The sequence below is a fragment of the Eptesicus fuscus genome, chromosome 13 (assembly GCF_027574615.1).
Source record: "Eptesicus fuscus isolate TK198812 chromosome 13, DD_ASM_mEF_20220401, whole genome shotgun sequence".
NCBI lineage: Eukaryota > Metazoa > Chordata > Mammalia > Chiroptera > Vespertilionidae > Eptesicus > Eptesicus fuscus.
Genome location: NC_072485.1, coordinates 70,291,090 through 70,412,397, shown reverse-complemented (window position 1 = coordinate 70,412,397; position 121,308 = coordinate 70,291,090). Strand labels below are relative to the sequence as shown.

At 41.7% G+C, this 121,308-nt stretch overlaps 1 protein-coding gene and 1 long non-coding RNA gene across 2 annotated transcripts; one reads left to right on the top strand and one right to left on the bottom strand.

Annotated features, from left to right (window-relative positions):
* Positions 1-6,203: 6,203 nt before the first annotated feature.
* Positions 6,204-89,394, top strand: TTC17 (tetratricopeptide repeat domain 17). The gene is made up of 25 exons (XM_008146786.3): positions 6,204-6,396; positions 26,624-26,713; positions 29,804-29,973; positions 30,579-30,690; positions 30,878-31,009; positions 33,786-33,895; positions 34,518-34,662; positions 35,314-35,453; positions 37,004-37,164; positions 38,680-38,792; positions 39,574-39,720; positions 41,059-41,174; positions 41,330-41,495; positions 42,662-42,739; positions 43,311-43,535; positions 50,277-50,463; positions 64,282-64,452; positions 72,735-72,994; positions 73,448-73,601; positions 75,850-75,970; positions 77,864-78,023; positions 79,152-79,235; positions 85,578-85,697; positions 87,573-87,716; positions 89,204-89,394. The coding sequence occupies exons 1-25, from the start codon at positions 6,238-6,240 to the stop codon at positions 89,333-89,335; spliced, it is 3,597 nt and encodes a 1,198-aa protein (XP_008145008.2). The 5' UTR covers positions 6,204-6,237; the 3' UTR covers positions 89,336-89,394.
* LOC129151077 (uncharacterized) lies at positions 89,281-98,918 on the bottom strand. The gene is made up of 4 exons (XR_008557879.1): positions 98,863-98,918; positions 94,755-94,822; positions 90,355-90,775; positions 89,281-89,366 (listed from the first exon to the last, which is right to left on the bottom strand). It is a non-coding gene; the product is annotated as an uncharacterized LOC129151077 (long non-coding RNA).
* Positions 98,919-121,308: the final 22,390 nt, after the last annotated feature.

Here is a 121,308-nt window from a genome sequence, read left to right as displayed (position 1 = left end):
TCTGAGAAATTCGTTTGAACAGAGACCTGGATGGTTATTGGAACCAACCTAATAAAGATTTCAAGGAAAAGCATTTGAGTTGGAGGTAGCAAAACCTACCGAACACCTGGCTTGAAGAATGCCAGACTGTGCTAAAGAGGGCTGCCTCAAAGCTTGTAGGCTCCTAGTCTCGACCCCAGAACTCCTAAATTCCTCATCTACTATGTCTTCATCCGGCTATTTGGTTGATCCTTCAGGTTAGACGACTTAACCATTGGCCTGTGTGCTCCCTCACTATCCTTCCCCATTTTAGAAACTATAGGGGGAACTCAAATTAGTTCTGGATGGGTAGAAAACAGCAAGTGAGATTTAATTTTAGCAAGTGTAATGGAAACAAATCTAATTTCTTAAAAAAAAAAACACAAAGAAATTGGAGATTTATTCCTAGAAGTTGTATGTTCATTCCCTAAAACTAATGTTACCACAAATAAAATCCAGTAAAAATCTGGTCACCATAGGGTTGATATTAGAAATAAGATCTGAGACAAAGCCTAGGTAAAATACTACATACTGTTCTAGTTTGCATTCAAGAATACACTAAGTAGAAAAGGAACAGAGAGGAATAAATAAGGGAATGGTATTCCTATGAGGACAAACTAAAAATTATCATGCTATAAATAATGGATAAGATTTTTTTTTAAAGCAGAAACTCATGAAAGGTTTGAATAGAATGAACGTGATTTTAATCATAAAACCGGGATATTTGGGTATAGATAAGGGAGTAAAAGCTTGCTGTGGGGGATGATCCTTAGCTAATTACAGAATGAATAATTACAATACACTTACTCCATAAAAACTGTCTGCCCCAACAGCTGAAAAGACTTGGATAAATTAATGGCTGGTAAGTCTGTACCAGGAAAATGCTTTTGTGGCTGACCACCATGCTATCCTGGAGCAGCCCTGGTGTCACTATGGGTTCTAACCTGGGCTGAATGAACCCTGGCTCTCATCCACAGTAGTCCTCATGCTTCAGACTACCTGATATATTTGGCAAGCTATTTCTAAATTAAATTATTGTGTATTATGTATTCTCTGCCTTCCCTTTGAAGTCCCTCTTCACTTTGCATGTAGCTGTTGGGGAGATACACCTGTAGAGCACTTCTTGCCACAACCAGCCTCCCTCCCCACACCCTCTCTCAAACCCAATCAATTCAGAATTGTTCTAAAGAAATTCACTACACATAGGCAGCTAATTCCTTCCGTTCCTGCTCAAACATAGTTGCCCCTCAAGTCTGAGCTAGCTTTGTTACTCTGACCAACAGAATGCAGAAATGACACTTTGCCAGTTCTGGCCTGGCCCTCAAGGAGCCTGGCAGTTCTACTCTTACTGTTTCAGAGCCCTGAGCCACCATGTAAGCAGCCTCTGCAAATACCCTGAGAGAGAGAGAGGCCCAGCCTCCCTAGCCATTTCAGCCACTCCAGCCAAGCACTAGACATGTGAGAGGAGCCATTTTGAGACATTCCAGCCTTATGAATGGCCCCAGCCAACAGCAGGAAGAGAAGAAACACCTAGCTGAGACTGGCCACAATCTATGAAAATAATAAACCATGTTTTAAAACTTAAGCCACTAAGATTTAAATTGATTATGAAGCAAAACATAATAAATCAACAGAATTAAAACCAGTGTTAACTCTCTCAGGGATATTTATATCTTAAGTATTTTTGCTAAGGAATATCAGTACTGAGAATTTTTTGCAACTTTCAGATAAAATGGCTCAAGGGAAGAAATTAAAAAGCCAGAAAAATCATTTTATTAGTGTCCAACTCCTAGTTTCAAAAATTATATAATTTATAATGAGAGTAAATAAATCAAAGGATCTATTTGCCAAAATACTTTATATTGAAAGACCAAATTAAGTGCAGTTAGGGGTTTTTCTATCATTTGTTCAACTGGGAATTAAATTACAGTTTACAGATCAGAACTTCTGTCAACTACCATCTTATATTTCTATATGCTTTATCTAAGCATCTAAAAGAGGAAGTATAATTAAAAAGGAAAGAGAAATATCCAAGTCGTAGAATAAAATAAGGGTAACAGGTGACCTATCTGGGTGTAGAAAATAAGTAGCAACAATTTCATTTAGGTTAAGATTTTTAAATGTTTTATTTACATAAAAAGGGAAACCTACCTTTTGGGGGGATTGGGGGTGAAAAAACTAACCACTGAATTATGGAAGCTTTATGAAAGATAAAAATATAGTTATCTTTTTAGCTTCCTGTCCTCAGAAGCTAATAGCCTTACTAATTGAAAATAATTAGTAAAAAATTAAGAGTTTAGCTGTTCAAAAAGTGCAAAATAATATCACAAAGTAAATAGCATTAATTGCAATATTAGTGTTAGAGAAATCAGAAGAGTCAAATACTAGCAGAACATGACAGGCTTCTTTACAATCTGGTATTTGAGTTGTACCTTAAATAATAGATTTTTAAAGGAAGAGCAAGGAAAGGATTTCAGGCAGGGAACAGGATGAGTAAAGTCACTTCTAAGTGATACGTGTGATGCTTAAAACAGTGCAGTAAAAGATGAGAGATCAGAATTTGGCAGTCAGGACCTGTGCCGGCAGAATTCTAGGATGACTCTCAATGATGCTCATCCTCATATTATCTTCTCCCTTGAATGTGGGAGAACATGTGAATATAATTTCCCTGATTTATAATTTACATTATATGACAAAAGGAATTTTTGCAGATGTCCTTAAGTTTACTAATTAGTTGATTTGGGGTTAATCAAAAGAGATTATCCAGGTGGGCTTTATCTAATCACATGAGCCCTTTAAAACAGGGCCTAAGGATCAGAGATTGAAGGAAGTTAAGAGCTTTAAGCAGTGGAGGTTTTCCTGCTTGCCTTGAAGGAATAGATGCCATATTGAGAGGGTCATGTGGCAAGGAATGGTGGGTGGCCTTGAAGTTTAGAGTAACCACAGTCAGTAGCCAGCAAGAAAACTAGGACCTCAGTCCTACTATGGCAAATTACTGAATTCTGCCAAGAACTTGAGAGTGCCTGGAAGAGGCTTCCAAGCCTCAGATGATATTATAGCTTCGATTATCCATCATGTGAGATCCTGGACAGAGAACCTAGCCCCACCATGCCAGATGCTTGACCCATGGAAACTGAGTTAAGTGTGTGTTAAGCTGCTATATTTGTGGTTATCTATACTAATAAAAGGGTAATATGCAAATTGGTCAGGACATCCTCACAGTAACTACCAAACAGCAGGCTGCGTGGGGCCACAAGGCCGGCAGGGGTGTTAGTGAGGGATGACCAAATGACTGAACAACAGGCTGCATGGGGTGACCAGGCCAGCAGTGGGGGAAGTTAGGGGCAATCAGGCAGGCAAGCAGGTGAGCAGTTAGGAGCCAGCAGTCCCGGATTGTGAGAGGGATGTCTGACTGCCGGTTTAGGCCCAATCCCCAGGATTGGGCCTAAACCGGCAGTCGGACATCCTCCAAAGGGTCCCAGATTAAAGAGGGTGCAGGCTGGCTGAGGGGACCCCGGGGACCCCCGCACCCCCCCCCCCCCCCGTGCATGAATTTCATGCACTGGGCCTCTAGTTTGTTACATAACAACAGAAAATTAACACAGAATTCCAAAGGACAAGGGTTATTATTTAGGGAAAATAGAGGTGGCTATGTGGTACATTAAAGCTACAGAAGCTATGATTCTACCCCCTTGCAGGTTAACTTGTGTCAAAGAAATTGCTGATGGGCAAAATATGTGATGTTGGGGCTTCTCTCAAACTCCTCACCACCCTTCATCCAGGCCCAGGTTCTAGAGTCAGGTAGATCCAATTCCAAATCTGAGTTCTGCTGCTTATTATCTGTATACTAGAGACCCAGTGCACAAAATTCATGCACTCAGGGAAGGGGTCCCTCAGCTCGGATTGCGAGAGGGCCCAGGCCAGGCTGAGGGACCCCACTGGGGCACAATTGGGGCTGGGGAGGGACACTGGATGTTGGCCAGCCAGGGAGGGACTGCAGGAGGGCTCCAGGGCATGTCCAGCCTGTCTCGCTCAGTCCCTATCAGCCCGACCCCAGCAGCAAGCTAACCTACCAGTTGGAGCATCTGCCCCTGGTGGCCAGTGCACGTCATAGCAACTGGTTGACTGGTCGACTGTCTGCCCCCTGGTGGTCAGTGCATGTCATAGCGAGCGGTTGAGCAGCCTTAACATATCATTAGCATATTACGCTTTGATTGGTTGAATGGCCAACTGGATGACCAGACACTTAGCATATTAGGCTTTTATTATATAGGATGATCTTAGCTAAATTACTTACCCAGCCTATGCCTGGTAAATTAGCCAAGATTAACAGGAATATGCATGTACAGTGCCCAGTATACATTAAATGCTCAATAAAAGTTAGATGATGATGACTGCCACTACTTAGCTTTATACACAGGTAAGAGAGTTGACCTCTATGCCCTAAAATAAAATGCTGAGAAAAAAGAGACTCCGGCACTTGCCACTTCCCTATTTCAGAAATTTGGAACATTCCTACTGTCTATATTTAAACTCCTTGGTATGGCATATAAGAAATCCTTACAACCTGTTACCAATTTTACCTTTTCACCGTTACTGCTTATTTTGCCCAAATCAGCATCTTTGCTCCAAGCCTTTCACCTGGTTAGTTGCTCTCTTTTCTACACATGTGCCCATTATCCTACATTTCAATTGTTAACCTACCAATATGCCACCAGACTGTACACTGCTCAGTGGTCATATTTCCATATCCAATGTCTAGCAGAGTACTAGACAAAAGCCGGTAAACCATACATTTTTTATTAAATGAATGCTCATTATTTCAGTCCTCAAGAAAAGCTGCTCTCGGGAAGAACAAAAACACTGTTGTGCATTGCTTCCATAGCATAAAGTGATGTTTAAACACCTGGCAATTTTTTTTTCCTGCAATGCACCAGGGTAGAGAAATGGTCAGGCAAAATTCCCCTCCTTTTTTCAAAGAGAAAACCCAGAACATAATGAACCTAAATACAAAATGACACACAACGCTAGAAGGCAGCCCTGAAATACCAGAAACAACGTATCTGAGAATCTCGAGGCCAGGCTTGGACTGCCTGTTGGTTCACGAGTGGGACGTGCTTCTCAACCTTGAATGTACATCCCAGTCACCTGGGACCTGAGTGAGAAGGTAGAATCCCACAGAGCTGGGGAGAAGAACCATGAATGTGCTTTTCTAATGAGCTCCCACCTGATGCCAACACTGCAGGTCTCCAGCCGAGACCTGCCACCTAGGTCCACGCTGCCCAGTAACACAGCCACTAGCCACCGTCCCTGAAATCCGGATAGCTCCAATTTAGATGAGCTGTAAATGTAAAATACATACCGATTTCCAAGGCTTAGTATTTTTTTTAAAAAAATCTAATCTGTACTAATTTTATATTGAATTTACAATATTTTGTACATACTGGGTTAAAAAAAATGTTCGTTGTTTCACTCGTTCTTTTAAATGATAGATGTGGCTCGCAGTTCATATTCTATTTCTACTGTAGAGCAATGCCCGACTAACCACTGTCCAGATCAGGAAGCTTCCACTATGTGAGGCTTTTAGAATAAAAGGTAACACATGGCGCCCCACCCGCGTGGCTCAGTGGTTGAACCTCGACCTATGAACCTGGATTCCCCCTCAGGGCACAAGCCTGGGGTTGTGCGGGAGGCAGCCCATCAATAATTCTCTCATCATTGAGGTTTCTCTCTCTTCTCCCTTCCTCTCGGAAATAAATAAAAATAAATAAACCAATAAAAAATGAGTTAAAATAAAAACATAACACATCTCTTCCCTTAGGTGCTTTGAAGGGCATACCTTTCATTTCTCACCTATTTTACACAACCAGAAATAAAGATAAGATAAAAGCCAAGGTTTTATTTTAAAATGTGTGTGTGTGAGTCTTCTCCTTTGGCGTGGGCTCCACCGTAAACCACTTTTCTCCCCCGCTGGTTCCCACGCTCCCACGCAGGACAACAATAACAAAAACGCGGTCTCCGACCTGAAAGCAGGCTGGGCCGGCCACCGGAGGCCGCCCTTCCCCGCTGCCCACACCGAGCTGGAGCAGGCCCTCCGGCGGGCCGTCAGCATCCCCCTCGGCTCCTCCTCCTCCTCTTCCAGCGCCGACCTCCCCAAGATGGCGGGCGGAGGGGGCCCGCTTCCGCTTCCGGTGCTAGCGGCCCGGCCGGGGGGGCAAGATGGCGGCGGCAGTAAGGGTCCGCGGCCGGTGCGAGCTGCCACCGCGCTCCGGCCCAGGCTGGCTCCTCAGCCTTTCTGCCTTGCTGAGTATGGCGGCTCGAGGGGCCTTCGCCACCACGCACTGGGTCGTCACGGAGGACGGGAAGATCCAGCAGCAGGTAGCGGCTGCGGCGCCCCTGTCCGCCCGCGCCGGCCCTCGCCCTGGGGGGATGCCCCGGCCCGACCCCTGGCTGTCTGGCTCCGCGCGGCCCCGCCCCCGGCCCACCTTCCCACGGTCCCCGCGCCCTGGCCCGGAGGACCCCGGCGCCGCCCCTTCCCCACGGGTGCCCGGCCCTCGCCTTGGGCGCCTGCAAGTTCTCAGGCTCCCACTCCTGGGGCCGCGCGCCGCGTGGGGAGCATCGCCCGGCTGTCGGGGGTTCGGGCCCTGGGGACATTTTCTCCTGCTCGGGCTTTAGAAACCATAGATTCGTGTTTTTTCTCGGTCTGCCTCTGGTTCCCCTCGGGCCCACGCGTCACCGGCGCTCCCGGAGGAAGCAGAAAGCAGGTGGCAGCGCCGGGCTCCGGGGCGGTGACAGCTTGGGCGCCCAGAGGCAGGGGGTCATTGCTGGGTGCTTCCCCTCGTCTCCTTCCCCACCCGCTGGCATTCCTGCCGGGCTGTGGTGGTGGTTTCACCTTGTACCGTTACCCAGGCCGGCAGGGGCTCCCGAGAGACGAGCCTCGCTCTCCTTCCGAAGGAATGTGTGAAGATGCCTCTGGTGGCGTCGCCTGCATCTTCTCAGCAGGCACTGCCCTCCGTCTCCCGGCGCGCTTGGCATTGTGTCTTCACCTAGTTGCTGTAGCCCCGCCAAGAAGGATATGCGATTTCCTGGATTCTTGTGCATGAACTAATTCCTGCTTTTCTTACATAACTTTATGGTTGCCTGCCTTTGGTGGCTGCTGATGCCCAAAGAGTACGTGTGTGTGTGTGTGTGTGTGTGCGCGCGCGCGCTACAGAATCTTGGTGAACTTACTGGATTTCAACACTCTTGAAAGCAATTCTGAAAAGTTCAGCGAACATTGAGAAAGTGAAGTGTGAGCCCCATGCAGTTTAGCCCACTGATCTCAAATGTATTAACCACTGTGTGAAATGACCGGGCCTTAGAGTGGCGTGTGATGAACGGTGATGGGAACGCAATGCAAGGTTTACTTTTGTGTCGAGTGTGGTTCACGTTTAGATTTGCCGTGGGATGCACATTTTATCTCAAGTATAATGAATGAGTTGAAACCTTTAAAAATCAGCGTTGGTATTGGTGAGTGGTTTTCAGCATATCTGAGAAAAGATTGACTTCCTATTGGGTGGCATTTCCTCTTTACCTACCTTACAGTAGAAAAAAAATTTCCTTTCATGGCCGTGCCAGCTGAGGCTTAAGAAATATGTAAACCCTAGCCGTGACCGGTTTGGCTCAGTGGATAGAGCGTCGGCCTGCGGACTGAAGGGTCCCAGGTTCGATGCCGGTCAAGGGCATGTACCTTGGTTGCGGGCACATCCCCAGTAGGGGGTGTGCAGGAGGCAGCTGATCAATGTTTCTCTCTCATGATGTTTCTAACTCTCTATCCTTAACCCTTCCTCTCTGTAAAAAATCAATAAAAATATATATATATTTTAAAAAAGAAACCCTAGAAAACACTGCACATTCATCTCTGAGGAAAGATGGGAAATCTTACGTGAGTCCTGGTTACTTGCCCCCCTTCTTACGTTTCCTGATGATGGTTTCCCTGAGGCCCTCATGAAGGGAGACAGGGAATTAATTCGCTGGTGCTGCAATTTGGGGATCCCTTCTCCCATTGGCTCTTCTACAGTATTGTTTTTGGCCACAGCTATTTATACTCCATGACATTGATTTCTCCTTCCCATTTTGGTGTCCTGCCACTCAGCTGAGAAAGTAGCCCATCTGAAAAGGCAAAGCTGGTAGAAATGTATTACTTTTATGCTGAACGTGGCAATGGGAAAGTAGAATCTGATTTGTTTTTTTTTATTTTTTAAACAAATTCCTTCGTTTTGCACATTGATGTATATGTTTTAGTGGGGAAAGGTATGGGTTGCATCAGAAAGGGAGAAGTCTAAAGAATTTTCTGGATCTCTGCCAAGTCACCACTGCAGTGAGTTATTAGGCTTAAAGTTAGGAAAGCAAGGTTCTTTACTACATGCCTTTTTAAAGGACCCTTTTCAGTGAATTTTCCAATGCTTTGCTATACAACATATACTTAGATTTGAGCAATCATAAAAATGTATACTAGAAGAAATAAAGTTGGTGACTATATTGAAACAATAGGAGGCTAGGGAAGGAAAGTTGGATTTAATCAGAGGAAAAGGCTACACGTATAAAGAGTTGGATATCATGGTCAGCTTCTAAGTTCCACTCTGATAGCTGTGTGTGCATTACCCATGCTGCCCTTTCAGCAATAATTTGAAAGCAGGCAAAATCCAAACTTCCATTATAATTGTGATTAATTATCACATTTGGATATACTTGTTAAAGAATTGCAATATCCCTTCAGTATGTAGATTTGAGTATACTGCAGATCTATCCATACATTCAGAAACATAATTAAAAGCTTAGTGTATATATTGTGTCCTACATGACATACCACATTTCTTGTTACTTGTTTTTGGTTATACTATCTGAGTATGATTTCAATTTTAATGTTGCCTAATATAAGGGAAAAGGCCAAGGGCAAATTGAAATAACAGATCTTCGAAAACTAGAGTGACAAATACCTTTTGAAACTCTTCACCTGATGTTAAACCTGTTTAAATTAGATATAATAGGTCATTGTTTTCATAGTGAATGTGGACAAGTATTTATGAATTAAAAATCAGAGTTGCCCAAGTATAGTTTTAAAGAGACATTTTCTATCTTTATAGTTAAAGTTTAAAATACAGTAAGCAGTCCTTCCCAGGAGAAGAGACTGAACATTTGTTTGGCTTTTCTATTTCCAGCCTTACCAGATGATAAAGATAGGCACCCACAAGCTCAGACTGCAGACTCGTGAACATGCACATATATTGGAAGCCCTAGATCTGTAAAGGGGTTGAAATGCGGATTCAGTCAGAGCCAGGAAGCAGACATTCCTTCACAGCCTCCTCACAGTCAAAGCTGGGGCTGCTTCTGGCAGTAGCAGGTGTCTACTAGTTGGCATAGCAGCTCAGGAAATTGTTCTTTCCACAGTCCCTGCTCCAGCTAGGAAGCATATCTGTAGTGTTCTTAGGCTCCATGTGTACTGAGCCACCACTGAACTCCCAGGAGCATTGTCCAGGAAATCCTGGAGCTGGGATGTGAAGAGAATGCTCCATTCACTAAGTTCATTTCCCCCTGGGGTCAGGGGATATCTAAAAAAGGCCCCTTCCTTCCTTATCTTCTCCAGTTCTGTGTTTTTCTCCCAACTTTGGGCTTTGGAATACTTCTGAACCATTAGTGTCTCTGTACCTGAAGACCAGGCCCTCTGATGTTATTTGAGCAGGGTCCTTAACTGGGAGTCCATGGATTTGAGCAGTGGACTATTATAATCTAGTCACTAGGAGGATCTACCCTGTGTGTAATCAGGCCAATGGATCTTTTGGTTGACTTCATTGTGAAGAAGAGGCTTCAAGATAAACATTTTTTTGTTTCATTTTTATGTTCTTTTGCTTAATGACTAGTGTAGCAACATCTGTCTTCTATTTTTATCAAAAGTGTCTAGCACCCAGCCAGCATGGCTCAGTGGTTGAGCGTCAACCTATGAACCAGGAGTTCACAGTTCGATTCTCATTCAGGGCATATGCCTGGGTTGTGGGCTCGATCCCCAGTGTGGGGCATGCAGAAGGCAGCTGATCAATGATTCTCATCATTGATGTTTCTATCTCTCCCTTTCTGAAATCAATAAAAAATATATTTTAAAGTGTCTAGCAACTCACTTGCATTGGAGATTATATATATTTGTGGATTAGCTTGAGAGCCTAGCTACTATATATTACATCTTTTGAGGGGGGGAGGGGAATTGTTTCCTGTTCTAACAGATGGATTCTTGAAATGTTACAAGTTTGTTTGTTGCAGCCTATTGAGTCAAGAAGTTGTACTATTAGCTAGTACTGGATTCATTGTTCTAAAATTTTAAATAAATAGAGTATCATCTTTTTCAGCTCTCTTATAATTATCTTCTTGGCTATTGCTTCCCTCTCTAATCTTAGAATGATAGAATTTTATAGATTTGGAAAAATTATTTAAGAATATATCATACAACTCTTAGACGAGAAAGTCACCTCAAGTCACACGACTAATGAATGGTATTTAGTTGTAACAATCAGCAAAAATGTATTTATCTGCAGTAGCATACAAGTGAGCACTTTGTAATCAGTAAATTTGAAGTGCCCATCCCTTTCTGGTAACACCTACAAATGAAGGAATAAAAATAAAAGCAAAAATAGGACTAATGAAGTAAATATCTTCCCTTTTCCAGTTTGCTTTACCTCTGCAGCATGTTTTGTGGTGACTTCAAATTGGGGCTAGGTGGGCAGGGAGGGTCCCAAATAGGTGTGAATTAATTTACCTCCTATCTATCAAGTAGATGTGTTAGGAGTGCAGATCCTTTTAACTGTTCAGAACAAACAAGGTTTCTGACAAAATGATGCCCGGAAGCCTAGCAGCCTTGGCAAAGATTTGTTTGATAAGCAACTATTTCAGTAGCTATGGCTAAAGAAGAGCTATCAGATTTAGTTGGACAGACTGAGTCTTTATCTATGGGTTTCTAATAAGCTTATAAGTAAAGGAGTGGCTTAATTTTGGTCAGGTGTTAAGTAATTTGGTTAATCTGGGAGAGAGCATCAATATAGTACCATTAAGCTGACAGCTTTATTCCACAGCTTTTCAAAACTGAACCCATCTTTTTGCCATGGAGTACTGTTTCCTTGTTTATACACTTCAGGGATTTACTTGGACCTGAGAGGGCATGGTGGTTATTCACTAACTTACTAGGCACCTGGTAAACCTTTGCAGTTTGTCCTAGACTTTGGCATCAAAGTGACTCTTATTCAATCCACTATTTTTAGATATTTCCCACTATTATTTTTCTTCTGATCAATTACCCAAGGATTAATTTTGCTTATACTGCAGAGTAGTAATAGGAACTTGGAAATATACAGAGATAAACTATAATTTTAAATACTTTCCTCAGTTTCTTATTGAACAAGTATTTATTGGCTGCTTCCTTTTTTTGCCAGCTTTTTTCCATTGGCTACTGTGACACAAAATTCTCATTTTTCTTTAGCAGTGAGCAAAGTACAGCTCTTTTTTCACTTTTTTTTTTTTTTCTCTTCTTACTGCACTTATCTTTTAGATCAAGGGTTCTCAAATTTTACTTTGCACAAAAATAATCTGGTTCTTGCCTGAATGCAGATTCAGAGGCCACTCAGAGGGTCTAATTCAGGAGGTTGGTGGTGGAGCCAAGGATTCTACATTTTCATCAAACTCCTCAGGAGATTATAATGCAGATGGGTCACAGCTCATTCTGGGAAATTCAGTTTTTTACATTGCTCTTCCTCCAGCTTCTGTCCTAAAGCCTTCTCTTTTTACATACACCTGGTCAATCTCATCCCTTCTCCGGACTTAAGTTACCATATATATGCTGAGAATATCCACATTTCTTTCTACAATTCAGGTTTTTTCTCCAGGGTTATAGATTCAAGACCTTTATATTAGCTTTTAATTCCATGTGAATGTCGTCTGGGTGCTGCAAACTTCATATGACCAAATCTTAACTTATTTTACCCCTACACCTGTGTCATGCTCTATTTTCCCAAATTTAATGAAAGACACTACCATTCACCATCCACACATTTGTCTATGTCAGAAATCTAATTGTCTCTTTTAATGTCTCCCTCTCCCTTAATCCTTACCAACATTTTTCAGTTTTACTTTCTAATTATATCATCTCCCCATAGCCACTATCATTACTGTAATTCAGTAATGAAAATTTGAATTAGAAAATTAAAGCAGGGCATTGTAAAAATAAATATCTAACATTTTGGGAGTATTTAAAGGAATAAAGTGGCCCTAGCCAGTTTGGCTCAGTGGATAGAGTGTCGGCCCACAGACTGAAGGGTCCAGGTTCGATTCCAGTCAAGGGCACATACCGGTTGTAGGTTCCCTGGCCCTAGTCGGGAGTCGTGCAGGAGGCAGTGTTTCTCTCTGTCTCTCCCTCTCCCTTCCACTCTCTCTAAAAAATCAATGGAAAAATATCCTCGGGTGAAGATTAACTAAAAAATAATAAGTAAATAAAGTGTAAAAAAATAAAGTAATAAAATGAAGTCCTTCCACCTCCATTTTATTAGACCAGTGGTCGGCAAACTGTGGCTCGAGAGCCACATGCGGCTCTTTGGCCCCTTGAGTTTTTAGCAAAGGCCAGCTTAGGAGTACCCTAATTAAGTTAATAACCATGTACCTACCTATATAGCTTAAGTTTAAAAAATTTGGCTCTCAAAAGAAATTTCAGTCGTTGTACTGTTGATATTTGGCTCTGTTGACTAATGAGTTTGCCGACCACTGTATTAGACTATTACCTGCTCTATGAGGGGAGGGGCTATATCACCTTCTCTGCAACTCCATCATCTCTCATGCTGCTTAAACACATACGCTAGTTTCTGTTGAGTGGATGATGTAAGGAAAGGAGAGAAAAGGTTCCTGCCTTTTTGGAATTTACCATTATCTGAATGAAGCCTTACCATACTCATTAATGTGCTGGTCATCTGGAGACCAGCCTAAAGGAAGCCTCAGGTGTCCAAGAACCAGCACTCGGCCTTCCGAAAAGGTGCTGTACACAGGTGAGAAGAGCCACAATTTCAGAGATTACCCTTCCTGCCTACTGTGATCAGGTTGTATGTGCAAGGGAAGTCATCCACTCCATCACTGATATGTCCAAAAAGTCACCTTTATTGCTCAGACATCGAAAAGTATGGAGAAGCAATAAGGGACAATAAAATAGTGACAAGCAAGAAAAGCAGGGAAAAAGAATTGGAAGGGGCCGAGGCAGATAGATGAGAAATGGCAGCTGCACTGTTGAGGAGGGTCAGGATCAGCCGTGGGGCTCAGCAGTTGCAGCTCAGCAGCAGTGGTGGAAGTGAACAGAAGGCAGTTTGACCGGGAAGAATAAGAGGGCTTGCCAGCCCGTCAGGTCAAAGATGAGAATAGCTTTGCACTCCAAAATGTAGGGAGCAGGGTATGAATAGGACCGGTACCTCGGCTGTACTCCATGATGGCAAAGCAAAGGGAATTCCTCAGTAGAGTGGCTCTTTTTTAGCCAGACACCTCAAAAGAGTCACTGCACACAGCTCTTCCCTGTCTTTGCCTAGGTCTCTTCATCCGCGCATTTCCTGTCAAGATACACGGGGCCTTTCCTATCGCCAAATTCAGTGCTCAGTTCTGAGTCATCTTAGCTCAACCTCTTAGCAAGCCAGCATTTGTCCTCAGACCTTATTGCACTGTTTTCTTACATGGCTTCCAGGACCTACACTCCTGGTTTTCCTTCTAAATCCCTGGCCATGACTTCTCAGTCTCTTCTGCGGAATTCCCCTTTTCTCCATGAGCCTTAAATATGGGTGCGCCCCTTCTCTTCCCTTACACCTGTGCTCACCAGATGATCCTATGCAGTCTCATGGCATTAAATACCCTGATTATTCCGCGCACTCCCAAATCATACCTGCAGTCTCTCCCTGAACTCCAGACTCACGTATCCAACTGCCTACCGAACATCTGCACTTGCTCCACTGGCACTATATTGTAATATATATTTCATTGCTTGCTTTCTATAAGAACATAATGCAGGGCCTAAAACAGTGACTGACATGTGGTATAAATTCAGGAAATACTGATTAAGTGAAAGGAAGAGAATGTGCCTGTCTGTGTGCAAGCAGTTACACCTGTAATAGATCTTGCATGTCATCTCCGCCCACTGAAGAGCCACCATCATTTTAGTAATCTGGAGGAGGGAAAGTGTGTTTACTTTAAAGGGGATAAACCAATTCCTTCAGAACCAGTGTTGTAAAACCGTGTCTCAGATAATCTCCTTTCCTGTTGAGTATTTGGATATACTACCTCCCTAACATACCTTTTATGATATGTCAAATAATTCCTATTTTAGGTTGTGGCATTATTAAATTAATTGCATATATAAATTTAGGTAAGTTACTTAATATTAAGGAACTTCTTTCATATAAACATGTACAAAAGAAAGATTTATTAAAAATTTAGTCCTGGCTGGTATGCTCAGTGGATAGAGCAACGGCCCACACACTGAAGGGTTGCAGGTTCAGATCCAGTCAAGAACAGGTACCTGGGTTGTGAGTTCACTCCCCACCCCCAGGGAGGCAACCAGTGGCTGTGTCTCTCACATCAATGTTTTTCTCTCCTGCTCCCTCCCTCCTTTCACTCTCTCTTAAAAGCATAGGAAAAAATATCCTCAGGTGAGGATTAACAACAAACAAACAAAATTTACAAGGTCATGACAATTTTATATAAGCCAAAGTATATATTTGCTTTCAAAACACACTACTGGGCGTTCACACTGGCAGATCATACTGTGCCTCCTACATTTGTTTAGTCAAGTAGTAACTACTTCGTGAATCTAACTTTAGAAAAGAACTCACTCATGCATTTTTTACTAACCTCTTACTTCAGTCCTCACTTTCCCTCTGAGGCACTTAGTTATTTTTTAATTAAAATCAGGTGACTGCCAAGAGGGAGCCTAATGGTCAGTCTTTTCCACTTGAGTGGGGAGTTGAGATGGGTAATTAATCTTCAGTAAAACTCCAGGGAGTAGAGTACCTGCCAAACATGGCCAAATGGAGTCAGGAACGTTTTTATTTGAGCAAGTATTTGCTGAGTGCTTTTTGTGTGCCCATTAACACTTGGCTGGCTTAGCTCACACAGTCTCCACCATGCTTGAGTGATTTCTTTGTTAAGTACTTGGAAGACAGCAGGGAGGGAGATACTGCCCCTGCCTTCATAGAGTTTGTATTTGATACAGTCATACATGGAAGTGACTGTAATGTAGGATTTCAACAGGAAACTTTTGTTGTAATAAAACAATTTAATGCCTGTAGTTCACTGAACACTTTACCAAGTATTTTCCTATTATCTCATTTTTATTCTCATACAGACCCAGAAAACGTGGGTATTGATCTCTTAGGAGTAAAGAAATTTAGGCTGAGTGTGGTTAAATTCCTTGCCATGCAGGTAAGAAGTCGCAGAATGTAAACATAAGCCCAGATTTGATTCTAAACTGTTTTCCTTGCTGCAGTGCTAAACATTGGTACTAACAATAACAAAAATTGTGTAGTTTTATTTGTAAAACAAATACCAAAATTAAAGATTCTTTTCAATTTTATAATTGAACTTAAAATTATAAAATACATGCTCATTATTCAAGTTTTTTTTTTTCAAGCTACTTAGTATGTTATAAAATGAAAAGTGAAAGTTTTGTAACTACTCACAAACCTTCCTGGCAGCAACCACGGAATTAGTTGTGCATTCTTCCAAAAAGTTCCTATTCATTTGCAAACACACACACACACACACACACACACACACACACACACACATATATATATAGGTTTGTTCTAAACACACAGCTGGAAACATTATGTCTCACTGCTATCTTTTATTCACTTAATAAGACTTAAACATCTGTCCATGTCAGAAATAAAAAGCTAACCCCTTCTACCTTAAGACGGCATAATATTCAGTTGCATAAATGTTCTGTGACTTATTTAACCAGTTCCCTAGTGAGGGACATTTAGATTGTTTCCAGGTTTTCCCAGTGTTGCAGTGTGAACATGGTCATACATATATATATCTGTGTGTGCTTCATGAATCTATTGAGTATGTCTGTCTGTAAGATAAATTCTTTGAAATGGAATTTCCTGGTTCTAAGAATGCATTATATTTCATTTTCTTAAGTATTGCCCACCTGTCCTCCTAAGGGACTGCATGAGGAGTGTTTGAAAATACCCAGCAGTGTTTGGAGTATATAAAACCTTTGTTCATAATCCAATTCTAGTGAAAAACCATTATTCCATCCATTGCGCCTCACTAAAGTGTTGCAGCCATAAGTAGAAGTCTGGACAAAAGGAACCTTCAGTTTGGTTTTACCTTCATAGAAAAATTAAACCTTTGTCATTAATGCTTGTTTCACACTTGCTGGGATTGCAGTCAAACTGGAGGTTCCCCCCGCAACCCTCTGCCTAGGTTGATACTACTCATGTTTTGATGAGTAATCAAGTTAAACTTTATTCAGTTGTGTCTTTTTTAGAGCAACATTTTCTAGCTTGAACAGTAAGTAATTTCCTGGCTGTTGAGTTTGCTATCACCTGAGTAATGATAAAGTTACTAAGATTCCATTTCTAGCGCTGATTGTAGTGTCACTTTTCCAATATTTGGTTAACACATCTGCCTCAGCTTGGGCTGCTATAACAAAATACTGTCAACTGGGTGACTTAAGCAACAGAAGTTTATTTTGTCACAGTTTTGAAGGCAGGAAATCCAAGATCACCAGGGTCAGATTCTGGTGAGGCTCGAAGATAGCTGCATTCTTGCTGTCACAGGGCAGAGAGAAAGAGAAAGTAAGCTCTCTGGTGTCTCCTCTTAAAAGTTCACCACTCCCACCCTGCAGGGCCCAACCTCATGACCTCATCTAAACTGAATTACCTCCCAAAGGCCCATTCTCCAGTTATCACCACTTTAGGGGTTAGGGCTTCAATGTATGTATTTTAGGAAGATACAACTCAGCAAACATCAACTAAAAACTTGTAAGCTGTCTTGTTTTTTATTAATCTCCATTATGTCCAGTATTATTTCTGGTACTTAGTGAGTGCTTATATTAGTTTTCTAATGCTGCTGCTAAAAATCAGTAATTGAGTGATTTAAAAACAACATCAATTTATTATTTTACAGTTCTGTGTGTTAGAAGTCCAACTTGTATTTCACTATACCAGTGGTCGGCAAACTGCAGCTCGCGAGCCACATGCGGCTCTTTGGCCCCTTTGAGTGTGGCTCTTCCACAAAATAACCATGGCCTGGGCGAGTCTATTTTGAAGAAGTGGCGTTAGAAGAAGTTTAAGTTTAAAAAATTTGGCTCTCAAAAGAAATTTCAATCGTTGTACTGTTGATATTTGGCTCTGTTGACTAATGAGTTTGCTGACCACTGCACTATACCCAAGGGGACAGAAGCAGTATATATCTTTCTGGAGGTTCTAGGGGAGAAACCATTTCCTTGCCTTTTCTAGTTGCCACCCACATTCCTTGCCTCTTGCCTCTCCCCTTTTTTTTTTCAGATCATGAAATAGAGGAAGTATCTAATGGTGTGCTTTGATATTTTAAACAGAGGAAATGTTTAATGGTGTGTTTTGATATTATTTTAAACATCACCAAACCTAAACAAACAAAAACACCTTTAAAAAAAGGAACAATGGTATCAATATGAAAAACTTGATAGGTCACTGTTGCTTCAAATAACAAATAATAACAGGAACAAAGATGGTGCAATGATTTTGCCAACATCAATCATTACTTTTTTAATAAAAGGGTACAGAAATTAGTTAAATTGTAAAAGCCAGTGGCATTGACACAAAGAAGAATTACATTCACTTGTGGGAGACTTCTGGGAAAATGGGAATTCTATTCAGGAGATTGATTATTTGAGAAATGTTAGCAAGTTCCCAATGAAGGGAGAGGGAGGGGTTTCATAGGAAATTAGGATTTCAAGTGCTCAAGCAATTGATATTGTTTATCTCTATTTCAAAGGCAAAGTCAGCCTGTTTGTTTGTTTGTTTGTTTGTTTGTTAATGCTCACCTGAGAATATTTTTCCATTGATTTTTAGAGAGAGTGGAAGGGAAAGGTAGAGACAGAGAGAGGAACATTGATGTGAGAGAGACACATTGATTGGTTGCCTCCCTCACGTGCCCCGACCAGGGCTGGGGATTGAGCCTGCAACCGAGGTCCAGGTCCTTGACCAGAATTGAACCCAGAACCCTTTAGTCTGCGAGCTTTTGCTCTATCCACTGAGCCAAACCAGCTAGGGCAGCCTCTTTATACTAAATCAAGAATAAGCAGTGTCTAAAATATTTGCCCTGACAGAATTTGCTCCAAGGTGCTTATGTTTTTTCCTTTTTTCTTACTGTTGTGGCTGAAGTTTATTTATAGTTCAATATACTTGATAAATAAAAATGATACTAAGATAATTTTTTCTTTTGTATGTATACTATGTGTGTGAACCTGGATCTTTTCTACCTTTTAGTCTACTTGTGGATGTTCATGAATTTTTTTTTTTTTTAGTTAAAAGTTTTAGTGAAAGTTCGTAACACAGTTTTAAAAATTACTGGGCTCAAGGGGCCAGCTGGTAAACTACATCATCAACACTGTGGGTTTCTTTGCCCAGTTCAGCGAGGAATTAGGTTAAGGAAACATGAAAAGAGATAGCAGGCATATCCTGGACCCAAGGATAGTTTTGATTTCTCAATTCTCCTTATTCTCTTTTTGTCAGAGGTGTTGGGGAAGCATCTGAGATGACCACTGGTAGCAAATCTAGTACAGCATTCTTTCGGAGCATATTGGGCCACTTCCCTGAATATACCACCAGCTATGCCCATTTTATTGAGGGGGAATTGAGTGTGCCAGCATCCCGGGGATACTGAGAGAAAGACAGTGAACTCAAAATGGTGTTTGTGGGAGCTGCGCCTGTGCTTCTCATTGTCCCAAAGTGCCATCAGTTCACTTGCTTCTGAAGCTGTCACCAGATCTGTTAACAAAATTCGACTGAGTAAATTTGAAGATCTAGTTGGTTTTATTATGTGATTCATAAATCAGGCAGCATCCCATTTAGTAACTAGAAGAGCACTCTCTCTTGGCCCCTTTTTATTACATCTTCAAAGCCAGCAACATTGCATCTCTGACCATTTCTCCTTAATCACATCTCTCTCTTTGACTTCCCTATTCCACTTTAGTTGTTGTTATAGAGCTGACTACTTTTATTTATTTTTAAATATTTTTTTCATTTTAAAAATTATAGTTGACAAAGCTATTCTCCTTTTAAGGACCTTGTGATTACATTGGGCTCACTTGGATGATCCAGGTTATACTCTCTGTCTTAATTAAGGTAATCTGAATATCCACCTTAACTCTTATCAGTTACCTTAATTTCCTTTTGCCATGTAACCTAACATATTCAGATCTTCTGGGGATTGGGACAAGGACATTTATTAGACCATTATTCTGTGTTTCATAAATATTTGCTGCTGGAATGAGAATCACTTCTGAGTTACATATAAAACAATTCTTTTTAGCTACATTGTTTCTGTAGGTATTTACAAGAATATCATAACTATTGGAATGATAAATACCCATGACTCTTCTGTCTTGATACAGCATTTCATTCTCTTTTCTTGAAAATTGTAAATTGTCTACTTTATTCATGTTTTTTGTATAGTTCTTGGTTACATAAATCAGAAAATGTAGGCTAAAGGTACATTTATTAGAAGTTGTTCATGTTTAAATTGAAAAATTAACTTGACTATCAGTTAGGAAAATGGTGATTATTTGACATGAATATTCTCACAAAATTGGCTGTAACACTACATATCCAAACCCAGATTATTGCTATACTAGAGGCCCAGTGCACGAATTTGTGCACAGGTGGAGTCCAGCCACTGGGCCCCAATCGGGATGGATCAGGGCCGGGCCTGTCAGGAGGAGGAGACAACGGTGGGAGGTTGGCCCAGCGGGCCCTACCCCCAATTGGGGTGGGGAGGCCAATTGGGGGTGGGACCAGCTGGGGGGAGGGGCCGCAGGAGGTTGGCCAGCTGGTGCCACCCTCAAATCAGGCCGGTTCGCCAGCCGCAGTGGGCATCATAGCAACTGGTTATTCTGATTGTTACGGCGTTTTGGTCTCTGGATTTTTATACATGTAGATAATATACTTTAAATACCTAGATTATTTCATGTGACTTTAAGCATGTCCAACTGTGTCTTCCAGCAACTATGCAAATAAAAAGGTAACATCTAATTGAGGGTAAGACTTTTAAAACTAGGGATATAAGACCATAAAAATTCATGAGATCATCAGGATTTGATATTTTTGTTTATTTAAAGTTTATATTTTGATAACTTGGTAGCTTACAAAATTGAGACTGGCTTTTAATTTCTCATTAGAATACTGGACAAGTACTCTGAAGCAAAAATCTCATCTTTAAAAAAATATTTCTGAAACACACACAGTTCATAATAATAGTGTTTTATTGATCTTATACAAGTAAATGTTTCTAGTGAAAGATCTGTTCATATTAATATTAAAGTTTTGACAATTATAGGCAGAAGCCTATGTACTTCCCTCTCAAGAACTAAGGCTGACTGTTATTTTGTGAACTTGCACTTCTCTAGACCTGGAAGAAGTTGTGTGCAAAGTGGGCAGACTCTTCAGCCTCCCTCATCCCATCCCTCTAAAACTCATCTCATTGCCACTATATTAGGACTAGAGGCCCAATGCATGAAATTCTTGCACGGGTAGGGTCCCTAGCAGCTGCCAGCTGGGGCCTCCCTTCCCTCGGTTGGCTGGCCGGCCCCGCCCCCTGGTCAAACTCCTGGTCTTGGGGACAATTTGCATATTAGGCTTTTATTATATTAGTATGATGGGGGTCACAAAGGTGAGGGCTCCTTGGATGATTAGTTGAAAATGGCAATGAACTAGATTTAAGATCAGGATAAAAATCAGAAGGGAGGGAGGTAAGGAACAAGAAAATACAGTAGATGTTGCCTTTTTTTTTTTCCCAACATATATTACATTGATCTTTTACAGAGAGGAATAGAGAGTTAGAAACATCGATGAGAGAGAAACATCAATCAGCTGCCTCCTGCACACCCCCTATTGGGGATGTGCCCGCAACCAGGTACATGCCCTTGACCGGGATCGAACCCGGGAACTTTCAGTCTGCAGGCCAACGCTCCATCCACCGAGCCAAACTGGCCAGGGCGATGTTGCCTTTTTGAAGTGTTTTGCCTGGCCCTCACATCTCTGAGAGGAACTTTTACTCTATAAATATACAAGGAAAAGCTACAAAATTGTTCCTCAGACCTGAGCTTACACTTGTCATTAACCAATGAACTTATATGCATATGTGCATAGCTCATGGACAGACAGTTGTGTGGGGAAGGCCTGGAGGGAGTCAATGGGGTGGGGAAGGGAATATCTGTATACTTTCAGCAATAAAAATAAATTTTAATAAATACATGTTGCATAGTGCTCTAAAGATTCCTTTTAGCAAGATGACCCATTAGATAGCACTTAAAAAAAAAAAAAAGGAACTACTTTATATATTTAAGTAAAATGTGTTCCCTGTAGAAAAAATAAAAGAATAATTATTTCCCTCCAAAGTTTCTTTGCTGGATGCTTCAGAATGCCAAAACTAAAAACGTCAGAGTTTGGAGTAAGGAAAGGTTTATTGACCAAGAAGGCACAAACCAAGAAGATGGGGCCCTGGTAGTTCCTCAGATCCATCTTAAGACAGTACAAGATTCAGGCTTCTTTTATGTCAAGGGAAGGGAAAATAGGAGGGGCTATTTTTGTAAGAATTGAGGCCCCACGTAGAATTCCTCTAATGATTAGCTTGTCTAAAGCAGGAGCCATAAGGCCATGAGAACAGTACAGGCTTGAACAAGTGGAGTCAGAGAGACAGCATTTCACTGGTTCATAATCATCCAGAGTCCACCAACTGGAAACTACCGTTCACGAAATATGATATATGAAATGTCAGCTGGATTTAAAGGATAGTACCATTACTTTTCACTATTTGTATAAAATAAGAGTACATAGGTTCTGAATATTGACTTATAGTGGGCCTGGTTGAGTGGATGGTGTGGTATTTGTAATCTTCTAAGAAGGAGGAGTGTTTGAAAGGAGAGAAATTTGAGCTGATAGACATTTGCCAAGGATAATTATCATGTCTTACAATTTAAGAACCTGAAGATACCTCAATAAAAATATATGTCAGGCTATAAATCACTTACTGCTAACCCTTATCTGGCGAAGGTCCATGCCATTTGCTGCCTTGTAAAAAGAGAAACACAGCTGTCAGTGGACTCCCTTCCGTCTGCAGATCACTTTATACCTCCTCTAGCTGCTGTATCTTGTTGAACTAAAAGCTTCAAGGAAATGAAAAGTATTTCCTTATATTTGAATGTTGGCCAAACCCATGCTATTCAAATATATAAAGCCCTGGTTATCTAGTATCTTTTTAATCTAAAACTAAGATTATACTTTAAATCGGGGGTGGGGAAACTGTTTTCTGCCAAAGGCCATTTGGGTATTTATAACATCGTTCTCCGGCCATACAAAATTACCAGCTAAAAATTAGCCTGCTGTATTTTGGTCAAACAATTAACTCTCCCCTGACGTGTTGGCGGGGCCAGACACTCACCGCCCCTGCATTTAGTTCTCTAATGCAAACCTTCATTTATCTCATTCTTTTCTTCCTCTTACAATTCTCCAGATACCAGGTAATCAGACTGGTTACGTATTTTGGAATAGGAATGTCATATTCCCACTTTCACTCTCACTCCACTTTTTTTTTCTTCTAAAAAATCCTCATTGAAAAAATACTTTATATAAAGTTACATACTAAATAGCCACCTCTTGAGAAATAGATAAAGTTGCAAAGTAAGCAGACTTTCTTATGTATAGCTCTTTTGTACTCTAGCCACTGGCTGTAGCTTTTACATTTTCTCCTATAAAAGTTTTGGTATGCTATAACATATCACAAATAACATATCATACTGTAAAGAAGATTGATGGGCTTTGAATTTAAGTTGGTCCAAATTCAATTTATTATAGTAGCTTTCGTATATACCTGTTGGGAATTTGTTCAACTACTATTCAAAAGAGAAGCAAAATTTTCCACCTCTTATTGAGATAAACAACATTTCCTTGTAGGCCTTTGGTAGGCGTGATTATTTGATATAGATTTACAGCTCAGGTGGCCATGTATAGGCCTTGCTATTATATTTTTAGTGCCTTTTAAATTCAGAAAAGTTTTAATGTAAATTCCAATATAGTGGGAAGGCCAGGTAGCAGTGAAGGGATTTCATCTTAAAAGCAAGACCAGGAGAGGTGATAATTATGTAACTAGATAATGGTAATTATGTAATGAAAGTATGAATGGAAATTACTTGGGACTAGCATCTCTTTTTCTTCTGGCATCTCCAAGATGGTAAAATGAGCAAAGGCAGGTAAGTTTTATTGTAGTCATTCAACATTGTCCAGTTATTTTCATGTATATAATTAAAGCCAACTTTATTTTATGTTGTTCTTATCCCTTCTTTTAAAAATAATTTTTAATGGGCTATCATATTTACCAAGGTCTAAGCAAGGCTATCTTATGCAGGTAAAAAGTTAGCTCCAAAATCAATTAGTTGAGCAGATGTCAATTTCTTAGAGGTTACAAAAAGATAGTTTCTTCTCAGAATGGAACTTCCTGAAGGGCTGGTATATAATTTGACAACTCAACACTTTGAGATAGCATGAACTTCATTTTATCCCTTAGGTACCAAGGACAGTCAGTGTCTTAGATTTTTCTGAAATTCAAAAGATGTATATAAATGTGTGTGGATTGTTTTTCCTTATTTTAAAAGTGTTATGTGTACATTACCAACAATTTAAAAATAAATACGTATATATAAAATAAAAGTATGAATACACCTCTCCTCTTTATCACACTTCCCAAAAGACACCACTATAAGCCGATTTAGTTTTGTGCATACACAGACATGTATACATCTATATCTATAAAAGTATACACATAATTTCTTTTAAAAATCATAGTATACTTATTATTCTTTATTGTTTTTAGTTAACTATACATTGTGAACATTTTTGCAGGACAGTAGATCTAGCTTTCCATATCCCATTCCATTGGATAATGGATTTCCCTATTTCCTTATTGATGGATTAGGTTATTGTTGTGGGGTTTTTTGTTTTTTTTTCCAGCTAAAGGTTTTATAGTGAGCATCCTTGTATATATCTGCCTACTTGTTTAAGAATGACTATAGGATAGTTCCCTAGAGTTTATATTTCCAGGTCAAAGGGCATGTACTTATAACATTTTGATTATTTTGTCAAATAACCCTTCAAATAAGAATAAATTTATAAGCCTGCTATCAGCATATGAAAGTTCATTTTTCTACATTTCAATGACATAGTTGCTTGTTTATGATCTGGAGAACATAAGTTATAAATAATAAATCTCAAGGTTATTTATATTTTTCATTTCTGGCTTCCATAAATCATTTTCAAAAATTGGTCCTACTCATACAACTTAACAAAAGGAAGATTAACAATCCAATAAAAAAAAAATGGGCAAAGGACCTAAAATAGACACTTTGCGAAAGAGGACATAAAGAAGGCCAAGAGACATATGAAAACATGCTCAAAGTCACTAATCATCCGAGAGATGCAAATCAAAACGACAATGAGATACCATCTCACACCTGTCAGAATGGCTGGTGAGGATGTGGAGAAAAAGAAACCCTCTATATAAGCCTAACCAATGACACAGACACCAGGGGCGTGAGGGCATGAGTGGGGAGGTGGGTGGGGGGAGCCAATGGGGGAATAAGGACACAGATGTAATACCAACCAATAAAGAAAAAAACTTTTTTTTAATTTTAAAAAATAAACACTTGACTATCAGAAAAAAAAAAAAAAAAGAAACCCTCTTACACTGCTGGTAGGAATGCAGACTGGTGCAGCCACTGTGGAAAACAGTATGGAGTTTCCTCAAAAAATTAAAAATGGAACTCCCATTTGACCCAGTAATCCCACTTCTAGGAATATATCCAAAGAAATCAGAAACACCAATCAGAAAGGATATATGCACCCCTGTGTTCATAGCAGCACAATTTACAATAGCTAAGATTTGGAAACAGCCTAAGTGCCCATTGGCAGATGAGTGGATTATAAAGCTGTGGTACATCTACACAGTGGAACACTACGCTGTAGTAAAAAAGAAGGAACTCTTACCATTTGCCACAACATGGATGGACCTGGAGAGCATCATGCTAAGTGAAATAAGCCAGTCAGAGAAAGATAAATATCACATGATCTCATTCATTTGTGGAATATAATGAACAATGTAAACTGATGAACAAAAATAGAACCAGAGACAGAGAAGTGTCAATCAGATGCTCAAAACTCAGAGGGAAGGTAGCAGAGGTTGGGGGTAAGAGGGAGAGATCAACCAAAGGACTTGTATGCATGCACATAAACCTAACCAACAGACAGATACAGACACCAGCGGGGGTGAGGGCATGAGCAGGGAGTGGGAGGGTGGCAATGGGGGGAGAAGGACACATATGTAATCCTATATAATAAAAGGCTAATATGCAAATCATCCGAACAGTGGAACGACTGGTGGCAGACGCTTAACATAGGAGCTGCTCCCTAGTGGTCAGTGCGCTCCCACAGGAGGAGCGCCACTCAGCCAGAAGCCAGGCTCCTAAGCCATCAGTCAGACATCCCCCGAGGGCTCCTGGGCTGCTAAAGGGCTTAGGGTGGGCTGAGGGAACCCCGTTCCCCCTCCAGTGCACGAATATCATGTACTGGCCTCTAGTACCTTAATAAAGAAAGAAAAAAAAGAGCCAGAGGGGGGAAAATAATATTTTAGAATATAATAGAAGTAATCCTGTTATTTGCAGATTTTTAATATTTCCTACAACTTTTGTGATATCATACTATATTAGTACAGTTTTGGTAATATTATACTTAAAATCCCTTTTTTCTTAAAATATTGTTTATTGCATGTAATATATTTAAGATAATTTTTCTTGAATAATTGGTGTTTACTGCATGTAATATTATTGTATTTAAAATAGTTTTTCATGAGAAAAAAAAAGAAAACATTAAAAAAAAAAGAGGAAAAATATTGGTCCTTTTAGTACTTTCCTTTTATTGCTTCTAAATCTGTTCAGATATGGAATGTGATAATCAAGACAAGACAATTCCTTTTTTGTTATTACAGATGTGAAATATCTTTTAAGGAATTTATCATCCATTGCCAAATACTTATCATGTTGAATATTTCTCATCTAACCAGTCAAGTCAGAATATTCACTTCAAAAGCTTGCTCTTTCAAGTAGAAGTTCAAGGACAGCTTTTGAACCTGTCATTCTCCTTGATGAAATTTATATATGATCACTTTTGAAATACCCCTTGAGTTTTATTGAGCACCTAACACTGGTTATAATGGGAATTGAACAATAATTTAGAGCATATTAAAGGAAACTATTATGTTAACAATATCTGAGCTTTATTTATTTATTGCTTGCTTTTTGCAGGTGGATTCACCAATGAACTTGAAGCATCCCCATGACTTAGTCATATTAATGAGACAAGAAACAACAGTTAACTACCTCAAAGAATTGGAGGTGAGGCAAGTGGGCATGCAATATGCAAATGAAACTTGTTGCATTTCACAGGAGTTATTGTATTGTGAACGTACAAACATTCAAACCTGTAAAGAATTTTTGTGAGTTTTTTTGAGCCAAACTGTCAACAATTGCTGGGAAGCAGAATCTCAAAGGATTGAGATAGTGCTCCAGAGAATGGCATTTTTTTTTTTAAATCTATTTTTATACATTTTAATCAAAGGAGGAGGCATAGGTGGGTTACGTGAAATCCATTGATGGTGATTAGAGAGGCTGGAGAAAGCAAGTGGCGGGGGAAACCTTTGGGATTGGATTAAGAGTAAAATGATAGACACATAATTCTTTTTACTTAGGTAGGTACAGGATAGTTAACAGTCAATAATTAACATGATAATAATAACAGTGAAGGAATTTGTGATATCTGTCCTGGCACCCAGAACATTTGGCTGTGCCCTGAGGGGTCCGGAAAAAAGGGAAGTCACAAGTTACCCTGACTTTTCAATAATATGTTATCTTAGATGCAAAAAGACAATAAGCTCAGTTTAGGTAAAGATTGACCTTGTCAGGGAAGATACCAGCCTAGGAGTTGACTACCTACCATAACTGCTTTTAGTTAAAGTTTAATTTCAGACCATCCTTGGGGTTACTTTAGATTTTAGAGTTTGCAAGATTGCCATGTAGGCCTTCCCTGAGCTTGCCAATAGGTATATTTATCAGGCTTCATGCTTGGAAGCTTGATCTGTTTTTAAAAAAACACAGTGTTCAAAAGATGCAGAGTTACAGAAAATACTTTTTATTTTCAGATGCATAGGCACATTGTATATGTTTAATGCTATCCCAATTTTTAGGGGTCATCCTATATAATAAAAGGTAATATGCAAATTGACCCTAACTGTGGAATGACCGGGAACAACTGGTCACTATGACATGCACTGACCACAGGGGGAGCTCCGCTCAGCCACAAGCCAGGATGATGGCTGTGAGCGCAGTGGTGGTGGTAGACTTTCCCACCTCCTCAGCAGCGCTAAGGATGTCCGACTGACGGCTTAGGCCCAGGGGAGCAGGCCTAAGCCAGCAGGTGGACATCCCCCAAGGTGTCCTGGACTGCGAGAGGGCACAGGCCAGGCTGAGGGACTCCCCTGAGTGCATGAATTTTCATGCACCGGGCCTCTAGTTATGACATAATATAAAGAGAAAGAGCCTTAAATTAGAGTATATACAGGGGGGAATGCCATTCACCACATCAGTGAAAATACAAATGAGAAATGTTGAGTCCACTAATTATTGATTAAGGTAGTGTATTGAGTTTATACTTAATACACTTCTTTTGCTTCACATACACAGCAATGGCTGATAAAATATAAAGTGGAAATCAAAATAAAATGGTGCCAGGCCTAAAAGCAACATAAACATTTCCATGGACCAGAAATGAAACAGACACACTAAGTTGGGAAAGTGCCTGAAGCTACAAACCTGCTGGTTTCCAAGGCCAGGAGCACCCTATGGTGTGTGGTAGTTCATCTCTGAGGAGTTAAGAGAACTGGCAATATTCCATGCAAGATGAAGAGAATCAGGCTTACTGCTTGAGGACTGGGATGGAGCATCTGTTCATGAAAAGAGTCTGGGAAAAACAAATAGGAAGACAAGACAAAACCTGATGATAAAAAAAGGAACTGAACCATCCAATGGCTAAATAATTGCATCTTCAATTTCCTGAAACCCATTTTAGGGCAGAATATTACTTTGAGGTAGAAACTCCAAACCAAAATTATAAGATCTGTTTCTGGACTTGGGAACTTGATAGAATCAAACTGTTAGAAGAGATGGTCATGGAGTGGTTGGGGAGAGATAGATGATGACGGGTGAAGAATGACTCCAGGGTTTTTGATCTAGGAGATTGAAAGGATGGATTGATGGTAGGTGAGGTAGAGAAGACTAAAGGATGTGTAGGATTGGGGAGTTTATGGAAATCAATGATAGTTTGGCTTTGGTATGTTAAGTTTGAGGTACCTATTAGACAATCTAAGTGGAGATATCGGGTAGGGAGTTGGTTCTTCAAGTGTGGACTCTGAGGTAAAGGTGTGACAGGAGATGTAAATTTGTTAATCATTGACATGCAGACTTAAAGCCATGAGACTAGATAATACAATTTATATGCAAAGTAGTGACAACTAGATAGACTTCTTCGATATATCAGAAGAAGATGGAGGAATAATCTCAGAATGTTAAGAAAAAAATCAGTCAAACTAGAATTTTATATTTTTTAAACCATTCAAGAGTTAGAACACAGCAAAGATGTTTTCTGACATACAAAGACAGAGTTTACTCACTTAAACAAAATTAAAGGTATACTTTTGCAAGAAGAAAAGTAAAGCCAGTGAAAGGTACATCTTAATGGTCAGTAAAAACATTGATGAAATAGTTGCTAAACTTATTTAACTATTTTTTGGGTTTGTGTTTTAAAAGATAAAACTAAATAAAATTAACAATATGTGGTCGGTTTGGGGCATGATCAGTGATTAGTTAAAGCATGTTAGACTCTTGTCATGTTCAGGAGAAGGTAAAAGAAACTGAATAAATTAAAATCCTGTTGGAAAATTTATGATCAAATATTAAAAAACTTAAGAATATTGACATCTTTCAAGTTGTCTTGCCAAAAGTAGGAGTCTAAGTAAACCACCATGTAATTTTTTTTTTCAATATAATTGGTTTCCTGTCAATTTAGTATTTTATTTTTTGTTTTAAAAGATTATTCTGACCCGGCCAGTGTTGCTCAGTGGTTGAGCATCCACATATTGAAAATATATTTATTCTCATTAATGATTGATTAGTTAAGATAGTCTACATTTTTTGTAGTATATTAGTTAATTTTGTAGTGGCAAAAAATAGCCCCCAAATTTCAGTGCTATTCTCACCTGTCTAGAGAAGCTTATTGATGTCAACTAAATTAATTGAGGGCATATTCAAAATCCTTGTCTTCCTTCGTAAAGGATTCTCAGGCTTCTTCGGTACATTAAATTCTCCTTTCTCCTACGTGGAATCTAGATGGAAATATTAGAAAAATCCATTGTGTTATTTTCTTCTCAACAGAAGCAATTAGTTGCTCAAAAAATTCACATAGAAGAGAATGAGGACAGAGACACAGGACTGGAACAAAGACATAATAAAGAAGATCCAGACTGCATCAAAGCCAAGGTGCCCTTAGGGGACCTGGATCTGTATGATGGCACATACATAACTTTGGAGAGCAAAGACATCAGGTAAAGACATTCTCTTCCCTCCCCCCAAATTATGTTTTCTTGAACTGATCTTTCTCAAATCAATAAATTATTTCTCAATGTGAATAAGCTTCAATCACAGATGAGTTTATTGAAATTTGTAAGTTCAGAGTACATACTATTGAAGATATTTAATACCACAGCAGTAAATTGAACAATGTATAGCAAAAGAAATACAAATGACTAATAAGCATGTAGAAAACATATTTCTCAGTAATGATCAAGTACGTACAAATTAAAACATTTAGATAGTTTTCGTCTATAAAATGTAAAATAGGGAGAGGAGAGACTATCAACAGAAATGTAAATTGATTTGATATTTCTAGAAAGAATTTAGCAGTGTTATATTAGCTTTTAAAAAGTCCCTGATCTTAACATTCTCTCACCAGCCTATTTTCTCTCTCACTCTTGATTTATCTCTCTTAATTTGAACTCCCAAAATGTTTGACTCTAACAACACTGAAAACGTTATGAATGTTGAGTAATACTGGTTGTAAAGTTGAGATGTTTTGAGAATATAGTTCAATTAGGGAAAAATTGGACATTTCTTCACCTTTTATTCATTGCTTCTTGCTTCTTGATTTTAGCCCTGAAGATTATATAGATACAGAATCTCCTGTCCCTCCAGACCCTGAGCAACCTGATTGCACTAAAATTCTAGAACTTCCATATAGTATACATGCTTTCCAGCACTTGCGAGTAAGTAGAGAGCTGTGGGACTTTTTTTTAGTACATTTTTAGAAATTTAGTCTCTTGTTTATAAATACTCTTTTCCTTTCACATAGCTTTATAATTTTACAAACATCTTGTATTCCTTCAAAATAAATGTTATTAGATACCAAATTATAGTCTTTTATAATCTCCTTTTTCAATTTTTGTTCTTCAGGGTGTACAAGAGAGAGTTAATCTTTCTGCACCTCTATTACCTAAAGAAGATCCAATCTTCACATATTTATCTAAACGATTAGGAAGGAATATAGATGACATTGGTCACCTCATTCATGAAGGCCTACAGAAGGTAAGTCATCACTGACTGAAGAGCCAGGAAACTGTGTGTGAACAGAAGATATTTTACTCTCAGGATACACCTACCAAGCTTGTTTCTATCTAGAGAGTGGTTTTAAATTATAGTTATACTAATAGAAACTGTAAAGTTCAAAGCTAAAGAAAAACATTGGTAATCCAATGCCATTACCCAGGAAGGAATGCTAAAAAGATGTATTTAATTCATAAAAGAAAATTATATACTAATATAAGCAACAGAGCTTATAGATTTGAGTATGTATTTTGAATGTGAAAGAAAATTTAACGTTCCAGTCTTTGCTATATCTCCACATAATACGTAGATGATTACTCTTCTCTGAACATGAGAAAGAATCACCACCAACAATAAAATCTTCTTGTAATTTTTTCTTTTAAGGGAACATCTACTTCAAAAAATGAAACAGGGAATTGTGCAACAGGAAGGACCCAGGACTTTAAATGTATCAATCAAGATAACTTGTGGGAATTAGAAAATGGTTTTTGCTCTTCTCTATGCCCAAAGGGTGCATTAAAATGTAGGCTCATTCCTCAGCATTATTATAGTGGTATTAAGTAAAATGTATAATTGCAACATTTATATACATATAATTTATTCACATACATTGTATATTTGTATGATTATTCAAATACATTATATATTATATATATGATTATTTTTGTTGCTCAGTTACCATCTTCATCTTGTTTTCCTGAAAATAATGTAAAATATTGCATTCCCAGAACTTGATGAGTAATAAGGGAAACTGGCCTAGGATTTAAAATATCCTTCAGTAGTTCAAGAGAGAGATGAAGATGGTTTGGACTAGAATGGTTAGTTTTGGAAATGAAGGAACTATTTCAGGAAATGTTTAAAAGTTTAGAATCTGATGAATTAGAACAGGGAATGAGGGAAAAAGAGGAATCAAGGATAATTTCTCAATTTTTGACTTAAGCAACTTGAAGGAGGAGCAGGGTGGGGGTGAGAGAAGAGAAGATAGAGTTCTGTTTGGCCGTGTTGATTTTGAAATACCTGTATAAGTCTGGAATTTCAAAAGAGATCAAAAAGGGTGTCCAGAAGAATGTGATTCTAAGAGCCAAGAGAAAAAAAGTGTTCCAAAGAAGGAAGGAGTAATTAACAGTGATATTTGAACATTTATAAATTTGGGGGAGAGATTTTATAAGAAATCTTTTAGAAAGATTTTTCTTGAAGATTTTATTTTTCTCTCCTAATATGTGTAGAATATTCTGCTTATCCTGATATTTTGAGAAATTCATGTAGAATTTTAATTAATCTTTTTGCTCTAGTTTACAATATAAAGTCTGAAAATAAGAGATAAAAATCAAAGTATTTGATTATTTGAAGGAAATTTTTCTCAAAAGGCTATTGAAAAAGAGGCTTAATCCCAAGTCATAAGTCAATTGTGAAAGAATATAGTAACCTTTAACTGACTGCATATAGTGCTCAAGTCTTTAGTTACATCACTTGAAAATCATACATTTCTTTGAAGATAGAATATATAGGCTGATTAATACAGAATTATACTTAGTTTTAATCTTAAAAATAACTATTTTAAAAATAAAATAATTGGTCCTTGTAAAAAATGAGATTATATTTTAAAAATCTATAAATCTATGAAGTAAAAATTATAATTTAAAAACTTAGATAAAATTACTGTTTTATAATATATTCTTTTGGATTTTTACACATTTGTATAATTAAAATTATTTTCATAGGATAAATTGCTAATAGTGGAGTTGTAGAGTCGAAGGGTTATCACATTCTTAAGGCCTTTTACATACGTATTGTCAGATTGTCCACCAGAAGTACTAGACTGTACTAACTTAACATTTCTACAATTAATATCTGAACTTAATATACAGTGTAGCCAGTATTGGCATTCTTTTTAATCTTTACCAATTTTTTTAATATATATTTTCTATTGATTTCAGAGAGGAAGGGAGAGGGAGAGATAGAAACATTAATGATGAAAGAGAATCATTGATCAGCTGCCTCCTGCACATCCCCTACTGGGGATCAAGCCTGCAACCTGGGCATGTGCCCTGACTGGCAGTCGTGACTTCCTGGTTCATAGATCGATGCTCAACCACTTTTAATTGTTTGTCATTTTGGTCCATGATCTCTTATTTGTTAGTTGGTTTGTTTGTTTTGTCTGTTTAGATCTTTTATGAGCTCCTTATAATAAAAAAAAGAACTCCCTTTTTACGTTGACAAAATAATACACTTATTATAAATGTATTATAGTGTGAAAGCTTAAATTAGATTCTGAACACAAAAGAGAAAATGACAAATATTCAGCATAAACCTGTCATTTGATTACATATGTACTTTCACTCAGATATTAGTAGGAAACTTTAAAATATATTAATTTCAGAAATTTAATGGTAAAGCAACTGGCATCTCTAAGTAGGCTGATTCCTAACTTCTAAATTCCTGAAATAAGGAAGACCCATTAAATTGTGGCCAGTTGGTGGGCTTTTCGGCTTTGTTTCCTCCTTAGAATAATAGCCTGTAGTTGTATGGTCTCTCTCTGGAGATCACACCTAATGCACTTGCACAACTGGTGATCAGAGGCTCTCCTGACAGGTATAGTTTATTTTTACTTTGTCTCATGCTTTACCTCTACTATAAGTCTTGCTCTTCATTTTAAATTTCAGGAGAGACAGTAGTAAAGGTGCTCATTTGGAACATTCTGAGTTCAGAAACTGCCTTGAGTTATGTTTGATTGTCATTTTATTTGTTTAATCTCTAGAACTCTTCCTCATGGGTACTGTATAACATGGCTTCATTTTACTGGAGAATAAAGAATGAGCCATATCAGGTAGTGGAATGTGCCATGCGAGCACTTCACTTTTCTTCCAGGTAAGTTTCTTCCCCTTCTCTACCTTGCATTTTCCACATAACTTGGGCTCTTAAAGAAACAAAACATAAGAAAACAATAAAAAAGAGAAAACAATAAGAAGCATTGTGTTATACTTATACTCTCCTTTATTCCTGTTCAAAGAAATTAGTCCCATCACAAAAAAATGACAAATTTCAAAGACTTCAAAGTGATAATAGCATAATATACTTCTGATTTCCATTAGAGGAAAATATATATAATGTAAATGCCCTCTGATTCACTTGAGACTTGAATGCAAGGACTTTGGAGACATTATCATAGATTAAATGTATTTAGGCCTCATAGATAAGGCCTAAATACATTTTAAAATCACAAAATGTCTTCCAGACCTCCCCGCTCACCCCCCCCCACCTTATTTTTGTGGTAAAAATTATAATTATCAGATTGAGTAAGCACCATCAAGTATGTAAAAATGAAACATTACGATTTTGTTAAATTGTTTTCTCATCTGTAAGTATACTGAAAGTTATGCCCCTAAGCTCAATAACTTTGAATGTAATTTTCCTTTGTCGGGTAGTTGTGCATAATTGTGGAACACATGCTTCTTTCCTAACATCTGGTTACTCTCTCCTCCTCTTTTAGGCACAATAAAGACATTGCCCTGGTCAACTTGGCAAATGTGCTGCACAGAGCACACTTCTCTGCTGATGCTGCTGTTGTGGTCCACGCAGCTCTGGACGACAGTGACTTCTTCACCAGCTATTACACTTTGGGAAATATATATGCAGTAAATACAACTTTTTATTTTCATGAGCCAAATCAGTTGCTGTTTTCTTTTCAATAAAAAATACCTTTTCCGCCCTAACCGGTTTGGCTAAGTGGATAGAGCGTCGGCCTGCGGACTGAAAGGTCCTGGGTTTGATTCCGATCAAGGGCATGTACCTTGGTTGTGGGCACATCCCCAGTAGGGGGTGTGCAGGAGGCAGCTGGTCGATGTTTCTCTTATCGATGTTTCTGGCTCTCTATCCCTTTCCCTTCCTCTCTGTAAAAAATCAATAAAAAAATATTTTTTTAAAAAAAATACCTTTTCCTTCCCTCTTTTGGTCCAAATAAGGGAAAGGGGATGGAAATGAATTAGGGGGGAAATCTCAACACAATAATGTATCATAATTGTCCCAGCCTTTTTACAAAAAGAAAAATAATTGATAGGAATATGAAATTTCTGCAGAGCACACCTCTTAAGATAGAAATACTTCCCAATTAAGCCATGCTATAACATGTTTTTATGTTGTGGATATTTGGCCACTGATCAAAATAATACTCATTGTAGAGTGAGATATAGGGGTGACCTCATAAATTATTAAGGGATTTGGATAGATGCAAACAGGCTCTGGCTAATGTTTTTCCCGTGTGTGTGTTTTTGCTTTCGTCTCTTCAGATGCTTGGGGAGTATAACCACTCAGTGCTCTGTTATGACCACGCTTTGCAGGCCAGACCTGGGTTTGAGCAAGCTCTAAAGAGGAAGCATGCTGTCCTGTGTCAGCAAAAACTCGAGCAGAAATTGGAAGCTCAACATAGGTAATTGGGAGAAAAAATGTCCCTGAAGTACTAACACCATAGAACCTTACTTAACTTAGTCCTGTGGATGGTGATCTCAGTGTTAATTTTTTCATTAGAATTAAAAACACCTTTTCACTACTGCTAGTTGTATCCCTTTTCTCCAAATCCAGCATGTTTAGTACAATTTGGTGGTGGTATAGAGCAGTGGTCGGCAAACTGCAGCTCGTGAGCCACATGCGGCTCGCGAGCCGCAGTTTGCCGCTCTGTTGACTAATGAGTTTGCCAACCACTGGTATAGAGGAATCTCTTTAGTAGCATGGATTTTAGGAACTAGAGAATGTTTGCAGTAAATGCTGTCATTTAGAGCTTTACAGTTGGATCATCATTACTTTTGTGAAGTCGGAGGTGCTGCTGGATAATGAGTAATTCTACTATTTAAGTTTTTATATCCTTATAATACACTATATGTGAAGTCACTTGCACATCCTGTGATCTTTTCTCCCCTTTGACTCCTAAGGGTAACTATTGTTATGTTAGTTAAGTGAGGTTTAGAGACCCACATTTTAATAAGAAGTGTGTAAGGTTGTACAGTAATGGAATTCTGTTGCACTTGGTCTTTGCAGTATATTTAATAAAAGTATTTGATTCAATAGATTATAGGGCCAGCTAAGAAACATCCTATAACTTAGAAGTGAATTGTTTATCACATATAGAATTAGCCTTAATGTTTTAAGTCTACTTTGATTATTAGAGAATTAAATGGCGATTTAGAATTCATTAAACTTTTGTATTTGCTTATTTTGCAAGTCTGTTTAGAGCATATTGTAGTGAGAAGGAAAGAATGACAGCTTGCTTGTTTATACCTGGCTTCTATTACACCTGATTAGATCTTTCCCTGGCTGAGCTTCTTCCAAGATTATACTCTTAAGAATTGAATTGGTTCTTTCTTATACAATCTGTACAGCTCCTAAATCTCCATATGTTACAATGTAATAGGTAATAAGATTTTTGTGACTAAATATAATCAGGCAGCTGATTTTATACCAGGTGGTAGAGAATATTCATTTCTAAAGCAAAGTTTCTGTGGTTTATTCCAAATTCTAGAAACGAAGGAGATAGCATGTGAGAACAAGGTAGAGTGGCCCTTACCCTTAACCTTGTCTTTAGGCAAAATCAAAGGGAGATTCCAGAAAGCCTTTGGCAGTCAGTGGAACTAACACAAACTTCGTGGAGGGAAACAGAATTGTTAAATATGTAAAAGTTAATTGTATATTGTTATGCATCTTTTTTGGCATCTGAAAAGTCCAACACACCATTTATTTAATGTCAAGGTAGTTGTATTTAAGGAGAGAATTTTGCATCCACCTTTTTGCCCCTAAGTTTAATGAAACAGTATCATCTATTTAGCCTTATTATTCTTGAACTTTGTGGTACAGTGATTGTATGTTAAAAGAAAAGAAATACCTTGGCAATTATTACTGAGAACCAGAAAATCTATGCATGTAAGTGGGTTTAAAATTCACAATTTTAAACCTTGGTAACTTTTTCCTGGTTTTAAAAATGTTAAGATCCCTCCAGCGAACACTGAATGAGTTGAAAGAATATCAAAAGCAGCATGACCACTACCTGAGACAGCAGGAGATCCTGGAAAAACATAAGCTGATTCAAGAAGAGCAAATCTTAAGAAATATCATCCATGAGACACAGATGGCAAAAGAGGCACAATTAGGTAAGTACTGATTCTAAATAATTGAAGACAGGTTAGGAAGTTCACTTCCAGCGTGCTTTACTTCCGTAACTTTTATAAAGCAGTATAAAGTTGTGCTTATGACTTTCTTTGATCTTAAAATCCAGCATCATCATAGCAGGTTTACCAGCAGCAGGCCAGGGGAGCTGGTTTGGTCCCTGTACCTTTTTTAAATTCACATTTAAAGTAAAAGTGAAATTTTTGATATCCTAGTCTTAACAATGGTTGTTTACCCTCTGTGGCTTACATTGATACTTCTCCAACTTGAATATGCATGTCAGTCTCCTGGAGATCTTGTTAAAATGCAGGTTCTGATTTAGTAGGTCTGAGAAGGGGGCTGAGTCTGTATTTCTAATGAGCTCCCATTTGATGCCAGTCGCTGCTGGTCTAAAAACACTGCAACTGGAGCCTACTCCAAGTAAAACAAACCGGACACACCTTAGAAACTAAGTATCCACCCTCTTTAGTCGACACTGGCAACAAGGCTAAATAAATACCTTTTTTTTTTTTTTTTTTTGCTCCCTTAAAAACAAATGTTTCATTTTAGAAGTAAGATTTTAGATTAGAATTTGGCTCCAGCAGGAATTCTTAATTTGGGTCAGTTGATTAATTTTAGGGAATTTTGAAATCCTCCCCAGAATTATACTTGGAATTGTGTTTGTGCATAATTTTTTTTTTCTGGGAAGAGGGTATATAACTCTCTTTAAAATCTCTTAGAGTCTGTGGTTCCACTGGTCTAAGAGAACTTGGGTTGGCAGGAGGTCAGTGATTTGGTTGTATCCAAAATGTTTCATGTCTGATTAAACCCTAAGAGAGCAGATCTCACAGTTTGACACCAAAGAATAGTTAATAGAATTTCTTATATTACACCTTTCTCCCTTGATAAATATATTGGTCTACAAAGCCTCTTTTTTTAAATTTTATTTTATTGTTTAAAGTATTACATATAATAGTACATATATCTCCTTTTTTTCCCCATTGACCTTCCCCCACAAAGCCTCTTAACCTTTGAACCTTAGTGATGATCATTTACAGTTCATTTTATATTCCATCTAACAAGTATTCTTTGCTATTTTGAGTGTAAAGAGTATGTTTAGTCCTTGGGATTATTTATTCCTCGGTTTGTACTGAAGTGCAACCAGAGCTCCTATGTATAAATTTGAAGCAGGATTATGAAATATATAAAGCAAATTCTCTCCAGAGAGATGGCCGAAGTCTCTTAAAGCAATGTAGTGAATAGATTTTACCATTATAGGATGTAATTGCCGTGATTATCTAGTGGAGCCCCTTTGATTTGTAGATGGGGCAGGCGAGGCTTCTTTAGAATGATTTAATTTAATGAACCATTAATTAGTGTTCCCCTGTATAAGTACCTCCTGTGTAAGTACTCTGCCAGGCTCTGAAGAATATAGAGTTGGAACTAAATGATTTAGACTAAGAAAATCATGTTGGCATTGCTGATCTTTTTCATCTATTTAATTTTCTTTCTTATTCCAGGAAATCATCAGATATGCCGTCTGGTCAACCAGCAGCATACTTTACATTGCCAGTGGGACCAACCTGTGCGCTACCATCGTGGAGACATCTTTGAAAATGTGGATTATGTTCAGGTCTTTTTCTTGTTCTCTTCTGGAGTAACATTGTTTCACCCCCTCCCCCCTTCCTGATTCTTTGTATATTTGATCCCTAAAATTTATGACTCTCATTTAAGGTTTTGAGTATCTGTTATGTTTATGAAATCAGATTTTATAGAAAGTACTCAGTTCCTCCATGAATGATATTTCTATTTGCCAAAGAATATGCATCATATTAATTCCTTTTCCCCATGTCTTTTGTACACTATCCCATTGTGGTCCCATTCTCTTATCTAACAAGATTTTAGAAATACACAGTCTTGTGAGACTATCAGACATTGTTTTACCTTGCTTTGGAGGAAGGCTATATATATTTGGAATTGATTATACAATAGTCTATAATGCCTAAGTGATATCTATATTAAAATTTTAAGATCCTTAAGTTCCCTTGCCTCTACCCACAGAACACTAATTTTATAGAGTAGTTATATTTTAGTCTAGGTAGGGGGTATGCAATAATGAACCAAACCTCAAAATCAGCTAATCTTTAAACCTGAAAGAGACTAAATCATAGAAAGAAAATGAAGGGACAGGAGCACAAACCAATAGCATAATTGATTAAAAGTTGCTAACTGTGCATTATCTATGAGAGAATATTGTTGGGGCATAGTTCTGAGAATTAAAAGATCTGATTGCTTTATTACCCACCTGCTTTCTGATTTCCTACTAATTTTCAATATTCACTAAATGTTTTGAGTTAAATCTTAGTCTCAACTCCTTTCCCGCTTCCAGTTTGATTGAACTTTTCATTTTCTAGTTTGGTGAAGATTCATCAACCTCCAGTATGATGTCTGTGAACTTTGATGTTCAGACAAATCAGAGTGACGTCAGTAATTTGGTCAAGTCTCCTCCTGTAGCCCATTCTGTTCTCTGGATCTGGGGCAGGGACTCTGATGCATATAGGGTAAGTTAATAGAGGATGATAGAGGCATTTCCTCAAACAGACAAGCTCTTTGAAAGCAGTGGCTCTCAACCTCACTGATTAATATGGCCTCATCACAGTTCAGCTTAGTTTAGCAAGCACTTATTAAACTTCTATTAAATGGCAGGCTTTGGCTAGGTAGTGGATAAGTAAGACACTGGGTCTGCCTTGAGTTCTTCCCAGTCAAGCGGGAAGAATAGACTCCCTGATTTCAATTCAGGCTTTGAGCTCTGGGTATAGTTTCCAACCCTAACAAGTTTCTAAACTTGACTTAAACATATCCTTGTATTTACTTTTTTAATCAGCATGCTTTTATTGAGCTTCCAACTGTGTACCAGGCTTAGTACTATCAATATAGTACACAAATTCCTTGCTCTGCTGGAGCTTACATTCTAGCAGAAGATACAGATAGTAAACAAGTTAATAAAGATGTATTTCTAGGCTAAGAAATTTAGTCAATGGAAATACCAAGATATAAGGACAGAGGCCATGTATTTTTTTATTCACTGTTAAGTTTTCAGAATTTGTTTTTATTCTAACAGAATTAATATAGCCACTTAGATTTAGTTATATGTAATATAAATTCCCCCAAAGTTTGATAGCTTTGGGATATAAGTTTAATAAGCCTTTATATTTAGAAAAATGAACATTTTACAAATCAAAAATAATTGTTAAACATTGGTATTGGCAAAGAAGAGGTCTTAGTTCAAAGAAAAATAGTTTTCTGTTCCAGTTTTATGAGTATATGTGTGCTTTCAGGTACAAATCACAAATTTCACCTCAAATTTGCTTTAACAAAAGAAAATTTGCCTCATGTTACAGGAATTCCAGAGATAGGGCAGAATTTGGATTTGGTTGATGCAATGGTCCAGTGATGTTACCAGTGACCCATTTCATTCTTTTTTCTTAAACTTGCCATCACAGTATTGGTTTCATCCTAAAGCTGTCTTGTTCATGAAGTGACAGCCAGCAGCAACTAGAGCAACGGGTTTTTTGTTCCTATGTGGCATGGGAAGCTAAGACTGGCTTTTCTTTCCCAGCGCCCCAAGCAAGCCTCTCTTTGTGTCTCATTGACTCAGCTGACTTAGGCTTGCCCAACCCTGAACCAGTCTGTGGTAAAGCAGGTAGAATTACTGATTTAGACTAATAACCTGCAGTAGAGGGGATATTATGGAATCAACCAAAATGTCCGCATTTATCTTAAAATATTAAATTGTTGTTTAATTATCCTAGTATATTTGTGTTCTTTTTAAAAGTTCATTTAGCATGTTGAAATATTGAATCCACAGAAATTGATGAGGAACTTTCTTTTTTTATTAGGACAAACAGAATATTCTGTGGCCTAAAAGAGCAGATTGTGCAGAAAGCTATCCTAGAGTCCCTGTTAGCGGAGAATTGCCAACCTATTTTCTTCCTCCGGAAAACAAAGGACTCAGGCAAGTGCTGATGGATTGGCAAAGCACTTGATTCTGCATGATTGTCATCTGGCAGTTCTTTGAGAGCACCAGCCTTGGACTTGAAAGGTTAAGTCTTTATCTTGACATCACCCAAACTTTGAAAATATGAAACTTGTTCCTTTTTCTTGTGCCAGGATCCACGAACTCAACAGTGATGATTATTCTTCAGAAGAAGAGGCCCAAACCCCTGACTGTTCCATAACTGACTTCAGAAAAAGCCAGACACTGTCCTACTTAGTCAAAGAATTAGAGGTCCGCATGGATCTGAAAGCCAAAATGCCAGATGACCATGCACGAAAAGTAAGGCTCATTTAGGCTGGTGTTTATTGCCGTCCATTCTGGGTGACTTCACAAGCCTCTTAGGTGGAACAGAAATTTGATAGAAGGCAGTTGTTGAGCTTTAACTTTATAATACGGAAGGATAGAGTTAAAGAATTGTTAAAATCTTTAAGAAATCAGTCATGCTATTGGAAGGGTGCCAGGAAGGTGTTCCACCCGGCTGCTGCTGACATAGCCACCTAAGCACTGTTCCTCTCGCTGAGAAGTCTGCAAGCATGAGTAACTCAGAGCTCTCTGTTGACCTGATGGAGGCCGTCTGACCACTTCAGTTTAGCTTTGTATCCTCCAGAAGTTTGTATAAATTGGAAGCTTGATTCTCTTTCCTTGGCCTTGTGAACTCTGTTTTGGGCTTATATGAGGTCCTTAGGAATTTGTATGAATTGGATAACCACAAACATTTTTATAAATAAGTTCTGTTATGTTGTTTTCTTTAATTCTCTTAGTTATGTGTAACTAGGAATGTTTTATTACTGACTATAAATTCTGTATTACATACCATTCCATAGATACAAATGAAAAAATAACCTTGTTACAGAGAAAACAGACCATCACAATGACGTTCTTTTTAAAATTAATTTTAAAACTGTGAACAGTTACTGCTTACATTTAACAAACATTTACTGAGGCAAAAAAATATATATATCATGGGCTAGGCACTGTTTGGAGTGCCAGGAATACAAAGATAAATAGACCATGATTCCTGCCTTGGAGTTGCTCACAGTTATATGAATGCTGCAAGAACATAAAGTAGACTAACTTAGGATCTGGTGCTTTTCCGGCTAGGAAAGATAGCAGACTTTTATTGTATCAGGTATTGCATGCTGCTATCTTCTGAACACTTCCTCACTTGGTTCTGGACACCTAGGTTGACTTCAATGGAGTATGATAGATCACCTTAATAAGTATATGTCTTTTAACACTTTTTAGTTATAGGAAACTAGGGCATACATGTGAGCAGGTCGACACCTGTTGGTATTTCTATGACCTCATTGTTAAATGATTATAAATATCTATTCAAATTAGCTGTTCCTGAGGAGCTCAAGTAGAGACTGCTATCTATAGAAATTCTTTTCAAATGTCTTTCCTGTTATATCAAATTGAGTCATTCTTCCTTTTGTTGTTTTCAGATTTTGCTTTCCCGTATTAATAACTATACTATCCCAGAAGAAGAAATTGGGTCTTTCTTATTTCATGCTATTAACAAGGTGAGTCACCTACTTCAGACATCGAAATTTAAGTGCTTAGTAACTGTTAAGTAAAAATTAAAATGCATGACTTGGGTTAGTACACACACAATACAATAAAGATACAGATGATGTATTGTGGAATTAAATACCTGAAACCTATATAATTTTATTAACCAGTGTCACTACAATAAATTCAATTAAAAATAAATAAATAAAATAAAAATTAAGAAGGTAGAAAGTGCCTTTAGACAAGTATTCTCTAAAACAAAAACAAAATTGCCAGGCTGGCGTGCCTCAGTGGTTGAGCATGAACCCATGAACCAGGAGGTCAGGGTTCAATTCCCATTCAGAGCACAAGCCCGGGCTGGGAGCTTGCTCTGAATGGGAATCAAGCCCGTGCAGGAGGCAGCCGATGGATGATTCTCTCTCATCATTGATGCTTCTATCTCTCTCCCTCTCCCTTCCTCTCTGAAATCAATAAAAACATATTTTAAAATTTATTTAAAAGAATGAAATGCGTATGTTGAAAATCCTTTTTAGAACAAGTGCTGTATTCTTGTACTAACTGAAGTATTTGGGATTTTTTTAGCCAAATGCTCCTGTCTGGCTGATACTCAATGAAGCTGGACTCTACTGGAGAGCAGTAGGAAATAGCACTTTCGCTATTGCTTGTCTTCAGAGGGCTTTGAATTTGGCTCCACTTCAATACCAAGACATTCCTCTTGTGAACTTGGCCAACCTTTTGATTCACTATGGCCTTCATCTCGATGCCGCTAAGCTGCTACTTCAGGCTTTGGCCATCAACAGCTCAGAGGTGAGGTTTTAGGTTCCTTTGTAATCACATACGCTATGTGGGAGTAACTCAGATTCAGAGAAGAATTTGCATATTTAGAGAGGGCATGAAACAGATTTTGTTTTATTTTTTATGTGTTTATTTCTTTATTTTAAATGAGTGAAATTTATAATTATGCAGTTCATTTTTTTTTTTTGAAAATTACACTTAAATAAGAATGACATAGCTGCTAAAAATATACTGCCACTTTTTTATGTCAGTCTGAAACATCTGGCTTTTCTTTGTCCTACTTATCGCAATATGTACGCTGCTTAATTTTATACTGTTTTACAACTTTGATTGACAGATCTCTTTATACCAAGCAGGCCAGAGCACTAGTTAAAAGTTATTTTGATAAGAACAGAGGTGGGTTGATATTCATGTTTTGAACCTACTACATGCAGTCCATGGAATCACATCACTGCTTTGCAGTTAATTACTCTATTTCATAGTTTCTAGGACGCCACTTCTTTTTTTTCTCCTTATTTTAACATCTCAGAAATAAGGATATGTTACAATTGATGTCATCTTTAAGTTTGATAAAATACAGTTATAATACATATATAATTAAATTGCTTTTATACCTAGTGTCTAAACATTTGTAGGTTTTCTATCCAAAGAAATGTTTAGAAACAGTGTGCATGAATGGTTAAGGTTTATTTGAGATATCCCAGAACTGATTTTTTAAGTATGAGAAGAAATATTGCCTTGTTAAGAGTGTCCTTTGAAATTCATAGCTGGATTTTAAGCAGAATTTACAATCGGTGTACTACACAACAAGTCAAGTTGCTGAAGAAGTACATCAAAGTATCTATCGAATGTTTATCATGTGCCATGTGTGGTGGGAACAGATGCTCTATATGAGATGTGATGAATTGACCTCCAGATGGAAGGCTGATACAGCTGTGTTCCCCTTGCTACTTTTCACTTTCTGCTGCCACCAGCCAAGGCAATTAGGTAGTATTCTTCTGAAGAAAAGAGAGCTCCTTTAGAGATTACTTGCCTTTCCACTTTTGAATATGATACTAAATAGCAGTTTTTATAAACTGTGTACTGAAACAAGAAAAAAATATAAGTCAATTAATCAGGGTAGATATCCCCAAATAAAACTTAATCAGTACCCCATCCCCAGCTGTCAACATTTGGAAATATTTCCTTGTTAAGCTTTTCTCCTATGTAAATATTTCATTAGTGTTGCAACTCTACTGTATTGGTGATATTTAAAAACTTATTGTATAAAAATAATTTATTACTGCATAGTTTTTGTAGCCATCAATGTAAATGGTTCTATAAAGGTTCAATGAATTGGTATATCACAGCTTACTGTTCCGTTGTTGCATGTTTAGGTTACTGATAGTGCTTAGCTGTTGTCAGTATGGTTTTCTGCATGAGGCCTTTTCTGTATCCCAGATAATTTTCTTATTAAAGATAGCTAGCACTGAAATTAGCAAGTCAAGAAGAGAATAAATATTTTAATGACTATAATACAAAATGCCAAACAGTCCACCAAAAGACTTGGGCCAATATACATTGCCAAAATCAAGGTTTAACAATATTAATTTCATCTGTATCTTCACCAGAATTGGGCAATTAAAATAACTGCTAACTTTTATTGGTTGTATACCAGAGCCAGGTACCATAGTGAGCACTACACATGTAATAACTCATTTGATCCCCACAACAGCCATATGGGATAGGATTTTCCCATGTGTTAGATAAACTCCAAGAGATATATCAAAAATCAGAGCTCAGATTTAAACTCAGGGAGAGAGGCCACAGAGCTCACATCTTCAGCCGTGTCACAGTGCCTCTGAATTTACATTTTTGAAACAAGTTTCCTTTAAATTTTTCACTTCTCTAATATAATTTATCTTTTAATTTTTTTTTTAAATAATATTTTATTGATTTTTCACAGAGAGGAAGGGAGAGGGATAGAGAGTTAGAAACATCGATGAGAGAGAAACATCGACCGGCTGCCTCCTGCACGCCCCCCACCGGGGATGTGCCCGCAACCAATGTACATGCCCTCGACCGGAATCGAACCTGGGACCCTCCAGTCCGCAGACCGACGCTCTATCCACTGAGCCAAACCGGTCTCGGCATCTTTTAATTCTTAAAGTAAAAGTACATGTATGCATTTTGCTCATTTTGTTAGAATTTAGTTATTTTTAATTTTATATGAACTCATATAATAGTCTTTGTTAAAATATTTTCTCTCTTTGCCTTTTTGTCTTAGCTTTTAAAAATTGCCCTTAAATTTGTCCATCTTTTTTCTTTTTATTTCTGTTGTTAGATATAAGGTGTCCCCAATAAGACATTTGAAAAAAAAAATTAGTTCTGTTTAGTTTTTGTTTTCTATGACTTATCTTTATATAAGTTAATTCTCAAGTATACAAAAATCTTTTCCTATGTTATCATCTAGATGTTTTATGATCTATTTCAAGTTAAATTTTCTTTATGATGTGAGGTAGGGATCAGAGTTCACTCATCAAAGTTCATATCCACATAGATATCCAGTTGTTCCGGCACCATATCTTGAGAACACTATCCTTTCCCTATTGAATCACCTATCACCTTTGTTCTGAACTCCAGACTCCTTTACCCAACAGCTTACTTGATATCTCCACTTCAGTGTCTAAAACACACTCAAAAACTAAAGGCCAAAACTAAGCTTCTTAAAATTGTTCCAAGTTGTTGTTCTCTGTCTTCCCCATTTGAGGAAACAGTAAAGCCAGTTTCTCGGGACAAAAACTTGGGGCTATCCTTTCTCCATCTCTTAAGGCAAATCCAATCTATTAGCTAACCTTGCTGATTCTATTTTCAAAATATACCTACAATTTCACTACTTATCATAATCTCCACTGCTGTCTAATTTAAATCACTATTATCTTTTTTCTGGATTATTTCAGCAGCCTTCTAACTGGCTTCTCTGCTTTTGGCTTTTGGCCCCCGATAGTCTATTCACAATGCAGCAACCAGTCAGATCTTTATGAAAACAAAAACAAAAACAGATGTCATTCATCTCTTCAAATCTCTGCAGTGGTTCTCCATATAACTCACAGTAAAAAATAAGAATTAATAATGATGAAGAAGATCCTACATGAATGTGACCTTGTTTCTTTTTTGAATCCTTTACTCATTCTATTCTAGCCTCACTTGCCTCCTTGCATTTCCTTGAACATGCTAGCATGCTCCCACCTCAGGGCCTTTGCACTTTGTATTCTTTCCACTTGGAATACTTCAGTTCCCACCAAGATTTCTTCATTGCTTGCTCCTCCATATCCTTAAATTTTTTTATAAATACTAACTTCTCAGTAAGTCCTTCCCTTACTATTTAAAATGGCACTCCCACCCTGGCAGGATAGGTAAGTTGGTTAGAGCATCGTTCTGATATACCAAGGTTGCGGATTCCATCCCTGGTCAGGGCACATATAAGAAACAACCAATTAATGCATGAATAGGTGGAACAACGAATCAATGTTTCTCTCCCCAAAATCAATAAATAACTAAACATAAAAGAAAATGGCAATCCCTTCCCACTCTATCTATATATAGTATTACTTCTATCTCTTCCCTGCTTACTTTTCTCCATCACATTTTCTTTATAATAGTGTAATATTAGACTGTACGATCCACAAAGGTGGGGATTTATCTTTCTTATTTTCTGCTGTATCCCCAGTGTAAAACAATGTCTGAAACATTAGCACATATTCAGTAATTATTTGCTGGATGAATTCATATGGTCATAGCAATAATCATGACACTGCTTTCTTATGCAAAATATCAAGAAATCAAGGTATGGGATTTAATTTTATAGCTGAGTCTGAACCACTAAGTAATACTTTAAATGTAATTTGAAAATTACTTGTGTTAGGCCTCTTTAATCTGGAATCTTTTTGTACACTTTGGCTTGGTTAAGTGAGACATTTCAGATGACCTAACAGCCTGAATCAGAAGCAAGTAGTTGGACAAATCATAGGTGTTGCTTTTCATAGGGATATATCGTGCAATTTGAGAATAAAACATTCTTAGATCTTTAAAAATATTTTTTATAAAATAAGTGTAGAAAATGGTTTGTATACAAGCAAATTACAAAAATACTAATTATAGATGTGTTTTAGCTAAAACAATCTAAACTGAATACTTTGGGGTACTTTTAAAAACAAAGTCCCAACAAATAATTGGAAAATAGAATACAAACACTATTTATAATAGCATCAAAAAATCTGATACCTAGAAATAAATAAAATATTTTTGTACTGATTACAAAGCATTAAGAGGAAGAAGTTCTAAAGTAAGTGGGGATATACATCGTGGTCATGGATTGGAAGAGTCAATATTAATATGTAAGTTCTCTCCAAATTGATATATAGATTCACTTCATAGGTGTTGCTTTTCTCTCAGCAATTGCATGTATAATGTATGTATAAATTGATAAGCTCATTCTAAAATATACGTAGAAATGGATCTAGAATAGCCAAAAAATTAGGGGGTGAGGAGAAAAAACAGAGTTGGAAGGCTTATAAAAGATTTCAGGACTTGGTATAATTAAGTCAGTATGGTATTGGCACAAATATGCTCAAATATATCAATGGAACAACAATAGAGAAATTAGAAGTAGGCCCTATGGATATGGTCACCTGATTTATGACAAAGGCATACCTGTAGTTCAGTGGGGGGAGGGCAGGATAACCCCTGAGGGAAAAGAAACGAACCTTGACTCCTACCTCACGTTGTACACAAGTAATTTGAGATGGATCATGTACCAAAATGTGAAAGATAAAACAATAAAGATTCTTAATGAAAACGTACAAGAAAATCTTCATGACCTTACAGTAGACAAAAGATTTCAAAAAGCACTAACTGTAATTTAAGAAAATACGTATACACTAAACTTCATCAAAATTAAGAATTTCTGTTTACCAGAAGATACCATTAAGAGAGGAAAAAGGCAAATCACAGACTGAGAAGATATTTGCACTAAGTATTTGCAACTAAGGTCTCATATCTCGTAGATATAGCTATAATAATAAAAGTACAATATGCTAATTAGACCAGACGAAGGCAGGGCTGCGAGGGAAGCCCAGGTCCTGGGTGCCTGCCAGTGGCCAGAGGGAAGCCGGTGCTGGCAGCCAGGGGAAGGAAGGCCTACGCTTGCATGAATTTCGCGCATCAGGCCTCTAGTATCCTATATAATAATCCTACATAATAAAAGGGTAATATGTAAATTACCATCACTCCGCTACGCCCACAATTAGGCCAGCGGGAGGCTCAGGGGGAGGGACTTGGGGTGGCCGATTGGGCCGGCAGGATGCTGAGCTTGCGTCGCCAGTCGCCAGCGGCGGCGCGAGCTCAGCATCTGCGCCATGGCTGTGCTGCGGCACAGAAGGGGCCTCTGGGGCAGCGAGCCCACGTCCTGCTGCGGACCATCAAAAGTGGGCAGCAAAAGCGGGAGAGATGGCTGTCTGTCCACTCCGGCACCAGCGGACAGACAGCCAGCTCCCCCGCAATCAAAAGCGGGGAGCTGTGTGTCCGCTCCAGCACCAGCGGACCCCCTGCCATCAAAAGCGGGGAGCAGGCTGCTAGCAGTGTCCGCGGAGCGTGCTAGGCTTTGCGGGGCAGTGGATATGGCCTGGATGCCAGGTTAGGCCTAGGGGACCCTACACGTGCATGATTTAATCACGCACTGGGCCTCTAACATATATATATAAAGAAATCCTTCAAATCAATAAGGAAAAGACAATTTTGTTTAAATGGGGAAAACAACACGTACTTCAGAAATGAAGATATCCAAATGAAAAAATATTCATCATTACTAATTAAGGAAGTGCACATTAAAACCACAGTGAGATGCCACCATCAGCTCATTAAAACAGCTAAGTTAAAAAGACTGACAATACCAAGTCAGTGAATTGGTATTGACTGTTAGGAGTATAAATTTGTACATCCACTTTGAAAAACTATTTGGTTAAAACTAAATATATGCCCTCCCCCTTTTAAGCCCACTGCTAAGTATATACCCAAGGAAAATGAGTATATATGCCTCTCAAAAGACATTTACAAGAATATTGATAGTAGCTTTATTCATAATAGCCAAAAACTGGATATAGACCAGTAGGAAAATAGGTGAACAAACTGTAATATATTCACATGCTGGAACATCATATATAATTTTAAAAAGAATGAACTGATGCACAAAAAACATTCAATTTCTTGAAACTTAGTTTTTGTATTGAGTGAAGGAAGCTACAAAAAGGGTACATATTGTATATACACATAAGAGAACAGCTATTTATTCCATTTAAATGAAATTTAAGAACAGGCAAAGCTAATCTATGGTGATAGAAGTCACAACATCACAATGGTGGTTACCTCTGGGATTGGGGTTCAGTAGCCCAAGGGAACCTCTTGGGATACTAGAAACTTTCTAAATGTTCTATATCTTGAAATGTTAAGGGATCTATACAAAAAGTCATTGATCTATACACTTAAGACCTAGTATACATTACACACTTTATGTATTTTTTATCTTAGTAAAAAGGTAAAAGATAAATTTATATTTGTGTTATACAGTTTAGAATTGGCTGGTGCGAATAAAGTGGGCAGTAAGACATTAGCTTTTATGGGGTAATCTAAAATAAAAGCCAAAAGACCTATAATGTAAAGGTGTTTTGCAACTCTCAGAAATATTAATTCATTAACATTTTGCTGATTTTTTTTCAGCCCCTGACCTTTTTGAGCCTGGGGAATGCTTACCTTGCTCTGAAGAATATCAGTGGGGCACTTGAGGCCTTTAGACAGGCTTTGAAATTGACTACCAAATGCCCAGAGTGTGAAAGCAGCCTGAAGTTGATTCGCTGTATGCAGTTTTATCCTTTTCTGTACAACATCACCTCTTCCATTTGCAGTGGTAAGCAGCTATTAAGTGCTGGCAAAATAATGAGTTCAACCAGAATTTCTATTCTGATCAACAGAACACAGAAAATGATTTTCTCATTTTCCCCAAGGATCTAACATAACTAGTATAAATCTAGATGCATAGGAAAGAAATTGTTTATTATTTACTGTACAGATACCTCAAGGTGTTAGGCTTAATTCTCTCCCAAAACCCCAGTTGAGAAAGACTGACTGAAATGAAAGATAATTCAACTGGGACTGGTAGGCTCTGAGCTTTTGGTTTTTTTCTTTTCCCTAAATCTCTGATTTTTATAATGACTGAAATTTATGGTCAGGGATATTTTTCCTATCCATGAATTCAAACTGTGCAATAAGATTTGAAGCAGTCTTTCTTTTTCTATCCTCTTTCACTGAAGTACAGCCCCTTGCCTTTCAGTGAAGGTAATCCGGACCTTTACTGCACCTTTAACATAGTCCCCTGACATTAGTGGTATCCCTTTGCATTCTTCCACTTTCTTCCACGGCTACTTTGCATTTATACATATGCATGTGCATATGTGTATCCACTTGGGTCAAAATATTTGAGTTAATATCCAAACTATTACAAATTCATCAGTTCTAAGAGTTCCATGATGTTTGGTAATTTACTTGTTTAACCTTCACTACAAGAAAAAAAAATGAGTTTGACTTGAATTATCAGAGGTACGGTTTACATATGTGTGAATCCTCATTGCCTTGCCATTGTAGAGCACACAGTGGGTGCTCCATTAATGTTCAAACTTAATTATAATATTAAAGCAGTTCAGTCCTTCACTTCAGATATTTTTTTTAAGTGACCTCCACTTGGTTAAGCGACTTGTGTAAAAGAGATTGAGCCCTCGCTGGTTTGGCTCAGTGGATAGAGCGTCAGCCTGTGGACTGAAGGGTCCCCGGATTCGATTCTGGTCAAGGGCACATACACAGGTTATGGGCTCAATCCCCAGTAGGGGTCATGTAGAAGGCAGCCGGTCAGTGATTCTCTCTCATCATTGATGTTTCTATCTCTCTCTCCCTCTCTGAAATCAATAAAAATCTATTTAAATAAATAAATAAATAAATAATAAAAGATATTTAGTAGATTTAGCACCCAAAACTGGTTTTCCTGATTCCCTATACTACACTGCCTTAGGATTTCAATGCAATGACAGGCAGTAAGTAGTGCTTACACTTTTTAAAAATGTATCAGAGCCCGATTTTTTAGTGAAGAAACCAAAACTTTCTCAGCAACAGAATTCCTTAGTTTTGCTGAGAGACTAGGGTTCTTGCATGAATGCTGAAGGTCAAAGACCATGCTTTCACAAGGCAATATAGTGGCTAGTGCTAGAATCATACAGATTCATGTTGAGCCCTCACTCTGCCATTAATGTCTTTCACTCTCAGCACAGTAACTTGTGTCCTCATCTATAAAATGAAAGGCAATAAAAATCTATCTCATATACCTGTTGGGAGGATTAAATGAGATTCTGATAGGTGTTGAATAAAAGTAAGTAGAGGTATTCGGAACTTTAATAGTGCAAATTATGGATCTTTATCACCTTACATAAGCCTAGAAAATGTTTTATAGGGTTACTAAGGACAGCCTTGAACACAGGGTTTCACTTTTTTCAGTAGGCTGCTTATAAATTAACTAAAGGCCTTGTGCACGAAAATTCGTGCACTCGAGGGGTACCTCAGCCCGGCCTGTGCCCTCTTGTAATCTAGGACCCCTCTGGGGATGTCCCCCACCACCGCTGCTGCGCTCACAGCCATCAGCCCGGCTTGTGGCTGAGCGGAGCTCCCCCTGTGGGAGTGCACTGACCACCAGGGGGCAGTTCCTGCATTGAGCATCTGCCCCCTGGTGGTCAGTGCGCATCATAGCGACCAGTCATTCCTGGTTGGTTCACTGTTAAGGTCAATTTGCATATTACCCTTTTAATATATAGGATAGGATCTCTTACTTTCATTACCTACTATCATCTCCCTCCTCTCTTGATTGGTTTCTGTTACTGGGAAGAAGGTTGGTAGGTATATAGTGACCCTTTTCTAAAAGACCTTTTCCTTAGCCTTACTTTTATATGCTTTTGCCTATTAATATTTGTTTATTGAAATTTATTCTTTTTATTTTATTTTGTATTTATTGAGTAATTTGAGAAAGGAATGTCAATTTGTTGGTCCACTTACTCATGCATTCATTGGTTGCTTCTTGTATGTACCCTGACTGGAGATGAAACCTGCAACCTTGGCATATTGGGGCAACACTCTAACTAACTGAACTACCTGGCCAGGGAAATTTATTCTTATTTTATGTTACTTATGTCAAGAGAGAAAATTCAGCTGTCTTAAAATTTTTCCCCAGAGCTTAACTTCAAGCCCAAGAAACTAATAACTTGAAACAGACCTTTTCTAAAGTTGTCATATCTAATAGTTCAGATTATCCCAAGACTATTATTGGATCCCATACAATAACATTAAAAGAAAATAATTAGGAAAAGTGAATACATTTTTAGTTCTTTTAGAAAGAACTCATTAATAAATAATTTTTTTAATGGATGGCTGTTTTTATATTGTATTTAACTAGTTTAGAAAATAATCTAACATCTGCTAGCCCTTAAATAAATACTGGTACCCCCTAGTAGAAATGTATGCTGTAGCATTTTCTAGGTTTAAAAACTCATTGCTGATACTGAATTAATTTCAGTATTGAATTTTTCTTTGACAATGTTTTTTGTATTTATTTCCACAGTAATCCTGTTCATTCACAATTGCTTTGCTGAGTTCCAGCTTTGAAAGCTGAAACTTGAAAGAAACAAACACCTGTAGAAACCATGAACTTATATTTGAAAACCTAAACAATTGCAGCTGCTCCAGTTATCGCAAAGCTTTACTAAATGGTTGATTAAAAATAGGCCAAAACCTCTGAATAATGATTAGCATCTCTATGCCTTCAGATGGTTGTCTGCTTTCGATTTTTCATTTTTTGCAAATATTGAAATGAGCTTCATAAGTTATCTAACTTGTCTGACATATTGTCTGAAGTTTTTATTATGACACTGCAAAGGTTTTAAGAGATTGACAAGGCTCATGATTCCTTTGCCTTATAATAAGCAATTCATATTAGTTTTAATTAGACAAGAATTTAAATTGCCTTTATCCACTCTTTTCCTAACCCAAATCTCTTATGAAAGTCTATTTGAAAAGTTACCAATTTAAAACTTTTTAGTTAAGCTTTTCAAGATAAAAAAAACTTAAGTACTCTTGGAAAACCCTTTTTAAAATATTTTTTCTGACCACTATTGTTAATCTCCTACAAATTATTTTCTTTAAAGACTGATCTTAGTAACTATTTTTACAGCAACTGTAGTATAATATAATGTCTTGGGTAGTATGAACTTAATGGTAAAATCGTAGCCAGTGTGTTAACATCAGCAAGTATTTTATTGCGTTTCATATATAATAATGGGATTTTTGTTTACACAGATTTTCAGTTTATGTTTTTTGGAATATCTGCACAAGTAATGTATTCTGTTACCTTTGAACACTGACTCATTCAGCTTAAAAATAATCACTATGCTTACAAAATTTTCCTACTTATAAAGACTTTATAGCTAAAAATGTGTCAATTAGTACAAAATTATTTTGCTCATAATTGTTCCACACTTTTATTAATCTAGAAATCATTTTATTGACTACCATTTGTTAGATACATATGTTCTTATAGCAACTGCTTATCCTCTCTCTCCCTACAATGCCACTTAATAAAACCTTCTCTTTTATAGGTAGTTTTATATTACCACTATCATTTCAAGGGTGCTGGGAAGGAAAACTTAATAGATTGGTTTTTTTAATTGCCTACTCTCAAGTTGACTGCAAAAGGAAAGCTAGCACTTCTAGTTTTGATTAACTATTTTATTTCAGCAGTTTTGGAATATGTACTGTTTTTTCCACATTTATTGGTTTGTTATTTTGACAACTTGATTTAACTTAAGTATAACTGAATGGGTTGTTTTAACACACTCATTCTTCAGTAACAACACACTTGCTCATTTTTAAACTAAAATGGAATCTGTTAAATCAACTTATTATGCTTTTAAGTCTAAAGTCTCTGAAATGCTCAACACTTAAAAAAGGACTTTTTTCATTAGAAAATATGAAGTCACAGAGAATGATATTTCATGAGGCAATAATTGGTATCTTCTCTAATTACCACATTAGAAAATAAATTTTAATAACAATATAAGCAAAATATAGATATTGAATCTGTAATATTCACGATAGTGGATTTTCCCAAGTACTTACTATTATTCTGAAATATTTTCTAGATACTTTATCCTTCAACTTCACTAATTTGCAAATTAAAAAGTTACATCTCATAAAGATATTTTTGACTACTTAACCAATCTACATTGTTCTGTTATATTTTTGATTTGTATAATTTTACTTTATTTTTAGTATTCTTCACTCAATATTATTTTTCTCATATTAGAAAATCATAAGATTAATGGAAGATTATATTTATTAAACTTCATTTTCATAAGATGCTTACAGGTATGCCACTAACAGTGGTACTGATATTTACCAAATATAATTAAGCATCAAACCCAGGATTTCTGAACCCTGGTCTTTTCTTAATTTACTGAAACACATGTCCATTTAAAACTGTTGGCCCAGAACTTTAGAAATAATGAATAATTGTTATATAGAAGTCATACTTTAATATCTAGGAAGGCATAGAATTGTATGCAGTTTCTCTATAGTATGTATTTGAAAGTTTCCCCACCATAGAAAAAAATGGAGGAATTTCCGAACAATGTACATGAGCTTTAACATCTGTTCCAGTGTTTAGAACAATAATCCTGTGTTGTCCTCACAGTGTTCTATACTTATAGCATCTATTTACATAAATATTATCCCCTTTTATAACTTCTTTAATCTGTGATCTTCAACCTAAATTTCTGTAGATTTATAACTTACAGTTTAAAAGCAATTTTCATGGAGTTCAGATTTTGAAGGAAAAGAAATCCTGCATTTTGCTACCCTCCTGTGGACTATCCAGCATATGCTACCTGCCTGACGGGCTTTTGCTTTATCACATTCTTCATAAGAATTAGTGAGATATCTGCTTAAAAATAAAGTCTTAAAGACCCAGTTTTTATAGCATTTTTAATATGCTAGTAGGTAACTTATCTGCATTTATTTTTGTAAGAAGAATTAAAACTGGTTAACTTATTATGGGCTTCAAAATCCTGAAATGCAGGTGCATCCTGCAACCAAGTATGCAGAATTGAGTAAAGCTGATTCACTGCCAGAGGGTGTGGTGAATTTTAGCCCATTTACCACCTAAGAACTTTAATTCATTCTGCCTTTTGCAAAGTCAATGGAAACTGTACCAACTGTGATATATGATGATGCTGTTGTAAATAGCCTGCTTTCTTTGCCACATACATCCTGCTTTCCTGGTTCCATGGGCTTGCTCATGTTGTTTTCTGCAGCTCTTCCCTATTACCCTGCCCCCTCCCGGCCAAAAAAGCCCTAATCTTACCCATCCTTCAAGGCCCACTTCTGCCTTACCTGATCCCTTAATTATAAGTAATGTGCCTCTCCTTCAGCCCCTGTGACTTGCCTTTATAGTTATTTGTGTACAGGAAGTAACTCTCCTGTAAGACTTTTCTAGCTCGTTGAGAACAGAGAGCGATCCTTTTCTTCATTTTCATACCCTAGCCCAAAAGTCTAGCACATAGAATTAAATAAATAGTGAATTAGTTGATGATATTTCAAGTTTGAACTACTGAAAATACCTAATAATAAACTTGTATCCACCCACTGTTTAACAGAATGCTTTTACGGAGCCACCACTCAACATACATAATAAATATAGAACTATTAAGGTCTGTAGCTCCAACATCATAGAAGGGAGAGGAGAAAATTGATTATGTTGTCTCATTTGTCCACTGGATGCTGACACATCTAATAGATGGCTTGTAATCTTCCACCTCCTGTCCACACAGTTTTTAGTAAGAGTTACAAACAATTGTCCTTGTTGATTCTCATGAAAAAAAAAAACAAACACACACAAACAACCAAACAACATTTATGGGTGAATCAGTGAGTCTGAAAAAACCTATTGGATTTGTTTTCCTAGCATTCTTTTTATATATATATGTATTATTGATTTCAGAGAGGAAGACAGAGGGAGAGAGATAGAAACATCAATGATGAGAGAGAGAATCATTGATCAGCTGTCCCCTGCACACTCCCTACTGGGGATGGAGCCCGCAATCTGGGCATGTGCCCTGACCCGGAATGGAATCCAGGATTCTTCAGTCAGCAGGCCAACGCTCTATCTACTGAGCCAAACCGGCTAGGGCTCCCCAGCATTCTTGCTTGAAATTATGAGATAGCTAGGATGAAATGAGCCAGAAATTTAAATTTAATAATGCTAATAGCAAGTATGGCAGTTTTCTTTTCTTTTTTTTTCAACATAGTGTCTGCAAAGGAACATGTTTCATAGTAAACTTCCCAGGAGCGTTTAGAGATCTGATCTGACCTTTCACATTTCTAGAGGAAGTTATGTAGCTGCCGAGCGTTTTTGTACTGCCTGGAGTTGTTTCTCCCACAGTCTACCTGTCATGGTGTCTGTATCTCAACTGACGCTGACTGCTCCCCTTGCTTTGTCACTTAAGACAAATGACATGACAAAGAGATCAGATTTACAGCCAATTCTCCTTTTTCTGAAAGGAGGCAGGAAATGTAGGTCTTCAGAAACCAGTGCAACCAAAATTCTGAGACAGAGCAGATTCCCCTGTCATGTGTGAACAGAGCATTCCCAGGATAGCTTTCAACTCCAGAATATGTCGTAAGAGGGAAACACACACACTTCCTTGTCTTTGAGGGCACCACTTTTCATTCTTTGTGTTGTTTTTGTAAACTTGCTTCTGACTTATTCTCCTCACTAGGAGGAAATGCCTGTATAATCCTGAGGTTGCTGATTTCAAGTCTTTAATATGGTCTCTTTCCTACCTGGCATTGCACTTTTTTTTTTTTAATTCTTTATTGTTTAAAGTATTACATATGTCTCCTTTTTCCCCCATTGACCTCTCCCTGGTAGTTTCCACCACCACCAACCCCCCCCCCCCTCATCACATGCCCTCATCCCCCCTACTGTCTGTGTCCATGGGTTCTGCTTATATGCATGCATACAAGTCCTTTGGTTGATGTCTTACCCCCCCACCCCCCGCCCGCCTTCACTCTGAGGTTGGATGGTCTGTTCGATGCTTCTATGTCTATGGATCTATTTTAGTTCATCAGTTTATGTTGTTCATTATATTCCACAAATGAGTGGGATTATGTGATATTTATCTTTCTCCAACTAGCTTATTTTGCTTAGCATAATGCTCTCCAGTTCCATCCATGCTGTTGCAAATGGTAAGAGTTCCTTCTTTTATACAGCAGCGTAGTATTCCATTGTTTAGATGTACCACAGTTTTTTAATCCACTCATCTGCTTATGGACACTTAGGCTGTTTCCAAATTTTGGCTATTGTAAATTGTGCTGCTATGAACATAGAGGTGCATATATTGGTTTCTTTGGATATATTCCTAGAAGTGGGATTACTGGGTCAAATGGGAGTTTCTTTTTTAATTTTTTGAGGAAACTCCCTACTGTCTTCCACAGTGGCTGCACCAGTCTGCATTCCCACCAGCAGTGTATGAGGGTTCCTTTCTCCACATCCTCACCAGCACTTGTTGTTTATTGATTTGTTGATGATAGCCATTCTGACAGGTGTGAGATGGTACCTCATTGTTGTTTTGATTTGCATCTCTTGGGTGATTAGTGACTGTGATCATGTTTTCATATGTCTCTTGGCCTTCTGTATGTCCTCTTTCGAAAGGTGTCTGGTTAGGTCCTTTGCCCATTTTTTGATTGGATTGTTTATCTTCCTTTTGTTAAGTTGTATGAGTTCCCTATAAATTTTGGAGATTAAACCTTTATCAGATATAACATTGGCAAATATGTTCTCCCAAGCAATGGGTGGCATTGCATTTTTAGGTCTGTTAGTACATAATCATTACTTTAAGACCTACAAAGAACTTCATTCTGCAGCAATTGCTGAATGAGAACAAGTCTAAGGAGCTGTTATTTCTGTTGAAACTATTTCTCGTCTTTCCTGAGTAGAGGGCAGAGCGAGTGAGACGGCTTTACTTGTCTCAGGTGCACTCATCACAACCTAGGTCTCATCCAGATTCAAGGAGTTCCATATGCTTCTATCCACAGTGGTTTCATTAATGCTGTTTCCCAAGAATCCTCTTATAGTAGGACAGTATTAGCTCTCCATTTCAAAATTTCAAATAAAGAATCTAGACATAGAGAAGTAAGTTGATTTGCCTGAGTTCATATGGTAAGGCTGCAGTTAAGGCAGAATTTAAATTTATTTTGTGGACTGTCCCTTTTGGAAGGAGGTATGTAGGATTCTGTCACAACCTCTGGAGATGGGGATCATAATATGTTTGCACAGCAATGGTGAGCAATTAAAAGATACACTTTTGTTCACTTCATGATTTATTTTACTACCTTTTCTAAAAGACAGATTATCTTACTAGAGAAATAAATGTCAAATAAATGAAATTATGAGGTAGCTAAAATGGTCATAAAATAAGTCACAATGTGTTTCTAAGTTACCTGTTTATTTAAAAAAAAAGGTTTTATAGTTGCATAATTTGAGTGCAGTTGAGTGGAACGGTAAAGAGAAAGACATACTCAAAAAGTCACCAATGTCTGTTTAAGGACAGTGTTATCTGTATTTTCTACCCAGGTGCCTTACATTTAATAGAATGTACCCAATGCCTCCTATACAGTAACTTTTCTTATAGGCAGAAGAAAGAAGACTTTAGAATGAAATAAAACCCTATTAGAGCAGGGATAGTAGGAATATTTTTAGAATATTCCACTATTCACAAAAACCATTTTTCTAGCATCTGTTACTTTGCCTTCAACAACATAAAATTTGAATTCTAGTTCCCATTACAAACCAGTTTAATTATTATTTATGTCTTAGAAATTCATTGTGTAATAAGAAGCACATGGTAATACACTTATTTGTTATATGGGAGGATGGTATGGTAGAGGGAGTAAGATTTGGGAACAGACTGGAGCAACCTGATGGGGATTGTTAAGCAGAGGTAAGTGTTGATTTAACTGAATGTAGTATCTATAATCTGTTTTTATATTGTAAGAGTGAATTCACACAATCTTCTAAAATGTCCTTTAAAGAGCACATAGCAGACTGTGAAGCTGATTTATAAATGTACTAATTAATTTATAATTTAGATATGCTAAACAGTTTAATCTGAAATAAATGCTATTTTCTTCTAAGAGACTTACAGAAACAAACTCTGTATTGTCTCTAGCATCTATGCGCTCACACAAACACACAAACACACACTCTGCAAGTTGAAATTAGGCAAATATCTGGGTAACTTCTGAGAGCCAGTTGCTCATACTAGAGATTCTGAGTTGGCTATAGCTAAAGGGCCTGTGTGGAAAGAGATTATGTTGGGATAAATTCTCATTCCTTTGCATCCTGCCATGTACCAGTCAATGGTCTCATTTAATCTCAACAACCCAATGAAGTGGATACTATTAGTAAACTCAATTTACAGATGAGGAAACTGATCCACAAAGAGGTTAAAAGGGATTTGAACTCACTTATTAGTCTGGCTCCCATCCAAGCTCTCACCCACTGTGTTCTACTACTGAAAGACCTACATGAGCCTGGCATTGGCTTTACTTGGCTCACTAGTTAACATGGCTCATCACATTTTCTCATGCCTCTCACTTTATTTGTGGCATTTCTTTAATATAAGTAATCCTCAAGGATCCTAAGATTCCCAACCAGGAATCTCTTACCACCTTGAGATTCAGAAGGTAAGAATGCTGTTTTAAACAAGTGGTTACCCAACTCTAGTCAGAAAATAAATATTCTTCCTGGACCTTTGTAAACAGAATTCATATGAGAAGATAGGAGATTTCCTTAACCTTAGAAATGATAGGAATTTCTGAGAAGTTAGTTTACTCTGAAAACCTGTATCCATGGGATAAATTGTGCTTTATCCCTTAGGAGACTTATACTTTGATAAGTATATTAAACATTTAGTTATTTCCCAGAACACCCTTTTAGGATACGTTAATGTTAGTAACCCAATTTATGCATATGATATTCTAAGCACAGAAAAAGATGTTGTTATGTCTTAAGATATCATAGCAGTTCCAGAATCAGAAATATCCTCCTTGGAGTTTATGCTTAGTTGGTATTGCCTTGCAGTCTCTTACTTCTGAGAAAAACCAAACTGCCAGGATTTGAATTAGATGCTAAATGCTTTGCAAGCAAGTATAGAGCATTAAGCACAGCAAAGTGTTCCCATTTTCATCTGGGACCTTGTTATCTAAAGCATTTCATTTAAATTCTTTTTAAAAAATCATATCTCTCAAGGTTAGTCTAAGCCATAGACTCTCCTCATTTTTGCATCAGCAAAAAAATAAGTCATATGCAAGGAAGATGACTTGCTACTTCATAGGTGTCTTTCCATTTTTCCTTCTCCAACATTTTCTTGTGTTTCTTTAATGAGAACATAATCTCCACCTCTGTGGGGAGACAAGTGATATTTTTCCATGTAAGCAACTTTTTTTAGTTCCCCTTTGAGCTGGAGTAGAACTATACTATAGTCCAAGGAATGGAAATTCATTCTTCCTTGGGTGCTTCAGTTCTTCCTCAGACAATAGAAGGGGTGGTTTTAAATTAGACAATTTGGCTTTCTATTATTAGCCAAGATAGTTATGTAAATCATAATCAGAATGCTAAAACAGTCTTTTTAACTGTCACCCTAAGAAAATCAATATTAACAGTTATCTTAAAAGAATATAGTTTTTACTTGATCAGTTTGATTCTGCCTACTTCCAAGAAATATTGGAACATAAACTTCTTACTCTTCTTTTTACTCACCCAGTTCTCCTTGGTCCCTTCCTCTGCCCTCTCTCTCAGAGGTTTTGGCCCCAATTTCCCAAGTTGGAGGATGAGACATCCTTAGAATGCACAAGGTTTGCTTTAGGAGGGTGTCTGGGTTTTGAGGTTGTGCAGGAAGATTAATTTTAACTTTGGGATATTGTGCACATCATATCTTATAAGTTGCTTATGAAGCATTTTAAAATATTCCAGACATTTAAAAAGATGAGACCAATTAAATTTTTATAATGAGAAGAGGGTAGGAGAGAAAAATAAGGAGACGCAAAGGTTGGAGGAGGCTGTCAACTGCAGAAAACAGTTGGAATTTCCCTGGGTTCCAGTATTAAATGTTTGTCCTTTGCTTTTGTAGTGTTAAGCTTTACTCTACCTGTGTCAAGGTGAAAAAGCTTTAGAAGCTAATGCACCAAAGCTGAAGGCAGGAATATTTGCTGGAAATAACATACGTTTTAAAATTATCAGCATCATTGTCATCATTATTTCCTCTCTGCTTTTAATAGTCATGCTTATTTACATCCCAATTAAGAATTATCTCTTGCCCTGGCCAAGTAACTCGGTTGGTTAGAGTGTCATCATGATATGCCAAGGTTGTGAGTTCAATCCCCAGTCAGGGCACATATAAGCATCAACCAATGAATGCTTAAATAAGTGGAACAACAAATCAATGTTCCTCTACTCCTTTCTCTAAAATCAATAAGTAAAAATTGATTAAATGTGCTTCTCTAGACATCCTTTAAAAAGAAGAATTGTCTCTGAGAAGTATGATGTTCTTCATAGTAGACTTTATGCAATTGAGTATGTAGAGTTGTTATCATTGCTCTGTTTTATTTTAATACTCTTATCTGTAGTTTCCCCATACTTACTTACCTGCACACACTCGATGGCGAAGTCAGAAGTGGAGGCAATTCAGCAACCTCAGTACTCTCACAGGAGAATCTGGAGAAAGAAACCAACTATTATTGCTCATGGCTTTTCTATTAGCCCTCCATGGACACATATAAGCCCACACCCCGGTACCTTCCCTCTCATCTCTCAAACACAAATCAGAATTCCTGTTCCTGTTGCTTTGCTCAGCGAATCATTTCTCCCTGCCTATAATGCCTTCTCTACGTTTTCTGCTACTGTGGAGGTGTTGACTAGTGGAAACCCATGAGACTTTGTAGTAAGAAGTGATTCAAATCCCAGACCTGCCATTTACTGTTAAGTTACTTAATTTCACTGAGAATCTGTTTTCCTTATCTATAAAATGAAAGTTAATATTTCACAAGGTGTTTTTTGAAGACTTTGAAGAAAAAGGGCAAAGGAAGCATTCACCAAATATTAACTTCCTTTCTTGTAGATTACCCTTTTTAAGTCCTTCCTATTCTTCAAAATTCAAGATCTACCTACTCAAAGCTTATTCTCTGAAGGACTTATTTGGCACAGTATACTACCTCTTTATTGTTTGCTATCTTGTATTTACTGTCTCCCCAAGTTGCTTGCAAGTTTCTTGAGAGCTAAAGCTCTCTTGAAACAGAATCCTGTTTCGATGTAGCCTTGTTGAATATGGTAGCCTCAGATATGTGATAGAACTGATTCAAATCCCAGAGCTACCACTTACTGTGTGATGGTGCAGAAATGGAAAGGGACACATGTAGTCCCCTTACTCTAAACTCAGTGAGTTGGGCAAGGTTTTGAGTCCATCATGTTTCCCTGCCACAATAAGGGAAATGGCGTGGCAAGTGCTTTCCTAAATTGTGGAATCCATAGGGAGTCATCAAAGCCAGAAAGAGACTTGTATTCCTCCTGCTGTAGAAAGCTTGATTGGGAATATATATCTCTTTGAGACAACAGTCTCTGAAAATAAGCTTTTAGAGCATTTTAAATGTCTGGTAAAGGAGAGAAATTACTTATACACTCTTACCCAAAGAGAAATAGGAAAGTTACAGGCTTCCACTGAACATGCATCTACAGCCCATATGCACATGGAATATAAGCAAGGAAGAGAAGACCTGTTCAGCTAACCAGATCGCTGCTACATCAGACACAACTTCCCCTACCAGAGAAGACCATCAGATGGGGCTGGACAGCAGCTCTTTATCCATATTAACATACAATCAATCCCTAAAGGAGTCAAAGCTCTTCAACTCCCTGGCTCACCATACATACCAAAGTATCTAAGAGTGCTGCGATTTCATTCAAGATCTGAAATTTTATGCTTCAGTGAATCTTTGTCCAAGACCAGAACTTGTTTTCCAAAAGAAAAAGTCCCCTTTGTGATATTGCAGCCTTAAAGGTGGACTTTGCTACCACCATCCTCCTTTAAGTCTTTGGTTTTTCATTTATAATCCTTTATCTTTCTATGTGTCTTTCATTTTAAGTTATGAGACAAAAATACTACATTTCTCTGCTATAATTAAACTATCTCCAGATTTATTTAGGTAGAACGCAAACTTTTTTATGATGTTTTTGACTTTCAAGGAAATCTTTCACAGTCATTCATTATGTATGGAATGAGACCTTGGGACATGATCTTTGTTGCTACAGACCGTCCTGTCCCGCCCCTCCCCCCGTTCCCCCCCCCCCCCCAAGTACTTGGTTCTTACTATAGCCTAGCAGGTGAATCTTGAACTTCAGTGCTGAATCTCGAGTCACAGAGGTGATCTGGCTTTGGGCTCTCCAGATCACTGATTTTGTATGTTCTGCTGGAGAAAAACTGACACTGTCACCTTTTTGCTCTTGATGCTTAGGGGCCTTGAGTCATGGGCTGCAGAAGAGCGATGTTTCTAATGTACTGTATCTGTGTCTCTTGTCATTGAGGTAATTGTCATGAGAAAACCCCGGACAACAACCATGACAAACAGAAATACTTTGACAACGCCCAGTCACTGGATGCTGCTGAAGAAGAGCCCTCTGAGACAGGCACAGAGGAGGACCCCGTACTCTCTGTTGAGAATTCAGGGAGGGACTCAGATGTGCTTAGACTTGAAAGTAAGTTGATTTGACCTGAGCTGTGCTTCTGGGGTAAAATCAACTCTCAGGCTCTAAGACTTTTCTCTACTCAAGAGTTTGTTTCCTTCTTTTATTACATTGTATTTTCATGAGGGTGACCCTCCAGTGGGGAGGCAGAAGACAAACTATAATGTGAAAATGCTCTTCACATTTCTTTCTTTTTTCTCTGCCTCACTATCTCTTGCTAGAACAAATTTGATATGTTTATATACCAGTCTTCTTAATGTCATTAGTCTATTGAGTAAGTCATTGGGGAAAAAAAAAGCAAGATAAGTTATATTGACACTAACCCAATACAATGTAAAGATTTGGAATAATGGTATACCTACCAGGCCCCCCTTCTAAAATCCCATTCTGTGACCACATTTTGAGTCAATTCCATAACTGCCGAAATTACTGACTTGTTTTTAATACTCATCCTACTTAACCAACATTTATTGCATTTGGAACCATGCACAAGTCCCCACTTCTTAAATTTCCCTTCTCTCCTCTTGGCTTCTGGGACATCACTTGCTCTTGGTTCTCTTCCTATCTTCAGACATCTTTTTCAATTTCCTTCACTTCTTCACTTTGCCCCTGATTTGTTAAGTTATCCAGGATCTTAAACTTGGTCTTCTTTTCTTATTCCTCTATGTGTTATCTCATGGTGTTTCACATAACTTTGAGTATACCAGTGATTCCATATCTATATTTTCAGCTAAGATATTCTCAGAAACTCTAGATCTCATTTCTTCTTTTGTAGTACTCTCTTTATCTGGATGTGCCACACACTTCAAACTTAACATATCCAAACTTGAACTTGTCCTCATTTTCACCCTATTTCCTGAATGACTTATAATTTCTGTATTCCTACTTTCTTTTAATGGCATCGCATCTCACCCAGTCACCACTATACTCAGTCAGCTCCTAAGACCACTTGAATCTTATCTTCATCTGTTCCTTCTCCCCTGCCTAAATCTTCATTTATTCCTTCTCCCCTGCCTAAAGTCAGACTTCTTCATTTCTGCCTGGGCTGTCAGAGTGACCTCTTAGGTTGGTTCCTTGTTATCTAGTCTCTTACTTCAGTCTATGTAAGGTGCTAGAGAGGGAGAGAGAAAGGGAGGGAGGGAAGGGAGGAATAAGAAAGAAAGAGAGAAAAAGAGAGAGAGAGAGAGAATATGAGAATGAGAATACATGTGATGGTACAAGATTTAGAAAGCAGAAGCAACCCCTGTCACCAATTTCTTGTGTGTCCAGAGTTTTTTCTAAAATCAGATCTGATCAGGTAAGTTGACTACATTTAAATTTTTCAGTAACTCTTTTATTAATAGGGAGAGTCCAAATATCTTAGAATGGGATATGTGATGATTTGCCTCGGTTTCGTCTTTAACTGAGCTACCTACTAGTACTGTACGTGGCAGAAGGGCAAACCTCTCACCATTCCCCTCGCATGCAGTACTGTTTTGAGCCTCCATGTCTTTGCACATGCTGGGAATGGTCCCTGTGTACTTTTTGCTTTACATGGACAACTCCTAAGCAGCTCCAAGATCCAGCTCCAATGTCACCTCCTCTGTGAAGCATTCACAAAGGACTCCAAGCATTTAGTTGCTGCCTTATTTCCACTTTCTGTCAACCCACATGTCATACAATATTAGTCACTTATCTCCCATCAGACTATAAGCTTCTTATCTCCCATGTCTTATATAACTTTATATTCCTGTGTACAATAAATATTCATTAAAGTAATAAAACATGGCACTTGCCTTCCTATATAGGTCAGATTAACATATTTGCCAATTACACAATCTTGTTCCCAAGTGAAATTGTATATAAAAAATGATGTCTAAGAGAAGCAATCTAGACCCCAAAGGAGAAGTTGTGACCTTCACATTTGCAGGTTTAGAAAATTAGTTTCATCAGTTCTACCAGAAACTGTTGGGCTTTAAGAAAACTCCCTCCCATTTACTAACTCAAAAAAGATTGGCTCTTAAAACAGATGGTCATTTATTCATTTACAAGGAAGCGACTCCTCTCTGGTGCCTGACAGACTTCTGTCTCTTTCTGGCATCAGGCACCCACACGACCAAATGGACATCAGGAGGTTGCTTAATAAATTTACAGTTAACACAAATGAAACTGAGTCATGTTCAGGGCGTTTTATTCAGTTTATAGAAACAGTCCCTATTTCAATGCAGTACAACTCCCCACTGACCAGAATACTCATGACTACCAAATTAGAGTCCTTGTTCCTAGGACAACTCAAAATAAAACCAAAATCTTGCTCTTTGTCCCCCTGGTGTCTGAATACATCATTGCTTAAGACAGGTTATAACCTGGTGCTTACGTTCTTTCGTTCTGTTCCATCGCCTACTGAGGATAGAGTACAGTTGCCCTGGCTGAGCCTAGGTGTTTCCCAGCTCCCTTCAGCATCGTGCAAACTGTCTCCTGGTGTGGGTTCCTTTTCATAATCTATAATATGATGATGACTTTTACTAGTTTTACTATTTGTACTTTTTAAAATTTCCTCCAAAGGTATAATACAAAAATTATTTAATGTCTATGCTTGGCTTTAATTATAACACACTATTTGTATTAAAAAATGGAGTGTTTCTGTCTCCGATGACCACATCTTAGGAAGCCCACTGGTCTGAACATGCCAACTGGTACAACTGCAGTCTCCATGGACTTGTCAGTATCTAGGGGAATTTCAGAAGAAGGTACTCCCAGAATTTAGACAAACGGGGGGAAAAAGTTAGTACCTTCTCTAGTAGCCATAAACTATTATGATAATCACTACCTTTTTGTGGTACTTATAATTTACAAAGTATTCTGAATTATGTGTTAACCTTATGGATTTTATTACTAAGCCCATCTGATAGATGAGAAAATTGAGACCCAGTGAGCTTAGATACCTTGCCTAAGATATCTAAGTAGGTAGCATAATTAAAATTATTCTCAGGCCTTCTGATTTCATAAACTGTCCTTCTGATGTGGTTCTCAGAAGTAGGGGTTTGATGGATTAGAACTCTATTTTTCAATTGGTAAGGTCATTTTTAAAGAAAAGTAGAATCTGTCATCAACATTATATAATGCAAAGAACATTTTAATGTCAAAAAGGTACAAAGACAATCTCAGAATAAAGATGAGTCTAAGTATCTAGACGTGTGTGTGTTATAACTATATATGTGTTTCTTTGTTTTGAGTACTTGCACTGAGTTCTTTCACTTTTCTATGAATGTGCTGTGCTCTGAAAATCTCTTAAACAGAGGTACCCAGGCTTAACCATGAATCTCCAGGTAGTCTCAAACATGGCAAGATTGTACTGGACTTCTTTTTCTCTTTCTTTTTTCCTTTCTGTTTACTTCCACCACCCCCCACCCCCCAGTTTTTCTCTTTTTTTAAATCAGGGCAACATATGCTTCTCTCCACCATAGCCCCTAGTCCCTGTGATTCTAACAGGTTACCTAACATGGCGCAAACTCAACTGTAAGTTTTCCTGGCACTCTGAGATAGGATTTATCCAAGTGAAAAACCGTGAACTCATTATAAGCCTCCCTGGGGTGCTCATAGTCCCTTCATTTCACCATTTTTATTCTACCTTCTTCAGTATAGAAATGGTGCAGGTTAATGAAGACAAAGAAAATAACAGAGATAGGGCTCTCAGTCTCCGTGTTTTCAGTTTATACCATACCATCTGTCCCATGAGCAGCACGCCTAACATTACTTTTTCCTCTTGCTTCAAGCACAATTTAAAACCTTCTGAGATCCTGCTACAGTCCAGACCACTCACCAAACCTGGATTCTGTATTTCCAACTGCTTATTGAACAATGTCTGAAGATATGTTCCTCCATGCATTCTATCCCAGACTATAAGCTCTATGAGTTATTATATTCCAGGCCTTCGGCACATTGTTAGAGACACAGCAACAAATGTTTTAAAAAATTAATGAGTAAGCATCTAAAATCTGTCAACTGATGGTGGTGCCGATTCTTGTTGAATCCTCAATTTGGGGTGCAGTGAAGAAGGAAACTATTCAGTGCAAAGAGCTCCTTGGTGATACAGCCCAGGTCTGCTCTTATCTGCTCTGGTGAGACATCTAGCCAGGGAAATGCAATCTTCAGTCTTGGTAGAAAGGGAAAGTGCACTCTTACAGCCAGAGGTAGCTGGCTTATATGGACAGAAGTCCCTGCCCTGGTCTCTGATTGGTCTGTCCTCATGCAAATGGGGACTACAAATCTTAACAGTTTGATTGGTCCAAGAGGCACTGTCCTGGCTGGTCAGAATAGAGTTTCTCTGATTGCCTGGAGCTGCACAGCTCCAATTGCATGGGGAAAGTCCTATTGGTTGAGGTAGGATTCCAGGAACTCCTTTATAGGAGCTGGCTGAGATGGCAGGAACACAGTGCAGGCAGGCAGTTTAGTGCAGACTTCTCCCCGAAGTGCAGTTTGCGTGAGAAGCCCCTGTGTAGAAATGGCTGCTAGACTCTTAAAATTTGAGCCCAGTTAGTTACATTTGGGTTCACAAATCCCAATACTTTATCCTATTGCCCTTTTCTAACTCCATTGTCTTTGTAAACAGCATTCTGTTGTCATATTCACAGATTCCAAAACCACATTCACATAGTAAAAAACCCACTCTTTCACCCTGGCTGGTTTGGCTCAGTGTAGTGTTGGTCCACAGACTGAAGGGTCCTGGGTTTGATTCCAGTCAAGGGCACATACCACGGTTGCAGGCTTGATCCCCGGCACAACCAGGGCCACATGCAGGAGGCAACCAATCGAAGAGTCTGTCTCTCCCCATCCCTTCCACTCTCTAAAAATCAATGGAAAAATATCCTCAGGTGAGGATTAACAACAATAACAAAAAAAGCCCAACCACTGTTTCACATTAAGCTTTAAAATCTTGAAATCATCTTTGAATTTATCCTATTCTTTATTTTTCTCCATTGAAATTTCCTCACATACCTCTTCCCCTCCCTTTTTAAAAAGTCCCTTTATCCTCACCCAAAGTCAGCCACCCTTTATATAACTCTTATATAGATTATTGAAATGCCCTTCTAATTGGTCTCTTTATCCTCTGTCCTGCTCTCCTTCCTCCTTCCCCACTCCCAAATACACCAACTGATTTACTACTGTAACCTTCACAAATACTATGACTCTCATTTTGTTATTCTTCTGCTTAGCCAACAAGAGGCTCTCTTTACAGTGAATCTTCTTCCAGACTTTCCCAGACATTCTCAGGGTCTCCCACCTTCCCTGAGTCTCTTATTTGCTGATAGCATCTATATACACTTTTTGTCCTAGTTAACTTGAAATTAGTAGTGCCTGCACATATACCTTCCTTACGCCTGTATCTGTCCATGTGTATGGGTATGTAAGTTTGTACATGCTTTTTTATTGTTGTCACTCTGGGGAGTCCCCTGGCCCTCCATTCTCTCTAAATCCTGCCACACATAGTCTGCCTTCCATTAGGAAGCATTTTGTGACTACAGTCAAATATATTTTCCCCTTGCAAAAAATATTTGAATGTACTTATTCTCTTGTTGTTTAACGTGTATAGTTTTGTGTCTTCAACTTGATTATAAATTCATTTAATTCCTCAGGGTCAGATTCCTCAGGTTCCTATTCCTTTTGTTCCCACCTACATTGCTCATATGTGTAGATGGGCACATAGTAGGCTCTAGATAAATGAGGACTGGTTTATTTTTCTTCTAACTCAGCACATTTATGATCTCCCTACTCCTCACCTTTACCATGTAGTGTTCTTTAGGAACTGCTGTCACCCCACCCCAGCAGCCTTTGAAAAGACCTACTGGCTGCCAGCAGCAAAAGCCTGCAGCAAGTTCCAAGCAGAGGAATAACAAGATGAGAGCCATTGTATTTACAAAAGTTAGAGTAGTAAATCAGTTGGTGTATTTGGGAGTGGGGAGGGAGGAAGGAGAGCAGGACAGAGGATAAAGAGACCAAGTTCCATAGTCTCTCTTTATTTGAATATTGATTTTCATCAATGAAAGCTTCTTTCTTTAAGAACTTTTAAATGATATATATTACCTAATGGTAAGGGCACAGGGAACCATTAACCTCTGGAACTCTTTGCAACTAAACAACATAAATGCTTTCTAAATAGGAAGCTAAGCTTCCAAACACAGCACCCATATGCCATTCTAACTATACATTGGAGAATTAGTTGCCTGCAGCCTCCCTTTGGCCAAAAGCCACTTTCGTTTAAACCCATATTCTTGGCTATGGCCAAATTTGTCAAAAAACCCTTTTCCTTCTCAGGACCAGGTGCAAGCAATCCCATAGTATCCTTAGGAGAAGGAAGGAGAGGAAGCTAAAATACCATGAGGAATACTTAGAGACAACAGTGTTGCTACAAGTCCAATGACAGGTAAACCTCTAAGTTGCTATTTGGGATCCCCATAGCAACCTTGCCCAGCTGCTTTCCTGTGTTAGCTACTGAGAAATTTGTAAATGACCTAATATGCTGCTCATTACACTAAGACATACCTACTTTGCTCACCATTGAGCTGGGTTGACTATACTTTAACACAGAAGTGAAGATGATTAAAAGGTAAACTTTAAAGTTTAAAAAGTTAGCAGGACAAGGAAAAGGCAGGATCTCACAAACCAAATTATTTCTGAGTACCCATTTATTCATCCTGTGCCTACTATGTGTCAGGTAAAATGTTGGACATTCAGGACATAGTAACAAACAAGATAGAAACTGAAAATTAAAACTGTTTGTCAACCCCGCATTTATACTACTTGTCACAAATTTAGGCAAGTAACCAACCATTTTTATCTGAATATTCTAAAGAAAAGCTTTTGCAAACCCCTATTTTACTTTATACTTGTTTCAGAACGCCACTCATCATTATCATCATCATCATCAATAGAAACCAGCAGATTGGTTCAGAAAATCTAAAAGAAACTTCCTTAAAAGGACAGTTGTACATTTTGTAGTCACTTGTTACAAATAGAAGAACCCTATAGCTTTTTCAAGAAAGAATAACAGAGATTTCTGGTGGTACTGACAACGGACCTTCCCATTCTCTGGAGTACAGTGGGGAATGGGAGACAGATGCCACCAGAGGTAAGGGTGACCCTGCATCTTCTGTGAATAGGGCTCAAAGCTTTGCTATTGTTAGCCATGCCTCCTCAGAGACTAATACTATGCATTTCTAAGAGGGGTTACTCACAATCGCTATATAGGTCGATATGGATATGTGAGATTCCTGACCATCATCGTTTTAATACCATGTTCTAAATCACCGAACAAGCTAGAATTACCAAGTGAAGATCACTGGAATAATGTAAACTAGCATTTTATGAGCAATCAGCCCCAACCTCTCATGTTGTTCAGTGAGTACATATTACAAAAGCAGACATTTCAGTTTGTTGTTCATTTTTATACCCTTTCTACTTCCAAAAACGGATTAGAGATCATTTGCATAGAACACACAACATAAGATCCAGCCATTAATTCAAAATGACATAAGTAGTAATTTATTTTAAGGAAGACATTCTGTTAAGAAACTCGAGTAATTTTCCCCTAACCTTCCTAGTTAGCTAAGCATAGAGGGGAACCTGTAGGGTTGTGTAGCCTTCAGTGTCTAGTAATGGAAATGTAATGACTTCTCCGGAGAAAGAGTCTTTACTCGGCCATTGTGGTAAGTCTTCACATAAGAAACTTGAACAACATAACAAATAATATCTTGATAACCATTTTAGGAAAAAATTGCTATTTTGTTACATTTAGCTATTTTTTATATCAGCCATTAGTGAAAACGGGAACCTTCAATGTGGAATGAGGATAATTTCCCATTAAACAAATCATTGTTCACTTAAGGCAATTAGACTATGTGATCTGGACATCCAGCTATGGTATTTCACATGCTATTTGAATAAAGCCTGAAGAACCCCACATTAAATAACATCATAAACTATCTTTGCCATGTGTGCCTTATATCTAGTGGTGTTTTTGGAAAAAATACATATATAAAATAGCCATCCCCCTGCTCACTAGGGACATAAGTTGTGACTGCCTGCCATCTTGCTGCTGCCATTGTTCTTAGCCAGGCTCTTGACAAATGCTACATGATAAAGATGATATTTTATTATGAATTTTGAAGATGCCAAATAGTATTTTTATGAAAGTGGGCTAGACAAGTGCCTTTAGCCAAAGCCAAAACTTTTCTCAAAAAGCAAGGTTGGAGCCACTCAACCACTTGAGTAAATACTATGTAATTTTTAATAACATGCTGGCACTTGAATTCCAGGTACAGTAGTTGAAGAAAGCAATGGTTCTGATGAGATAGAGAATGCAGATGAAACCAAAATGTCGGAAGAGATCTTGGCTTTGGTGGATGAATTTCAACAAGCCTGGCCTCTGGATGGCTTCGGGGGAGCACTAGAGATGAAAGGGCGGCGTCTGGACTTGCAGGGGATACGGGTACTGAAGAAAGGGCCCCAGGATGGAGTGGCCAAAAGCTCTTGCTATGGAGACTGCAGAAGTGAAGATGATGAAGCAACAGAATGGGTAAGAGTTGCCAACTCAATTCTTACCAAATTGTAGCGCAATCTTTTGGGGAGGGGAGCTCCTAGTTTTCAAAGTGTGATGTTTCTCTTGGATATGTGGTACTACTTTGCTCCACTCACGTTGGAATTGTAGTGTGGGAAGCATGTCATGTGACTTACATATTGCCAGCTCTTCCTGGAAGGAGAGGAAATGGGATGGGAGTGAGGCCACACTCAAAGCCTTTATATATGGAACTACCCAGTTCAGACATCTTAATTTTCAGTTTCTTCTGTATATTCTTCAAGGATAGGTTACTATATTTATTTCACTAAACATTTTTTATTTAGACCTTTAAGAATTAAACTGAAGGAGAAAACTTAACCTTACTTAGCACAGGACTGGTTTTTCTTAAAGCCAGTATCCACAGATTTGATCACTGGTCTCACTTGTCCCTAACATGTTTCCATTTCCCAGATCACATTCCAGGTCAAACGTGTGAAGAAACCCAAAGGAGACCATAAAAAGCCTCCTGGGAAAAAGATAGAATCCAATCAAGCAGAAAATGCACATCGCTCCCAAGCAAACCTGGAGATCACTGGCCCAAAGGTGGCATCTCCTGGGCCACAAGGTAAATTTGAATGTTTTATGTGCCAATTTCTTCCTTCAGATTTTACTGTCTTGGTTCTCACAAGGAATATTTTTGTGACTTAAAATTGACGAGAAGATAATTGGGCTAAGTGAGCAAGAAGCCAGTCATTGATATAAAAAGTTTATTTGGACAGTTTACTTCACTTTTTTACCATTGGCTATTTGGCGTTTGTTGTTATTATCTTGAGCTTAAATGTCCTATTGATTCTTAACTTGAAAGTCTAGGTTAATATATAAAAATGTGGGTTTAAGACTGACTCCCTGGGCTCAAACACCAGTTTTGCCATTTAGTTCCTTATGCCTCATTTTCCTTGTCTATAAAAATGGGAATAATAATTGTGTCTGTCTTATAGGTTGGTTGTGAGGATTATGAGTTCAAACATGTAAAGTGTTTTAAATGAACCAGGCACATAAGGCTCAGTACATATTTACTACTTAGTAACATTTTTGTGTGTCATGTATCTCTAAGTATAAGATAAATGCTTTAGCACTACTCCCCAGGAAAAATGCCAGGGGTGGGGGATGTCTGGCCCACAGACCATATATGGCTTGCAAAATCATTTTGTCTGGCTCTGCCAAGGCATGAGGAGTGAGTTAATTAAATGTTTGGCCAAATATAGCAGGCTAATTTTTAAGTTGCTAATTTTGTATGGCCCACAAATGATATTATAAATATCCAAATGGCCCTTGGCAGAAAAAAGGCTCCCCACCCCTGTCTAAAGCATGGAAGAGACAAGAGAAGACTGTATCCCAATTTTCAAATAAATATGGATTCCGTCCACTCCAAGTGATAAGCTTCGTGATGAATTCTGACAAAGTTCTAAGCAAATTATATTTTTTAATATATTTTTTATTGATTTCAGAGAGGAAGGGAGGAGATATAGAAACATCAATGATGAGAGAGAATCATTGATTAGCTGCCTCCTGCACGGTCCCTACTGGGGATTAAGCCCGCAATCCGGGCATGTGCCCTGAGTGGGAATTGAACTGATGACCTCTTGGTTCCTGGGTCCATCGCTCAACCACTGAGCCACACCCGGCCAGGCCTAAGCAAATTATGAAACAGGTGGTTTGTGAGTCCATGGGGATAAAGTAGAAATCACTAAGAACTAATACAACTGATGCATAACTAATTTAATTCTTTTTTTGGTGAGGGCTCCTAGACTGGAATTCCAGGGAAGTGCAATAGACAGTAGACATAGTGGAACTGGATTTAGTAAAGCATTTAATAGAACCTCTTATAATATCATGTGAACAAGGTGGAGTAACGTGTGTCCAAAGCCTCCTCATTGTCTGCAGGACAAAGTCCAAACTTCCAGTGTAGTGTACAAGACCCTTCATAACCCAGCCTCTCTCTACCCTTCAGCACCATTCTTTGAACTACCCATGCTCTAGTTTTACCTCCTTGCCTTTGCACATACTGTTCCCTCTGCCTGGAATGCCCTCATGCCACCTCAGAGGTGCTAAAATATCACTCATCCTTAAACTTCAAACGCAGATGCCATCTCTTCCTTGGCACCTTCAGGCAGAATTAGTTGCTCTCTCCTCTCTCCAGTTGTTCTGCACCTTCATTCCAGCAAGTATCCTCTCGTGTACTAATGATTTGCTCATGTTTACCTTCCTCATTAGACTGGGAGCACGAGTAGTACCTTTTGGGTGTAGGCCCTTTACTGAAATCAAGTCGCCAAGAACAAAGCAGAACTAAGTCTTGTCTGGGAAGGGTTCTTCTGAAGGAATTATAATCGAATGGTCAGGAAGGAGAACTGTGGTTCTGTACAGCTCTTTTTATACTGTAGGAATTTATCCACAACAGAAAATCATTTGATGTACAGGCAGAGCTTTAGATTTAGATTTTAATAAAATAGAAAAGAAGTTTGGAAGAGTTTCAAATGAACTCTGTTTAAATTAATAACTTAAAGACTTAAACAATACGTTTCACAATTAAGCTTATTTTTCTTTTATATTTAAGAAATTCACTTGAAAAATATTTGTTGAAGGACTCATTTATTCTCTATCTTGGAGAAGAAGGCTTTGCTCAGAGGGATCTTTATTCCCATTGCTGTGAATGACAAGATTTTAATTAGCTCTCTATATGGTAGAAATTCTGAAAACTAGAAGAATGACAAGCACCTTTAAAACGCCAGTCTGGATGAAGTAATCACCAAGGCATGAGACACTGGATTCTGTTCCTTTGCAACTGTGTCATTAATGACATGCTTCTTTCCCAGGAAAAAAGCGTGACTACCAGAGTCTGGGATGGCCCAGCCCAGAGGAGTGCGTCAAACTCCGCTGGGTAGAGCTGACTGCCATCGTGAGTACCTGGCTTGCAGTTTCTTCAAAAAACATTGAGTGAGTATCTTAAACCTCTCCCTTTTCCCTGGCATTCGTGTACCAGTGACCGCCCTGCGTCTCAGCGACATCCTGATGCCCTCTTTTGTCAGAAGCTGTGAGCAGAGGTGGTGCCTTAGCCAGGCAGGAAGAGTTGGTGGTTCAGAGGATGACCATTGCTGACCACAGCCCACAGATGGGCGCAGCCAGTGCACTGAACAGTCATTGTGCCCCATTCTCAGTGCCTTTGCCCACACTTTTGTAACTTACCCAGATTTACTTAGGATTGAAGACTGGGTCCCTCTCTTTTAGAAGCATGAAACCTAAAGTCTCACTGACGTCATGCACTTGAAAAAGGAGTCGGGCAAATCTGGATTTACAAACACCTTCCAAGACATATGGCTGCCTCTCTGAGAACTTCTTTTTCCTCCTCAGACACTTGTTCAAGTGTTGGGAGTTCCCCAGGATTTACCACTAAGCCTTTATCATCACCCTAGTCAGACTGATCAACTCTCAGAACTTCTAGCAGTTTGTTTTCTATTTTTTATTCCTACTAAGTGCCTCTAGCAGTGCTTAGGCCAGAAATTTGGGAGTCATCCTTAACAATCCTCCACCTTACCCCTCGAATCCAGTCAGTTACCACTCTTATCATTTCTACCTGATGAGTGTTTTGCAAAACCATCTGCTTTTCTCCACCTCCATTGCTGCCTCCTTAAATCAGATCACCATCATCTCCGCTTACATTCATTCGGTGTCTCCTGCTGGTCCTCTTGCTTTATTTCCTCTTGGCTCTATTCAATCCACTCTCCCCACAGTGCTCAGAATTCTTCCTCAATTATAAGTCAATTCTTCAAACGCTCTACTTCGTACTGCTCTTTCCAGTGGTCCGCACTGTCAGTCTGCTCCTGTGCGTCTCTCCGTCTCCAACTCTGTCCTCTCTCCCATCAGGGCCCTCACACGGCGTGTCTCCTTTGCTGTGTCCTTACCACCTTCTCCCTGCCTGGTTAATGCATACTTATCCTTCTGGTCTCGCTTAAATCTTACTTCCTCGGGGAACAAACTCTTCACTATCTCCCTCCTCCATCATGTAGAGGAAACAGACACCCTCCTGTGGTGTGGCGCTGACATTGTACCATGTTTTTGTCTTTTATAACTTAGCGCATCTGCAACAGTTAAGTCCCTCACAAGACTATGAGCACCATAACAGGGGGACTGGGTATGTTTTGTTAATTATGATAGCCCTGGCATTAAATAGCTAGAAATAAAATTTGGCAATGCCAGTTTGCCATATCAGTATATATGACCGTGCATGACATTTAACCTGGATATCGCAGGAAAATGACCACTTGGGGATAAGGAAGGGAAATACTTATATTTAAATGTAGATACAAAGGACAGCTGTTTTGGTATAAAATTTACTATCTAAACTTCTGCGGGGCGAGTATGTTTCTGTCATAAAGGGAAAATAAAAGAGGAACAACTTGTGGCTATTTACCATTTTCTATACCCTGGAAAAAGACATCCTAGAAGAAAACCCATCTGGCTTAAAACCTCCCCAGTGAGAGAAAGTGGCCAGCAAGAGTAAGCAAATCCGGCTCCACGGAGCATAGGAAGGAGCTGCTGAGGGGGCCGGGAACTCCCTGAGCACAGGACTCAGATCCCAGCACTGCTCCTCTGATCTGGGATGGATCCTGAGTCATACATTCAACAGGCAGTTACTGCCAGGCACTGGAGTCCTCACCCTGGTGTCATGAGAGGATGGACTAAATAACTTCGGAGGTCTCTTCCAGTCTGAGAGTCTGTGGTTCCAGGCAATCCTGATAACATATTGAAGTCATGATCAGCTGATTATTAACACTCTTTCTCCCACCCAGTCAAATGTTTCATGGCTAATGTGGTCATCTCCATTTTCAGCATCACGGAACACATAGATTTTGCCACTCCAATCCAGCAGCCAGCAATGGAGCCGCTTTGCAACGGCAATCTCCCCACCAGCATGCACACCCTGGACCACTTGCACGGGGTTTCCAACCGAGCCAGCCTGCACTACACAGGCGAGAGCCAGCTCACAGAGGTGAGTGCTCCGTTTCACTCAGCTTGTCTGTAGTTTTTAGCCTCCAGTCTTGGCGCAACTGAGAGCAGAAAGCACTATGGCCAGGCGATGTTATTTTTGTTTGTTTGTTTGTTTTTTATTGTTTTTAAATAATTTTTACTGATTTCAGAGAGAAAGGGAGAAGGAGAGAGAGAAACATCAGTGATGAGAATCATTATGGGCTAAATCCTACACGCCCCCCACTGGGGATCGAGCTGTAACCCGGGCATGTGCCCTTGACTGGAATCGAACCCAGGACCCTTCAGTCCACAGGCCGACGCTCTGTCCACTGAGTCAAACCAGCTAGGGCAGGCCATGTTTTTTTGCCTTTTTTCATTGGCTGTCATTTCGGTGGCTTTAAGCTAAGTCTGATTCTTTCAGGCCCCAGGACTGAGCTTATGCTTTCTTTCTATGACCAGGCAGTTTTCATTCTAATTCACTGCTCGAGGTAGGTAGCATTCTGCTTGCTGTCAGACAGAGGCTCCCACAAGAAATATTGGGGCAGTTCATTCTCCTGTTGGCATTCTAAAAAAGGAAAGAAAGGAGGGCAGACCCAGAATATACCAAGAAGAATTGGGAAAACGTGCCACCAATGTCCAACAATAGAGGATTTGTTACATAAATGTTGGTATAGATGTGTGATAGTAAAAAGTGGAATCATTAAGAAAGATGTATAGGAATATATTTAGTCACATGAAGAAATTTATTATGTGAAAATGGTGACAGTATGCAGTGTGATCCCATATTCTGTGAGAGAAATATGTGTATACACAGAAAAATCGGAAAGATATATGTGAAGATATTAACAGTGGTTATGTTTGGGTGACAGGATTACAAATAGTTTCTATTTTCTTTATTCTGTTTTCTAACACTGCTAGAATGAATGTGCTTTATGTGTCTATAATTTTTGTTAACTCGGAGAGGACTGACGGGATGATATAATGGCCTTAAACGCATCGTCCATAAAATGCCTTACCAACAGGACCACAGATTGTGCCCTAGGGAAGGAGCTTGCGTTTGTGGGATAGTGCCCAACTCAGCGGCAGCAGTGTTGTCTAGACCCTGCCTCGCTTTCTCTCCTCTAATCTACCGTCTTCCTCCCTATGCCAGGTGTTACAAAATCTCGGCAAAGACCAGTATCCACAGCAGTCCCTTGAGCAAATTGGCACCCGAATTGCCAAAGTTTTGGAAAAGGTAAGTCACCCTGTAGAGAAGCTGGGAACTACTGCCACCCTCTAACGTTTCCAGATTATTTGTCACTCAGTGCTGGTAACCTCTTCTGTTAGTTACTTGGCACTTGGTAACTAAAGGGATGACGTGAAATAGCCCCACACAGAATGTTTCAGTCATTTTTCTATTACTTTTCTCATCACTTGGTTAGTATTTTTCTGCTTCTTTAGTATTTTTCTCCAGCATGGGGGTGAGAGGTGGTGGTCCTGGGAACCGCGCAATCTCGGCCTGAAACAAGCCAGGTGTTCTAGGTGAAGAATAGTAGGTTGTGGATGGGAAACACACCTTTAAATACCTTAATAGGTATTTACTCTTGAAATTGTGAAGTAAAATATTTGGAAAACTGCCTTTTCATACAGCCTACAGAAAATAGAATGAGTCTCCCACACTGCTCCTCTGCCGCCTCTGTGTGAGATTCGTGTAGAGCAGCGATTGTCAACTGCTGTGCTGCTATAATTTATGAAACATGCAACAGCTGAGTGTTTAGTCAGGGCACTAACCACTTTTCCCTTAGATTGTAAAAAAAAAAAAAAAAAAAGACAACAGCCAACACAACAATAGCCATCTGCTGTAAATGAATCAAAAGTATACCTATTTTTGGTCAGATCAGCAAAAAATATATTTTTGGTATGCTGCAGAATTTTAGTAATTAGTTTGTGTGTGCTATGAGATGAAAAAGGTTGAAAATCGCTGATGTAGAGAACACAGCATTTTACATTAAAATTAATTACTTTGTGGTTCCATGTCTCTCTACTTCATTACTATTTATATTGAAGAATATAGTGATTAAGAGGATCAACTTCCAGCCTGAATTGGCTGTACAATAGGAATAGTATAATCACACCACTTTAAAAGAGAGGAAGCTGAAAGCATGTAGCAATCACTGTTCCGTGTCATTCTGAAATCCATCTGGACATATGTCATCATTCCCCCTACTTTCAGAGTAGGGACTGTTTCTGGCAGTTGATAAAGTTTCATTTTCTAACCCTGCAAGTCCCAGCTTGAAAGCATTTTCTCAAAATTCTGCTTGAAAACTACACAGCTCAGCTCTGCTCTCCGTTACTTGCACATTACACGTGGTTTTTAAAAATCCGTTTGTCACCTTCACACTCTTCCTGCAAGTCCTCCCCGCCGGGCCCACACTGCGGTAGGTACTTTTTCTGTATTGAGAGATGCAGCCTCGCTGGGTTTTGCCAATAGACAGCAGTGCCTCCTTCCAGCCTCCAGCAGCCACTTCCCCGAGCTCATCCAGCTCCTGCAAGAGTCTCACGGCCGCTCCTTGAGCAGATGCCTACAACCATTCCCCAGACTGACGCCACACGTCTTAACTTTGTCGTGGCCACACTCCGTTCTTGGTCCCAAATACTAGCTCCGTTAGCTGCTTCTGCCTAAAAAACCACCCCAAATTTACTGGCCTAAAGCAGAACTGCTATTTGCTCAATATTCTGCCGTCTGAGTTGAGCTCAGTTGGGCATTTCTTCTGGACTCACTTGGCATCATTCATGCAACTGCAGACATGTGGAGCCTCCTGAGGGGCTGCCACCAAACAGGCTTTACCCACATGCCTGGTGCCTCAGCCAGAGTGGCCGGAATAGCCAGGGCACAGCTGGGAATGTGCTCCCTCCACGTAGTCTCTGCAGCACCCTGGCTGCACCTGCTTACACGGGGCCTCGGGGCTCTACGAGGACGAAAGCAGGAGCATCCAGCCTCCTAGCCTGTGCAGGGCCCTGGAGCAGCACCACTCTGCCCCAGCAAGTGCCAGGGCCTCTCAAATCCAAGGCAGGGAAATGTCCTCCGCCTGCTCGTAGTGACAGAGCGGGTGGGGCCCATCTTTACCGCAGTTCCCCTCAAAGGAGCCACGAGGCTGACAGCTTCGCACCAGAAGTGATGGCAAACCCGAAGCCAGCTGACATCGCTAAAGGTGGGAGGAGAAAACAAGCCTAGAATTCTGTACCAGCACAAACATCCTCCAAGCATGAAGGTGCAATAAAGATGTGTTCAAACAAATAGGAATTCAGAGACTTCAACACCAGTAGGCCTGCACTGAAATAAGAATTAAAGGGAGTTCTTCGAACATGCAAGGGGGAATAAAGAGCATTGGAAAAGAAAATATAAATGACATAACTACACAAAACAAGGCCTGCAGTACCCTGAGGAGCTTCAGTTTTATACATAGTAAAATTCACGGTAACAGTAGCATGATGGGAGGGAAGTGAATGGAGTTTAAAGTCCAAAGGTTTAATTAGTATCAGCAAAGTAGTAAAAGTAATCCTTTGCATTGGACTGTAATAAGTTAGAATGCATGTTTCAAGCTGCAGTCTAACTACTAAAAAATGGTATTAAAATGTAATTTAATTGAAGGATAATGGAATAATGTAAAACATTTAATTAATCCGAAGAAAGGCTTGAAAATAGAACACAAATACAGAGCCAAGTATACCAGTAGTTAAATACAAAAAGATTATATAATTTAAGCATTTAGTATGGAACAGATTTTTTTTTTTTAATCCAACTATATGCTGCTTATAAGAGAACCACTTTAGATGTTAGGGTACAGAGTGTTGAAAGTACAAAGATGGAAAATAATATACCATGCAAACAATAAAAAAAGAAAGCTGGTATAGCTACACTCTTGTTAGAAAAAAATAAACCTTGAAGCAAGAAGCATGACTAGAATTAGAGGGCTATAAGAAAAGAGTGGTAATGGGAAATGTTAGTGATGATACAGAGCAAGCATGGCAAACTCGCGGCCCGTGGGCCACATGCGGCCCACAACGAATATTTTTGCGGCCCAGCCAATATAACGGTGTGTAAGAAACATTTTAATAAAAATTTCATAACTTAATTTTTACAATATCCTGTTATACATAATTATTAAGAACGAACTACAACTAATGACTGATTATTATAATCATGTTGCATTCATTTTCCTTACGCACCTTACGCGCAGGCGCACCATTACTCTCCACTAATATTAGCGAATATTTTAGCAGCTGATTGCCACGTCATTAGTCTTGTACTGACTTGTTTGGTGTGTGCAACAGGAAATATTTTGCTTTCGGAGAACAAGAAAAATAGGTTTATTTGCGTTACGCTTATTAATTTGTGCAGTTATTCAGTGTCTGGTAAGTTAATGGTCAAGAAAAAATATTAATTTTTATTAAAATGTTCTATTTTATGTTAACTATTACTCATTTATTTCAGTCCTTTGTATTCAGCATGTCTATCGAAATAAACCTACGTTTCTATAAAAATTGAAGCTTTTGTCTTTTCGTGGCCCACAAAAACTTAAAGCTTGTTTATTTGGCCCGTGTTAGCCTTTGAGCTTGACATGCTTGTTATAGAGCAACATTTAGGATAGTGTGTGCCTCTGGAGAGGCCAGAGGCTGGAATAGTGTAAGAATATGTCGGTAGGCGCAAGTTTATTCTTTGATAGGGTGGCAGTTTCTGGGATATTCATTATTTTGTGCTCTACAGCATAAGTGCACATTTTATACAGTTACATATTTGTTATATATAATTATGTAAATGTTATTTTGTATGTGTCAAGTATTAGCATTGAAGAAAGATAATTGCATTTTTAATATATTTTTAAAATATATTTTTATTGATTTCAGAGACGAGGGGAGAGGGAGAGAGAAATAGAAACATCAATAATGAGAGAGAATCGTTGATTGACCTACTCCTGCACATCCCCTACAGGGGATTGAGCCTGCAACCTGAACATGTGCCCTGACCAGGAATTGAACCATGACCTCCTGGTTCACAGGTCAATGCTCAACCACTGAGCCATGCCTGCTGAGCTAATTGTATTTCTTTAAAAAGAATCCTTTAGGGAAGCCAGTCAAGGTATGAAGTCACTAAGAAGGAGGAATAAATTAGGCTGGCTTCATATTTCTCTGCAGCAGCCATCCATGCCAAGAGGCAATGGAGCAACGCCAACATAATATTCAAGGAAAGAAAGAATGAGCCACGATTTTATATCCAGCCAGCTGGCCCTCAAGTGTGAAGGCTGCAGACAGAAAGTTTTGAACATATATGATTGTGCTAGTGTTCTAGGGCTGCCATGATAAAATACCACTGACTGGGTGGCTTAAACAACAATTTTTTATCTCACATTTCTGGAGGCTACAAGACCAAGATCCAGGTGCCAGGAGGGTTGGTTTCCTCCGAGTCCTCTCTCCTTGGCTTGCAAATGGCAGTCCTCTTGCTGCCTCTTCACATGCTCATGCCTTTTTACACTGACCCTGGGATGTCTCCTCCTCTTCTGTAACTCCTTCATACAGATCCAGTCAGCCTGGAGGAGGGCCCCATACAAATGGCCTCTTTACTATAATCACATCTTCAAAGTTCTTATCTCCAAATACAAGTTACATTCTGAGGTACTGGCACTAGAGGTTGAGACCTCACATATGAATTTTGGAGGAACACATATCAGTCCATAACAATCTCAAGAGAATATTATTCCTGTGCATTCTTCTGGAGGAAACTACTAGAAGATGAACTCAGCCAACCAGAGATGATTGGGGGAACCATACAAAAGTTTATGTCAGTGATCAATTAATATATTTAATTGCAGAACCAATACAGAAACAAAGGTAGGCAATAGGGTGACAGGACAAAATAGAAAGGCTATGTGTCCTGACAACGAACAACGATAAAATTACCCAAAAATTAGACTGGGAGAACGAAATAAGCTAGGAAGCATGGTAAGCTTTCTGATCGCCTCATCTGTAATTGCTGGGAGTTAGAGACCATCCATCAAAAAGGGCAAATGAAATAGATAGGAAAATCCAAAATTAGACCTAAATTAAGTACTAGAATTTTGTCTTTGGTAAAGGCAGAATCTTAGTGGGGGGAGAGATGAATTATCCATTAAATATTATTAGGACAACTTAGTAGCCATCTGGAAAAAATAAACTGGAGCCAAATTATTTATGCCAAGTTAAATTTCAAATGGATCAAAATTTTATGAAAAATAAAACTATAAAAGTTCTGCAAAAACGTATTGATAACCTTGAAATAAGCAAGACCTTCCTAACTACCACTGAAAATCCAGATGTCATCAGAGATAAATACACTGAACTGTGTAGAAATGAAAACCGACATCACATAAGCACCATAAGTTCAGGTGGGCTGCGAAAACTGAGGGAGTGCATCTGTAACTCATGTCACCAGCATGGACTCATCTTCCGAATATATGAAGAGCTTTTTCAAATAGGAAAGATGAAAACCTCACAGAAAAATTAACAAAATATAAGAATAGATACAGAAAAATACAAAAGAATGTCAAACATGAAATGATCAGCTCCACTCATAAGAAATACAGATTTAAACCACATTTTTCACCCATCAAAGGTACAAGAGTTTAATAACACACTTGGCGGTGAGGCTGTAAGGAAGCAGGACACCCACATATTTCTGGTGGGAGACTAATTTGTACGATCCTATGGAGGACAGACACTGTGGTGATTTCTATCAAAATGACAAGTGTGTATCCCCTTGACAAAGCATGTCACACCTGGAAATGAATCCTACAAGTGCACCTGCACAAATTCAGAATTACACCTAGACAGGTTATCTGTGCAGCATTTGTAACAGTAACAATGGGAAAGAGGAATATTCACTAAATAAGGATCTAGTTTAATAAATAAGGGTGCCTCCATACAATGAAATACTATGCAGTTGCTAACAAAAGAAGGAGGAGGCTTTCTGTACTCTGATGGAATAAGATCTTCAAGTTGTATTGTTTAGTGAAAAAAGCTAAGTGCAGGTATATAAGGAATAACTTATATTAAAAAAGAGTGGGGTATAAGTCTGTATTCATAGCTGCAGGTATAACAGAAAATTCTAGAAGGTTACATAAGAAACTAAAAATGGTGTTTACTGATATACTGTAGAGACAAGGATGCGAGGAAGTCTTTTGACTGTATATAACTTTGTATAATTTCCAGCTTTTGAAACATGTGAATGAGTTACCTGTTCCAAAAGTTAAGTCATTGTAGATGAAGAACATGGACCTGAAATACAGCTCTGCTGTTCAGTAGTTGAGTAGATTTGGAAAAGATACTCGACCTCTCTATGAGTCATAGTTTCTCATCTATAAAAAGGCTGAAATAGTAGAATCAAGCTCATAAGATTGTCCCTAGGAGTAATGAGAGGATGGAGATAAGGTGCGTAGCAGGGTGCCAGCACCTAGTAAACACTCAGTTAAGTGGTTATGAACTCGTGTTACTGTTCTTAATCTTGGTGGTAAACGAACACGTTATTTAAGAGACATTGGCTTTACTGTCCATTCCTTCATAGAACCAGACGTCCTGGGTCCTTTCCAGCATGGCAGCCCTCTACTGGAGAGTGAAAGGCCAAGGGAAGAAGGCGATCGACTGCCTGCGCCAGGCCCTCCACTACGCTCCACACCAGATGAAGGTGCGTGGGCCTCCCAGGTCTGACTCTGTCCCTGGGTCCTTTGCATTGCCCAGTGGAGTATTCTTAGGTTTCAGCTGGCTCAGCCAGTACGATGGCAGAAGGCTGGGATAGAGCAGAAGAGCCTGTGACCGCCCTTATGCCATGCCGCAGGCTTGTGAGTAATGCCCATCCTCATGCCTTCTCTACCTCAGCAAGTTGGGGCATGGGGGACGCACATCAAGATCACTGTCAGAGATGACATCATTGAATACCCCTTCCACCATATATCAGAGTCACCCAGCGTACCGCAGGTCCACTGGCCTGGCGGGCCACCACCTTAGAGGGCGTCCTGGAATTAGCTACCCCCTGGGCCTGGAGGCCTGCTGTACTTGTTTCACTACACTCCTGAAGTAAGCTTGCTTCTGGACGCCGAAACAAGAAAATTTTCATTTCTTCGTGCACATCAGCCAGTTCCTGTTCTTCGTTCAACTTCACCACACACACACACATACAACAGCTAACCCCCTCTAACCTCAGTCTTTTCAAAAAGCCCATTATTGCTATGATGACCGAGAATGTACAGTTTTTTTAACAGCACATTGTACCCACGTGTGCTGAGGTCTGCATTAACCTCCAGATCTCATTCTCCCTAAAGACACGCTGATGTCTTTGTTCACAGGGCAGCACCCGGAAAGGGGAGGGCCCCGGGCTCTCCCCCTAGGCATTGCTGAGTTCTAAATGCAGCTCTGCCTCTTACTAGCTTTGTGATCTAGGCACGTTATTAAACCTCTGTGACCTCATTTATTGTTACACACTCTTATGGGTGTCCAGTTAGGTCTAAAATGGCTCCTTCCCCCACCCCACACCCCATTTCTTCTGAATCTCCTATAGAACCCAGTACAATGTGATATAGATAGTTGCTCAGGTAACACATTTAAAGGGAATAAATATTTGTGATGATAATAATGTTGCCATTGTTCAACCCATCACTCTGTGCTCTTTACTGCCAGGCAATAGGGAAGGGCCAAGACTCTAGATCGGGGGTCAGAGAACTTTTACTGCAAAGGGCCAGATAGTAAGAAATGTTAGTGTGGCGAGCCAGACAGCTTCTGCTGCAACTGCTCAGTTCTGTCAGAGTAACATAAAACACCCACAGAAGTAAGTAAAGGGATGGGATGCTTGTGTTCCAATAAAATGTACTAAAACTGGCAGCCTGCTGGCTATGGCCCCTGGGCCAAAGTTTGCCAGCCCCTGCTTCAGAGGTGTGGTGGTCTCTGCAGGAAATACTTTTGCTCCATGACAACGTGACTCACTGTGTGGCCTGTGACAGGTGTCAGCCCATTGACTATTTAATACTGGTTTGAAGTGAGGTGAGGAGCTTGTACCAGAATGTAAACCAACAGCTCCACTCAGCAGAGTGTTTCCTCAGCTTTGTTTTGCTTGTGTGTGTGTGTGTGTGTGTGTGTGTGTGTGTGTGTTTGATTTTAGAGAGAGGGGAAGGTAGAGAGAGAGAGAAACATCGATTTGTTGTTCCACCCATTTGTGCATTCATTGGTTGCTTCTTGTATGTGCCATGACCAGGAATCAAACCTGCAACCTTGGCGTATCCGGACAAGGCATACTCATGCCGGACAAGGCATGGGCTGACACCTGTAACCAACTGAGCTACTCAGTCAGTGCTGTTTTGTTTGTTTTTGAGGCAAGACTTTCTCAGTGAGAGAAGTAATGCATTGGTTTGTAGTCTGGTGCCAGCTCCTTACCTGTCACAGACCGGTAGCCAACAGCAGACTAGCTCATTGAGTTACCAGGAAAGCCGACTGCATTATTTATGATCACAAAAACCAAGAACGAAAGCTCAATATTCTTCCCTTCTCTCCATTCTCCTTCCTCTCCCAGGACGTACCCCTGATTAGCCTGGCCAACATCCTGCACAACGCCAAGCTCTGGAACGACGCCGTCATCGTGGCCACCATGGCGGTAGAGATCGCGCCACACTTTGCTGTGAACCACTTCACCCTGGGCAACGTCTACGTGGCGATGGTGAGGCTGGCGTGTGGGCAGGCGCACCTACTCTGCCACTGTCTCTCAGGGGCTCTGCTTTGCTTTCAGATCTTATGTGACTATGTCAGTGTCCTCCAGTTTCCTGTAAGGTTTGTGTCCAAAACTGGTAGCTCCACCAAAGGTATATTTTATAGATAAGGGGTTTGTGAGTTTTTAAAAATAGTAAATGGAAGTCATCTAAATAGTCTCAAGTAACACTGACAGCAGAGTCCGATTCACCTAAGTTTTCTGGAGACACCACCTGTTCCGGAAAACCTCACTCACACTCCACATGGTCGTTGGGCCTCATACTTAGCACTGCACCCATGGTGCCCTGTGCACATTTCTCTTGCTGTATTTTCACTGTGCTTTAGAATTTTTGTTTAGTATTTGTCTCCCCCAGACTAGGCGCTCCTTAGGAAAAACACTGCTCTTCATCTCCCTGTTCCCAGCACTTACAGTGTTTGCACACAGTAGGTGCTCACCAAATGTTCAGTAGATGATGAAATGCCTCTAGTTTCATGGGACACCATTGACAGAAAAAAGCAAACCCCCATCCAGAACGCTCATTCTGGTCAGAAACAAGGACTGATTTGAGAACTTAAGTTCTGGCGGGTCCCAGAAGCTACAGAGCCGAATTTAACTGAGAATCATGTCGTCCACTTCCATCTAAAACCCGGTGTCCCAACATGGGGCTGTTCCCAGGCTGCGCCCAGGAAAGGGTCACAGAAGGAGCAGCTGCAGGCTGCTTCGGGCCTCACCCTCGACTTCAAGGGCAGGAAGTGTAGTTGGGCCAGGTGGGTACTGGTCAATGTGCGATTGCCCTCTGCTGCTTAACTGAAGAATCTGCTTTCATCCCCAGCAAGTGTGACATTTTCTACCCTGAAGAGGAATTCTTCCTAGAAGGAGTCATTTAACCAGCTGGTGTGGGCTGGTTTTTGAGAGGATTAGTCTAAGTAAAAGATAAATGCTTTCGGTGGCAGTGATCATTTCCAAACCATGCCCATGTTTTTAGATGTTAGGGAGAATAAAAACTGTTTCAAAGTCTAATTGAGATACGTATCTGACTTTACTTGCATCTCTCCCGCTGCAGTAGAGTATTCAGGCAGATGTGAAATGAGCATTTGTCGGGCATGTTTCTAGAGGTTTCCGTGGGGATTGAATGGAGAACTTGATAAAGCACCTAGCACAGTGCCTGGCACAAACAGGTACTCAGGATGTTAGCTCTTACTCTTACCACCCGTTACTCCCGCCTTATCAGGCCTGTGTAAAGTGACCCCCTTCCCTCTGTCGCGTGGTTCTCTTTGTGATGTTGCAGGTGGGGGTGGAGGCAGTTGTTTCCTCTCAGACCTGGGTTTCTCAGCACTTTAGATCCATTGAGAAAATGCGGCAGATTGTCACTAGCACAGAGGTGCTTTTTGGGGGCTTCCCAGTGTATATTTAGTCTGGCGCTAGTACCTCTCACATTGTCCCTTTGCCCCTCGCAGGAGGAGTTTGAAAAGGCGCTGGTGTGGTACGAATCAACTCTGAAGCTGCAGCCCGAGTTTGTCCCGGCCAAGAACCGAATCCAGACCATCCAGTGCCACTTAATGCTGAAGAAGGGACGGCGTTCCCCGTAGGGCACCCCTCCTGTCTCTCTCTCTCATGCTCCTAAGAAAAGAATAAGAAGAGAAACCAATCATTGTCTACTTTTAATGACGTGTGAAAATAACCGAGTAAGACTTATAACAGGACTTTTATGTATGTGGGAATGGTTTGTTTTTGTTTTTAAGCTCCTTCCCCCAGCCAACCTCAGAAACAGATTTCCGAAAGGAAAATGCAGCTGGAAGATGGTGTGTAAATACTGAGCCAAGGCGTTTCTGGAGCTGTGCTCTGTCTCCCAAGCCTCGAGGCCTTCAGGGCTCTTCGCAGTGGTCCAGCCAGCCTCCCCCTCTGGGCGGGGACGAACCGCACGCTCCCCGCTTCCTGTCCTAGCCTCCTAGCCGAGGCTGCAGAAGCCCACCCAGCACCACTGGGTGAGAAGCCGCGCCCTTCGCTCTCCGCCAGATCGCCCTGCTGCCCAGTCCCGCCCATTCCGTTCCGTGCTGCTATGTGACAAACTCAGAGGCAGTCTGCAGGGGAGGCGGGGGGGAATGATTTTTAAAACAAATTATTCACAACAGCGAAAACCCTTAGAATCACCTGACCATTGTATGTTATTTATGTTGGGGAGGGAGGGGGGCTGAGAAGGGGAAATCAGTGGTGTACAACATCTTTATCATGTGTACGTTGATTACAAATCACAAGGGAACCAATAAGTTGAAATCCTATATCCCAGGTCTATATATATAGAATATGTATATTTGAAGCCCTCTACAGACTGGGTCTCTGTTTTACTAATTCTCTGTTCACTGTGTAACCCATCTTGGAATAAGGTGTGAGTGGCAGCTCCCTCTCCCTGAGGCCTTCAAACTTAGCTCCTCAGGGGAGAGATGAGCCAGGGTCCAGTGTTTCCGTACAGTGCTGTCACCTCTGGTCCCAGGGGAATCAGAAACTCCAGACATTTGGGAATCTTCAAGGGCACATACTGAGAACAAAAATAAAAGTCGTCTATGATCAAAACGGGTCTGTCGTGTGGTTTTTCTTTAGAGCGGGCTACCTGGGACAGCTGGGAAGTCCGCCTGTCACTGCATCTGAGCTGGAGTCCTAGGCCGCCTTTATCTTTCCACAGCAGCCCGGGGAGGGGAAAAACACCCTCACTAGGCTTTATGGTCCATGAACGTATTAGCATGAACCTTTGACCAGGAAGGATGCGTGATCAGCAGGTGTTCGGAGTTGCGGGTATATGTGGACCTTCCCAGAAAGGGAGGAGTAACGTAAGCCAGTCACGTCCCCTCCAGGGAGAGCTGGTCCTCAAGTTGGTCAAGTAAGCTTCACGGAGACTCTTGGTGGGAGTTACACAGAATGAAATTGAGCAGCCCGTTGGGACAGGACTCCACGGAAGACGGGACTTTTGCAGACTTTCCAAGAACACCATCAGACACCAATCTCAGATACAGGAGTGCAGACCATGTGAGTGCCTAGAAGAGATGAGCAGTCAGACATGCCTGTGAGCTTTCTGTCCTTCATGCAACCAGAGTCCAACTAATTCCACACAGTTTTATCAGATGTATTCTGAGAATAAGCTCATTTGTTGCAGAACAAAGTGAGACTTTAATCACTAGCAGGATATTTACAAATTAATGTGTGTGTATTCCTTTCTTCCCCACTTATTCACAATTTGGTGCTCAGTTTCCTGAAATGCTCAACAGTTGTTTTGGGTTTGTTTGTTTTTTTAATTTACATACAATGAAATTCAGTCTTTGGTGTGCAGTCCTGTGAATTTTGACAAATGCGTAGTCACGTAGCCACTACAACATCATCCCCTAAAAGACTCCCTCACGCTGAGTCTTTGTAGTCAAACACACCCTTAACACTTGGCAACCGCCAGTATGTTCTCCCTGTTTCTTCCTTTAACATATTGTCACAGAATGGAATTCTATAGTATGTAGCCTCTTAAGTCTGACTTCGTCCATTTAGCATGAGGCACTTAAGATTCATCTGTGTTGCATGAACCAGTTCATTGCTCTTTATTGCTGAATAGTGTTCCATCGTTTATTCACCTGTTGGAAGACACTGGGATGTGTCCACCTTTGGGAGATTATGAATAAAGCTGCAATCAACATTCATTACAGGTTTTCATTTCTCTTGTGTAAACAATTCAGTGCTTGTTTTCCTGTTGTTGATGTACCTAGTTCCTGCTATTTTCCAAGAGTACTCTAAAACTTTTCATGGGATAAAACTCATGTAAGCCTCACGCCAACCCCAAAGTATAGGTACTGTTGTTACTCCAATTTTAAGAATGAGGAAACTAAGAGTGAGATTACATAACTTGCTCAAGACCATGGCTGGGAAGTGATGGAGTCAGACTAACTGGGGCCAGCATGCCCAAACACCGTGCTCTCTACATCCAGTATCTTATTTAATCCTCACAACTACAAAATGCGGTAGACAATACTATCCCCATTTTATAGATGAGAGGACCAAGCTTACAGGTGAAGTATCTGGTTTATAATTACACAGTATATGCTGTAGATTTGCCTTAATTAGTACACCAAATTAGTTCCCTTCACTGCTCTGCTATACTTTTCTGTATAACTTATTTCTAGTGACTATACTTCATCCTTAAATGTTCCTTATTTGCTTTCCAGGGCGTTGATCTTGTCTCTCTCATATGTGTTTCATATGTCCTATGTCTGTGTCTCCTAGCACTAACGGCACTATATTATATTAAAAATTTATACTTAATAAATGCTGAAAGATTTACAAACAATGCAATTAATATGTTCCTCTTCTTCCTGCTATTGGAGCTCTGAGGGCTTTCCACCCACATCTTACAATTTTTTAGAAAACCAATCTCAGAGAAATGAAATATCTTGCTTCTCTAGGATGGAACTTGCAAACACACACATTTCTGCCTCAGGCTCCCTACTCTCAATCTGGCTAAGAGGAAAGGTAGTCTATCCTTCACTACCCAAGGGCTTTGCACCACTGGTTAAGGAGAAGGTGGGGAGGAGCAGCTTTGTGCAGATAATTTCCCTTTCCTGGGCCTCCAGCAACTCCTATGCCTGCCATTGTCTCCCAACCAGTGGCTGAGCCAACAGCTGGGAAGACTGGCTTCCAACTTCAGCTTTATGTGGTGATTCTAATGGTCAGACTTCTAGTGGTCAGATGTGCCTTCCCTAGATCTAGTCCCATGTTTTCCCTTTCCGTGAAGATGCAACCAGGCAAGTCCAGCTCTACCTACAAACATTCCATTCAGCACCTACTGATGTCCGACACTGTGAATGAGACACTAGACATGGTTTCTGCCCTCAAAGAGTCACATCTAGTTGAAGAGAAGAGACAGAGAATTAAAAGACAGAGTCCACTCCAGCAGAAACCTGAACGTTAAAGACTCAGAAACAGAGTTCTCTGATGGACCTACTATACGAGTCCCCTGGGATTGCGTAGACTTTTCTAGGTGCACACGCCTTGATTTGGACACTCCAAGCAGAGTCCTCCATGGCTCAGCCCTGCCTGCCTTTCCATGCTTTTCTTTCGCCGCTCATTTTTCATTCAGCAAACATAGATTGAACAGAACACGAATTTGAAAAGATATTTGCACCCCTGCAGCACTATTTATAATACCCAAGATATGGAAGCAACCTAAATGTCCATCAGTAGATGACGGGACATAAAATATGTGGTACATCTATACAATGGAATATTACTCAGCCATAAAAAAGAATGAAACCTTACTATTTGGGACAACATGAATGGACCTAGAGCAGTGGTCGGCAAACCGCGGCTCACAAGCCACATGCGGCTCTTTGGCCCCTTGAGTGTGGCTCTTCCACAAAATACCAAGTGTGGGCGCACACGTACAGTGCGATTGAAACTTCGTGGCCCATGCGCAGAAGTTGGTTTTCGGCCTGGGCGAGTCTATTTTGAAGAAGTGGCATTAGAACACTCAAGGGGCCAAAGAGCTACATGTGGCTCGTGAGCCACAGTTTGCCAACCACAGACCTAGAGGATATTATGCTAAGTGAAATAAGTCAAACAAACTAAGACAAATACCATATGATTTCACTTGTTTGTGGAATCTAAAAAAAAAAAAAATGAATAAAACATTCATAGATTCAGAGAACAACTGATGGTTGGGGGGCTGGGTGGAAAAGTGAAACATCACTCATCATTGATGTTTCTCTCTCCCTATCCCTTTTCTGAAATCAATAAAAAATTAAAATTATTATTTATTTATTATTTATTTATTTTTTTTACAGAGAGGAAGGGAGAGGGATAGTCAGAAACATTGATGAGAGAGAAACACCGATCAGCCGCCTCCTGCACACTCCCCACTGGATATGTGCCTGCAACCAAGGTACATGCCCTTGATCAGAATCGAACCTGTGACCCTTGAGTCCGCAGGCCAATGCTCTATCCACTGAGCCAAACTGGTTAGGGCAATAAAAAAATTTTTTTAAAGAGAAAGAAAAGGTGAAGAGATTAGGAAGTACAAATTGGCAGTTACAAAATATCACAGGGATATAAAGTACAGCATAGGGAACATAGTCAATATCGTAATAACTACATATGGTGCCAGGTGGGTACTAGATTTATCAGGGGCATCATGTCATCCTATCTAATAAAAGAGAAACATGCAAATTGACCGTACCTCTGCTATGCCCACAAGCCATGCCCACAAGCCAATCAGGAGTGAGTATGCAAATTAACTCAACCAAGATGGCAGTTAATTTGCATATCCAGGCACAGAGCGAAGACTGAAGACAGCATAGAAGGAAGCCAAGCGCTGCAGAAGGGAGCGAAGCTGCAGAGAAGCAAGCAAGCAAGCAGGGTGGCAGAGAAGGGAGGGAAGCAGGTGGGGTGGCGGAGACCGCTGCAGGAAGCCCTATTCTTGCAGGAATCTTCCTGCAACGGGCCTCTAGTTAGTTATATAAATGTCTAACCACTATGCTGTACACCTGAACTAATATAATATTGAATGTCAACTGTAATTGAAAACAATACAAATTAAAATAATAAAAAACATGGATTGAATGCTTATTCTGTGCCTGGCATTGTGCTGCCACTGCAGGTAAATCTGTACATTGGGGAGCAGCAGGGGAAGGGGGAAGAGGTGAGAGATGAGTCTGGGGCCAGATCATGAGCAACATCATAAGCAGAGCTAAGGAGCTTGGGCTCTGTCCTAAGGGAAATGGAGAGCCACTCTGCAGCTTGTACTTAAAGCTACAAATTAGTGTTCCCCCCCACACATCAAACTTCCCCATTTCTGTGCCTGGGATCATGCTGTGCGCACTGCCTGAACGCCAACTCCTCCCACTCTTCCCCTATATTCACTTCTTTAATTCCACTGGTTTTGTGAGGGATTGTCCAAGTGTCACAGGACACCATGCTCCTATAGCACCTGCTAACCCAGTTCGTGACACTGGTCACACTGAATGGAAATGAGCTACATACCTTGTCTCCGCTCGGATGCTTAGCTCCATGTCTAATGTCTATATCTCCTGCTGTAACAACATATGGGCCTGGAACAAAACAATTGCTTGATAAAAAGAATAGTTACTGAGCTGTTGAATGAACAGTGAATAGCAGCACCAGGGAGAAGAGACTGGAAGCAGGTAACTATTGAAAAGGAGAGAGAAACCCTAGCTGCTTTGGCTCAGTGGATAGAGCGTCAGCCTGAGGGGTCTTGGGTTCAATTCCATTGAAGGGCACATGCCTGGGTTGCGGGCCCAGTTTCCAGTAGGGGGTGTGCAGGAGGCAGCCGATCAATGATTCTCATCAATGATGTTTCTATCTCTCTCTCCCTCTCCCTTCCTCTCTAAAATCAATAAAAAAAAATATTTTTATGGAAGGAAGGAAGGAAGGAAGGAAGGAAAGAAAGAAGGAAGGAAGGAAGGAAGGAAGAAAGGGAGAGAGAAGACTCGGTCAGGGAAAACTCCAGAGGACACGTGGAAAAGCTGTTCTCTCTTCACCTCAACCCAGACTCTGAGCCGCCCACACCGCCTGATCCCTTAAAACGCTTTGACCAGCGGCAGGCATACCCTACACAACCAAGAAATGTTAGCTCTTCTTATTAGCAGAGGTCTGCAATCCTGCCACACATCTCCTAGTTCCATAAATAAATTACCTTTTGCCCTAGCCGATTTGGCTCAGTGGATAGAGCATCAGCCTGTGTACTAAAGGGTCCCAGGTTCGATTCCGGTCAAGGGCACGTGCTCAGGTTGCAGGCTTGATCCCCAGCAGGGGGCATGCAGGAGGCAGCCAACCAGTGATTCTCTCTCATCTTTGATGTTTCTATCTATTTCTCTCCCTCTCCCTTCCTCTCTGAAAGCAATAAAAATATTTTTTTAAAAATAATAAATAAATAAATTACCTTTTCCTTTCGGTTAAGTGTTTTGTTCCATTTCTGGACTCTGATTCAAAAGACTGACTGCTCTCGAGACAGTGATTCCTAGCCTAAGGTAAGGAGCCTGCCCATAAGAGCATTTAATAGAAATCCCTGGGGAAATTTGTATCTTTCTGTTTTTCACCTTGGTGGAGTTCTTCTGTTCTACCAGTATCTTCCAATTCCCTATTAGAAAACAAAGCCTCGACCCTGGTTAAGCGTAAGGCCCAGCCAGACCCTTACACATGCTGGCTTCCTAACAATGGCAGGGAGGAGCCAGGGGCTTCTTCACTGCGGCCTCTCCAGGAATTTGAGAACCTGTTCAGAGTCATTCTCACCAGCCAATCTCTCTACAGCCAGGTGCCTTGGGTGAGGCTCCAGAGGATCAGGGAGCCTGGGGATAGGGAATCAGCCAACTTCTGCCCATTGCTCTCCAAATCCTGCAGGTGGCAGCTGGACACAAGGCTGAACATCTAAGGACCAAGCTGGGCAACTAAGGGGCGGACCCTGCGGCTCTCCTGGCTTAGGAGCTCCCAGTGGCTGGCTGCAGAGGATGGAGAGGCGAAAGGGAGGTGGGTGGAGCCCCCAGACCTGTGCTGTCCAGCACAGTAGCCGCTAAGGGGCTGCGTATTGACATTTACATTTAAATTCATTAAAATGGAATCCAATTAGAAATTCAGCTCTTCGATTATACCAGCCACACTCCAGGGGCTACTGTAGGTATGCAACAGTTCCATCCTCGGGCCAATGACCTTCATCCGCAGCCCCAGTGCGCCACCACCCAGACCCCAGAGGGAGTCTGACATGGAGCTCACCCCTAGAGAAGGCCCTCAGAAGGCCCCAAAGCATGGGTCCCTTTGAAGCAGACCTCTCCTCATCTCCTCCTTCTCAGGAAATAATTATTTCTGCTCCGGGCTTGATGGGACTTGGGGTTTAGGGCTACAGATGAAAGTGGGTGTGAAACGGGACAGCACCTGGTTCTTTGGCTAAAGGAGTACTTGGAGGTGTTTTGAGGGCCGGCTGCAGGTGCTGCCACACCCTGCTCCTTCGGGCCTCCATGCCTTTGAGGGTCAGGGAGCCCAGGGATAGCCAATCGTCAGACTTCTGCCCGTTGCTCCCCTATCACCTCTAGCCTGGGTGCACCTTCCTTCACATCTACTTACCAAACAGCGTGCACGGTACTAGAGTTATGGGTGCCTTTTCCCTCAGCACCACTGCTACACTGGCCTTGCCTGCTGGGACTCTGCCGGGGGGTTGTTGTGGCTGTGGGAGCACATTGGCCCTCCCTGCGCTGCCTGGGTGGATAGATACCCCCTGGAGTAAGATCACGATGAGGTCTCCTCTAGCCTTTCTCCCAGAGTCCCCCAGGGGATTTAATTGTAGTGACCCACCCCCCAGGGGCAACTGGCCTGATAGGACACCCTTCACTGGCTTTCTCCACCCCCCTGTTTCCTCAGCTCACTTCCCAAATAAATGACTTGCACTAGAATCTTAAGAGTCTTCTTCTAGGCAACTCAACTCAAGCCAAGCCAGGGGCCTACCCTGTGCCACAGAGAAAAAGGGGTTTTAAAATTCAAACTCAGGCCCTGTTGGTGTGGCTCAGTGGTTGAGCATCGACCCATGAACCAAGAGGTCATGAGCCAGTCAGGGCACTTGCTCGATCCCCGATAAGGGGGCGTGCAGGAGACAGCTGATGGATGTTTCTCTCTCATCAATGTTTCTATCTCTCTATCCCTTCCTATCGCTCTTTAAAAAATCAATTAAAAACTATTTTAAAAAAGCAAACTCAGTTCCTCCCCATGAGTGTGTTTGAGACAGGCAGGTAAAAAGGTAATCAGGAGACAGGGAGGTAAGCAGCACTGGGATGGACAAGAGAAGGTGTAAGAAGCCCTGAGGAGAGACACCTGCCCAGCCTGGGGAAGGAGGGTTAGGAGTGGTGTCTGTGAGGGAGCGGGGGGGGGGGGAGGGGGGGGTAAGCTGAGTGCAAAAGAGGATGAGGGAGGGCTACGAGGTCCAGACAGAAACACTCCTGAAGACAATGAATGATAAAATACGGGCTTTGTGCTCTCTCTGGAAGGATTTGCCACTTTTGAGTGAACTTGGTGTCAATTTGGGTGAACTTTTGGGGTGTCACTTCCCCTGTTATCTCTCTGTTACACCACTTCCCACATGGTTTACAGCTGATTCTTTGTGTGCCTGACTCTGGGAGCTCTTGTCTTATTCATCTAGGGCCCAGACTGGACGTCAGCCAATATCCTGGATGCTGTATGGATGCAGGCATGTTCCTGGCCACCACTTCCCTGTTCTCTCACTTCCCACACACATTCCTTTGACCCTTTATCCCATCTGGGTATTGTTACTTCATCTATCAGGCTTACAAGTCATCATAAAATCACGAGGCTGACTTTTTACTGATTGATCAGCGCCTGTAGAGCAGTCACCTCAAAAACGTTATCTACTGCTTTCCCACGCTGAATTCTGAAGGAAGTTTCAGGAATCCCTACAGTGATGCCATCCTGTTCCTTTGCATACTCCTGAGGGTGACAAATCTTTGCCTTGTTAAGTTGGATGGAATTTTTGGAAACAGCTAACAGTCAATGGCATTGGCTTCAAAGCTGGTGACTAAAGTGGGTGATGAAGCTGGGTCATTCTGGGGACAAAAATGAGGTGTGATCAGAAACAAATGAGCCTGAGATTATGCCATAGTTTAAAGTTATCCCCGGGGACAGCCCAAAGGAGCCCCTAATGGAAGCAGATAGCATCATCTGAACATGGTTATCCCCCCAAAAGTGACTACCGTTAAAGGCCCATACAGCACCGGGCAGGAAAATTCTGCTCACTCATTCTGGCTATGGTTGTCATTCTTTCAGATCCTTTGGGAATCTGATGAAAGCTCTGGAGCCTCTGTCCAAAAAAAAAAAAAACGCTCATGAGGACACAATTTGCATATATGTTCAGGGGACCCATGGACCAATCCAAGGATCCCAGGTAAGAACTCCTGTGTGGAATGAACACACTAATGAGACTGGAGGCACTGGAGAGCAACAGGAGGGTTTTCTTGGTCTCTTTGTTTCTGCCTCGCACCCCACAATGAGCCCAGCCAGGAGCTAGGATGGAACAGGATTTCCGAGAATAGTCTGTGAAGGACTTGTGCCATCTTCTTCACGCCGAGATTACCTTTGCAGGAGCGATGCCTGCAGCCCTCCCACCTCAGCTGGGCAGCGCAGGCTGTGTGTGTTGCGGTTCTCGGAATGACTGCATTTCAACCTCCACAAGGTTCTTGCAGAGAAAGCAGAGCCAGGTTGCTCTCATTAGACTTGGGGGAGGGGCAGCAGGCCAGGATTGAATTGACTTTGGGTGCACAAGGGCCAGGCAGACCAGATCCCCTCAGTCCTGGACTCGGCTCTCCTTGGTGCCCTGCCCTTCAGACACCTGCAGGAGTGCTCTGAGCAGCTCCCAAGGCGAGGGGGGGGGGGGAGGGGGAGGGGGGGAAAGGGGGGGTTGGTAAGCTAGGACTATGAGGCTTTGCAGCCACAAGAGGGACCCATTTGTTCTGAAAGGACAAGACGTCTGGCTGGAGTCGTGACTCCCGCCTACATCCTACACCCACGTAGTTCTCCCAGTCCTGTTGGGTGCTGACTGCAGAGTGAGGACGGATCATGGGGTGCAGGGCCAGGCCTCTGCTCTGGGACCCTGGCTCAGTGGCCACCAGCCGAGACAGGCTCTCCCTCAGTCACCTGCTTCTACCCTGGCGGGTGCAATGGACAGTAGCCCAGGACATCCTCCTCCAGGCCGGCCCGGCCCCTCCCAGTGCCTCTGAGCTCTCAGGCCTTTTGTAAGGTGTGCTTCATTCCCCTTTTCTTTATTTAAGGCAAAAGCAACCCCCTTTCAAAGGGGAACATGAGAAAATTCAGACAGGCAAAGGACACCTGTAACCAGGCCACCTCAGATACCCCTGGTCACCACCAGAGGGGTCCATCCTGCCCAGCACCTCACAGACTAAGCTCCTCAGGAGGCTTTTGGGGAGAATGGAGTGCATTGGTGTCCGGGGGCATCTCCGCAGTTTGTGTAGCGCTGGGAGATGCCTCCAGAGGTCCGGATCACAGGCGCTCAGAAGGAGAAATACGTGGCTGGGGAGGGAAGGCAAGGGCCGCCAGCCCACAATGAGCGATGCTGTCTGGCAGGTGCTCACAGCGCCATCCTGCCTTCACTCGGGGGAAGGCCAAGGCCGGGCCCTTCCTGCTTTGATGCTGGGGAAACTGATCCAAGAGAGACCAAGTCATCCCGCAGGGTGACGGGGCCAGACCTGAAGCCAGGACTGTCTCTCTCCAGACGCTGGCAGTGTCACAAAACCCCAGGGCCTCTCAGGCTTGGAGAATGCGGCCCCCCCAGCACCCCAGCCCCCACTCCCAGCATCTGCACCGTCCCAGGGGCGGCAGGGCAGCCCAGGTGGAGCCTCTGCTGCCCTCAGCCCCCAGGGCCCGATCACAGCTCCTGCCCTAACCCAGCCTCAGGAGGCCCGGAGCAGGAGGGAGGCTGTGCCTTAGAGAAGGTCCTGGCTCTGTGTGTGGGGGGGAAACTCTGCCCTGGGTCCCCTGAGCGGCTCTGCAGAATGGACCACGGAGACTGACCCTCTGCTCTGGGAAGGGGGCCCTGCCGCCCTTCTTGGGGGGCAGACAGCTCTGAGAACAAGGCCCCTCCCTCCACCCCTTTCTTTCCCGGCCTCCCTTTCTCAGGACACCTCTTCCCAGACTCAGCCTTGAGGCCCAGGGAGAGGCTCCCCTGGTTGCCAGGGCAACGGCTCCATTGTTCCCCAGCGGGTGTTTAGCTGCCAGGCCCCCTCAGTCCCTGAACCCGCTCTCCCCACCGTTCTAGAGGCAGTGGAGCCCACAGGGCCCCATTCTGCTCGGAAGGGCCTCTTTGTCAGGTCAGCGTGCAGAGGAGGGGGGGCCGGGCTGCCTGGTCACCATGCCAACACCCTGTGGGGAGGGAGGGTACCGGGGGGCTGGGGCCATCAGACACTCCGCACAGTGATAGGATGGCCTAGCTCCCGGGTCACCTATCCAGGGGCCCTGCTGGTGGCACAGCCACGAGCCGCAGGGTCCACTGTGGGAGAGGGCGGCCGCGCTCCCTGCTTTCTTACAGTGTGCTCCATTTCCGCTTGGTTAAGCAAAGCTTGGGGCTTAGGCTTTCTCTTCCTCGTCCTGAATTTTCAGCAGCCGCCTGGGTCCCCGCCACCCAGCCTGAGTGAGGCCATAGTCCCGCCTCCATTCACTCATTCGCTCCCTCTGTCTCGTTCATTCAACAACATCCACTGAGGCGGACTCAGGGCCTTCCCTCAAGTTGCCTGTTAGTGAAACCACTTTATAGGAGAAACTGTTCCTCGAAAAGATAGATGGCACAAGGTGCGCAAAATACTGTCCGAGGCAGGATTCGATCTCAGGTCTGCTTGGCGCCCACATCAAGAAGCGGTGGTTCTCCCCACCACTGACAGCATCTTGACTACTGTGTGCACACTACGTAGATTGTTTATGGACTAAAAATAAAGCCATTGACGAGGAATTTAAGGCCAGGATGTCTTGAACATAGTAGTTCTTAATAAGTATGCGATGGATGGATGGATGGATGGATGGACGGACATAATCAGGATAACTTCTTTTTTTTTAAATATATTTTATTGATTTTTACATAGAGGAAGAGAGAGGGATAGAGAGTTAGAAACATCGATGAGAGAGAAACATCGATCAGCTGCCTCCTGCACACCCCCTACTGGGGATGTGCCTGCAACCAAGGTACATGCGCTTGACCGGAATCGAACCTGGGACCTTTCAGTCCGCAGGCCGACGCTCTATCCACTGAGCCAAACCGGTTTTGGCCAGGATAACTTCTTGGTAGTAAGGCCATTAACCTAGAAGACAGCCATTCACTCACTTCATTCATTCATGTGTACGGTCATTCAGTAAATAAGTACTGAGGACTTCTGTGTGCCAGGCACCATGCTGGGCACTGGGGACACGATGAAAACAAGACAGATATCTGGTTCCACATCTGGTGAGAGAGGCCGGCAAGGAAACTGCCCATCACCGTGCAGGGTGGTGAGAGCTATGACGGGCAAGTCCAGGGCTGACCTCAGTGGCATGTCTCATCTTCTCAACCCCTGAGTCACAGGCTCTCTGAGCCGAAACCGATCCTAATTCAGTTTGTACCTGCTTTGGCCATTTCATGTCTCACTGTCACCAGTTTTGCCATATCTGTATACCGCTTGCTGTGATGTCTTTAAGCTGACGCACTTATTAAGCTCTTAAAAGATTTACATAAGATGGAAACTTTACATCACTACCAGACATAGAAGGTCAACATCATGGATAAAATCAATTCATTGTAATCAAACAATGTTATTAAGTCCTGGGGAGATAATGTGGATGGAGTGGGCCCTGATTCTAAGACCCACTCCCTTATTTAAAAAGGATGTTCAGTGAGGTGTTAAAAACATGGGCACCAAGTGGTTCCTTCTTGTGGACTTAAAAGGCTTAAAGGAGAATTAAAAGGGGGAGGAAGTGTTCTTAGTGGGTGGCTTAATGTTATTTGGGGGCTGGCATGCCCCTAAACGTGGTTCAGGTGAACCACTAAACGTCATATACGCTGTTCAAACAGTCTATGCCCCCAGTTTGACAAACACTGATGACCCTGCCCCGTCCTGTGCAGGTTACTCTGTCCCCATGAAGGACTGTGTGGGTGGAAGGAGAGGTGGGGGCTTCTGGGTGACCCTCCCAGTCCTCTGGGGCAGTCTGTGGGTCCACCATGACCTCCCCTCTCTCCACTCCACCTGCCGCCTCCAGACCAGCAATGTTTGTCTATTCCCTCCGGTGCCTCCACACAGTCAGCTGGTCTCCCCCTCGAGAGGGGAGCCCCAAGGCAGAGATCCCTCCCTTCTTTCGTGCAATGCTCAGCAGGGCCTCAGCCACTGCAGTGACTCACTGGCCTTCTCCTGGAGTCTCCTGGATTGGTTTTTGACATTTTCTTTTCCAAGCACTTATAATAGAAAAACACACACAAACAAATGGACTAGCATTATGCACAGAGGAAGTAGGGTCTGAATCTCCAAGTCCTTCTTCCTCCCCAACATACACACACACACACACACACACACACACACACACACACACATCTTCTGCCAGTGCCTGAGCGGCTACAGTTAGTGCTTCATTCCTTTGCATTGAAGAATTATTCCAGTTAAAATAAAAAACAATTTAAGAAGGCAATTTGCTTACCATGCATTCTGATTCCATTTATATGAAATGTCCAGAATGGGCAAATATATAGAGACAGAAAGCAGATTAGTGGTTTCCTAGGGCCAGAGGTGATGGGGATTTGGGGATGATAACTAAAGTAATGGGTTTTTTAAACAAATATTCTATAATTCATCGTAGTGATGGTTGCACAACATGTAAATATACTAAAAATCATTGAAGTGTACAACATAAATGGGTGGGTTGTAGGGTGTGTGAATTATTATCTTGATAAAGGAAAGAGAGAGGGAGGGAGGGGGAAAGAAAGAGAGATCACATGGAATAAAAGTTTTTTTTTAGATATGGCTTTGGCACAACGAATGGCAAATGCCATAACACAGTTTGCTAGTCATCTATATATATAGAAGGCTAATATGCTAAGTGTCTGTCCAACCGGTAGCTATGTTACACACTGACCACCAGGAGGCAGACGCTCAACGCAGGATCTGCCGAGCTGCAGTGACTTGGCAGCGGCGGTTCTCAGGTGATGCACCCTGAAACCAGAGAGGAGGGAGCCCGATTCCTCACAGGGCTGCACGATTCCACCTTCGGCGGTGGGTTATGTTGTTGCTGGGGTACTGTCAGCCCTGAATCTGGTTTAGTGCACACTTGCATTTGCGTTCCACATCCTGTATGACAGCAGCTTTGCAAAGTGCCCTCTCACACTCCAGGACCTCTGGGGGATGTCAGAGAGCCAGTTTCTGGCCTGATCCCTGCAGGCCAGGCTGAGGGAACCCTCCTGCCAGAGGGACCCCGCTCACTCTGAAGACACCCTTTGAGCCACAGCGCCACCCCAGGTGCAGCTGGCTGGGGAGGGACTGCGGGAGGTTGACTCCAGGGTGTGTCCGGCCCATCTTGCCCAGTCCCACCCCGCTGGCCACCTTCTAATTAATTTCCTTTCAGTGTGCACGAATCCGTGCACTGGGTCACTGGTAAAGAATATAAGGACTATGAGGTAGGCTGGCTGCTTTTAGCCATCCAGGAGAATTTAAAGAAATAGCATAGCAAGCTCAGGCTTTAAATTTATGGCTCAAGATACAGTCAGAGAACCAAGGACTTCCATAACTGTCCTAAGAGAGCATTTTATGATTGCCCTAAAATAATAGCGACTCTCTTAGAGCTAGTGAGTTGATGTGGCCAAAATCAGGTATAGATTCTTACCCTCTAGATTGCTGATTGACAAAATAGATTCAATTCACAGCCTCACCAGATTTCTTAAGTTAGGGCAATAATGAGGAAATACCAGAGTCCCCCAAAATAGAATGGTGATATTTAGGAGAACCCAGTTAAATCTGAAGACCCTCATAACTCCACCAGGCTTCTCTCACCAATAGAAACAGCCACTCCTACGCTGCCAAAGGAGGTTGGCCCTGCCTTGCTTGAGGGCTCTGTGGCTATTCCCCACCTCAGAAGCCTCACACGTTCCCCAGATCCATGGCCAAAGACAATCGAGATATCCCCAGCATGCCAATTACAAAGTTGGCCTAAAATGCTTATATGTCAAAATTTCAAAATGTATACAGCAATGAAAACCTGGGGCATATTCACATAAATAGGCTTCAATTGTGCCAGAAGGCAAGAAAAGATTATAGTTTTCAAGCTGGCTGGAATTTTCAGTATGGCTATTCCCACCAGAGATTCTGACGTTGGTGTACCAGCTCAAGAATCTGCTAAAAGTTCTATTGTTACTTCAGTCGGTAACAACTGAGGCCTGGGCTCGGGGAGAGTCAAATGAAACTGAGATGCCCCCCAAAATTTCCAGGAGTAATGTAGGAGAAATCTAAAGAAGACTTAGGGAGCTAGGTACATTGAAGTGGATTTATCACATATGGCTGGCTTACCCACGCTTTAGCTATATCCCCTGAGAGGGACCGAAGGACTCTCCTACCATCCAGATATAGAGAAATACGTTGATGAGGAGAGAGCATCAGCACTCTTCATAAGTGCTATAGTTACAGTCCTCGATGTGCTGGGGATGATGATGGGAGTTACTGCCATGGAAATGTGTTCCTGGGTGTTAATGGGAATATGAGACCCCAGTATTGGCTACGTATTCACTCACTGCCCATAAGCAAAGTGGACATAGATGGCAGCAGGGCCAGAGTGATAGTCAGAATAGACTACCACACAGAGGTCTTTGGTGATGGCTAATTGATCATGAATACCAAGGACTTAAATATATGGAGTACTGCATTAAGGTCCCACCTGATCTGTAGAATTTCTTTAAAAAAAAAAACACACAAGAAAACTAGAGCTTAGAGTTCTGATAAATGAAGTACCAGGACATCAGAGCATCACAGATTTTCACTAAATTCCCAGACCTAAGGCAGGTGCATAGAAAAAAAGGTGTACACTGTACCACAGGACATTCCCCAAGGAAACTGTGGTCATTTAGTAGAGTGAGTGTTCATGGATGGATGGATGGATGGATGGATGGATGGATGGATGGATGATGGGTGGGTGAATGGATGGATGGATGGATGGATGGATGGATGGATGGATGGATGGGAGAAAAGAAAAAACTAAACTTTTCAGGACTTATTACTGGTTCTGAGATCATGCTTATTTCTGGTCACGGGTTGAGTGGTAATGAATGGGAGTTAGGAAATAAACAGAGTGAACCAAACCACTTCCCAGTGAGCCCAGTGGAGTTTTATCCCCCTTGTCATTATTGCTCTAGGTCCTGAATGTATATTTGGAATATATATACTCAGCAACTGCCTGACCTATGGGTTAAGGACTGTCATGATAGGAAGGATCAAGTGAAAACTGGTGGGTTTCTTTCTAACAAAAACAGTAAATCAAAATCGATAACAGGTTTCCAGGAGAATCACAGAGATTAGTGCTGTCACAGAAGCTTGAAAAATGTGAGTTTGGTGGCACAGTGGTGTGCTGGAATCAGCGTGTACAGGCTCATGAGAATTGTTATCATTATTCAAGAAAATTGTTATGAGAGTGTTAACATTACTTCCTCTTTCAGTGACGTCACTTTGGTAGCTTGAAATCGGCCGTGGTGGGAATGATTTAAACCACAGAAATTGGCAAATGCTACAAATTAGGAATTTTTTCCCTTTGAAGAGCCAGTTTACCAGCAAACCACTGTTGATCCTTATCACATCCTCCTTTAACTTACCTATTTGGCTTGGGCAGAGGTATCTTGGACTTGGAGAATGATGGCAGATCATGTGAGAGCAATCAGACTGTGATTTCAATGCAGCTGCTGTTTTAGATCTGGTCTATTTACTGTTCCATAGAAACAGAGGCTCTGATGCCCACTGTGGATGGATGGATGGATGGATGGATGGATGGATGGATGGATGGATGATGAATGCATGTTATTCACACTAGCTAAGATATGAAAATAACCTAAATGTCTGTCTATGGATGAATGAATAAAGAAAATAAGGTGTGCTATTTAGCCACTGGAAAACAGAAGGAAATCTTGCCATTTGTGACAACACGGATAACCCTGGAGAGCATTATGCTAAGTGAAATAATCCAGACACAAAGAGACAAATACTACATGATCTCACTTATAATAAAATCGTCAAACTCATAGAAGCAAAGAGTAGACTGTCTGATAGGGGCTGGGAGGAGGAGGTAAATGAGGAGATATTGGTCAAAGGATCAAAGTTTCATTTTTGCAACATGAATAAGTTCTGGGGGGTCTAATGTACAGCATGGTGACTACAATGAAATTTACTAAGAGTGTGTAGGTATTAAGTGTTCTCACAGAAAGAAAAAAGGAAGGAAGGGAGGGAGGGAATGAGGAAGGAAGGAGGAAAAGAAGGAAGGTAGGAAGGAAGGAGGAAATCATAACTATGTGAGGTGATAGATGCTAACTATCTTGACTGTGGTAATCATTTCACAATGTATACATATATAAAAACATCATGTTGTATATATACCTTAAGTAAATACAGCTCTTATTTGTCACTTATCCCACATAATAAAAGGTTAATATGCAAATCGACTGAATAGTGAACGACCAGTCGCTATAACGTACACTGACCACTAGGGGGCAGATGCTCAACGCAGGAGCTGCCCCCTGGTGGTCAGCATGCTCCCACAGGGGGAGCGCCGCTCAGCCAGAAGCTAGGCTCACGGCTGGCAAGTGAGCACAGTGGTAGTGGCAGGAGCCTCTCCTGCCTTCACAGCAGTTGGACATCCCCCGAAGGGTCCTGGACTGTGAGAGGGCACAGGCCAGGCTGAGGGACCCCACCCCACCCCCAAGTGCATGAATTTCATGCACCGGGCCTCTAGTACCTTAATAAAGTTGAAAAAAGAAAATTTTTTCAAGGCTAAGGTAACTGCTTCCAGTCTCATATTGACAGATTAGCAGACTGTCCAATGGAACTGAATTGAACCATAACCTGTCTACTAATCATGCATTGTTATTGAATGTAATGCACAACCTCATTCTGTTAGATAGACTATAAATACATTTGGATACTAAAGTTCTTTGCGATGAATATAACTATAACTAAGATGTGTATGCTACTGTAGCAATTGGGACTTCTATATCAGCTATAAAATTAAACAGTGACCCCTATATATGTCCAGCTCACAAAATGATGTGATAATCCAATGAAATTATATACATAAGGGAGCACTGTAAACTTTAGTGTCCTGCCTGGCTAAACTTAGTGTCTCTCTAATGTTCCATACCTTATCAGCATCCTATTGATGCCCTCAGAAAAACTCGTAGTTATTTTGCCAAGGATTTATCTTAGCTTCTACTTACATATTTATATTTGTGGCTGTGTGATTAATGTCTCTCCCACTAGATTAAAAACACCACGAGGGTAGTGGTGTTTAGCCCACCACTGACTCCCCAGTCCCTAATGGAGTGTATGGCATACAGCAGAAACTCAATCAACATTTTTTAAATAAAGGAATGAACTGACTTCTACTTCTTGATCCACTGCAACGAGACCAATTTATCCAGATGAAGGGAATTCTTACCATCAGAGAATTCATGTCATAAGCCCCATCTAACCAAGTCTTGGGGATGGTTTTGAGCCTATATTAACCTCAGGTTACAGTTTCAACTTTATATCATGTATTCGATTATTGTATTGGTCAGGATCCCAGCAGGAAGTGGGTGGCACTCTCCGGTGGGATCATTGAGAGTTTAATAAAGGGGCTGGTTGATAGTTTGGGCAGGGTTAAGGGAAGCCAGAGAGCAACTAGCCCAGTGGGCATCTGGTACCATTCCAAGCCCTGCAGGGGCAAAGGGAGGGGTAGACACCAGATTCTAGCAGTGCCTAGCAGATGCCACCTGACAAGAACTGTGGTCTTTAGAAGAGGGGTGCAGCCCCAGCGTGGTGACTCGGCTGGGAGGGAGCCACACAATGAATGTCCCAACTTTATTCGCCTTCCACCTTCCAATCTCCTGCTGGCTGACCCTTGTTGGCTGAACCTAATAGGAGTCAAGGGGGCCCGAGAGCCCAATGATACATAAAAACAGGTCTCCCGTCATAAAGGCAAATGGATGGAGAGAGGACCTGAGGAGAAAAGACACCCAGCCCAAACCCAAGCCCACATAAACTTAACTGAGAACTTCTTTGCTTTTTTTTTTTTTGCAATATCCATTTGTCATTGTAGATGGATATTTTCCCCCTCCCTCTTTCTTTCAAACTTTAGTTCTAAGTTATGTTGATCAGGTCGAGATTTTCCTGCCACACACCATTGTCACGATCCCCTTCAGATGTAATCTGTCCTTGGTAGAAGTCCATTTGCAAGATGGAAGTCTTAGGTCAGAAGACCTAGTTGCGATCTTTAACACGAGGGGACCGTTACCCAGGGCTTGCTTTCACTGGCAGAGTTACTACAGTAAGACTAAGAGAGGTGCAAATGCCTTTTGAGCTCCCCCCTCGCCCTCTGCAACTCCTGCAGCTTCCCAGGGCTTCCAAGTTACCAGGTTCCAATGGGAAGTAGTTATTGTCCACTTCCAGTCATCTCCTTGGGGTCCACATTATGCAGCCAACAGGAGGCCTCCACCTCAGGGACGTGGGCTGACACGATTCTTGCTCTGGGGAGCCGGCCCCCTAGATACCCTCATGCATCCCCTTCCAGCTCTGGAATTCTGGGGTTCAAAGGCTCTGTCTCCTCATCTCTGTCTCAGTTTCTGGCTCCCCAGTGCCACACCCTGGCCACCTGACCTTTCTCTCACCTGACCTTTGTGCTCTGCGACTTTGGCCTCAGAGCAAGGACTCTGACATGAAGCCTGCTTGCTACAGAAGATGCTGGTCCCTATGGCCATAGGCTGAACATGCCCTCCTTTTATACATATCTTATAAATGTCTCCGCTCTCGATTGTCCTTGAGTAACCCAGGCCACCTCTCCCCTCATTTCTGGAGCCTGATCTCCTCCATTTTCCTCAGTGGCAGGTGCATTCTCTCCCCTTGCATTCAGAGAGTGTGTGTCCTTCTCAGAGAGGTTGTGTCCTTCCTCTCCCGGCACTTCCCACTGAGGAAAAGGGATGCAGAGGAAACAGGGACAGAGGAAAAGGATGCGGGACCGTGGATCTCCTTGCCTCCCAGCCCCACAGAGGCTCAGACCACTGTTCAGGAGGATGGTGCGTCTGGGAGGGGCACCCATGGGGGGTGACCCCCATCAACAGCTGTTCTCCTAGCAGACTAGTGGTGGAGGGGGTCTCCAAAGCAGGAAGCCCCTTTGCCCAGGTTGAGGTTTCGGGCTTCAGGGGGATGTAGGGATGAGGGGGTGCTGGTAAGAGTGGCTGCCCTGAACCCAGGACGCCTGATGGCCCCTCCCAACAGCCCACCCTCCTACCAGCTGGGGTTCCCACCCTTTCCCTGGGATGAATTTTTTTTCTCCCCTCTAAATCTTTTAAACATTAAAAAATAAAAAGCCAAATCACGAACTCCGAGCACAATAAAAAAGCAAAGCCAGGAGGGAAAATAACAAGGGATGAAAGCTCTCAATCCCAGCCACAGATAGAAACCCGCTCTGACGTCCTTGGGCGCCCGGAGGGGTTAACCCTCTGCTGCCCGAGGAAGCTGCCTCCCTCCGGGCCGGCTCCGCCCCGCACCCTTTCAGCGGAGAGGGGTACTTGTTGCCTCCAGTCCGGCTCTAGCTAGATGACTTTAGGGCTCTATTTTGGCCAGCCCTGCAGGAGCTCATCTGCAGCCCCCACCCCACCTCCACCACGAAACCTTTTGTCTCAGCGCCTTCGTAGTCAAAGAAATCCCCTGGTGGAGCTGAACCACAAGCCAGATTCTTGCGGGGCAAGCAATGGATGCCTGTGTGTGTTTCTCCCCATCACCTCTCTCCTTTCCTTCAGACTCCCGCCCTTGGCCGAGACAGTCACGGCGCCCCGCGCAGCCCCTCTCTGTGCCATTAATGACAGCTTTTGTTGTCTTGCAGGCAGGAAGCAGTGGACAAAGGACCCCAGATGATTGAAGCCACACCCCTTACCTCCTCTGGGAGCCCTAAGCCCACTCCTCCGAGGAGGAGAGAGCAGGGAATCCTTGTAGAGCCCCCATTTTCTAAAGCAAACACCGAGCCCACAGTGCAGCTTGCCAAGCGCGGCACCTTCACCACTCCATTCAAATCGTGTTTTTCTCCATTTTTAAACAAAAGGGAATTTGGGTTGAGGTTCCCGAACCCCAGGACAGCACTGAGATAACAGGACCTGCAATTGTGCAGCAGGCTAGAGATCCCTAGTAAAATCTGGTTTGAGGGTGTTCAAATCCCACCACCCCCCCAAGCCAGAGGCAGTTCTCCACGCCCCCCACCCCCCAGTGGGTGTCACACACCAGCTAGGAGCCAGTTGCTCCTGGAACTGCAGGGAACCCCTGGGTGAGCTCAAATGGAGCCACACACAGATGGGGAGAAGGGCAAGCTGTGAGTGTGAACAGAAGCCCTTTGGAAAGCAACCTTTTCAGGCCTCATTGCGGCTGAAGTTGTTATCCTTTAAGACGCGGTTCTGAAACAGCTTGTTTGCCCAAGTCCCTCTGGTGGGGAAGTGTCTAGTAGATGGAGAGGGAGATTTGGAAAAGGAGAGAAATACGTGTTAGACGCCAGGAGTTTATTTCAGAGGCTCTGCCAGAGTGTAAAGCACACAAAACCCACATTCATTTATTCTTTCAAAATATATTGACTGCACCATAATCCCTCGTCCTGGAGATACACAGCGATAAGGACAGACCGCAGCCCTTGTCCTCAGGGATGTGCCTCTAGGGCGAAAGACTACACACCAAGGGTGGAGCTTCCCGTCCCAATCTTCAGCCCTGGCCTCCTGCTCAGTTTCCCCATCTGTAAAACGGCGCTCTTTACTGCCTTGTCCAGCACTGAGAAGAGGAAAGAGCTGGAAGTTTAATTTGACTTAAACTATATAAATTAGACTATTGTTTCATTTGAATTTAAAACATACCAGAATCTTATATACCCCAAAGAATTGAAAGCAGGGATGCTAACAGATACTTGTGTGCCAATGTTCATAGCAACATTGTTCACAATCGCCAAAAGGTGGAAGCAAACCAAGTGTCCATGAGCAGATGAATGGGGGGCGGGGGGGTTGGGGGGGGGAGAATGTAGATATGTATAATGGGATATGATTCAGCCATGAAAAGGAATGAAATTCTGGTACATGCTATAACATGGATGAACCTTGAAGACAGTATGCTCAATAAGTCAGACGCAAAAGGACAATTTTGTATCATTTCTCTTATATGAAGTTCCTAGAATAGGCAAATTCATAGAAACAGAAAGTAGAGTGGAGGTTATTAGGGGTGATCGGGAGGGGGAGATGGGGAGTTACTGTTGAATGAGTATGGAGTTGGTTTGAAATGAAAAAGTTCTGGAAGTAGATAGTGGTGATGGTTGTACAACAAAATGATAAATTTTATGTTACGTGTATTTTACTACAAGAAATTCAAATATATATGTGATATTGTGATGTACAATAAGACACATATAGTCCGTCTATGGGATTTCCTAAGGTTTAGGAGTAATAGAGGTAAAAGGAGCATCTTTTGTTATTCTAAACAAGCCCCTAGAAACCACACTTGAGGTTGTTAATGAGGTGACTTTTGAGACGCCCCTCAGGATGGGGGCTGGTTGCCAGGGGAACCAACCTTGTGATTAGAGGGTTGGAACTTCCCGCCCCTGCCCTGATCTCCTAGGAGAGGAGAGGGGCTGCAGGTTGAGTTAATCACCAGTGACCAATGGTTTAATCAATCGTGGCTAAGTAATAAAACCTCTGTTAGAAAACACACACACACACACAACAGTACGTGGTCCTGGGAGCTTCTAGGTTTCTGAACACGTGGAGGTGCCAGGAGGGTTGCGTGCCTGGATTGGGCCTGGCAGTTCCACATCCCTTCCCACGTACCTTGCCCTATGCATCTCTTCCATCTGGCTATTCTGAGTTATATCTCTTTAAGCCAATTATCTGGTAAGTAAACTGTTTTCCTGAGCTCTTCAGCAAATTATCAAACCCGAGGAGGGTTTAATTTATAGGCAGAAGGTGAGAAGCACAGGTGACAACCTGGACTTGCAGTTGACATCTAAGGTGGGGAAGGGTGCCCTTGTGGGACTGAGCCCTTAACCTGGGGGGTCTTTGCTAACTACAGGCAGTTATTGTCAGAATTGAGTTGACTTGAGGGACACCCAGCTGGTGTCAGGACAGTTGAAGAACTGCTTGGTGGAGGAAAACCCCCACATATTTGGTGTAAGAAGTACTCAGTGAATAGTGAGTAAAGGAAACAATATTTAAACTTCTAGGGGAAGTTAGAGAGGAGGAAAGCACTTGACATGTGATATTTCTTGCAGGACTTGTCATGCATGTCCACGTGAACACGAGATAATAGTGAGTAAGGAGCCACACAGAACATTCTAGTCCTATTGCTGATCTCCCTTTTTGTGGCACTGTGGTAAGTTGGATTTTTTTTTTTTTTCAGTATATTTCTCGGCCCCATTGATGTTGAACTTGGCCTTGTGACTTGCTTTAACCAAAGGAAGGAGCTAGTAGACAGTTGGTTCTGAGCCAAGGACCAACCACTACACAACGTTTAACTAATAGTTCAGGAATCACCTATTTGTTCTTGCTTAGCAGCATTGGGGGTTGGGGGTTGCCACCTAGACAGTTTGGCCAAGTGGTGTACCTCTTTTAATACCTAAAACAGGATAGAGCCCTAACCGGTTTGAATCATTGGATAGAGCATCACGGCCTGCGGACTGAAGGGTCCCAGGTTCGATTCCAGTCAAGGGCATGTACCTTGGTTGCGGGCACATCCCCAGTGGAGGGTGTGCAGGAGGCAGCTGATCGATGTTTCTCTCTCATCGATGTTTCTAACTCTCTATCCCTCTCCCTGCCTCTCTGTAAAAAAATAAAAATAAAAATAATCAATAAAATATATATTTTTATAAAATAAAACAGGATAGAAACTGATAGAAGAGGGTGGAAAGGAGGCCTTTATTGACCAGGCTCACCAGGCGAGAGAAGCTGAGCTGCTGAGACCCAGGCGGCCATCAGAACCATTCCCTGAAACAGCTCCATGAACACAGGCTGAAATTTTACAAGACTTGACACCTACAGTGGTCATTCTAGTAGCTTCAGCCCCCATGCATAGCCACCGTCTCCAAGGGCTCAAGAATTGTATGGCAATCTGCTGGTTTTTTGGTCTGTTTTCCAGTAGTTATGAAGGACAAGAATTTTTAGGTAACTTGTGTCCATTTTCTTCGGGAAGACATATAACAACAAATCAATGTTCTTCCCCCAGAAACAATCCTCAAAACAAAAAAGAGATTCCCACCGGGAGGGCAGGGTGGACAAAGAATGCTACCTGCCCTACACTATGCAGCCACAGAGGAAAGGGTGTCGAACGGGAGGTGACCGGCTGGTCTGAATACACCAACCAGCTTTAGGCCTCCATGCCTGTGGCCCTGGAGGCTGCAGGAATACCCTCCCTGCCTTGTCTGCCCCACTGGCCCCCGTTCGAATTCACATTTGCAATCACCCCAAGCCTCACCAACTCTGGGAGGCTTGTGGTAGATTATATTCTTTGTCAAGATATTTACTGTCCTTCCCCACTGGCCTCACCCTTTGGAAAGATTATACTTCCTGCTCCATTTACGGCCACCGTAATCACATGACCTGCTTTGGTTAATGAAGCGGGAGTGGGAGTGGCATAGGGTGCTTTGGAGCAGAAACCATTCCATGACTCTGCCATCTCCATCTTCCCTCTGCCGCTGAGACCAGCCAGTCCCACAGAGGGACTGCACCTTCCCCTTTGGTTCCAGGATGAAGAGAACCACAGACCTGTGGTGGGCATTGTTTTAGACTCTTGAGATGTTCGAGTCACTGGTTACTGCAGCATAGCGTAGCCTAAGCTGGCTGATGAGAGGCCCCAGGGCAGATTCCAGTCGCACCTCGGGAGCAATCCAGTTCTATCAATGACCTCACCGGGATGTAAGCATTCACTGTCTTCTCAGGGGACCCCAAACTCCCTGCCGTCAGAGCCCGTGGCATTTTCACGGAGTTTCCCCAGCGCCTTGCACAAGGCATGAAACAGTGCGCCCTCAAAGCGTGAAGGAATAAGTAAAAGGTCAAAGGGTCCTAATGCTCTGCACTGGCCTTGCCTCCCCAAGGAGTGCAGCCCTCTCCTGAGGTCCTTCGCACACGTGTACAAACACCCCTGTCTTCACGGCAGTAGCAGGTGACAACATGAACTCCAATCCAAGGACAAGCTGCTGCTACATTGTATGAAATGGCTATCCTGAGTCACAGGAATTTTGAGGGGTGTGGCCTGGAAGGTGGAAAGCTTTCTGATGGACGTCCTCATGTTGCTGATGCTAAGGACAACCAGATTCGACACATCCAGTAGGTTGTGAACCAGGGGAGACGGATCCATTTGCTCCAGTTTCTCTTTCAGAGCAAGAACCTGTGCGAGGGGATACTCTCAGATAGTAGCTATGGCTGCAACCTGGAACGCTCAAGGCCCAGCTCAGCAGTGCAGCCTCTTACCTCTCACCTGGTGAGAGGGCCTCAGATCTCTCTCTCTCAGGGCTGCCTCCCAAATGGACCTCCAGCCAGGGGAGGGGCAAAACAGCTCTCACAGTCCCTCCCCCGGAGTGAGCCCACCCCCTCCAGTGCAGGGCGTTACCAACAGAAGGGCACCTAGTGTGATTTCTGAGGACCTGTTCATAATATTTATTTTCTCACCCAACCTCTCTCCGTGTGTCCAAAACACACCGCCTTATCTTGGGCCCTGCGTCAGAAGCAGGAGCGAGCCCGGGGCCAGGCCTTGCTGCCCAGTTACCAGGGGCAGCAAGTGCGTCTTCTGGGTGCTGAGCGGAACCAAACCACAATATTTACCCCGGGGGCGGACACACGTGCTGACCGACGCCGGGAAGGTGGAAAGGAGCTGGTGTGTTGGCTCCCTCTTCGGCCGAGTTCCTGTTTGTTTTTCCACTGTCCTGTTCCAAGAGGGTGTGCACGGAAGGGGCCCTGCGGACCGTCTGTGTTGCCCCACTCTCCTAACCATTCCCCCCACCCCCCTACGTGGGCTCTAGAGGTGGAGTGTGGGGGCCCCGGGGAAGTGATGGGCGCTTTCTGCGCCAACCAGGTGCAGAATGGAGACACAAGACAGTGTCCTGTAGTGTGGACGGGACACAGGGGCTGGATTGGGAAGGTCACGGTCTTTGCGGGTGGAGGTAGGTATGGGGGGTGGCTTGGCACGTCCCAGGGCCTGGGCATGCACAAGGGGCAACGCCAGAACCTACCCCCTGCCCCCACCCCCCTGCCCGCCCCGCGGGCACGCTGCGGGACTCTGCCAGCACGACGCAGAGTCACGAGCAGCGGAGCGGGCAGGACGCCGTCAGCGCCGGGAGAGCACGCGCGCGTGGGCGGAGGGGGGAGGTGCTCGCATACGAATGCACACACACACACACCCCGCCTCCACCAGCCTGCAGCTCGAGCCCACACCCCTGCATCCCCTCGCCCCAAATCTAGAAAAATAAAGGACTGTCCCGGAGAGCCTTTGGGGGGCTGGAGCAGGCCCCCCCCCCCCTGGGGCGGAGGGCTCCGCGGCGCCCAGGCGCCCGCCCTCCAGCTCCCGCCACCTCCCCCTTCCTTCCCTTCGCCAGCCCCGGCTCCCCCGGCTCCGCCGCCGCCCCCGCGCGGGAGCTCTCAGGGCGGAGGCGGCGCGCAGCGCTGCGGGGGCGGCGGGCGGGCAGGCGGCGCGGGGAGGGCGGGAGCGTGCCAGCGGGCGGCGCCCGGCTCCTACGCAGGCAGCGCGCGAGGGGATCCTGGGCGCAGGCCCCGCCCCCTCACGTGTCCGCAGCGCAGGGCCGCGTGCCGCCTCCGGTCGTGCGGCTTCCACGCGTGGGAGGAAGACCGCGGCGGCGGCGGCGGGGGTGAGCCGGCCTGGGGAGGCTGCGGGAAAGCTGCCTTCTGCAGCCGCACCCCCTCACCCCTTCCCCACCCCAGGCCTTGGGAACCCCACCCGGTCTGCCCAGGAGCTGGGGTTCTGCCAGAATTGGGGGAGGGGGGAGGACTCGAGAAAGGAGTTCTCGCTTCCCTGACCCCCGAGAGCCCCTGCTGTCAGGGGTGGAGGCAGATAGGGGTCTCTTCCCCAAGTGAAGAGACGGTCCTGGAAGTTCACCCTAAGCTGGCTTGGGAGGGGGTGGGGGGAAGAGATGTTGAAATGGGGGGTAGGGTCCCCCCCAGCACTCTTCAGCCTGCATTACCACGCCAGTGCCCTGGCATCCTGGCTTGGTGGGTCTCGACCAGTTCGTTGAGTCAGGTGCCCTGCCGTATTGAGCCTGGGCCCAGGCCCAGCTCAGTGCTCAGTACATGAGCAAGAATCAGACATCTCCATCCTACCTGGGTCAGTGACCTCGCTGAGTCCCGAATTGCCCCCCCCCCCCCGCCCCAACTCACCCTCTCAACCCTCTTCCCAAAGGAGCATCTGGAAAGAACCAGTGAGTGGAGGCCAAGCACAGGCCTAGCACCACATTGAGTGTCCACAGCAACAGAAAAGGGAGCCCATCATCTATGCCTTCGTAATGTGTCCTTAAGTGACCCATGTCCCGGCAAGGTGTCAGGTGCCGAGGGAGGCCACACAGCCCTGTTGCTGTCCTGAAACTTGCGTCTCACTGGTTGCAGTTTCCAATGAAGCGGACACTGCCAGGGGGAAGCACTCTAGAGTGGAAGCCCCTGTGTCTCCATGGAAAGTGACATATACCATGGGGCCCAAAGGCTGGGAGCGAGGAGCCAGGGAAGCCACCTGTCCATGCTGGAGGAGGGGCAAGAATGTGAGGTGGCCAGGGGGAGGACACTGAATCGGACCTAGGCCCTCCAGTGTCCTTGCGTGTCTCCCTGTTAGAAATCGTGGGCTTGCTGTGTTCTCTTGAATGTGGATTATATTCCCTAGAGCAGAGGTAATTCCCCAGGACAGTAGTTCTATGAAAGGCAATACCTAAGTGTGTCCAGATTTTAGTGTGTTAGTTTCTGGGATGGCCACGGAATGGGAAGAGGGATAAAGACAAGGAGGTGGGTCTCCTTTGGCTGTGACTCTAAATGTCAGTTTATCTGGACAACTGCCTTTCTACCATTGGCTCTTCAGGAGGCCACTTGGTTCTCAACACTCACTTTATTAGGTATTTATGAGCTTGGTCAATATAATTGAACTAGAGGCCTGGTGCACAAATTCATGCACCAGTAGGGTCCCTCAGCCTAGCCTGCGGGATCAGGCTGAAACTGGCTCTCCGACATCCCCCGAGGGGTCCCAGGTTGCAAGAGGGCGCAGGCCAGGCTGAGGGGCCCCACTGGTGCATGATTGGGGCCGGGGAGGGCCCGCAGGAGGGCTCCAGGGCATGTCCAGCCCATCTCTCTCAGTCCTGATCAGCTGGACCCTAGCAGCAAGGTAACCTACCAGTCGGAGAGTCTGCCCCCTGGTAGTCAGTGCACATCATAGTGACTGGACGACTGGTTGACTGTCTGCCCCCTGGTGGTCAATGCACATCATAGTGAGCAGTTGAGCGGCCTTAGTATATTATTAGCATACTAGAGGCCTGGTGCACGAAATTCATGCATGGGGGTGTGTCCCTCAGCCCAGCCTGCACCCTTTCCAATCTGGAACCCCTCAAGAGATGTCCAACTGCCCGTTTAGGCCCGATCCCAGTAGAATTGGGCCTAAACGGGCAATCAGACATCCCTCTCACAATCCAGGACTGCTGGCTCCCAACTGCTCACCTGTCTGCCTTCCTGATTGCCCCTAATTGCTTCTGCTTGCCAGCCTGATCACCCCCTAACCACTCCCCTGCCAGCCTGATTGATGCCTAACTGCTCCCCTGCCAGCCTGTTTGCCCCTAACTGCCCTCCCCTGTAGGCCTGGTCACCCCTAACTGCCCTCCCCTGCAGGCCTGGTCCCCCCCAACTGCTCTCCCCTGCAGGCCTGGGTTTTCCCCAACTGCCCTTCCCTGCAGGCCCAGTCACCCCCAACTGCCCTCCCCTGCTGGCCATCTTGTGGAGCCATTTTGTGTCCAAATGGGGGCAGCCATCTTTGACCACATGTGGGCAGCTATCTTGTGTGTTGAGGTGATGGTCAATTTGCATATTACTCTTTTATTAGATAGGATAGAGGCCTGGTGCATGGGTAGGGGTGGGGGTGGGGGCCAGCTGGTTTGCCCTGAAGGGTATCACAGATCTGGGTGGGGGTTCCCTTGGGTCATGGGGTGGCCTGGGCAAGGAGCCTGTGGTGGTTTGCAGGTTGGCCACGCCCCCCCCCCAGGCGACCCAAGCGGAGGCCCTGGTGTCTGTGATTTATTTATCTTCTATAATTGAAACTTTGTAGCCGTGAGCAGAGGCCAAGGCAGGCCAGGGCTGCAGGAGCTTGGCTTCTCCATCGCCGGGGGCAACCTAAGCCTCCTGCTCTCTCCACCTCCATGGCTGCCGCCATTTTTGTTGGGATTTATTAATCTTCTATAATTGAAACTTTGTAGCCTTGAGTGGAGACCTGGGCCCACCAGTGTGTGTGGAAAGCTTGGCTTCCTCCATTGCCGGGGAAACCCAACCTCCATTGCCGGGGAAACCCTTCCTCCTGCTTGCTCCATGGCCACAGCCATCTTGGTTGGGTTAATTTGCATACTTACTCCTGATTGGCTGGTGGGTGCAACTGAGTGATGGCTAATTTGCATATTACTCTTTTATTAGATAGGATTACACTTTGATTGGTTGAATGGATTACCGGTTGATCAGGACACTTAGCATATTAGGCTTTTATTATATAGAATGGCTATTAAATGCCAGACACTGTGAAGAAAACAAAGGAAGTGCCAGGTACGGTCCTTGATGGGATGGAATTTATATCTCATGGAGGATGTCCTATATTCTTGAAATATAAACTTAAGGAAATATGAGTGGTTATATGAGGTTAAGAGCCATAATGAATGGTATAAACAAATACTTTTATGAAGAGAGAGAGCAGTAGAGGCCAAGGAGCCAGAGAAGAATGGGGATGATTTGAATAAATGGACAGGAACTGGGAAGCACCTAGGTGCTAAGAACTACATGAACAAAGACACAGGAGAAGGGATGGTTGTGGTCAGCCCACTGGTCACAGAGAAGGCTGATTTGGCTGGAACAAAAGTTTCAGGATCAGGGTAGGTCAAAGATCTCCAGGATGAATGAATCTACTGAGGCCCAAAGCAGATGCTTCTGGATTCCCCTGCCGCCCCAAGTTGCCCAGAGCTCTAAGGCTGAGCTCTGATTTTACAAAACCCTCCTTAGAATCTTGGAGTGGCTCTCCATTGGGATAGTGGCCCCAACACTATCCTGGCACTCCAGGCCCTTTATGATTTACCCCAAACCTACCTGTTCCGTCTATTCCACCCTTTCAGGCCTCTCATAATCCACAGAATCGCCCTGGAGCCCCAAACATAGCTTCTGCTTTCCCTCTTTTATGCCTTCACTCCATATGCTCTTCTGTTTCGTTGGAATGTCCTCTCCTTCCTCACCATTTCTGTCCATTCATCCTTGAAGACACAGCTCAAATGCCAGCTCATCTTTCAGCCAGACGTAATTTTCACTTGAGTTCCCACAACTCTCTCTTGGCACCTCACCTTCCATGCTATGTTATGGATATGTAGGGGCAACGACTTTCAAAGGAGGTACCGCTAATTCAACCACTTCTTGCCACCACCATCCATGACAGCCTAGTCCAAGCCACCAACATCTCTTGTCTGGGCTGCAGTGATAGCCTCCTGACCAGTCCCACTGTTTCCCTTTTGCCCTCGTTAGTCAGTTCTCCGTACTGCAGCAAGAGAGATCCTACAAAGCCGTAAGTTAGATGGTGTCACTCTCTTGCTTAAAATCCTGCAATGGCCCTAGCCGGCTTGGCTCAGTGGATAGAGCTTCGGCCTGCGGACTGAATGGTCGCGGGTTTGATTCCGGTCAAGGGCACATGCCTGGGTTTTGGGCTTGGTCCCCAGTAGGGGGCGCGCAGGAGGCAGCCGATCAATGATTCTCTCTCATCATTGATGTATCTCTCTCCCTCTCCCTTCCTCTCTGAAATCAATAAAAATATATTAAAACAAAAAAGAGTGATGATCAAGCCAACAGTAGATGATGGCTGAAAATTAAAAAAATAATATAAATAAAAATAAAAAATAAAATCCTGCAATGGTTTCCCATTCCATTTAGATGTAATTCGAGATTACCATGATGTTCAGGAACCTATGTCATCTGGCCCCATCTACTTCTCACATGCTCACTAAGCTCTTGACACCCTGGCTTTCTTCCTATATCTAGAATATTCCATTTCTGCCTCAGGGCTCTTATTGGTCCCTTTTAAAGGAGTATTTCTCTTAGAATTTACACAGTCCACTCCCATATTTCTGGCCAAATACCTTGTCCGTAGAGAAGTGTTTCCTGACTACTTGATCCAGAAGAGGCCTTCCTACCAGTCACTATCCATGTCCTTTTTCTTAAGAGCCACTGCCACTATCTGAACGATAGTATGTTTATTTGGTTATTTATTTATTGTCCGTCACTGTCATGAAACAGCTTTGTGAGGTCAGAAAATTCTATCTTGTACACTGATGTAGAACAGTGCTTTCTCACACACAGTAGGTGCTCAATTTGTTACATGAATAAATGAGTGAATGAATCTTAACTCTGTTACTCAACCATAAGCTCCTTGAGCTCAAGCCCCAACTCTTAGTTTCTTATGCACAAGTCCATTCAAATGCTTGTTGAGTGAATTTCAGATTCTGTAGAGAATATCTCCAAATGATTTTTCCCCCATTAATGTGACTACACCTGTTTAGAAGACATTAGAAAATGGTCTTTCTCTATTCTGTCACC

Coding starts and splice junctions, on each gene's coding strand:
- TTC17 (XM_008146786.3), top strand. CDS start 6,238: ATGGCGGCGGCAGTAAGGGTCCGCGGCCGGTGCGAGCTGCCACCGCGC. Junction 72,995..73,447: donor ATGATGAAGCAACAGAATGG/GTAAGAGTTGCC, acceptor TCCATTTCCCAG/ATCACATTCCAGGTCAAACG. Junction 75,971..77,863: donor GTTTCTTCAAAAAACATTGA/GTGAGTATCTTA, acceptor CTCCATTTTCAG/CATCACGGAACACATAGATT.